This window comes from Erpetoichthys calabaricus, chromosome 5 (assembly GCF_900747795.2).
Source record: "Erpetoichthys calabaricus chromosome 5, fErpCal1.3, whole genome shotgun sequence".
NCBI lineage: Eukaryota > Metazoa > Chordata > Cladistia > Polypteriformes > Polypteridae > Erpetoichthys > Erpetoichthys calabaricus.
Window position 1 is genome coordinate 61,348,698 of NC_041398.2, and position 110,216 is coordinate 61,458,913.

The 110,216-nt window shown below is 39.7% G+C and overlaps 1 protein-coding gene across 2 annotated transcripts; it reads right to left on the bottom strand.

Annotated features, from left to right (window-relative positions):
• Window positions 1–31,570: 31,570 nt before the first annotated feature.
• pdcd4a (programmed cell death 4a) lies at window positions 31,571–95,509 on the bottom strand. 2 transcript variants are annotated; one of them, XM_028801562.2, is made up of 13 exons: window positions 95,406–95,509; window positions 95,035–95,124; window positions 62,857–63,141; window positions 61,371–61,468; window positions 55,990–56,103; window positions 50,312–50,533; window positions 46,081–46,178; window positions 43,693–43,807; window positions 41,254–41,361; window positions 38,358–38,468; window positions 37,472–37,611; window positions 32,631–34,179; window positions 31,571–32,590 (listed from the first exon to the last, which is right to left on the bottom strand). In XM_028801562.2, the coding sequence occupies exons 2-12, from the start codon at window positions 95,078–95,080 to the stop codon at window positions 34,128–34,130; spliced, it is 1,389 nt and encodes a 462-aa protein (XP_028657395.1). In that variant the 5' UTR covers window positions 95,081–95,124; window positions 95,406–95,509; the 3' UTR covers window positions 31,571–32,590; window positions 32,631–34,127. The 2 variants fall into 2 exon arrangements, with proteins under 2 accessions (XP_028657395.1, XP_028657394.1); XM_028801561.2 differs by having other exon boundaries at window positions 95,253–95,471.
• Between the last annotated feature and the right edge of the window lie 14,707 nt (window positions 95,510–110,216).

The window sequence follows — 110,216 nt, forward strand, 5'->3', positions numbered from 1 at the left end:
TTTGTCAATCATTGTGATTGTTTATGTATGCTTTGATTACTCTCAAACTCACATAATCCAATTCACTGTACAGTGAAAGACCATGCAGCATGTTATAGGCCTACTTTGTAAAATATCTAGGTACAATTTTGTAAGATTTTTTAAATTATTTGATTCATGTGTAATCTTATAGTTGTTATTAGATAGATAGATAGATAGATAGATAGATAGATAGATAGATAGATAGATAGATAGATAGATAGATACTTTATTAATCCCAAGGGGAAATTCACATACTCCAGCAGCAGCATACTGATAAAGAACAATATTAAATTAAAGAGTGATAACAATGCAGGTATAACAGACAAACAATAACTTTGTATAATATTAACTGTCCAGCTCCATGCCTACAATAGAGCCTGCCTTCCTCACCAGTTTGTCCAGGAGTGAGGCATCCCTCTTCTTAATGCTGCCTCCCCAGCACACCACCACGTAGAAGAGGGCGCTCGCCACAACCGTCTGATAGAACATCTGCAGCATCTTATTGCAGATGTTGAAGGACGCCAGTCTTCTAAGGAAGTATAGTCGGCTCTGTCCTCTCTTGCACAGAGAATCAGTATTGGCAGTCCAGTCCAATTTATCATCCAGCTGCACTCCCAGGTATTTATAGATCTGTACCCTCTGCACACAGTCACCTCTGATGATCACGGGGTCCATGAGGGGCTTGGTCCTCCTAAAATCCACCACCAGTTCCTTGGTTTTGCTGGTGTTTAGGTGTAGGTGGTTTGAGTCGCACCATTTAACAAAGTCCTTGATTAGGTTCCTATACTCCTCCTCCTGCCCACTCCTGATGCAGCCCACGATAGCAGTGTTGCCAGCGAACTTTTGCACGTGGCAGGACTCCAAGTTGTACTGGAAGTCCAATGTATATAGGCTGAACAGGACCGGAGAAAGTACAGTCCCCTGCGGTGCTCCTGTGTTGCTGACCACAATGTCAGACCTGCAGTTCCCAAGTTATTATGATAACAAATGCATGCACAGACAGTATATCTTTGGTTAATAAAGGGTTTTGAGCCATTGGACCCCATAATAGTTGCTGAGAAGTGCAAATAAATGGTCCGTAAAGAAATCCAAAAGCCACAATATTACTTTGTTAACTTGGCATTAATGGGGTGCCTTCAGGTGGTTTGGGTCCTCCTACCTCTGGGGCAGATCCTGGCATGAGATACAGTACACCAGGCCAGCTCTGGGGTGCACCAAGGGCTGGTGCTGGGCCCCCTCCTCTTATTCCTATACAGCTCCTCACCAGGCCCTATCATCCAGTCCCATGGTTCCTCAGATCAGTGCTGAAGATACACAGCTGTACATGTCGTTTCCTCCAGAGAACCACAAGGTATCAGCCAGAGTCTCTGCATGTCTCACTGATATTGCAATATGGATGAGGGGACGCCACCTCCAGCTTAACTTGGCAAAGATGGACCTTCTTGTTATCCCAGTTTGTCTGTCTGTTCAGCACCTCATTTTTGTTCAGCTGAGCTCTTTATTGCTAACTCCCGCCAAGTCTGTTTGCAACCTAGGAGTGGTGATTGATGAGCAGCTAAGCTTCACCAACAATGTTGCTTTGTTCTGTTGGTCTGACAGATTCATTCTACTGTATACAGCATTTGTCAAATTAGGCCATATCTGACAGATTATGCAGCACAACTCCTGGTTAAGACTTTGATCTAAGTCACATCTGGACTACTGCAACTCTCTGCTGGCAAAAGTACTGGTAAGTGTCACCAAGCCACAGCTGATGATTCAAAATGCAATGACAACCAGACTGGGTGGGCACATATCACTTTCAGATCACTCCATTGGCTTCCTGTAGCATCATGTAGGTCAAATCCTCAATGCCCACTTGTATAGTAGTCAATAGGTCAGCATAAATATGTTTGGAAACTCTTGTCAGGTACTGTGCTCCTTCTAGACCACTCAGGTCTGCTAATAAACAATGTCTGGTGATGCCACCTTATCAAATCTCAATCCAGTCTCTTTTAATTAGTTAGTGGCTGGCTGAATGATCTACTCACCTCTATTGGAACATCTGACATCTGAATTGTAACACGCTTGTATTTTTCTTCACTTTTAACGATTAATTTTTGTAACATTGGCCTGTAACAGTTTAAATTTCAACTGTTGCCTTCAGGCTACAGATTTAGATTTTCAAGGCCAAAGAACTCTTATTTTGCCGAGGTATAGAAATTCTGAATTCTGCTACTTGTAGGGATGCTGCTAAATGATAAATTCTGAATTATTATGTTTTGTGCTGTTAACGAGAATTATTCATCTTTGTTCTAAACAGTCCCCAGACTGAATTTTACTTGATTATGTTGACCTCTTTCGTTGGTAGCTTTCGACAGAAGCGCCTGCTATGCAAATACATGTGAATGTTTGGCTGTGACATGAAATAGGCGATATTTCGATGCCCTGATCTATAATTGAATTGATCGGGCTTTGGCCATAAGTGAAGGAGCAAATCTCGGGCGAACGATGCGTCAAGTTAATGTTGTTATGGAGATTGTTATTTTGCGACCTCAAAAATACATTTTTTTTTTCTTTTCAAAAATGATCTGCTTCAAAATTCGAATGTGTTTATCCTGGTTATATGAAGCACCGGATTTGACGTAAATATCTCGTTGCATGTAAGCGCAAGGTGCGCTTTAGCCTTTCAAACCGCAATGACCTCGTCCCAATGATGCGCGGCAGCGACGTTTTTGCTGTGAAGATAAGGAAGTCAAAAGTCAAACCGTGTCCTTAGATACGTGTGATCCGCACGTATTACATTTTAAAAAGAACATTTACGAGCAAACCCACGGCCATGGCTGTGCTGGAATGAGATATTTCCCATAGCGTCTCAAATATTAAAGCAAACGTTCGTTGTTATAATAAACTTTGTTTTATCCAACGCACAATTGCTTTTAATTTGAGTTATATATACATATAAATTTATCGATTTTCTTGCTTTGTGTAAAATACGTATTACATCGATTAATTTGATGGAACTGTCCATTTGTTAGATTAAATCAGTGGCTGTTGGATGATTTAAATTATTGTAGCACTGGAGGGCGCCTCGGGATAGGAAAAATGAGCTGACGTTAGTGAGGTAAGGCATTTACAGCAGATCGAGAGAGAGAGAAGGAGAGAAAGAGAGAGAGCGAGAGGTTGGGAGATGGAACCGACAAAGCGCTTTGCCGCACACCACGATCCACCTCAGGATCCTAAGAGGCAACGGGCGACACCTCAGCACCACACTAGTTCGAATGGATTGGAACGGTGTGTGTGTGTTTTCACAGTGGCTGGAGTGCCAATCGTGCCACCGACACCCGAGCTTTCCCTTTAATTTGGAAGACCTGCTTGCACGGATGCAGGTTAACGTCATACCCAGGACGGAGCAATTGCAGGTTAAGGGCTGAAAATTGGCATTTCCGATTGCTAGCGTAGATTCAGCCGATCATACGTGTGGATAAAGCTCGAATAAATATTCATACATTCACACATCCCTTTCTGCACTAGTCGTCCCATTCATTGTCGCGAACAAGTAATTTCTTACAACCAATAAAATAAGAAAAATGACAGCACGTTAACCTGTAAAAGAAAACCAGTAGCTTAGATTCGTGATGGCCGTGAGATAATATACACTTCTGTAAGAGGTGGCAGTGTATCGCTGGCCACACAGTCACCCATGCGGAGCTTATTTAGCTAACACGGTAATACATTTGGCTGGGAGAAGAAAATTGGAGTATAAGGAGCGAACATGCAGGCAATGACCGCAATGGGGTCGTGAGGCCAACATGCCGCGTGTACAGGAAAGATATGTCAATATAAATAATATATTATTCATGGTCGTCAAATTTCATCCTAGGGTGGTCTTCTAAATGCCGAAATAAGATTCCCGAATTTTGATTGGATGGACAAAGTTAATCACGTGTCCGCCCATAACGCGCCCCGATCAGGCGCAAGCTAGAATGGGATAGCAGTCTGTCACAGTCCATCACTGACACCAAATGTCGAGTCACCGATTAAGTTAACACAGGAGTATTTGGGATGCAGGAGTTTAAATGAAGAACATTTCCTGAAACATCCAGATACGTATACCGTATGAATGCAATTTGCAGATGACTGCCATTGTGAGCCATCTGCAAGATACAGAGGACAGCCTGTTGTTTTAAGTTTGTTCAGTGGGGTGATTGTTCCCTTTTACAACTAAATATCTTTAACAGAAAGGATATGGGTGTTAGGTGCTCCCCTCCTCCCATATTAATTAAGGGGGAGACAGTGGAGATGGAGGATCCCTACAAATCTGCAGGGACTATCATTGATGAGGGGCTAAACTTTGATGATCTTTAAACTCGACAATCTTGTAAGAAGGCACAGCTTTTCTTTCATAGGAAATTTAACTGTTTTAAAGTGGACAAAACCATAACAAGATTTTATTGAAACTTTTGTAATATTTGCTTTTATTTGTTGGCATCCTCAGGATTAATAATATTAACCATTTTAGCAATTAGCAGTGGAATTATTGGTTTGTAGCAGACATCTGTCACTAAGCTGTTATCACAAACAGGTTAGAAAGAAGGCCGACTCAGTTCTGTCAGAAGCCATCATTAGTTTCTGTAGCCATCCGCTTTTCTTTAAATTTCACCTGTTGCCTTCAGGCTACAGATTTAGACTTTCAAGGCCAAAGAACTCTTATTTTGCCGAGGTATAGAAATTCTGAATTCTGCTACTTGTAGAGATGCTGCTAAATGATAAATTCTGATTATTTTTTGTGCTGTTAACGAGATTTATTCATCTTTGTTCTAATCATGAGTGTGTGTGCATATGATATAATACTACTTGTCAGCTCTTATGTTTTGGCTTATTTTCTTTTATCTGTATAGCAATGTTTTATGGTTTTGTGCTTTCCTGTTGCAAACAAATTTCCCTCTGGGATAATAAAAGCTATCTACTTACCTACCAAGGAACCAAGAGAAACACCTCATGTAAACTTAGGAGGAAAATGCAGACTCTATACAGGCAATAACTACCGCGTCACTGTCGTCTTCTTCTTATGATGATGATGAGGAGGAGGAGGAGCCATTTTTGCTTCCCACCTTACATGCAACACTAATCTTGAATAGGATTAAGCTCAGGGGTGTCAAACTCAGATCCAAGAGAACTGCAGTGGCTGGAGGTGTTTGTTCCAGCCATTTTATTAATTACTAGCCAATTATTATTGATAATGAAACACACGTTACCTTATTTTTAATTGACTTGCTTTTGAAGAGACCCTTATCCGTAAATCAAACAATAATGAAATGTAAAATAAAGCCAAAATGACAAGCTAACCTGATCTGATTTACACCCCTGTGTCCATCAAGTGAAATTCTAAGAAGTATTGATCTGTTTTGGAGTCCAAAACATTTTAGATAGATAGATAGATAGATAGATAGATAGATAGATAGATAGATAGATAGATAGATAGATACTTTATTAATCCCAATGGGAAATTCATGATGGGAAATTTGATGGTGCCCTCAAAAAAAAAAAAAATTAAAATCAACATTTTGGAAATGTCTGGTTTGGCAGAATGTGAGCACCATCAGGCTATGGAATTAAATAACCAGTTTCACCAACCTCGAATATTGACTTCAAATTACGAAAAGGTTTGGATTTTGAGGTTCCTGTCTTAGCTGGTCATATATAGACTTGCTTTACATGTCATTTTTATTTAGCTGCTAGGTAATAAATAAAAAAATTAAATGAAAAGGTCTAAGTTGCAACCAGCAAGCTAATTGGAATTAACCAAAAGCAGTCTGTTCAAGCAGCAGCAGTAACTTTTTACGAATAGAAGAGAAGGTGACTGGAATAATAACCTGCAGCTCTCCAGGATCTGAGTCGGACAGCCATGATTTAGCTTTTCACGACCCTTAGGATTGAACTATGCAGGTCAGTAAAAGGCAGTCAGTGGTGCTGGGGCTCGCCTATGGCTGCAATTTTCATCTCATGGAGCGTCTGCTTGTAATTGGACTGCAACTTTAAGTTGGAAAGATGGTGGTTTCCAATTTATGTGTTGTATCAATCCAGTAGTTATACACTGAATGTGCTAAATATTTCACAGAAAAAAAAACAAGAATTTATATATTAGATTGATAAGCATTTATTCTTTTTAATATTGTTGGTTATTTAAGTTATTAATAAGCACAAAACTGGTTAATAATAGCGGTGCTTTAGTATTCCATGTTGTTTCCACTGATAACTACTCAGCACATCACTAGTCGAATGCAATTAAGAGAGAAAATGCCAAAGATAAACTGAACTAAGGAGAAATGAGAAAACAGAGGCAAACATGAATGCAAAATTAGATGTAAAAAGGGCAGCTCATTTAATAATGAGATAAATCCATCCATTTTCCAACCCGCTGAATCCGAACACAGGGTCACGGGGGTCTGCTGGAGCCAATCCCAGCCAACACAGGGCACAAGGCAGGAACCAATCCTGGGCAGGGTGCCAACCCACCGCAGAATAATGAGATAAATTCAAAGCAAAATAATTCACTGATCGTCAAACTGGTTGGGAATAAAACCTGCAGCCAAATGGGGTGGGGGTGAGGTGGCATAGGACTGAGCTTGGTCTAGGTTTGTTAACACTGATCACTCAAAAACTATAATAAGAAAGGGCAAGTTTGGGAGCAAAATTGTCACTGCTAACTTGCAGGCCTGTCACTGTCTGTATGCAAACTTCACATGAAAAAACACATATTACTGTATATTTATAGAAATATCTCTCTATTATATATATATACACACACACACACACATATACTAGGGGGCTTCGCTTTGCTTGCCAACCCCTTCCCCCCCAAGAGCTACATGCCATTGTGAAGAGGGGGGCTGAACGCACCCCAAGGAGACGCGGCCACTACTCCGAAACCCCAAACGGTGATACAATGGGAAACAAATTCCCTTTTTTTAACCTCCTCTTTGCTCAATCAGTTGCTGGCTTGCTGCTGCTCCCCTGCCGCGTGATCTGCATTTCGTGTGACGTTTCAAATGTTTTAAAGTCACTGCCTTGTCTCTCTTCTCCCCCAGACATCCTCAAACACTATTTGATCTCTTTTCGCTGTTCCGTTATTTCACCGAGTAATATTTTTCATTTGTTTGCACTAATGTGATCTTTACTCTCATTTTCTTGAGACTTTAGAATTTTCCTACTTCCATTATCTCTAACCTGCTCTGCATGTGTATCACGGGACTTGCTTCCAAAGGTTGGAAGTATAACGCGACCTGCCCGCGTTATTTATATATATATATATATATATATTTATATATATATATAGTGAGATTTCTGAGTTCTTTTGAGATCAACTCCAACTGTGCTGCACACCGTAACGTGGTTTGACATATCTGTTGAGGATTGTTTGTACATTGCCAAGGCAACCACAGGTTCACAATGTCACCAAAGCAACTGGAGTTCACAGCCTCCCTGCGTAACACGTCTGTCACCTGATGGTTGATGCAGGGAACATTCTAACCTAGTCACTGACCTGGCACCGTCACTGCTTGTTTGCTGTGTCTGTGTGTATTGAAGTGGTAGAACCCATTTCAATAGATATCCTGCCTGTTCCTGTGCTGATTGGAATAAACTTGGTTTTCTTGAAGTCTTTGGACTCAGCGTCTTCTCTCAGGTGCAAGGCAGTGATTCACGCATCACTATATCTATATATATATATATATATACTGTATATATAAAAGTCAATGTATGTGACTTGTATGTATGAGTTCAAACGAGCATCATATGCTTGAAATAAAACGATTTACCCACAATTTTGAAAAGGTGCCAATAATTTTGTCCAGCCCAGTTTTTGAGTCTTGTGTGAAATGATGTCAGATTTGGCTTTTTTTCTGTTTTTTTGTGTTGTTCCAATGCACGTAAAGTAAATAAACATGTGTATACCAAAACATTTGTAATTGCAACAATTTTCTGGGAGAAATGGTGTATTTTCTGAGAAAATTCCAGGGGTGCCAATAATTATGTATGTATATTCCAGCATCACTTCCGAAAGGCTGGAGTGATTTTCATTAAACTTGGTACACGTTTCTCATTGGTCAACTAAAAATACTGTAGGGTCAAATCAACTCTAACCCACCCATTTCTTGTATGCATGTTATCATCCAGCTGACACTTGGAACAACCACCAGAGCGTGACCACATCAGATCTCAATGGGAAAAAAACATGCTGGATATCTATACTGATATGGACTGGGTAATGTGTTAGGAATGAAAGGATGCCACATCATTTGATGAAAATTATCAACCTACAGAGGGCAGAATTCAAAGACACCCCGAAAATTAAAGTGTAAAAATGATGCAGCAGGCTAGTCCATTTTGCCGAAATTTCATTGCAGCAACTCCAAATCATACTCAATAGTTTGTATTGTCCCCACATGCTTGTATGCGCGCCTGACAACGTCATGATGGATGGTGTCTTGGGGGATCTCCTCCCAGATGTGGACCAGGGCATCACTGACCTCCTGGACAGTCTGAGGTGCAACCTGTCGGTGTTGGATGGACCAAAACATAATGTCCCAGAGGTGTTCTATTGGATTTAGGTCAGGCAAGCGTGGGGGCCAGTCAATGATATCAATTCCTTCTTCCTCCAGGAACTGCCTGTATACTCTCGTCACATGAGGCCGGGCATGGTCGTGCACCAGGAGGAACCCAAGACACACTGCACCAGCATAGGGTCTGACAATGGGTCCAAGGATTTCATCTCAATACGTAATGGCAGTCAAGGTGCTGTTGTCTAGCCTGTAGAGATCTGTGCGTCCCTCCATGGATATGTCTCCCCAGACCATCACTGACCCACCACCAAACCAGTCATGAGGCAGCATAATGTTCTCCGCGGCTTCTCCAGACCCTTTCACGTCTGTCACATGTGCTCAGGATGAACCTGCTCTCATCCGTGTAAAGCACAGGGCGCCAGTGGTGGACCTGCCAATTCTGGTATTCTATGGCAAATGCCAATTGAACTCGACGGTGCCAGGCAGTGAGCACAGGGCCCACTAGAGGACGTCGGGCCCTCAGGCAACCCTCATTAAGTCTGTTTCTAATTGTTTGGTCAGAGACATTCACACCAGTGTCCTGCTGGAGGTCATTTTGTTGGGCTCTGGTAGTGCTCATCCTGTTTTTCCTTGCCCAAAGGAGTAGATACCGGTCTTGCTGATGAGCTAAGGATCTTCTACGGTCCTGTCCAGCTCTCCTAGAGTAACTGCCTGTATCCTGGAATCTCCTCCATGTTCTTGAGACTGTGCTGGGAGACACAGCAAACCTTCTGGCAATGGCATGTATTGATGTGCCATCCTGGAGAAGTTGGACTAACTGTGCAACCTCTGTAGGGTCCAGGTATTGCCTCATGATACCAGTAGTGACACTGACTGTAGCCAAATGCAAAACTAGTGAAAAAACTGTCAGAAAAGATGAGGAGGGAAAAACGTCAGTGGCCTCCACCTATTAAACTATTCCTGTTTTTGGGGTTGTCTCATTGCTGCCCCTCTAGTGCACCTGTTGTTAATTTTAACACCCCCACTACTTAACTGACCAGGTCAGTATGTCAGAAGTTTCAGTGACTTGATGCTATACTCTGATTAAAAAGTGTTCCTTTAATTTTTTAAAAGTTTTTATAATATTATATATATATATATTATATACACACACATACACTCATATATATATATATACACACACACAACATCATTGCCAATACAGCTTAATGTAGTTTAGGGTCATTGGGGTGGTAGCATACACCATAAGGCAGAAAATACTCCAGATAGGACACCAGTTTATTTCTGTGTCCATAAAAGGACCCCCACGCTTGCTCACACTAGGGCTTGCCAGTTTATTTACCCTACACATCTTTGGTGAGGGGTGTGATAAAAACTCACATTTACAAAAGAAGAACTTGCGAACTCCACACAGACAATGCCTACACCTGGATTTGAACCTGTCAGGCAGGAGTGTTAATCACAGTGCCACCTTGCTTTAAAACATGTTTGTACATTTACTAGTACCTACTCATAGTTTACCATTTCTAGCTTTGAGGCAGACTTCTGTTCTTCTTTGGGAAAACAGCTATGCCAGTGTAGCAGATGTTAAGGTCTAAAATATATATGGCTTTCTAAATTAAGCTTATCAGCAGCGGTGTTATAAATAGTTAGGGACATCTGCAAGATAAGAAGTATGTCTGGTACAAATTACTGAAAGATATTTATAGAACATGCATGATTAAGTCTATTTGTAAAATATAAACTAAAAAAAATATTACTTTTTGATTAGTAGTAGCTGGCGTGATGGCTAAGATGAGGAGCTATAAAATGTAAGTCTGCAAGTTCAATGCCTCCTGTCACATAACCTTCCTGTGCTCCAATTGTAAAAACTACATGAAAGCAACTGTAAAAAAAAAAAATCTCTATTTAAAAAACATCCTAGGATGGCGTTTACTAATTAAAAAAACAATCAATAAAATCTTTTTTGTTCTACGTTTACAAGGGATGGATACCTGTTTCAGTACAAATCTGCTGATATTTGTTAACATGATGTAAACATACCTTACCATTGTCAAGTCTGCTTAATCTAAAACAGGGACATCCAGGGTCAGATCCGGTGGCAGCACATTTGGACAGAGTGCCAGTCCATTGCGGGACCCACTCCCACACAAAAACACACACACAAAGAAAGGACGATTTGGTGATCCAGTGCACTTAAGTAACACGTCTTCAGGGAAGTGGGAGGAAAACCCACATAGCAATGTACAGGCTGGGATTTGCCAAGATCCATGAGGCAGCAATGCTACTGTATGTACTGTGCCACCATGTTGTCCTAGCATAAATGTATTCTGTCACTACCAAACAAGTACCCTAAAGCATGCTATTATTGGGTATACTCAAGATGAAAACTTCTGAAGATGTTGGGAGGCATCTTGGTACAGAGGTTATCACTGTCCAGGGATCATGATTCTCAATGGGTCTAGACCTATCTGATCTGGACCACAAAACATTTAATAGAGCTTTCGAAAAAAAGAAAATCAACAGTTTTCAAAACATCTAGTGTGGCAGAATGAGGGCACTAGCATTTCATTAACAGCTAAATAAGAAATTGGTATGAGTGACAATTTTACCCCTACAGAAACCAAGTTTGAAACCCCCAAGTTAGCTCATTATCATTTGACTTGCTTTGTTTTTCATTATTGTTTGGTGGCTGCTGCTTAAGCAAAAAAGAAAACAATATTAAAAAGCAAGTTGTAGTGTATTGTAAGTCTGAACTTTTGGGGATTCCGTAGTAATAAGGAATTATGGGTATTGAGGAGCTGTTAGGAAGTAGATAATAATAATAATAAGGTAGTGTAACGTGTACTCTGAAATGATCTTAGTAAAAGGACCTGTTAAAGTTTATCACTTTGAACCTGTCTCCGCCTTCTTCCTTTTTATTAGTACAATATTATTGGCTATAGATATAACACAAGTTAATTAAAATGAAGTATGTGCCATTAGCAGCAGTTACTATCCATTAAGTGACTACAACAAAACTTGCTTCCACTGTGGCCCTCCAGAATCCAAGCTTGGCATCCCCTTCCGTAGGGATAAAGCTTGCTCTCTCCATAACCCTTAGGGGAATCTTCTAACATCTCAAATGTGACTTATGTTAGCTTAAAAGGCAATTCTAAATCGGTCCAGTACTGTCATGTCTTCGCCGATATTAGGTTAACTGGAGTTTGAGTCTCATTAAATTAAGCAGGTTCATTAAGTGGGTCAATGGAATTTATTCTTCTGTTAACCAAAAAAAAGTGCTGCACAATGGTTAGCTGCCTCTTCACATCTCCAAAGACTTCAATTCAAGTCCTGACCCAGGCAGGTCCTGTGAGAAGTTTGCATTGCAGCGAGTGTGCATGTGCAGTATGTGCCATGTGATGGACTTGTGTCTCATTCAGGGTGAATTCTCATCTTGCACTCAGTTCTGCTACTATAGGCAGCGACTCCCAGCAACCCCGACCTCAATAAGCAGGCTTGGCTACAACTTCTCCCACAACCCTGTGGAGCAGGGGTGTCAAACTCAGATCCTTGAGGGCCACAGTAGCTGCAGATATGTGCTCCACACATTTTCTATACTAATAACCAATTCCTATTGTTAATGATAAATACTATGCTGCCTTGGTTTTATCTGACTTGCATTTCAATTATTTATTTTTTTCCATTAACTGGCACCCAAACAATAATAAGATGCAAAGCGAGCCACCAGATGACCAGACTAACTTGATCAATTTTGCCCTTCTGCGTCTATCATACAATATGTCTCGATAAAATATTTGAAAAGAAAAAAAGCAGAGCAAAGCCGTTGATCTGGATTGCCCTCTCTGCTTGCAAGCTGTGCACTGCAGGGCAGAAGGATTTGTCTCCGCTCCCTCTCAGACTTCCACCTGTTTGTCTGAAAAACAGCTCACATATGGAGAGGATAATGGGGGGCATCTCTAGGGCACGACAATAGAGGGGAGTTTGAAAACACTAAACACAGGGACCAGCAGTGAAATGAAACACGGCTAAATGTAATCTCAATTAATGCTCTTAAAGCAAATCATAAAACACTAGTGGTGCCATAATGTTAAAACTGCACTTTTTTAGAACACAAAAAGAGATACATAACTTGCACTTGTCAGTTATGAAAGTACAGAAAAGTAGAAGAGACTGACAGATCCAAAAATGAAAAAAAACATCACACATTATTAGAAACAAGCCTCAGATGGGAAGGATGGCCTGTTGATTTTAAGGTAACATCCACCAATCAGCTACTGCATTAAACCCACCTGCTTAATAGTCCTCCTCATGCCACCAAACAACTCTGCCCCACTGAGGCATGGACTCCGCAAGACTTCTGAAGGTGTCCTGTACTATCTGGCATCAAGATGTTAGAGTAGCAGCAGATCCATTAGGTCCTGTAAGTTGTGAGATGGCTCCTCCATGGATCAGGCTTGTTTTTCCAGCACATCCCACAAATGCTCAACTGGATTGATATCTGGGGAATTTGGAGGACAAGTCAACACCTTGAATTCTTTTGTCATGTTCTTCAAACCATTCCCAAACAATTTTTGCAGTGTTGCAGGGCACATTATTCTGTTGAAAGAGGCCACTGCCATCATGGAATACTGTTGCCATGAAGGGGTGTACATGGTCTGCAACTATCTTTAGGTAGGTGGTACATGTCAAAGTAACATCCACATGAATACCAGGACCTAAGCTTTCCCAGCAGAAAATTTCCCAGAGCATCACACTGACTCTGCTGCCTTGTTTTCTTCCATCCTGCAGCCTTCTCTTTCCATGCACCCAGCCGTCCACATGATCTAAAAGAGAATGTGATTCATCTGACTAGGCCACCTTCTTCCATGGTCTAGTTCTGACACATGTCCATTTGTAGGTGCTTTTAGCAGTGGACAGAGGTCAGCTTGGATACTCCGATGCAGCAAGCTATGATGTGCCGTGCCTTCCAAAACCTTTCCCTCATGGCCGGCATCAACGTTTTCAGGAATTTGTGCTAGAGTAGCTCTTCTGTGGGATCAGACCAGGCAGGCTAGCCTTCATTCCACATGCGCACCAGTGACCCCATCGCTGGTTTGCCAGTTATCCTTCTTTGAACCACTTTTGGTAGGTACTAACCACTGCTTACCAGGAATACTCCACAAGACCTGCCATATGGGAGATGCCCGGACCCATTCCCCACAATCTGATCCTTGCCAAAGTTGCTCAGATCCTTACGCTTCCTGTTTTTCCTGCTTCCAACACATCACCTTCAAAAACTGTTCGCTTGCTGTCTAAAACTGTCCACCCCTTGACAGGTGCCATTATACCAAGATAATCAATGTGTTTCACTTCACCTACCAGTGGTTTTAATGTTGTGGCTGATCGGTGTAATTTACTTCGGGTTGCTGAATCCATTTTTGACTTTTTAAAAAGGGCTGAAAATATTTTGTATCTTTTCCAACACCATTTAGTAGGTTCTTTACATATCATTGCTATGGTAGTTGCCACCACAGGATAACTACAAGTTGCGACCTGTGACATCATTGGATCAGTGCTCAATTCCTAAAATTATAGATAAAAACATCAATTGCTGGTGTGTGCTTTTGCTTTATTGTCGACCTTAAATAACAGACCTCTGAGCTTTATTTTTCTGGCCATAATTTTTGTTTGACATATGGACTTTAGTGAACGAGAGGACGGATTTTGGGTTCAGACGTTAGACTAGGCTGGGCATAACAACTGTGTCTCTTATCCTTCATTAAAATTCACTTGTCTTTTCCATTAGCCAAAGCTGACATTACTTGGTGAACTGGATCGAGCGGGACATTTGCTGAACTGACATGGGATGATGGGTGTTGAGGTAATTTTACTGCCGACTTTATGGCAAAAAGCTCTTCTAATCTGTTTACGAGGTTGGAGGGTTACACCCAAGTAAAACATGCTCAGTTCCTACATCAATAAGGAGTCTTGGGGTGACAGTGCTTGGTTAAAAAGTGGTCACAAAGTTGAGGATCCTCATTCCACTTTAGTCAAATTCCCCCCTGCCAGTTCACTTTTGAGTTCTACCAATGGAAATGGAAGCAAGCTTATTCAGGTTGTGGAGTAACTTCTAATTTACTTCATATTATCTCTTTCAGCCTCTTTTAAATACTATACCTTATTGTTTTTGCTTTGCCCCTTCATCCACCATAACCTATTGTCTATGGGGGAGGAGCGAAAGTTTTAGATCCATCAAAAATTTTGATCTCCGGTTTTCAATGGATCTCAACGTTTTAGGGGACAGAAAACATCAATATCTCGATGATGGGTGTGTGTCTGTCTGTGTGTGTGTGTTGGTGTGTCACAGTTTCTTGAGGACGGTCTAGAGCTAAAACGGCTGGACAGAAAAATTCCAAACTCGAAATTTAAGCTGCTTAGGAGATGACAATGTGCTGACTATTTTTTAGGCCAAATTGTGCAAGAGAAAGAGGCACTCAAGCAGAACCCTCAGATATTGTAATTCTGCAATTAATTATGAATTCTTCTCATCAATTGCTATTGTAATGACCTATTTTATGATTGGAAAGTAAAGCATCAGAGTAGTAAATAACTAGGGGGCTCCGCCCCCTGCTCGCTTCGCTCGCCAACCCCTGGTGTTGGAAATGACAAAGAGCGTGATGTATGAATGAGATATAGAATAGTGTGAAGGTGTGGATGATGCAAATAGAAAGCAAACAATAAAGTTTGTGGCACAGTGTAAAGGTTTATTGGAAAATTTCTTTGTACACGCCGTTTAAGTGTAAAAGGTAATTCCAGGTCAGAACTTGTAAGGTCAATGAAGATGGTTATTGTCGAGATCAGAGTCAAGTTTGTCAGAGCTTAGAAAGAGTTGTGTCTCTGCAGGAAGTAATGCAATGACTTGGGTATTTATGTTTTCCACATTAATATTTTTTGGACATAATATAGTGCGTTGTGTTAAAAGGGGCATTTGGTCTAATGAGATTGCTGTTCCAAATCTGTCTGTAACTAAGTCGTCGCAGATAAAGGCTTGAGGAATTGTAATAATATGTGGCTGAAGTCTATCTGTATTGGTGAGTGTACCATCTCCCAGTTGTAATAACCAATTGTTATGATCTGGATCTGGACATCGCATGTTTTGTACTAACTGTATCTTTTGAAAGCAATGCCAATTGTCTGCGTATTTTAAGGTGCACTGAACAATAGCTGAGCGCATGGCATGTGGAACAATAGCTAAGCACTGTCTAAAATCTCCTCCTAATAAAAGTACCTTTCCTCCAAAGGGAATATTATTATTCATAAACGTTTGTAGAAGTTTATGAATGGTGTTGAGTAAGTGAGTGGATGCCATTGTACATTCATCAATAATTAACAGTTTTGCAAGACGGATGTCATGTGCAGTGCCACCGTTAATGTTCATAGTGGAAACCGATTTGTAGGATCTAATGCAGTTCATAAAGATTTCACTTTCAGGTACATCGTTAGTCAGAAGCTTCTGTAGATATTCAGGATATGAATGTAAAGGAGGCAGTGTAATTTGACCCTTTTGATAACAACGTGTAAATTCATTACTTGTATTGCCAGTTGTTTCTTCAGGGAAGTTAAGTGAATGACAATGATTGCAAATGACATTCATTAATCTCAATGAATTTTCCTGAATAGTGGACTCATTATTGAACGCGTTGTCAGGTAACTGGCGCATGCGTTTAGCAGGTGTCTGTCGTTGATGTCTGTGACGTGTATCTTTTGCTTGTGCCGTTTGAGAGTCGCGTCGTTGTATGTCCATTATTTGGGACGTGTTGTTTTGGAGGTGTAATCGATTTGCCTGTGCTGTGTGAGAAGCCCGTTGTAGTTTACGGCGTGCATTGTTTGTATTGAGCCTTGCCCGTTTTTGAATGTCGGTCAGTTGAGCTTTCTCTTTTTGGAGCCTTGCGTGCTTGTTTTCTGGCAGTCCAGATGCGCGGTGTAGACGTCTGCATTTATTTATTTTGTCCCTTCGCTGCCGTTTCTGTATGTCTGAGATGGGAGGTGTTTCGTTTTGAACACGTGCCTGTTTCGATGCAGTACTGTGAGACGTGCACTGCATGCATCCACGTTCAGTGTGTCTGTCCATTTGGGTTCGTTTCTGTAACTGTGTTAGTTGAGCTTTGCGTTTTTGGAGCCGAGACATTTTTTCTTCCAGAGTTTCAGAAGCGCGTTGGAGCCGACGTGTATTGTTTTTTTTCATGCGGGCTCGTGTGTTTGGTCCCGTTACTCGAGCCGTATCGGTTTGTACCCGTGATCGTGAATTTATGACTTGTTTGTTCTTGAGCGTGATAAATATGGATAAGTAATAAGGAGGATCGCACTCACTGTTAATATGGAGCCTTTTCTGCGGTTGAACGGTTAATAGTGCCTCATTGTAATGAGATCCACCTATGCTGCATAGTGTGAATTGTGTTTGGTCCCGTTATCCGAGCCGTATCGTTTTGTACCCGTGATCGTGAATTTATGACTTGTTTGTTCTTGAGCGTGATAAATATGGATAAGTAATAAGGAGGATCGCACTCACTGTTAATATGGAGCCTTTTCTGCGGTTGAACGGTTAATAGTGCCTTATTGTAATGAGATCCACCTATGCTGCATAGTGTGAACGTGTTGAGATGACGTATGTTTAATACAGACGGTTCATTTAGAAATGGGGCTTTGTGTGTCATTTGTTATTTATGTTACTGTGGTCGAGGGTCTGAATCGTTGTTTTTGTGTACGTTTCGTGTGCTATGGCCGTAGTCTGTCCCGTTTCGTGTCCAATGGGCTTTGTGTGGTGCTCGCGGCTTCTTTTTTTTTGTGTGCTAGGGGCTTGTTGAATCCTCCTCTTTGTGTGTCCCGTTTCGTGTGCAATGGCGTCTGACTCCTTTTTTCTGTGGTCTGACTCCTTTTTTGTGTGCGCGATGCCTCATTTCTTATTTTACGTTGCATTCCATCCGGTTCCCGTTGCTTGCGGTGGGGAGATTTGTGGGGCGCCTGCGCAGTACTTCTTTTGCGGCCACGGCCCATTGCCGGATGTCCCTGCGTCCATCCGGTTTACCATTCTCGGTTAGTAATGTGGATTACTGAAATTTTATAGAATAGTTCAGGTAACTTGGTTCCTTGGGCGCAAAACCTACTTGACGCTCATATTTGAATTTTTTAACTTGAACCTGATCACCTTGTTGTCTGAAGTTGATCAAAGTACAGCATATTTCGTAACAAAACCTAGGAGGTAGAAAAGTAAGGATGGAGCTCACCGGTGCTTGAACAAGCCTTGATGACAAAGGAAAGGAGCATTCAGATGACTGGTTTTTAAAAATATGTTAAGAAGCCATTATATTCTCAGGGACAGCTAATAACAGTAGAGGTTAAGGTGTGGACAAAGTCTAAAGAAGCTACAGAGAAAGACTACAGTCAATTATCAAAATTATGGCAGCTAGCTACAGCATGTGCCCTCAAAGGGAATGAAGGAAGACCCACTAAAAGTGGGCAAATGCTGAACATTACTATTGAAATTACCAGGAGGTGGAGTGATGGTGAATTTTTTTTTTCAAGGCAGTGCTTGAAAGAATGCAATGAGGTCTGCTCCAGCACAGTGTCTCACCGTTGCAGCCTGAAAAAGTGAGGTTGAGGTTTGGGCAAAGGTGATTTTGAGAATGTAAAACGATGCAGTAGTAAAGGTACAGCAGGACAATTCCTCAGTGCTGGGATACTGATTGTTTGAGAAGATGGCCCAAGTCCTATCTATTCATTTACAGAATGCTCTAAAGGCACGTGCAGCCATATCTTATCCTGGGAGCATTAGGTGCCAGTCCATATTTGGCACACATAAACATATAACCAGGCACTAGGGAAATTTTGAGCAGTCACCTTATACATACTGTAGTTAACCCTCACTTCTCTGAGAGGTATGATGAAACGTGAGGATCTGAAGAAAATAAAAAGCAGAAACGTATGAGAGAATAAGCAAACAGGATTTCAACAATGGATAAAGTTACAATATGCAATAAACTTAAACAAAAAAAGACAGGTAATAAGACAAAAATAATTAGTTGTTTAGATATTGCAATGCCATGTGTAGACACCTACATCAAACTTCACTTAAGGGTGAATGTTGTGTTCCATCTACAGGGGATGAACTTCTACATATTCTAGAAAAAAAGCTACCAATGGATAGAACTTGGATTCTAGGAAAGCATATTCTGAGCAGTTTTTGTCTCTGGAAACTATATTTATAATTTATTTTTCGTATTCTAATCTAACTCTGATTTTGTGGACTTGAGAGACATTCACAGGATGCCAGGTCTGCTACTGGGTGCCATTTGATCTCTGAGAAGTGAGAGCTGACACCGTGATCTTAGCATTAAGTCAGATTTATTCATGGGCTGTCGTATGCATCTGTCCATCCATTCTTGCACCTGTTTAGTCCAATTCAGTGTCAAGGGGACAGAACCTAAGCACCTTGAGCATGGGAAAGGTGTTAATAATAATAATGCATTTTATTTATACATTACTGCTATTAACCAATTACTATATACTGCACACAAGGGCAGAAAGCAACCCTGGATTTGACTCCAGTTCTGAAGGCACATTAAATTGTACAGTTACCAATAAAACTAAAATGACTGCTTTTAGGATACAGGGCAAATGTAGAGAAAAACATGCAAACTACATGCTGGCAAGAGCCAATCCAAGAAATGAAAAATGAAAGACTCCAGAGCAGGGGTGTCAAGTTCAAATCCTGGAGGGCCACAGCTTTTTGTTCCAACCATTTCCTTAACGACCAGTAATTGCTGCTGTTACAGACTTCTTTTGCCAAAATGTTAATGGGCTTGCTTTTTTAACATTTAGATCTCGTTTTCTTTTTTCCTCACAAAGTAGAAAGCAATAGAGAGATGTAAAGCACACCGAACAACTAAGAGGTAACCCAGGCTTTTCCACCTCAGCTCCTAGAGGCACACCATTTTTGCTTCAACAACCTTCCAATTTAGCCATTAGTGAAACTCAATTCATCCTATGGTTTGCTCGTGCTCTCTTTCAGCCACACCAAACATTTCCAGAACTGTCGATCTTCTTTTTTTCAGAAAGCTCCACTAAATGTCTGCTTGACAACAGTAGATCAGTATTTCTTAGACTTTCACTTTTTTTTTTTTCAATATTGAGACAGATATTGTATGATGACCAGGTAAGTGCAGTATTAATCAAATTTGTCTGCTCGTCCGTTGACTTGCTTTGCATCTTATTGTTTAGCTGCTAGTTTTAATTAAAATCAAGGCAACTTTGTATGTTCTACTAAACAACCACAACTGGTTATTAATTTAAAAAGTGTCAGGAATAAAAACCTACAGCCACCACGGCCCTCAAGGATTTGAGTTTGAGAGCCCTGCTGTAGACCTACAAGGCAACATTCTTGTTTAAAATTGATGACACATTTGAAGCTGTGGGACAAGTTGAGTGGTGTTATTTAGTATACAATTGGAATGGCATACTTTTATATTGTAGGTGAGGTAACGATCTTCTTGACAACTTCAATTCTCTGTCTACCTCCCAAGCACCCTGAATAGTTTGCTTCAGTGAACCCTAAAAAAAGAATGAGATTCAGTCTTAACAAACTGAGTTAATCATTTAGCTACCTTTTGCGGAAACTTTTAATATCTCCTTAGATGGTGGGTACTCTTGACAAGCACATTAGCGGTGTAGGAAAAAATGTTATAAGGTTATTGTCACACTGAAAAGGAAATAAGGTTAAAGGCACAATGTTTCGGCTGTATAGCCCTCATGAAGTGTGCAACTGAAAAGGAAAGAGCAGGTCAAATACTTTGTAGCAGAGAGGAAGTAAGGAGCAAAGCCAAGGCAGATGAAAGAAAAGGCGAGAGTAGGTGAGAAAAAGGTTCAGTTAGAGAGGTTGGTTATTAAAACCTGGAGAAATATGTGATCCCAGAGGGAGAATGAGCTACACTTGTTTTTTTTTTTAAATGATCACTGATACCTGCAAAAGAACACAGAGAAAAAGAGAAGAAGAAGAAATGTGAAGTTCTCGACATTAGGGTTTGTAAGGTCTTTAGCTTTAACAGCTTAAACGTGCTCTCTGAAACAGTCTGCTAGCTGCCTCCGTTTCACTTACTCGTATGTAGAGGGCTAGAAAATTCAATAAAGAAAAAAAGATATTTTTAGGGTCTTGATACAAGGGTATTGTCCATCCATCCATCCATTGTCTCCCGCTTATCCGAGGTCGGGGTCGGGTCGCGGGGGCAGCAGCTTGAGCAGAGATGCCCAGACTTCCCTCTCCCCGGCCACTTCTTCTAGCACTTCCGGGAGAATCCCAAGGCGTTCCCAGGCCAGTCGAGAGACATAGTCCCTCCAGCGTGTCCTGGGTCTTCCCCGGGGCCTCCTCCCGGTTAGACGTGCCCGGAACACCTCACCAGGGAGGCGTCCTGATCAGATGCCCGAGCCACCTCATCTGACTCCTCTCGATGCGGAGGAGCAGCGGCTCTACTCTGAGCCCCTCCCGGATGACTGAGCTTCTCACCCTAACTTTAAGGGAAAGCCCACACACCCTGCGGAGGAAACTCATTTCAGCCGCTTGTATTCGTGATCTCGTTCTTTCGGTCACTACCCATAGCTCATGACCATAGGTGAGGGTAGGAACATAGATCGACCGGTAAATTGAGAGCTTCGCCTTATGGCTCAGCTCCTTTTTCACCACTACAGACCGATGCAGAGCCCGCATTACTGCGGATGCCGCACCGATCCGCCTGTCGATCTGACGCTCCATTCTTCCCTCACTCGTGAACAAGACCCCGAGATACTTGAACTCCTCCACTTGGGGCAGGATCTCGCTACCAACCCTGAGAGGGCACTCCACCCTTCTCCGGCTGAGGACCATGGTCTCGGATTTGGAGGTGCTGATTCTCATCCCAGCCGCTTCACACTCAGCTGCGAACTGATCCAGAGAGAGCTGAAGATCACGGCCTGATGAAGCAAACAGGACAACATCATCTGCAAAAAGCAGTGACCCAATCCTGAGCCCACCAAACCGGACCCCCTCAACGCCCTGGCTGCGCCTAGAAATTCTGTCCATAAAAGTTATGAACAGAATCGGTGACAAAGGGCAGCCCTGGCGGAGTCCCAAGGGTATTGTTGGTGACATATTTGCAAGGGACACAGCAGCTCCTGGTGGGGGAAGTGGCACTGCCCTGAGAAGTTATTTGCGGATGAAGAGTTTGCATAGGGTAAGTGGTTGACAGAAGAAGATCAAAGGAGGTTTAGGAAAAAGGGCTCCCCTGGAAGGATCAGTCAGAAAATTATATTATAAAGACTTAAGTTAAAAAGTGTACTAAAAAGTAAAAAATAAGTCTCTCATACATCACTCGTAAAATAAAAGCATGGGCGCTTTGCTAAGATTTTAAGTGTTTTTTGAATGTTGATTGATGAAAAGTTTTAAAAAAGTATTTTTTATATACTGTATATATTATTTTCAACTTTTTAGTCTTGGGTTTGTTTTAGTATAATTTTGTAATCAATATTTTAACACTTCCTTTAATATTTCATTCCGTTACTAGCGCAATCTATTGGTGAAATCTTAAACTATTCTTCATATGAAAATTTCATTTCTTAATTAACATGGATTAATTGATCAATTAGTGAAATTATTGATTCATGTATTGTCATTGGAAGTGAGTAAGTGTGCAAAATTTCAAGTCATTTGGACAATAGGAAGTGGGATCGATTACAAGATTTGTACCAGACAACAAACAGGTGAAGTTAAAATAAGCGTGGTAATAATAATAAAATTTAAAAAAAAAACAGTGGCATGTGGGTGACATTATTGGGGTTCCTCTTAGAGTGAATATTACAAGGTCTACTCTTGGCTTGGTTGACAGCTCATGCAAGAGAGCCTTAGCCAAACTTTTTGCACAAAACTCTTCTTTTTCAATAATAAGAGAGAGAGGAAGGTTGGGAGCATGCACTGATACAGCGTGTTGCCACACCCAACACACGATGAACCACCTCAGGATCTCAAATTAGGACCGAAGCGCAGCCGTGTAACGGGCGACACCTCAGCACCACAATAGTTTGAACAGAATGGAACAGTGTGAGTGCCAGTCCTGCCACCAACCCCCAAGTTTTCCCTTGCAGGGTGGATGACCTGCTAACAAGGCTGGATGAAGGTTAATGTCACTCCCACGACAGAGCAATTGCAGGTTAAGGGCCCACCTCAAAGGCAGCTCCTGAACAGCTTCTGCCAGCCACGGCAGCTGCAAGTGTCCTACCTTGAACAGACTTAGGCTTGTGTGTGCATCATGTGTGGCACTAACCAGTTCCTACCTGTTGACATCAGTTAAGCTCCATCTCCTCACAACCTTGAGGGATAAAACTAAACAGGAAAGCAAATGAGTAAATACTTTAAAACACACACACACACACAAAAAAAAAAGTACAATAAGCAAATGGCACAGCAAATGCATATAAATATTCACCTTTGGCCCCATTCTCAAGTGTTATGATGTCATAATTAACCATCATTAATAAATTATTTCAGTTCCATGGGCTTTCTTTTAGAAAACATGAAAGCTACACAAGGAAGGAAATTCTGTCATTAGACATACACATTTTAGTTGTATCAGAAATACTTCTTTTCAAGAATGTGCTGATTCTAGTTTCTGTAGTAAGGAAAGTAATGAAAAGAGGCTTTTGAAGAAAATTATTTAATGTTTGGATAGCCTGATGGTGCAATGGTTAGCTCACAGTTCTTGACTCTCGGGTTCAAATTCCATCCCAGGTTCTGTCTCTACTTAGGTTACACATATTGCTTACGTCGGAGTGTAGGGTTAACTGGGAACTGGCCTGGTATGAATGAGTATGTGTGTATTCACTGCAGCGTGGATTCCTGCCTTTTACCCAGTAGGGCATTGTGTCCCTGAGATCTACAGCTGAATAAGCAGGATGGACGGATGTATAAAATATTTTTCTTGTAATTGGTAGCTGATGGAAGGATAGGCATGTAAAAGTGCCACCCTCATAATCTATATAATCTGGTCAATACTATGCTATTAATTTGTATGCTATTGATGGCCACTGCTCACACAAGGTTTATCCTGGGAAAGTGGCTTAAGCAGTCCACTACACTTTAATTTTGCCTCTTATAGTCTCCATCTGTTGATGTGACCCAAGATGACATTTGCTCAGAGACATACACAGTCACACAGGACTTCGGTAACATTTGATAAACAAGTCAAATGCGTTTAATCCAAAATAAGCATTAGAAATGATTAAATAAATCCTAGTCTGTGAAACTCTCTGCCCGTCTACCTGGGAGTGTTCTGTGGTGTCAAAGCTAGACACACTAAAAACTAAACTCTCCTTTGTTCCATGCAAATTCTGATTATTCCACTTTAAGAATTGACACCTTTCCATTTGCTTCAGGCGAGTCTGTGTGTACCATTTTATTATATATTATGAATTCCAACACCAACCTTAACACTGTTCTTCTTACATTTACTGTGTTGTCTGCTTTATCCCATTTTCTGGATTATCTAATAGTTCATTATGGAAGAACGTATAGACTAAAATGTGCAAAAAAAGATGATTTGCAGTTAACAGATTTAAATTCCTAATGAAAACCAAGTGTAAATGAAGAGGTAAGAATCAATTCACTGCCTTGAACTCCCATTCATGCTTATATAACTCGGTCATACACAACATGTATGGGCAAAAGATGACAGAATCTTCCATGAAAAGAACAGTTAATAGTAGTCAAGAAAGATCCTAGGGTAACTTGGCAGTTTATTCAAAGAAATAATAATAATTTAAATAAGCTGAAGTCTGAAGAGGATACTAAACTAGCAGGTACGGAAAATAAACTAAAATTACCTAAATAATTACAAAGCAACCTAGGAACGTACAGGCATGGGCAAAATTGTGGCAGATGAAAATTAATGAAAGTATTACACATAGTTAGTCAAAATTTGAAGTAAAAATATTGTAAATGATTTGAGGACTGGAACTTGAAAAGTGCACCTAACAGACTGCGTTGACTTTTTAGGTTAAGCGCACAGAAGCGATTAAGGAAGCTAATAGGATGGTCATGTGTGCTCCATACATCATGCTAAACAAGTCAAGGGAGGCTATGTTCAGGCAAAGCAGCCATACCACATGCACTTCAGAAGAGGTCATCCACCCAAAGCTAGGCATGGTCGGGCCCAGCCAGTACTTGGATGGGAGACTAACCAGGTAAAAACCTGGGTTGTTGCTGGAAGTGGTGTTGGTGAGGTCAGCAAGGGGCACTTCTCCCATGGTCTAAATGTGGACCCCAATGCCCCAGTGTTCAGATGTAATGTAAAACTGAGCTCCTGATTCTCTGTGGTCATAAAAGACTCCTGGGCATCCTTCGTAAAAAGTAGGGTGTATCTCAATGCGCTGGCTAAATTGCCCATCACACGCTGGTCATTCTGGCCCCCTAATCACCCCCCCCCCCACTCCAGTTGGCCATCTCCCACCATTTCACCCCCTAACAGCTAATGTGTGGGGACATCACAAAATGGCTGCCGTCACATCATCCAGGTGGATGCTGCATATTAGTGGTTGTTGAAGTGGCTCCCCACTCACTGTGTAAAGCACTTTGAATACCTTGAAAAGGTCCTGCGGTGGGTTGGCACCCTGCCCAGGATTGGTTCCTGCCTTGTGCCCTGTGTTGGCTGGGATTGGCTCCAGCAGACCCCCGTGACCCTGTGTTCGGATTCAACGGGTTGGAAAATGGATGGATGGATGGATATTCAGGCTACAACCCTGTCACAACCTGGCATTTAGCTGAATGTGACTAGAATTTTTTTTTTGGTAAAATCACTGCGTTTCACAGTTCTGTCCCCCAAAAAAGACAAATGGAAACAATTACAATAATAAATTCCAAAACATAAATGTGAACAATTTCTAAGTATTCATCCCCAACCTTCAGCACTCTTACTGCTACCACAACAAGTAGTCTTTTTGCATAAGTCTCTATTATTTTTGCACACCATAATGGAGCAACATTTTCCCATTTCTCCTTGCAAAGTTTCTCAAGTTGTGCCGGGTTAGCTGTGGGGTGGTAGTGGACAGCAATTTTTTGGTCTCACCACAAACAATGACAGCATAATTTTAGGGAAACATAGCATTTATCTTAAAAGAAATAACTTAAAGGGTTAATAAATGTTACATACCTGTTCAGGCATATCAGGAAACCAGATAAAGGTCAAAGATGTAATACATAAAATGTAGTAAAAGATGACTATGAGATGTCCTGTAAGCAAGATTGGACAGTTGTCACATACAGAGAAATTTCAAGGATAATAGCTAAACCTAAACATACAGAAGAATAAGAAAATTATTTTATATGTGATTTGGGTGTAAACCAACAAACCAACCAGAGTAAAGGCATGCATTGATTGACATGAATGTAAATTCAACAGTTTATAAAATAAATCTCAACCCTCCGTTTCTTTGATTATTCTGACCATGTTGTAACAGACGGCTGTGATGACTGCTCCTTCTTCATCCTAGTGCTGCAAGAGTAATGAATGACACAGATGGACAAGCTTTTTTCCTCTTTGATTACAGACTCAAAAAGGTTTTATCAGACTTGTCCTAGAAGAGGGTAAGTTTCTTTCTTTAATTTATAATTTCTACCACCTGTTCAATGTGTTAAGGTCAGAATCTGACAGAGCAATTCAAGGACATCATTTTTCTTCATTTCAAGACACCTCATCATTGTTGTCTGGCCATGTGCTTTCGGTCATCGTCATCCCAAGTTTAAGGTTTCTGGCAGAGGGGGGCACGTTTTCTTCCAAGATCCATTTGTATTGTGCAGCATTCTTCTTCCCATTTGTCTTGACCAGATTGCCAATCCCTGTTGTTGAAAAGCTTCCCCCCAAAATGATGTTGTTACCACCCTATTTTATACTACAGTGAGGATGGTGTTACCTGGCCGATGTGTATGGTTAGATTTACGCTACACATCCTACTTAAGTGTTAAAGCCAAGAAAGTTAAGGTTTTCTGCCACATCTTTGCAATATCTTCCAAGTGACATTTTGCAATTTTTAAAAATTTTTTTGCAAATGGTTTTTCAGTCAGGCTTTCTTCATAGCTTCTTGCCTTTTTGTGCAAACCTTTTGAGACTGAACCATGAACATCCTCTCCAATCAGTGATTGGCATCATGTTAGCCCCTCTGACAAGTGCCATTCTTGTTCATTGACTATGTTTAGAGGAGTAGCCTGTGCTAAGAGATGTGGCTTTCATTTCATATTTTTTTTTGCCCGGTTTTGTATGATGGGTAGGTATGTTCGGTGCCTTTGAGATGGTCTTATCCACCTTCCCATTATCTGTACCTCTCTTGAATTTTATCTCTGAATTGTTTTATGTTCTTTTGACTTCATTTTGTGAAACATGATTTACGGGACTGAATAATCTTTCATGCCACACGCGCACACAATATATTATTTACATATATGCAGTAGTGAGGTATCACCTGCTGTACGGTGTACAGTTTTTCTCTCCTTATTGCAAAAAAAATAACAGAAGAGGCTGAATACTGGGCGGAAATGTAAAAGCAATGAGGAAACATTAAAGGAGTTGATACTTTTCACATAAAGCAAACAGATTAAGAGGTGACATGACTGTGTTTAAAATGAAGGGGAATTAGTACAGTGCCTCCCAGATATAATTTTTTAATTAAATCTATAATAAGAATATGGAACCCGAGGTAAAATCTGCAAATATATTAAAAAGGTTTTTTCTACATACAAATGACCATATACACTGTGTAATGCAGGGTAGGACTTTAATCATGACTTGATGTTATTTTGTAAAAATTAGGTGAAGAGGATTAGTAAGCTTGAATTGCTTATTCTTGTAAAAATAAAGTCCTAATATTCTAATGAAATAAAGGCTCATACTTTTTTTTCTTGGTCCAGTGAAAGAGGGCATACAGAATGTTAGGACTTCAACAATAAAGTCTCTTTTCCATCTGCAGCCACATAAACCACAAAGTGGATAGATAAAGGTCTGGTCTGCCTAACAAGTGAAACATCTTAATCCTTTAAGCTTTAAGGAATCAATTCATTTATCAGTGACCTGAAATCTCTGTAACAGTAAAGTCAAATAGAGCCAGAAGCACTTTCCAGCAGCTGTTTGCAACCTTCTAACCAATTGTATCACATACCACTTCAAAAGTGCAATTCTGCCTTGATTCACCTTCTGCCACTAGGAGGAAGACAAGACCTGGATAAATTTATGGTGCAAGAATACAGAACACTATTACTCATTTTAATTTTGCCACCATGATCAGGATAAAAAGAAGGCAGCGAAATTGTACTGAAAACATTAAGACTTAAGGGTCTTTTTAAAAAAAAACTAGTCCCAATCCAGCCAAGTCATTTTTAAAACTTCCAATTCCATCTTATTCTAAAGACCCATGTTCCTGAACCAAAACTTCCCATTTTTTCCTACTTGCCAACTCGTAGATATTGCAAAATCGCAGATATCACATTACATGAATTCTCGTCATGGGGTATGTTAGACCAGGGGTAGGCAACGTCGGTCCTGGAGTGCCACAGTATGTGCAGGTTTTTGTTCCAACCCAGTTCCTTAACGAGAACTCAATTATTGCTGATGAAGCACATATTGCTTAAGTGACATTTTAATGCTTCATTTTAGTGGTCTCGCTTGTTAAGATTCTCCAACCTTAATTGCTTATTTCAATCTTAAACTGCTGCATTCAGTGTTTTAATTGCTCCTTATTAGCAATAAGATGTAAAAGACAAAGCAGCCAGCAGTTCTCCAGCTAGCTTTTTTCCAATTACATCTGTGTGTGTTCATCATGCACTGTTTGATTTAATAAAACACTGAATAGAAAAATGTGGCAGACTGAAAATGATCTGTTTTAGGCTTCAAATCATTTGGATGATATTCTTGGAAAGGAAAAAAATCTACGATATAAGAGCCTTACATTGCACAGACTAACAAGCCATAAAATTAAATAAGGTCTGAGATTGGCAATGATTGGTTTCTAATTAAGCAATTGGGTTGGAATGAAAACCTGTAGCCACTGCGGCTCACCAGGACCGACATTGCCTACCCCTGTGTTAGACTACTGTTGAATTCTGCTTTGTACTTGTAATATTTCTATTGTATTAATGATTACTCGTGTTCTGTTCTGTGTATTGTATTTATCTAAATTTTTGACATCCATTGCCTGCCCAACCTGCCTGGAAAGGGGTCTCTCTTTGAACTGCCTTTCCCAAGGTTTCTTCCATTTTTTTTCCCTACAAGGATTTTTTTTGGGGGAGTTTTTCTTTGTCTTCTTAGAGAGTCAAGGCTGGGGGGGAGTCAAAAGGCAAGGCCTGATAAAGCCTATTGCAGCACTTCTTGTGCGATTTTGGGCTATACAAGAAATACATTGTATTGTATAGTACTTGCTAACCGCAGTCCCTGGATCTTGTCGCCTGACCAAATAAATTTAAATGACTGAAAATGGATGTCTATGTCACATTTATCAACTGAATTCTGACCTTCCAGCCCAGTCTTGCTCGCCTCTTTTATGTGACAGCTAATAACATGCTGCCTGACAGAGGCCGCACTGTACAAGGAGTGTTAACAGCCATGGCAAGTTCAGCTGCAGACTCATCCCTTTTTTCCAGTTCTGTTGTGGTACATAAAATATGAGACAGCTGAGCTTCCCTCCTGTTTGTGAGGTCTAAAACACCTGCATTCCTTATTCCCTTCAATGCATTTTATGATTTTTTCTTGGAGGGTGAACATTCATTGCTCTTCAGCACTTTTGTGCTCACAGACCCTGCTCTTACAACTAGAGGCAACAGGTTTGACATTTTCTGAGCGAGTCACGGTCTAGTTGGAGTGATTTATGGGGCATGTCATATTACATGAATGGATTCGCCCGAGTGCTCCACAGACTGCCTCCAACTCACTAATAATAATAATAATTCATTACATTTATATAGCGCTTTTCGCTTTTCTCAGTACTCAAAGCGCTATCCACACAGGGAGGAATCGGGAAGCAAACCCACAATCTTCCACAGTCTCCTTACTGCAAAGCAGCAGCACTACCACTGCACCACCATGTAAATGAAGGCTACAACTTACAATACATGATAAAAGTTGTGTAAAATGACATACCCTTCAGGGGAGTTCTTAAACTTAGGGATCCATTACCTATTACACAAAATAACATCCGATTCCAAATGGCAAGTTTACATGCAGTAAAATGAAAGTGGTTGAATAACTGTCTATAGCAATCTTGAATGTTTTGAGCCTACAACTGTAATGTAAAATTAATATGACTGGTGGATCAATGCACTGGAACATCTTTCATTAATTTTCCATACTCACGTAGTCCAGTTCAGTGTCCCAGATGGCTGGAACCTATTAAGCAGAGGGGAGTATAATTTAAATATTATGTGGATTTACCTGTATTCCATTGTTGCAGTAATAATACACATGGCGATATTATTAAACCAATTTTTATTTAAATAATCACTAAGTCTCAAAATGTCAGCACAGCTGGAAGCTTGCAACAAAATCAAGAGATATAAAGCTGTTAACCATTGACTTATAATGCAGCGATTAGGGCTTCAGTAATGAATGACAATAAACAAAAAAAGAAACAAATACCATGTGAAAACCAGTCAAAAGAAGATCAAGATGAAGCTTGAAAACACAAAAAAAAGCAATAGCTCGACAATAACATAAAAAATGAATATTAAAAAAATCTCCTTCAAAAATGGCTTTTAATGAAAAAGGAAAAAATCAAAATACTACCCGAGAAGATTTAAAACAAGCAGAGAATGCTCAAAGGAACTTACAAATTCTTGCAATAAAAGTTGAATTCTGTATTTGACCTCTTTTTCAATAATGCTCTAGGAATACAGAGCTCAGCTACAAATTATGCACATAGGGAATATTTACTATGCATACAAAACAAATTTCATTTGCACTTCCACCCACCTAAACTATCATAAAGAAAAAACAAACCAAAGCATCAAAAGAAAAAGCTGTGTGTGTAAGACGTCAGGGGCCTGTTGTAACGCACTGCTTACGTCACCCAGTGCAGGCTAAACAAGCTATCATCTAGGTGTGACAGACAACACAAGGAGCTTCAAGTCTAAAGGAAGAGATGATAAAGGTCATGTTTTGCATTTACAATTGCATCAGCAATAAACAAAAACAAATGCTGAATGTTTTTAATTACCTAATTATTTATTACTCATGTAGTTTACATGACTCATGAGTGTTTCATATAATTCCACATGCAATTTCTTCCTTCTTTCCAGTTACAACAATTGGTACAAACACATTTTTAAAATTTTCTCAGATTCAGTCTAACGTTCTTTGGTTTATGCAAAAGCATCATGTGCAGTGACATAACGTTTTATAAGCTATTAGTATGCTACAAGAAACAATGTATCTTTCCTTATCTTCCTATTAGACAAGAGGAATGTCAAAGAAGGTGACATAGTTCTACTCAAAATAGTGCAAAAGGCTTAAGAGTTGTTTTTGAAAAGGAAACTAGATACTCAAAGGTTAGGTAAAAGTGCCTTTGGAAAATTAACCACCTGACATAAGAATATTCAGGCCTACATTTTGTACTCTTGCTCAACAAAAGAAAGACACGACTTCCTTGTTCATTTCTTTTGGATAATCATAAATAGGAAGCAACTACTGCAAACCCATATTGGCCACTAGGAAGCTGACATTTTTGACTAAAGTTTGGCTTGTCTTTCAAAAATAAAAGAGCCTGCAGGTATATCTTTTATTACATAATTATTTATTTAAAGATGTGCTCATCCAAAATATAAAAGTTCCTCCAACACAAAGTCCTTGTAATTTTGTATTTACTGATGGAATGTAACTCAAGAAGCTGCCCCAGAATTTGAAGAATTTAAACAAAGATAAATCATCAATATAACAGAGAAAACTTAAAAATGAAGGATACAAGTTGAAATCTAGGATGCCATCTTTTTATTGTTGAATCAGTATTTGAAATGCATATAAAATATGCAAAAACAATTATTATTTAACGAACAAAAGAAAAAATACGGTGCGTATTCTAAAGTCTGCAGCCCATGTTGACAACTGTCTGAAAACAGGTTTTAATGAAATAACCAAAATAATGTCCTTTTATCACCATGAAGAAAATATATCTGGGGAATCCAAAATGTTTTATTTAAGAACACCTGTGGAAGGAACCAGACTGGCACAAATGCAAAATTAAAAGAATACTTACATTTTATACCAATGTTAATTTGTAGTGAAACTATGCTAAGAGCATTTTCACAAGGGGACAGTGTGCAGTTAATTGAATGATGAATGTTTTTGATTTAATATGAAAGATATACATTTCTAAGACTTAATTATTACAGTTTTCAGGTAGTCAATGAATCCTAGACATACTTGCAAATAAAAATAAATGTTTCCAGCTGCATCAACAGTCTAATTTTCAGCAAATTTGAAGCTGTACTATAGATTAAAATGCACATTTTGTGACTAGAAGTATGCTTAAAGGAAAAAAAAAATTCTCTTGGTGTGCAAAACTAACAGGTAAACACTTTGGCCAAAGATTTCCAGAGAAACTTTCCATATAAAGGGGTGGTCCATAATAATAACACATCACTTTAAACCTATGTCAACCAAAATTTCTCTTGTTATGAAGAATCTGCATACTTTTATAAAGAAAAAAGGCACGCCTGGCAGGAGTACTGTGTTCATTTCAAAGAGAAGGTGAAAATAACAGCTACAACAGAAGAAAACAGCTACTTCGATTATTAGAAATTTAGGTTCAATTAAAGGAAAATGTGGAGTCCAGCTTTTCTTGTGGGATGTCTTAAAGATGCATTTTTTCAGATATTTAGTTACATTATCAAAAACACATTGATACAAATGGTAAAGTGAATTATGTTGAAGCTTCCATATACTGGATACATCTTATTTTCCTTTTTATTTTAAATCAATATATGGTATCAACATCTGCAGAACTGTGCATATTTATATTGTATAATATTTTTACTTTTCTAATGTGGGCCTATTTTCATGTTAAAGGTAAATTAGAACAGGGGCTCATAGAATTAAAAGGGATGAGAAGAAGAAGAAAACCGAAGAAGGACCAGAGAGAAGTAAAAACACAGAAAGCTCACATGATTGCAAGCTTTACACAGTATCTTATTACTAAAACTGGCTAGACAGTTAAAATAGCCATCCATAAACCAACCCCTCAGAAAATAATGTAGCCACAGATCAGATTTTGATGTAATACTTAATAGTTTCCATCTGCTTATTTTGGTCAGCTACATATATGAATAGTAAAACCATTCCAACCCCAGGTTTGCTCTGAATATTCAGCATGAACATTTATTCTTGACGAGTGAGAGGTCATCCAAGTGAGTGGATAAAACTGTTGCCCTTTCCATAATAAAACAGAAGGAATGGCCCATGTACACTTGTGAAATGCACCTTTGACTTAAAAGTTGACAATCTTCCATTTAACAGTTTAAATTGAAAATCATCATTAAAAACCGAACACCCAGACACAGATTACAAAATGTTAAGGTATACTGTGTATGTAGTATAAATCCACGCATCCTTAAAGTCTGGATGCCATCCAAAACAAATTTTACAGAATTTTTACAAGCAGATTTAACTTCTATACATGACTGTATTTTAAAATTGAAATTTCTCAGTTTTATTGAGAAAACAGCAAAGGTGAAGTTACCTTCATCTTTGTTCTTTATTCATAACATAACAGTTAATGCTTCTGAAACATTCCAAAAAACATACCACTTATGCCTGCCTTTGTTATTCCGCTGAGATATACATGACATCTGTGGACAACTTTAACATTTCAGACACACTTTCTACCTCACTGAAGTGTATAAAGTAGCAATGACAGATTCCAATTTTCAAAAAGTTCCCAGATTAAAGTCAGAATGAAGACAGATCAACACTGACCTAACTTTGCCACTTGTATATTGTGCTATCAGAACAAAATACAATAATGCTACAATACAAAGGGAAATGAGTGAAATGCAAATCTGTGTCTAGGGATTAAAATGTCTTTTGTCAGCCCAGATGGAAAATAGGATAATTAAATCCAAACATAATGCTACCTTGCATTATCAGATCACCATTCCAAAAAAAAAAAAAAAAAAAAAATACAATGCAACCATTAGATTTAATTGTGCACCACTTTCACTGGAATCAACTCATGCAATGTGTCATTGAAGTAAATTTTAAACTGAACCAATTCAGAATCAAGCTCCCCTAATCCCCTTATGCCTCCAGGTTAAAACACACATACATACACACACTCGATCTCGCTGAGGAGTGGAACTGAAAAAAGATGTCCTCCAAAGTCAGTGCTGCATTTTCCACAGGTTGTAGAAGAACAGCAATGTTGCAGCTGCCAGGAGACGGGATGCAATTGGAGAGGGTAGAGATGCTCTTTTATACTGTCTCTTTTTTGACTGGTTCTCTCCACCTCAAGCCTTGAGCTCAACTCCCAATGACTTTATTCCTTGACACGGCCTCCATCTCCCTCGCTCACAAACCGCTTACGTCCTCTAATAGCCACGAGAGAACAAAAGAGAGAGAGAGATTACTTTAAAACAAAATGCAAAACTTCACCTTTGCTTTATTGATAAGCCAAATGAATTTTCCAGCAGTATGAAAAGCATTTTAAACCCTTCAGGAACAGACTCAAAAATTTTGCTCTAAAACTAATTTCTTACATGCCTCATCAAAACATTTTAACCCTGTAGCGAGCTGTCTAACAACACAGGCATCTTAAGGCAAACCTATTCACATGATACAAACGCTGACTGATATATAATAATTATATATTACATACTGGATACAGTACCTATATACTAATATGCATGTGCACTGTACTGGTTTATTTATTGTTGTAATTTCCATTCTTCCAGTTAAACCCCCACCTACTCACATTTTCTTGTGTTTAATAAACCCTTTATTTTAATAAAGAACGTTTGGTTTTGGCATTTTGTTCTGGGTGGTATACCATATCATCGCTATATGCCATATACATGGAAAGCATTGTGACCAGGACGAACTTCCAGCTTGTATTTTTTCAAAGCATTTCCACATTCTATGCATCCCTGAACATTTAATCACTTTTCAAGTGAGATCATATGCAACAATGCCTGCCTTAGAAAGGCAAATGGTACAGATTGCAAACAAAAACCATTGAGAGGCAGGCTCTGGACTACATTTGTGGTCGACCCCCATTACACACTGTGGTTTGCCTATCGGCCAAAGATTAGAGTGCAGGAACCAATTATCTATCTGCTCCACAAGGGTTATTCTCACCTGGACAAAGCTGACAGCACTGTTTTTTTTTTTATTTCTCCAGTGCATTTAATATAATCCAGCCATCCCTGTTAATGGGTAATCACAGAGATAATGTTAAGGGACTTTCTATTGGGCAGACCACAGTTTGTAAGACTCAAGGACTGTGTTTTTTAAAACAAATGTGAGCAACAGTGGAGGACCAAAAGGGAACAGTTCAGCCTCCTCTACTCTTCACTCTGTACACCTCTGACTACATATAACAAAAGGTCATGTCATTTTTAAGAATTCACAAATGACACTGCACTTATGGGGTGTATCAGTAAGGGGGATGAGACAATAGTATAGAAGTCAGATGGAGAACTTTGTTTCTTGGTGCAAAGCAAATTATCTGAATCTTAACAGCAGCAAACCAATGAATTGGTTGTTGACTTTCACCGTAGTAAAGAGCTTCTATGTCCAGTCACTAATCAGGGAATTAATATAGAGGTGGTGCCCTCCCAGAAGCACCTGCTTGTCCACCTTAGTGACATGTTGGACTGGCCTCATAACACAGAGGAGTTATATAAGAAGAATCTGATCTGCCCTTTCTTAGGAGACTGTTTCTTTAATGTGGATAGTGACATACTTTACATCTTCTACAACTCTGTGATGGCCAGTGCAATTTTCTGTGGTGTGCTAAGCTGGTAACATTACTTCAAGAGAGGCCCACCAAATCAACAAACTAGTTAAAAGGACAGGCTCAATTATGGGACACCCTCTGGACCCCTAAAGGTAGCAGCAAAGAAGAGAAATAAAACAAAACTGAATGCCACTAAAATACTGCTACACATCCTCTCCATGACAAACTAACACTGAGTACCTTCAGCTCAGAAGAAGTAGGGGAAGACGGGGCAGGTTGTCTCAAGGGTCATCTAGGAAAAGTTATTATATCTATGGTGTGCTGGCATCAGTGATGAGTACCAGACAGTCGGGTAAACAGTATAATTGTTAGGTACATCACGGATTAAAACTTGTATGTTTGTCAACGAAAAAGCATCTTTTCGTGTATCAGAGAGTTTCACATTTCCGGAGAATAATTCAACACAGGTAATTTTTCAAGCACTGATTTGAAGATCTTTGAATCCTGAATTTATTGTGCAATGTGCCAGTTCTTTATATTAACTTCGTTGGTGCTGCTGAAAACTGAAATGTACTGACCTAGCTCTATTGGGGCATGTTGTCACATGTCACATGTGTTGAATTCCGTCAAAACAAGACTTCATTTTCATCTTCGCGGAAAAGGATGAAATATGGGAGCATGACGCCACTGATATCATCATGAAGTTGCCTGCCCCCATTTGTGTTGGTGGAACTGCCAGAAGCAGCAAGCAGTTTAAGTTTCGTTATGGATTGCTGTGCAACTATGGCGCTGACATAGGCCTGGACTAGACCTGAAACAGTGAGCTGCCTATGACTATAAAATTGTGTTTTGGTACAGGAACATGATGCTGTTGCAACTGAGTTAGTCTGTAGTAGTTGGCATGTTCTAAAGGCCTACTTGATGACAGCTTTAACTATTCGTGACAACATGCCCCTGCTTGTGAGACAACATACCCCACATCTCAAATGTCCCAGTTTAAATTAGTTTATTACTAACTAAGTATCTCTGTTGATAATGCTTGTTATTTTGTATCTGTTTAATGGTAATTTACCTAATCAACGCAGGCCTTTGCTTGGCAAAAACTTTATATTTGACCCATCCACAGCTGACTAAGTAAAACTTGCCCCATCTTCCCCTATGTCAAGAAACACTACCGGGGCTTCTTTACACCAATAGCAATACGCTGGTATAATTCTTCACTGTGACTGCCAAGTCAAATGTTTCTTTCTTTTAAAATTTTCTTCCTTTTTAGGCATTATGGTGTATGTTCAGACCATTCTGTATGTGTATATGTATTTATTCATCTATCTATCTACAGTATCTATCTATCCATCCATCCATCTGTTAAACACTATATTTCCACCTGGGGATAAATTCTATCCATCTATAAAATATACACACACAGAGCATGTTGTGTATACCTGAATGTATGGGTGCAGGTTTTTCTTGGTATTATATTACTGCCATAGTGTACGTGCTAAAAACCTATGTACACTATGCACAAGAGACAATCAAATTTAACTCTAAATGTGTGGAAAGGACAATTCAAACAAATCATTCAATTCAAATTAAACCTGGCACCTTTAAAAACACTGTAAAATTATAGAAGTCTATCTAGAGCAAAACCCTTCTGATAGATATGGCTGTACATTGATGATGTTTACTATCCAAACATCAGCACGCTAGATGAACAAGACATTTTAACAATATATAAGGAACCTCATATGCTGAACACTTTTTTTGCAATCTGTCCATTTTTTTGCCCTGCACATGCAGAGATGCAATCAAAGCTGACCATTAATTTGATGTGGTGACAGGTGCTTGTGGCTTAACCCACAACAGTGGCACCCTTAAAAGTTTTATAAAAATGCGACAGCAACTAAAATAACAAGCAAGATCCTCACCTTGAAGGGCAAGTATCTCTGAGCTGTTTGGTTATAACTGCTTCCTGGAAACATAGGTCTACAAACTTCTCCAGTATAGTGTGGGCATGTGGTACATCAAGGTTAATGTCAGGCAGTTCGTCATAGACACGCTGGAAGCCCTTGAAAAAGATAGTATTTTCAAATTATTATCACGTTTAAATTTAAATAAAGACATTCTGTGATAAAAAATTAAATACAGCTTTTTGGTAAATGTATTTAAAGTTTAAAGCTGAAAAAAACATAACTAAAACATAAAAAACTTTGGCATTACACACTTAATGACTGTTAGACTACTACAAGTTTATAAAAAGCTGATACTTTCACAACGCATATCACGAAGGAGGTTTGTTTTACTTTCGTTAATTTTATAGGACTAGAATTCTAAACAGTCCACATTAATTTCTATTATAGAATTACTTTTCTGAAATTAAAGGAATTGCTTAAATCTTATCTTGAGAATCCAATGATTTTCTGGTTAGAATGCAAGGACAGGTAGTACTAAATTAATTATTATAAAATGATTTACCTAAACATGACCAAAATCGGTTGTAATACCTCTACTGGCTTGGGGGATGCTTTGTTGGGTTGGCTTCAAATACAACATACTACTTCATTTTGATCTAGTTTTCAAACAATCTAGCAAGTGGATGTATTTCACAGTTTTTTTAACTTAATAAAACATGTTTTTTGTGGGTGCTATTAAAAATGGTTTTAAAAACATATGGGTGAAACATTACATTTGTCACCGATTTATTCCTTACTTTAATTATAAGTAAAAATGTCTTATGCTTGCAGAGTGAATTATTATTACTTAACAAAAAACACTACATTTAGAAGCCAAGAAAATGTATAAAACATTTCTTACTCTGTTCATCTGGTCAAGTGTGATAAGGCCAGTCTTCCAAAACACCTGAAGTAGCTTAACCATCATTTGTATGGCTGTATCACCACTGGATTCCAGTACCATCACCACAGCCTGGATTTGATTAAAAGAACAAATGAAATAAGCAATTACAGGGACAAACATTAGCTCAAATGCATGGGTTCAAGGGTAGCAAGTCCAACTGGGAGATCAAAATGTAATGACAAAAGTGTAAATAACAGTTCAAGATCATGATATAGTCCTGTTCTTCTGTTCACCGCATCCTCTTATTACTGTTAGAATTCTTAAAAATATGCATAAAATCTTAAAAGAGTGATATGAACATATGGGTTTCCATATGACTTTTGGAGGCAACACTTTGCCAAGCACAAGTACATGTTTATATTTACAACTATACAAACGTGAGCACCATGATGTCTGAACATGTTTCCTTTCACATCATGCTAGAACACTTCCTCATTTAGTTCAAAGCTTGTCAATCCTATATATTACTCTAAAATAACATCAAGTGTCATTTTAAAGGTCTCTACAGATTCTTGTCTGGGTGTCTTCTGATGAAGTGCGCATGCGCAGGGCACGATGCGATATTACTGTCAGAGAAAGTTAGAAGCGTTTTATGGAAATACAAACCAGTATTACTGCGAGAGGAAATTAAAGGTACACAATACAGTGACGCATATTACAGCCACATACAAGCCAGTATTACTGTCAGAGGAGATTAAAGGCATATTACCGACGCGCACGCCTGTATTACCGCCAGAGAAAATTAAAAGGTATATTACGGACGTACAAGCCAGCGGACGTACAAGACGGTATCCTTCAATAAGGGTGCGCACAAAAAGACGAGCCTCAAAAGGGCGACCTCAATTGGGCGCAGCGAATAAAGGCGCGCTCAATTGAGGTCACCTTTTTGAAGCTCGCCTTTTTGTGCGCGCCCTTATTGAATACAGCCGTACAAGACAGTATCACTGTCACAGAAAATTAAAGACACACAATACACGGCAGCAGCCCACAAAGAACGGTCAGCTCAGCAAGTAAACATCAACAAAAGAAAGGCTGAAAGAAAGAAAAACACGACCAACAAAAAGAATGAGGTCAAAGTCCCTTGCCATTTAATATAGACTGTTCCTACTAATGTTTATGCACTACTGTTCTAGCTCCCGTTATTATAACGGGCTAAATGACTAGTTTCATTTTATAGCTTAAACATAACCTTCTGTGACTTCTACTCTGTACATCATGCTATAAAACCTAAGCTTTCTTAATAACTTCAGTACACTGTCTGGATGTAGACATGACAAATCCACTTCAACTATTAAGTCTTAAGTGAATTTAAATAATGTAGTTTTACTTCCTACGTGTAGCACATTAACATTTACTTACACTAAATTTTATTCTGCCACACTTCTGCTCAAGCCTTTAAGTTTTCCAAGTCCCTCTGTAATAAATTGGTTGAGTCTAGATTATCTATTATTCCACCTATATTTATATTCCTATTAAGAGCACATACATACACATATGCACTATAATCACACTATAACACTTTGCTTCTTGTATTTGGGAAAATCTTGCATTCATCTACACATTACAACCTGCATTAACACTTCATTTAGCCTGATTAATAACCTTTTAATATGGGCCCTTACCAAAAGCCTTCTGAAAAAAATCAAAGTGACTAAGATCATATGCATCAACCTAATCCTATTATTTAGTTTTTTCCACATAGAATTCTGGTGTATAACTAAATTACTACCTCTGCCATCTGAACCAATGCAGACTCTCAGTAACACACCTGTTCCTACCAAGTGATGCTTAAAAGTTTTTCTTAAAAACTCGTTCCATTACATTTAAATGTGATGCACGTTAAGCTTACTAGTTTCTAACCTCTTGAATCTACACAATCACCCTTTTTATATAGTGCGATATATGCTATTTTCCAGTCCATACAAATTTCCCCAGTGTGCAGTAACTTTCAAAAAATATACTTTAAGGTTTTACATATGCACTCACTAACCTCCTTTTGCACTCAAGGATAAATATTACTTGATCCTAGCAACTTATCTTATTACATCCTTTCTAATTCAAGTACCACATCTTCCTGTACCACTTCCAAAACATTAAGTACCTCTATGGCTGTCCTTTTACTGCTAGGAAGTTGTTCACTTCTTTATATGTTTAAAACTTAAGAAAAATGGAAGTTTAGAACATTTGTTATTTCAGTTTGTTTATATTTTAACTTGTCCATAGTGTTCCTGATTCACTTCCTCCTTGACCCCTTGTTTAATACTAAAAATATTGAAAAAATCTCTCTGTCATCTTTCGCCTTTGCTGCAATATTTCTAACTGCCTTTTAGTTGCTGTAATATCATTGTTAATGGTTGTTCTCATATGCCTTATTTTAACACCAGAGTTATACACCTTACATAGAATTTTGGAGTGAACTTGTTCTGAATTAGATATAAAATGCTTTTAAACTTGACCCACTGCTCCTCCACTGTCTCTACATTTAAAAAGATTACATCACTATTAGATTTTGCTTAATCTTCTCAAAATCTGCCCTACCAAAGGTAAACTAAACATTCAGTTTTAGTTTCTGCATATGCACTCTGTCAAAACACTGTGAAATTATAGCCACTTGACCCTAATGGTTCAATCACCACCACTCTCGTAAAATCTATTCTGGTAATTACACAAATATAAAAATGAGAACACGTTTCCTCTCGTTATTAAAAAAAACAAAAAAAAAACAGTTGTTGATTAATAGTTTTGTATTTTTCAAGTCTGTTAAGTAAATCTGAAACACTCCTCTAATCCTAAACAACAAATATGGTATTTAAACCAGAGTAAACACACAATAATAAGCAAATGCAAATTTTACCTCATAGACAAGCTCATGATGAAAGTGCGGCACTTCAAGGTCTCGCAGACAGCGCTCTGCTTCTGATACATCACCAGATACCAGGTACTCTTTCAGTAACAAATTCATCTGAAACAGGTAAATGATGGAGCATTTTGCAGATTTTACAGGTTTATAATACTAGAGTTGTTCAGTAAAGTGAAACTGTTCTGAATAGAATAAACACAACTGTAAGATCAAGAAATCCAAATCTGAGGACTGGTAAAGGTATTCAGAAGGCATGACACTGTAGTTTTACAGCAAAACTCCAAACTATACAAGAATAACATTAATAAATCACAAGGCTTCTCCCTTAAACCAAAATGTTCAGAAATGTTTTAAGTAGCATGATGTAGATTTTTTGGCTATTCAAATGATGGGTAGTGAACAATGATTATTCAACTGAAATGATTAAGGCTCTATATGGAGACTCTGTACCCAGTGAAGTAATGCATAAACTTGTAATGTGTCAGAAGTCCCTTTTACACAGGTAAGCTATCCCAAAATGCAACCATCATTGGCCGTTTCAGAGCCGTATATAAATATGGTGCATTCTGCTTTGTGCTCTCAAGAGAAAAGATAAATTATGAGATAAAAAGTAATACAACTACTCATCAAATTATGAATAGGTATGGAGATCAAGATATATTAATCTACGATCTTCAGTATACAGTATTTTTGCAAAAATAAATAAATAAAAATAAAACGTATGTTAAAGGCTAGGAGAGCTGGAACACATTTTTAAAATGCCTTTGTTACTGTTATGTCAACATTTCAAGTATATTCTGCATGTTAATAGACAATACTTTAAGCAATGTGCTGCTGCCATTAGAAATACATTTTATCATTATAATAGTTTTAGTTATTGTCTAATGAATACATATTATTGATCGATACATTTTTTGGTTCCTGGCCTCTATTGTAGGAACGGATTAAATTTTTACATTACGTCAAAAAAAGGATTAAGCAAAGCAAGCAAAGACTGCTACACCGGCAAATCTGAAATTAGTTATAACTAATCAAAAATGCAAAATTATGCTCTTGAATTTTACTCTTGGTCTTAAAAATGTGTAATTGTCTTCTTGTATTTGCAAAACAACTTATATAATAGATTAGCATGGCCAGGTATACAAAGGATTAGTTTTCCATTATCTTATGTTAATTGCACCTAACAGGCAAGTATCAGAATACTGTGACTCAATGTTATTGTTTATAAATTTCCTGTTAAAATTTATATAAAAATATACACTTCTAGGTAAGGCCAAAATATGTTAGGCCAGGTTGCAGTTTTAATCATTGCTGAAGCACAATACATTTTTAACACTAGAATCTCTAAAGCCTACAAAAATATTTGTAATGCCGAGCCACCTTAAATTCTCTCACACCTCCTCATCAGCGTGTTTGTTTTGTTAACATGTCAATCAGCACAAGCAGCAAGCAGACTGCTATCCAATTCCCCACTGAGGCAGCTGAAGTCAGATGCAAAATTCTCACAACTGAAGTCTTTGTCTGGGAGTTGTGTCTGGAATTGTAGGATGACAGGAAATGCTAGGCAAGTGAATGCTGAACACATACTAAAACATTTTTTAATGTTAGAGTAATAATGACAAAATGTTGACATGAAGTATACAATGTGGGAAGACTGAAGTCCAAATATCCAATAAACACTTTCACAAAAGGTATAACAAATCAAATTTATGTTTTTATTATATAATAGTATAGTAGCTCACTACTCAAAATGCTAACTGCAGGGAGGACCCAGGATCGAACCTGCAATCTCTTGATTATGAGACAGCAGTTCTTACCTCTGCACCAGCCAAGCAGACAGGTCTACTTTGTATCGATTGATATTTGGTTTTTACACACTGAGGGCAACATGTAACTTCAACAATTTCTTTTTCTTCGATTATATTCTTGAATAAAAGCGTACTTGTTTTGTTATACCTTTTGTGAAAATATTTATTTGATATTTGGGACTTCAGTCTTCACATATTATACACTTCACGTCAACATTTTGTCATTATTACTACAACATGAAAAAAGTTTCCATTTTAGCAATGTGTTCAAAAGTTCTTGCCTCGCATTTCCTGTTATCCTACATTTACACATATCGTTGTAGACACGAAACACACATGAAATGTATGTATTCCAAATAATATATTATCTACCCTATACAATTCCAGACACCTAACTCCCAGATAAAAAGACTTCAACTGGCTTGGTGGGGGATGAGATAGCAGGCTGCTTACTACCTTGTGCTGATTGACACAATTGCAAAACAAAGACACTGATGAAGAACTGCAAGAAAATTTGAAGAGGCCCGGCATTACAAATATTTTCATAGGGTTCAGGGATTTTAGTGTTAAGCCATACCAGTCAGCCCTGCAGTCACTTCGCTCCCATGATGTTCAGGTGCCTTACCTCCTTAATTAGATGTCGAACAGGTCGTTGTCCACCACCCACACCCCATACATTATCCAGTCGCATAATTCCATGCTTTATTGAAAGAAGCACTGCAGCACGGTCAAGAGCAGCCCTGTTTTAAAAAAAAATGCATGTATTGTCATTTACCTGTAATAAGAAAGAGATAAAGTTAGCACTGTCTCCTTTAGTATTTACACAAGGACAGATGTAGATCCCAATTCTGCACTGTATTAACAATCACTGTGATACATTATCTTTCCTGGTTTTTTTTTTTTTTAATTTGCCATGGCTATCAAGTACAAAATGATAATGTACAACTTGCTACAAATCATATATTACATCTCTGTATTTGTCATCTTTCCCTTTCTAACCCTTCAAGAGACTACTTTCTGCTTTATGTCGATGTACTTGCATGACCATCTTTAATCTTTCACATTTTTTTTTTTTTATACAAGATCAGTGACTTTTTATATATCCCATCTTATAATTCTGTCCCACTTTCATTCTCCAACTGCTGCTTTCCATCATTTGAAAACATTGTTCTCATAACCCTATTTCAACTCACTCAACTTGTTTAATATCAAACTTGCTACCTGCTCTCTTTACCCATTGCCTATCTCCATCCTCACAAACTTGCATTATGACCAATCCTAAGAATGGTAAACTCAATAAGTCTTGGGTATCATAAAAATTATGTTGTTCCTCATCTTTATTTTGTTAACACTGAGCTTTCTTCTTCTCCTCCAGTTAATAACTGGTTTAATGTAAGGTCACTTCTACCTAACTTGTTTTTGGGACAAAAAAGACCTACTATTAAAAACCCCACATTGACTCGTGGCAAGGTTGAAGGTGGAGTCATCCTATCAGATTTAGAATTTTACCACTGGGCTTGTACTGTATATATAACAATTAATGTCTCCTTTCCCTGATCATCCTTCATAGTTATCATAGGAGGCAAACAGTGTATCCCAAGATCTGTTTCCACACTCCCCTTTTCTGCACTTAAATTCTGATCTTGACCCTCTAATATAGGCTCTCTACTCACACACACTCTAGAAATATGGCACAGAGGAATCTTGGTTGCTGTCCAATATGACATACTCTTACCCCTATTTTCCACAACCCTACCCTTCATATTAGTGATAATCCAAGTGCTTTCTAGCCCTGGCCTGTAAGGGAATTCATAATTTGGGTGACAATTAATAAATCAACCCTGTGAGCATTCCACTTAAAGTATTTCTTCCCTATCCTTTTATTCTTTTTACTTTAATGTACCTTTTAAAGCATGTGAAGTTCAAGCCTCATTTCTCTTGCCCACTCCTTTGTATAAATTCTCATTCACACTATCCCCCAATCTGAAACCAGTGTCAATTTATACTTAATACTATGTAAGGCATCTTATCAACCATTACTATCTAAATCAGTATGGCAATGGAGACATTCCCTCTATCCCTACGATTGCATGGAGCTCGGTTGTAAAAAATCTCTTTGATCTCAAAGTATAAACAGACCCAATTCAAGTTTGTTCACTGTTGATATTCCACCCTATGTAAACAATATGCCAGTGGATTGATCTCTGGTCTTGTCATTTGTGTTCTTTGAACACATCAGATACCATTGTGCACACTTTTTGGGATTGCACTCAAGTGTTTAGATTTTTAGTCTGGTGTATACTTTTCTTTCATCCATTGTCTCTACTAACATTTCTTCATATACAGTATTTTTACTAATAGGCCACCCTTCACTTAATCCTTTTGCCTTTAGGGACAACTGTTTTAAAAGTCCTTGTCACACAGTAGAAATCATGTGATTGCCCCCATTCCCACCCCTTCTGCATAGAAACCATCCTTTTTCAGATAAAAAGATTGATAGATTTTTATTTGTCGGAGAGGAAAAATAAGGGGGTTCATAATTTGTATGTAGAAAAGGAGAATGCTATATAATTTACAACCAATTTTTAAATTACTGAATGAAGAGCATTGGCTGGGAGTTGTACCACTTTTATCTGTAAATAAACAGCATACATAACTGGAATAAATTTTTTTATACCATTCACAAACAACACTAGCAAGAGGAAGCTTACCAAGAGAAACGTTAATCTTCTATCGATGAATACACTATATACGCAATACAAATAAAGAAAAAATTTGGTGTGGATAGGAGAGTCATATACAGCATTTAGAATAAAGATGTGTCTCCACTACATAAAACTTCAGTTTCAAGCAAATTCCAAAATATGTAAGAGTTACAGTACACCAGGTCTTATACAATTGAATATAGGAAAAAAAAAATACTGACAGGTGTTGTATCTCTACTATTTGAAACACATGGAGATTAAATTTCTCTATTCAGTGGTCTACTAATAATTATTACACAAAAGCTTACCGTACATGATCACAGTCTACCCTGCCTTTGTATCGATCAAGGAAATCCAGTGGAAGAGCGTGGTCTGCAATTGCCCTGGCAATAAACTGCCCCAACATCTGTTTAGAAACAGCAAAAGATACTTATGACCAAATGACCCCATGCAGACTGCAAGTAAGAAACAAACCTGTTAAAATTATCATTATCATCATTTGTATTAATCATTTGCCAAGTCTTAATGTTGGTTTAATTTTTACATGTAATATATATATATATATATATATGATATACCATAAGTATTATGTTCACTGCTAAATTTTATTACTTGTACTAAGTTAAAATATTTGAAGGGTGGTTTTCTTTGTGATGAATTTTTGATAATTTTGTGGTTTCTCTATAAAACTGATAACCAAATTTTCCTCTTGGAACAATAAAACTGAATTAAACTGAAAAAAAACCCCACACATTTAGAAAGACAATATGGATTGTTTTTTGGCGCTTAAACCAACCAGAAGGTAATGCAGTTTATTAGAATGGTTCAAGAAAAAACCTTTAGCAAACAATCAAGGGCTACAGAACTACAGAAAAGAAAAAAATATTTCATTATCACGTTTATCATATACCTTCGTGAACTGACCAGCTGTTGTAATTCATTAGATTTGCCTTCTAATGACTAAACATTGATCAGAAGAATACTGGGAAGTAAAGGTGAGTTTGCATGTCATCTAGGCCTCCCAGAATAATTTCCTTCAGTTCTAAGACACATGCTTCTCTGAAGAAGCCACTCCAATAAGTGTCTTTTAAATCCAACAGTATCAAGCATAAGTGTTAGACTATTGCTGACAGCTCAGCCAAATTTTGAATCATTCACCTCAACAAATTCATAAACCCTTTAATTTTTCAAACACACTTTTTCCAAAACATTCAAGGATTTTGAAGATTGGAACCACTTCCAACAGCACATTTAAAAGTACATATACAGACCCAATGTGTAATTGCCAATCAACCTAACCTGCATGTCACTAGACTCTAGAAGATTCCAGGCAGTGTTTTTCTTGTTAACAAAAACTAAACTGACATTGATCTTTATGCATAATGTGCATGTGAGAGCGCATAGTTGCTGGTATATTCATGAAAACCCAATGGCCGTAACGTTAGCTTAAATAAGAGAATTGATGTGTGCACACTTGACCTTAACCCCTGCCCCGCCCCACCACGACTATCTGTTATTCCCCAACATCAGCACATGTCTTGAATGGCATCAGATCACTGATCCCCTTTGGCATTGTTATATTTTAAAAGGCAGCAATCAGAATATAAACATTAAGTAAATTATGCTGGCACCTGTGACCCAGCAAAATGTATTACTGTCCCAATTCACAAATACAAAAGCACTTATTTTTCACACCTTTACAATGTGGAAGGAAACTACAAATCATGTGCATAAAAATACATACTACATATATTGAGTCAAACATTTCTAGCTAGAATCTTGCAAACAGAAAATCCTTAGATATCAGCAGAAGCCGACACAAATGCCCCATTCCCAGTGGCTTCTTTCAGTGCTACACTAGATAAACAGGATAAGAAAATTAAGAAACTGGTCAATTTCTTCCATTTTTGTAGTGCTTTTCAATACAATATCAATTTCTATTTCTTAGTAGCACAAATGCTTCCAATGTCAATTGTTGGTATTTCCATTAAATCTTCCCACATTAAGTTTAATAAAAGAGTACTATAAAGACTATGTATTACAAAGGCTTCCAGTGACATACAAGGCCTACTCTGATTAATGAAGACAATTAACAGATGTAGAAAGCCAGCTGCCCTGACCCCACCAGCATCTGAGGTGGACACTAAATTGAAAAGTGGAACTGTTCTGTTGTTCTAATGGTAGGCAACATTTGGCCAGCTTTCTGAACTTCTTTTGTGTTAATAAGAGAAAAAGAAGAGTACTCTGGCTGCCACCCAATCAACATAAGCTGCATGTACCCTAAAAGACTGATGCCTGTCTATATTCTACTTAGAATAAAATAGCTCATTCACTGATTTGGGAGACAGAAACCTCATATTTGAATCATTTTGTGGATCAAAAGCACTTACTTTGATCCTGGAAACTACTCTCCTTTGAGTCACTGCCCCTTCAGTTAAGAGAAATTTCATAAAATCAGCTTGACGAATTGTAACAGCCACTCTTTCAAACTAAACTATATTTCAGTGACTGAACTTCACCTAGGAGAAGCTACTTTAAATTGGAATCTCACCACAGAATGGAAAGGATTCACATTTTTCTTTTAGAGAAGACAACGCAAAGAGCATAACACCCAAATTGATCTAAGAAAGACTACACAACATCAAGAACACGGACAAAGTACCACTTAACAAAGACAACCACAACCCAACATAAGCAATGTTCTTCACTTAAACACAAAGTTGATACACACAAGTATACACAGCATATGTCATCACTCTTTAAGGCTCTCCATCATAAAACTGCTTTACTTTCGTCAACATAAAATGGAAGTAAAGAGTCTGCTCAAGTCCTGCTATTTTCATATCTGCTACTGTGTCACTAGCTCATGATTAATTGTGTTAAGTAAACATCTAGGTGTTACAAATATTTAAATCTGGAGATAAGACAGACTCAAGTTTGTTTCTAACAGTTTAGCCCTTTCTCACGGCACCACTTCATTAAAGAAATAATCAGGTGTCCTTGACATTCCAGTAAAGTTTTAAAGAGTGAGACCAAAGAAAAAAAAAAAAAACTACAATAAGAACAGCTTTTTTTGTATTATATGGTTGTACCATTTCTATAATTCTTTTGTACATTAATAAATTGTATTATTCTGTCTCCTAAAGCAAAATACTTCAGTTATCTTGATATACTGTTGGTCAGACCAGGAACTCCAATCTACAGAGAAATAATGTGGAAGCTTTCCCAAAATGTATGTGTCATTAATTACTGGCACTGCCAAATGCAAAGCCAATCTATTCCTTTTTCCTTCAAATACATATGCTATTTCTTTCTATACTTAAAGTTCAACCAGTTTAAAAAAACAAAAACAAAAAAAAAAAAAACCACACACACACTGTTGTGCATTTTCCACACTTTCAACATTTAAAACTGAAAGATGCAATTCAAAACAAATAAAACTAAACTTTTCAATCAGCATAAGCAGGTTAGACACAAACAATAAACACTTTTGTGTGTACATAAATTACTGGTTCTATATTTAAGCAGAACAGACCCGAAATTAAGAATAACTGATTTTTTTCATTTTTCATAACATCCAGTACTATTTCATAAACGGTTCTATTATAAGACCGGAATATCACTCTTATCTCAAGTTGTGATGATAATGGACAACACCAAGAGCAATTGTAGAGAATACCTTGGGGAAAATAAAACAAGCTTCCATGATTCTGATAATCACTAGCAGCATATTCCCAATGGATTTACAAGCATTACACATCAGCATACAGAAAGAAAAAAAAAAGGTTTTACTTTAGAAAATGCATTAACAATCTTTTACAAAATGAAGCACTAAGCCCACAAAAATGTTACTCTACTGCAACAGCACAATATGCAAAATGGCAAAATGTAAAATGTACAGGACACATTTTAGAGAGACATTCATCACTCAAAGTTCCATGAGTGTGGGTTCAATCCTGATTTGATTACCATCTCCAAGTTTTCACAGTGGCCAAATGGGTTTACTCTCCCAATTACAAGATGTTTATTGGTTGACTGGAAACCTTACATTGGTCCAAAGTGAATTAGTGTTATTAAGTTTACAGGATCATTATAGACTTGGGTTGCAAATACACTGAAATTCTTACATTTATCACTCTGAGGGCACATGATTCTTTGTATAGCAACAATATCACGAAACTTCTCTCTTCTTTGCCAGGTAACTTGCAGTTTAGTGCGCGACTGAGTGGTTGTGTTCTGGAACGAACTGGTATGCAGTCCTAGGGTTAGTTGTTGTTTAAAACTGGAGACTAAAAGAGATAGCCCCAAGGGCCTTGTGACCCTGAACGTGGTTTAAAGTTTTTAATAAAATAATAAGATAGATGACTAAAGATATTTTTGAATAAGTAAGAGAATACAAGTGTGTTTAGTACCAAACACATGGTATAATACTGCACGTGTGATTACTGTTAGGTATGCTAAAAAGAAAAATATTGTTAAATATTTTTGTCAAACTAAGGATTCAACATATACAAAAACATAAAAATGAAAGGAACTAACCTGGGCAGCTTCAGGTGTGTCTAAAATAAGGTCTCCCAGCTCCTTCAACATATTGTCAAAGGCATGTGCAAGTTCTCCATGTGTCAGGACATTGCCAACAAGGTCAGAGAGTAGCCGTGAAGTCATCTCTCGGTGACTGGCCTTGCCTTCTAGAGACAATGAAACAGCTACTGAAGAGACCTTGTACTTCTTTGAGCCTAGATTCAACTCCTTCAATAAAGCCTACAAAGAGAAAAGAGGAAAACAGGTTTTGCTTCAGTATACATTTCTTATTTATCTAATCTGAAAATACACACACAAGCATAAAACTGTAACCAACACATCTACCACTTTGTTTTCATTTCGTTTATCCATTCAGTCCAGTACGACTCTCGGCCCCACTATGGATCAATGCTCTTCATTTCTTCCGATCTCTGACGCCTTCTTTTAATTCTGCTATATTCAGAACAGTATCATTCTTGATGGTATCCAGCCATTGATTTCTTGGGCCTCTTTTCCCACTGACCATTCCAACATGGCATCCTTCTCAAATGACCTGATCCTCATGTGACCAAAGGTGGAAAGATTTTGCTTTGCTATCTTGACCTCCAGTGAGAATTTTGGTTTGATTTGTTCCAAAACAGCTTGGTTCATTATTCTGGATGTTTACAGAATATGTAAGGCCGGATTTATATTTCACGCGACGCGACGCATGCTGCAGCGTACTCTCCTGCTACGCAAGCGTTGTACTGTTTATACTTGCGCGCATACTTTACGTAAATCTGGAGGAATCCACCAGGTGGCAGTGAGAGATATTATCACGGGGAGAACAGCTTCGGCTTCGCTGTGTTGTGAATTGCCTGGAACACCCATTAAACTCCGATGACACCTTACCGCAATCTCTCTGAAAAGGATGTTTAATGATTAAATCCATCAGTCCAGGGATTTGTTCATTTCAGCTAGCATTGGGCACGAGGCTGAAACAATCCCTGGATGAGGCATCAGCTCATTGCAAGGTGAATACAAGCACACACATACACGCTGACGACATTTTAGTGTAACCAAACCTGCATATCTTTGGAAGGAAACCGGAGCACACTGTGGAAACCTAGCAGGAAAACATGTAAAGTCCTGGCAGGGAATATCAGTAACGTAACTCCCTGCAAGACAGCAGCGCTAACGCTACGCCACCGTGTCACCCCCATGTGTGTAATTATTAACAGGATTCATTATTTAAACGAAATTACCGATTTATCTGTAAAATGTAAAATACATACTTCAATGCATTTCATCATGAAAGTGATATCAAGTATAAATCTAAGGATTCTAAATGTGCAGAGAGTTGGAATATCATACATTTAATGTGTTCAGAGTGGCGATCTATTGCGGTTTGCCACTGCTGTCAGTACCGGAGGAAGCCCTAGAAAAAAAGATGAGACAGAAGACGGTATGCGAGACTTTTAAAATGTATCGTGTCATTACGATCGGGACTATGCAACGCTTGAATATAAAAGCACCACGAATGCATCTGTATGTCGGCATTTTGCTTCACCACTTCGAACCATTCATCAAACATCAAAACGCACACACCGATCTCGTAGGATCCTCAAAGCAGCTGTCACATGTAGATAGTAACCAGAGACTCTGACGTCACATTCCAACTTTTAGCACACTGCGCCCCCCGACTTTTTGCTGGTACTGCAACTCACACACCCGCATCGCGTTAATTTCTGAGGACCTGCTCAGAGGACGCATCAAATGAACGCTGGGAACGCATGGCAGCCATGATGTGGGCACGTACGCGTTCTGAGCGTGAAGTATAAATCAATCCTTTGCCTGTCTGCCCTCCTCAGAGTCCAGGTTTTGTAGCCATATGTTGCTACTGGGAAAACTATTGCACTGATCAATCTACATTTAGTTGCCAGGATGATGTCTTTGCTCTTCCATATGTTGTTCATATAGGCCGTCGCATTTCTTCCAAGCGCCAGCCATCTCTTGATTTCAGTGGTGCAGTCACCATTGCTATTCATTTTAGAGCCAATTAAGATGAAATCTTCAACCACTTCAATTTCTTCATTGTTGATCTTGACATTGACAAACACATTTTCTGCTATTGTCATGATCTTTGTCTTCTTGGTATTAAGGCACAGTCCAACCTTCTCACTTTCATCTTTGTCTTTCATGACCGGATGATCGATGCTCCTTCTTATTTTCAGCCAGCAGGGTAGTATCATCAGCGTGTCAGAGGTTTCTGCTGCCTATTGTCATTTGTTTAAGAAATATCAAATGCCAGTCCCCATAACAATAGGAAAAGTGAATGCTTTGCCTAAGACTCCACATACATATTTAAAATTAATACACAGCGTGATCTAAGAAAAAAAATATTTACATATCAATGTGAATTTTGCTACACAAAAATGTATACAGGTCATATTCCATTAGAATGAACTTTATTGAAACGAAATCCTCGTTTTAGCAATTTTTTTTTTTGGCCCTGGCCCAGTTGGAGTGGTGGCTCTGAGGTTAGGGATTTGAAACAGCATTCGGAAGGTTGCCGGTTTGAATCCCGTAAGTGCCAGAAGTGATTTCGATCCATTGGAACCTTGAGCAATGCCCTTAACTGGCAATTGCTCCATCCTAGGTTTGATGTTAACCTGCTTCCATCCCTCTAACTTGCAAGGAACACTTGAGGGCTGGCGGCAGGATTGGCACTCCAGCTACTGTAAACAAATATATCATCATATATCTTAATATCTTCAAAATTAAATTACCAATTTGTCATAAAAAAGCAGCAAAACATTCTTCTGTTTTGGTCCTAAAAATGTGATTCAGGAGCTCTGCTAAATAGTCAATTTGATTAACCTCCTTAACGTTACATTTTTTTCTCAAAAAAAAAAACAAAACGTAAAAAGCGTTGTATTTTTTGGCTTGAAAAATTCCGTATTTATTAAATCTGATCTTTCTACTGTAAAACATGCAAAACATTAAAAATACTAAGTCAAAAGTGTAGAAAGTATAATGATGCAAATAATAATAATGAATAATAATATGCTAATACCATATATTGTTTGTGTTTTATATCTTGAAGTATGGTGAAATACATAATCAGACATCACAGTTGGGACAATAGTAGCCCGATTCCTTCCAGATTTTCTTTCCAGACTGATCAGCTTTTGAACACTGCACATGTGCAACTTACATGAGCATAATCCTCGGGACTAATGCTTATGCAAGACGAGTCTATACAGTTGCAGAGTGACACTCAGGTCTAACGCTAAGGAGATTAAACGTTTGTTACTTGGTTTACTGAATAGTCATCATACTCTTGCAGCAGAGTGAAGGGTAGCTTGAGAAGGGTTACAGCAGAATAGAGGCATTGTGAGCATATCTAGGGGCAGGATAACTTCAACCAAATTTGACCTCAGCTATACTTGTGGAGCTTTGCAGTTTCATCTCAGCTAGATTCCGACGGTCATTTCTGGGTTTCTCGAAGGATGGCTTGACTTCGCTGGCATACTGATCAGATCGATGATTCCTTTTTGGTTCATCCTTCAGCAAACGTGCAGACTTATGTTTATGCTACTCAACCAGTGTTCAACATGTTTCATACATTTCCGAACATTTTACCTATGAGCACCCATATACCATAATCTTAAAAAAGAAAAAAAATCTGTTACATTTGAACGCGTCTTTGAATTTTGTGCTTGCAAATGTATACATCCAATGATTCTTATTTATGAATGACCTTCATTTCCACAAACCTTTTATAATAACCATTTTGTGCAACACTTCCTTTTCCAGGTTACAGAAGGTTACTCATTGAAATATATATGAATATTTACATATAATCACACACTGTATAATTAGAATACAGTGAGAAAGTTCTAGAATATACAGAGTTATAGAATATAGGGAGAGAGTCCATCCTTTAGGCAACATGATCGGAGGTGCAGTGTTTTAAGAAAGTTAAGGGGCACACATTATGGACACCAAGGGACGCTGTTTATGTAACTCAAGCAGCATGTGCTCCGACAACCAAAGGGGAACCCCAAATACCCTTCTCCAGAACTCTGAAGTCTAATAATAATGACTGCGCTATGAACACAGTTTATGTAACCAAATCAATTTATTTTACAGAAAAAGTTAGAAATTCTCACTGCCATTGATGTTAGCAAGATGAAAATAGACATTGCCATTGAGTTTGGCATTCCGCAATTAATGGTCAACTGTGCCTGTTGAAAAGACAGCACTATGTTCTCATTCCATTATAATAAAATATGCGTTATAATGAATTTTTGTTCAGTCCTGAGCACTTTGCTCTAATGGAATTTGACCCGTATTTACAATTTTACAAAACCTTTTGCTCACAAACTAAACAATTTATTAAAAAAAAAAAAAAAATCAGATAATCTAACATAAGGCAGCATGGATTACTAGCCAGTGTGCTGGCTTAGAGGTTGTATTCAGTTTATGAAAATGATCCACATACCCAAAACGGTTTATAAATATTTTTATAAATTGTACTGCACTTGTAAAATACTTTGGTGAAGTTCAGTTCATGTCAGGAAAATCACTTGTGTGTGAACAGCATTATTTGGTATACAATGTGATCACCCTTCCATTGCTCCTGGAAAATGAGTTGGATTTTGTGGATGCAATAGCTCAGTATAATACAATTGCTTTAACAGATATTTACAAAGTCATATTTTTACAAATAAATCAAAACCATATTGCAGTTTATAATAATATTAAATACAACTATCTCTCATCATTATGTGGTAAGAGATAAGCGGTTCTGGCACATTTAAAATAAATAAATAAATAAATAATGTACTGTATACACTTGCGTCTTTGGGTGGGCCGTGGTAGTTTGGCAGGAGCGGCTTCAGTGCGAGAGGTAGAAGCAGACAGACCTGCACTTTGTGCAAACTTGCCTGTGACCCTAATTAGTGCTGGAGCCGAGATTGCCACAGCTGCGCCTCACCCCTGCCTTTAAAAGGAAGTGTGAGTGATAGAGGGGGAGAATAGCAAAAAGGAAAGGATGAGTACGGACAGTAAAGGAAAGGAGGACAGATGGAGTGGTCAGAGATTAAAGAAGAAAAGAGAGACCGGAGACATTCAGCCCGTGTTGGGTAGAGTGGAGACAGGGGGTCAAGAGAGAGCCTCAGGGCTACAGGAGCCCGAGGCTTAAGGAAGGGCGCTCCTGTTGAATCAAAGGCAGGGAGCAGGAGCGACCTGATTGACGCGGTTTCCCCACAAAGACTGAATGTGAGCAACAGGAGAGGCATTTCTGGCCCGAAAGGTTGACCTGCACATGCCAATAAAAGGGAGGCAGGGAACGGAGTCTGGATTTATCGGTTGACTGCACCTGTTGGGAGGATGTCTCCTCCAGCTGCAAGAGCCCTGTTGGGGTAAGCAGAGGAGACGTCACTTTTAAAAGGCAACATTTGGGCTCATTGTGTTTTAACAGGACAGGGTATCCAATTTTAACCTCATTTTAAAGGATTATTTATTTCCTGGATTTTATACTCTGCCTGTACATTATTTTTATGGATTATTTATTTAATTTGGAGGATTTTTAACTGTACTATTTTTAACACTTTTGATTTTGAACTTAAAAGCACTGACATCTTTCAAAATACTACTTGTAACGTCTATCCTTATATTTGATTTCTACTTACATATAAAAAACGCCTTACCTCAACTTCTTTGGTATCTCCATGTTCAAAGTACTCTTGCACAATTGGGTTCACCATCTTTTCAAATTCTTCCTCTTCAAGTTCAGGGACCACAGTTTCATATACAGTGTCTCCCTGCATTAAAATTGGTGCATAAAATGGTTACATGAGAAAGGTTATATTTGAATCATCTCCGGCAGTCTACAGATTCTAAGTAAGAGTACATATAACTTAGTATTTAGATCCCAATTGTAAAATAATACTTTATAGAAAAAAACAATTGCACTGAATTAGCTGGAACAGCACAATGCTGATACATGTGATGCATTAGAAAGGCAAAGCAAAGCTGTCATTTCCATGCACAATGGCAATGGTAGGTTTGGGCAGATTTTTTGCCCCAAGACCTTTTCTTTGTTTGCAGCTATTAATTCAGAGTGAGATGTGTTTTATGTTTAATGCCTAGCCCGGAGGTCTCTTACATTACAGAAACAACCAAAATATTTAGTCTAATGTTAGATCACCTTAGCTTGTCAAATTTCTATTGTTTAATTATTAATCAATACAAAATATTCTGATAACTCTGCTATTGTTTAAATGGATTTTTTGCAAGTAAAAGCAGTAATGCATGACACAGTTGAATACTCAAACAAAATATTGTCTTTTTTTAAATGCATAAACCCACCAAAACAATATATTAGCAGATTTATCACCTGGGGCCTCATGTATAAATGGTGCATACATCCAAAAATGTTGTGTACGCCCATTTCGAAACTCACTTTGAGATGAATAAAAACTAAACTTGGCGTAAAGCCACGCATATATTCACAGCAGACTCCCCCCTTGTGTACAAACTGGCGGCACCCAGCGTCAAAGCAGTGCTATCGATTCTGTGGTCTGCTTTTCTTTAGATTCACATCGATGATGTAAGTTTTATCAAATACAGCAAAATTAATTGCATATCATTAACAAATTTAATTCACTTGATTGCAACTATTCTGTAACAATATAATGTTGCACGTAATGGCTAAACTATTCCAACTACTATGGCTGTTAGAACACATCGCAAACGAAAGAATTAGAAGAGAGCGTCTGTTTATTGATTATGATAACTGGCTTCTAAGTCGATTTCAATTTCCAAGAGTTGTCCTCTTGGAGCTGTGTGCTAAGTGGTCTCTGGCTTTACAAAGCCAGACTTTGAGGAATTGTGCTGTACCTGCTCCTTTGCAAGTTCTGTCCACTCTCAGGTTTTTAGCCACAGGAGCTTTTCAACATGAACTTGCTGATTGATCAGGTATTTCTCAGTCATCATTGAGTCGTGCCATGCCAGCTGTATAGGATGGTATTATCTGCTTGTCATCCTGATATATCAGATTTCCTTACACAGTGGTGAAACTGGGAAACCTCAAAGAAAAATTTGCAGTAATATCCAGTTTTCCAAATGTAATCTGAGTGGTCAACTGCATGCACATTGCTATTGCAATGGTGCTTGACAAATTACTTCAGGTTGGGATGAATCACCAAAAGAACAAGTTGGTATTACATCATACATAGCTGGATAACCTATAAAAACTGCAGCTCTGCACAGTCGCAGGTGCTTTTTCCAACTAGTGCGGCAAAAGGCATGCAGTCCTTTTAAGGGTAAAGAGCAGAGAATTGATCTGTTGTGGTGCTTAGTGCCAATGCAACTATAAAGGCACCATCAGCGAAAGAACTTGCTTTTGTAAATAGAAAGTATTTCCACTCTATTTATGTGCTGTTAAATATAGCTCTGAGGCATTAATATTATTTATTGTGACACTATATTGCCTGGAAGTAGATATAAAATGGAAATTTAATTGAATAGTACTGGGTTCTGTAGGCTACAAGGAACAAGGAATGACATGTGTTTTGCCGTAAATTGTGGCTCATCGGGTGTAGGAATTTTTCGTCCCCTTGCAGGGATTAAGAGTATTACAGAGTATTATGGGAGTACATGCATAGGTGTGATCACACTGAATAGTACTGGGTTGTGCAGGCTACAAGGAACATATGTACTAGAATGGGACATCACAGCAGAACTGTTTCTCTATAAAGTTATATTTGTCATATTTATAAAACCTGGCATATGCAAATTTTTATGCAACTGGCCCTTTATTAAATCACAATTGCCTTGTAAATGTTTATATGTGAACTTGCCTTAAATGCTCCCTTGAAACATCCATATATGAGGCATGCTAATCAACCTCATATATATGCAACCATGATGGTGCAGAACTGGTACAGCAGCCTGTCACCTGATACAATGAGACACCACCACCTGCATTCAAGATTATCTGGATGTGCTCCGCAACTGAGAGCATAAGATCATGCGCAGCATTACAGCACCTCTCCTTTGCACTCTAGGGGTCAGGGAAAGGCATATGGCACCAGTGTACAAGCGGATATAAAATAAATGCAACCTGTTTCCCCCAACAAGTTTTCTTTTATAAATCCCAACGGTTGTATGAGAAGTTTTATAAAAGACACTTTTCAAAGACAAACAGAAGTTAAGCTCATTCAGATTTCTATACAGACACATTATATTATCTATATATCTATATATATCTATATATATATATATATATATATATATATATATATATATATATATCTATATATCTATATATATCTATATATATATATATATATATATATATATATATATATATATATATATATATATACACACACACATATACATACACACATACATACACACACACAGTGCTACAATGTTTGGCCACCCTTGCTGAAGCTGTAAACACTTAAGTGAGCAGAAGATGAACTGATCACCAAAAGCCATAAAGTTAAAAAAGATGACACATTTCTTTATTTTTAAATATATTATATATAGAGATTTCATGTCATTCATGTGGTTACTAGAATATAAAATAAACACTTTCGCAAAGGTATAACGAAACAAGTGTGCTTTTATTCCAAGAATAAAACTGGATTAAAAAAAAAAATATATCAAGTGACAAGAAGATACAAAAAAGACATGATTCACCAGCATTTTCTGTGTCTTCTTATATCCCTTCAGCAGTATCTTTTACAAGTAGCACAAATTCACACAAGCTGTTACAGACTCAAATCAAATGTAAAATGCTAACTGCAGGGTGGACTCGGGATCAAACCCACAACCTCTTGATTATGAGAGAGCAGTTCTTGCCTCTGCACCAGCCAAGCAGAGAGGTCTATTTCGTATCGGTTGATATTTGTGTTTATTCATTTATTTATTTATTTAAACTCATTGACAGCAACATGTAAATCAAACAAATTATTTTACTTCGGTTATATTCTTGAATAAAAACACACTTGTGAAAATATTTATTTTACATTTTTATATTATACACTTCACGTCAACATTTTGTCATTATTACTATAACATGAAAAAAGTTTCTGCTTTAGTTATGTGTTCAACATTTCTTGCCTCGCATTTCCTGTCATCCTACATTTACACAGATCGCTGAAGACAGTGAACACACATGAAATGTACATATTCCAAATAACGATATATAATTTTCCTATACAATTCCAGACACCTCACTCCCCAGATGCACAGACTTCAGCTGTGATCACTGTGTCTGACTTCAGCTACCTCTGTGGGGGATTAGTGAGTTGGCTGCCTGCATGCTGCCAATGCCCATTGACACATTTGTAAAACAAAGGCGTTGATTAGGAGGTGCGAAGGAATTTAAGGTGACCTAACATTACGAATATTTCTGTAGGCTTCAGGGATTCTAGTATTAAGAAAATGTAATACTTTATGAAAAGTGTATGATTATTAATAGCAATAAAATTATGTTTTTACAAATAATTTAAAAGAAGGAACTGCAAATTGAGCCAAATTGAGGAACCAAAAAAAGTTTAGTAGTAGTGCACAGTGGACTTTCATCAAGTCTTCACTTACACTGTTTAAATTGATATTGTTCAAATGACTTCTGCATGCTTGCTGAAAATACTCTAAGAAAAATGAAAAATTAGCCAAAATCTAAAATGAAAAAAACAAACAAACAATCCATCATGTTACAGATACAGTAATCCCCCCTCGATAGCGGGGGTTGCGTTCCAGAACCCCCCGCAAAAAGGTGAAAATCCGCGAAGTAGAAACCATATGTTTATATGGTTATTTTTATATTGTCATGCTTGGGTCACAGATTTGCACAGAAACACAGGAGGTTGTAGAGAGGCAGGAACTTTATTCAAACACTGCACACAAACATTTGTCTCTTTTTCAAAAGTTTAAACTGTGCTCCATGACAAGACAGAGATGACAGTTCCGTCTCACAATTAAAAGAATGCAAACATATCTTCCTCTTCAAAGGAGTGCGCGTCAGGAGCAGAGAATGTCAGAGAGAGAGAGAGAGAAAAAAGCAAACAATCAAAAATCAATAGGGCTGTTTGGCTTTTAAGTATGCGAAGCACCACCGGACAAAGCAGCTGCAAGGAAGTGAGCATTGTGAAGGTAGTCTTTCAGCATTTTTTAGAGGAGCGTCCGTATCCTCTAGGCCAGTGTGCGAACAGCCCCTCTGCTCACACACCCTCCGTCAGGAGCAGAGAATGTCAGAGCAAGAGAGAGAGAGAGAGAAAAACAAACAAACAATCAAAAATCAATACGTGCCGTTCGAGCTTTTAAGTATGCGAAGCACCGTGCGGGAAGCATGTCGCTTGACAAAGCAGCTGCATGGAAGAGAGCAATGTGAAGATAATCTTTCAGCATTTTTAGATGAGCGTCCGTATCGTCTAGGGGTGTGAACAGCCCCCCTGCTCACACCCCCTCCGTCAGGAGCAGAGAATGTCAGAGAGAGAGAGAGAGAGAGAGAGAAGCAAACAATCAAAAATCAATACGTGCTGTTTGAACTTTTAAGTATGCGAAGCACCATGCGGGAAGCATATCACTTTGCAAAACAGCCACATGTAAGCCCAGCAAGGAAGAGAACAATGTGAAGGTAATCCTTCAGCATTTTTTGAGGAGCGGCCATATCTTCTAGGGGTGCGAACAACCCCCGTGCTCACAATATATTTGAGGAGTTTTATTTAATACGTAATACGCGCTCTGGTTGGGTAGCTTCTCAGCCATCTGCCAATAGCGTCCCTTGTATGAAATCAACTGGGCAAACCAACTGAGGAAGCATGTGCCAGAAATTAAAAGACCCAATGTCCGCAGAAATCCGCGAACCAGCAAAAAATCCGCGATATATATTTAAATATGCTTACATATAAAATCCGCGATAGAGTGAAGCCGCGAAAGTCGAAGCACGATATAGCGAGGGATTACTGTACAGCCAAAATCCAAACACTGAAAGCGAAATTGACCAAAGTGTCAGGCAATATATCCAGACTCCAGGTAACAATGAAAGTTTAATATTTGGCATCAATAATACCTGTGAGGATTCATCATAGTTAGGATCCCTGGCATCAGGTTCTTCAAGCTCGTAGACCATGCCAGCTGCACCCCACACACCCTTACCACCCGCACCACCTGTAAAATATTTTAAAAAAAATCATATTGAGAACATGTTAAAACACAAACAAATACATAAAAACATAAAAAATAAATGAAAATTTGCTAAACAGTGGAGTTATTCTGGTGCATATACAAATTTTATTTTTCTTTTAAATGCCAAAGCCCTCCTAGAATCTCTCTAGGCCAGCATAAATTATGTTTATCTGCCCAAAATAAGTACTTTACTACTTTTCTTTTTTTTTGGAGAACATTTGATAAATTATTGTGTGTGTTTGAAAATGTGTAAGTTTTGAGAGATCAAGGGATAAAAAATAAATAATAACTTCCAGTTCTTCAGAAACATTAACATTATCAGGATCAAGAAGCATGCAAACAATCATGAAAATGTATTCAGTCCTTAAACACTTTTTTTCTTTGTTAAAGAGTTTCACATCAAAAGGTTCTATATCAGTCTCATGATACCACAAGAGTTTCATTCACATATTAGCAGAATCCTCTAGGTGACATTTTCTAAACACTTTGTACATATGATATGGATATGGATCAGCCACTTAACCACTATTTCATGAGGTGCTTTAGAAATGCTTAGGAGATCCATCAACATTGGCTCTGCATGTACTGCAGAAGTCAATGGTCTTGCAGTATGTTCCCCAATAAGTGCTGCTGTGCTTTAGTAAACCATTAGTAAAAATTATGGAATGACTACTCTTGGAGGATGTTAATTCAGCTGTTTTATTTTGCTGCAAAAAAACAAATCAACAGATATTTAATGGCTGAACAGTCTGGCATTGTAAAACATCTCAAAAAAATTCAATGAAATTGTTGTAATTAATGGCACATTTTTTGCTCAGACCAAGTAGAGGAAAAAATTATGGAATCACTCAATGATGAGGAAAAATGAAGGAATCATCTGGTAATTTCCATTTCTAAAACAAATACATGGACAAGTCTAAGAGTACCGACTGCATACTTTTTTCCTGGGGTGGTAACTTTAGAAGAATGAGCGTCGCAGTGTAGGATTTCCACTTCTGTATAACGAACTGGGCTTTAACAGATTTGATGCTTCCAAACTTTTTTTTGTACAGTTTCAAAAACTTCTTTTTCTCGGTAATAAAACCACCAATGTATTTAATATGCTTTGTCTTCATTTTGAATTATTAATTTGGAACTTTACCATACTATGTGAGTTTGCAGTGAGATCAGATGACAAACTGTGGGACATGTTCATATATTGTATTTTAAGAAAGGTTTGTAGGAAAACAGGGAAATTAAAATTCAGCTACTGGTCAAGAAAACTTCACAACAACAACTGATAACATTATGTTTCTTAAGCATGCATTAACAACATGATATTTTATTAAAACTGTTAAGCATTCTCAAAAAAATGTTTTAATTCCACACACCTTTTTTTGGCAGACCCCTGCCTTTACCCATCCTTGACTTGCGATCATTGAGGTTGATCTTGCCCTTAGGGCTTGTAGGGTCAGTTATATTTTCCCCTCCGCTCTCAGATAAAGACTCTCGTGTAGAGTCACGGGAGGAAGTCCTGCGTAGACGCCTTTTGGCCTTGGCTTTCAAACGAGCTTCATGAAGAGCTTTCTCTTGCGGTGTCCAGTTTCCATTTACTTCCCCTTCATTCAGCTCTTCTTCGTCTGGGAACTCTTCTTCCATTCCCATGGGGAATACACCTGCATAAAAAAATTTAAATTCACTATATTAAATTACCTTCTACAAAAACATATCAATTTTTCCTATCTTTCTTCAACAGAAGAGCACAATACAAAGACTGCAATTATATAAATCTATGTGCTCATATCATCAGACTAAGCCTATGGACCAAAAACACATGACAACTATCCATACCCGAATGTCAGCAATGAGATCTTAAAAAACACATAAACACACATATTTATGTGCAATATTCTATCAATTAATAAATGTCATTTAACATTCTCTTATACAGTGTGCATACATAATGTACAGAGGCAGATTCACAGTTTGGTGGTTGAGTTGGGCTCAAGTTGTGGGGTTCCACAACAATGAAAGTGTGTGTCTGGAGAACGGGTTTTGTAATTACCCAGTTGTTGGTAATGTAGTGAGCCTTGATTGTGATGAAGTTCTCTGTTGCATGGGAGATCCAACCATCTGTAAGTTAAAGCAATTAATTTTTGCTTAGTTGTAATGTCTAGACTACATATTTTGACTGAAATGCAGTTGGCTCAACACATCACATGGGGGTGCTGGCACATTGGGCTTCTTTTTTACTTTTGTGTTGGTTACCTTGCATATTCGCAGTCTTTGCAGCTATAGACAGTAGAGAAAAAAATCTGGGCAGCAGTAATAACCTTTTTTTTAATAAAGAGAATGGCATTTGGAACTTGCACTGATCCTTAATACATTTCTGGACAAGCCCTGCTCGTGAAACATCAGATTGCTGACAATTTTGGTAAGGGGGACTGCACTGCATACAATATCTAACTTGCTTATAAAGGTGTTAAACTTCGTGCCAGTATAATGAAAAGTTCAGATCCTCATGAAATTAATCTCAGTTGTTGAGTCGGATGTTGCTGTTAATGAGGAGCCTCTTACAGAAGAAGTTACAGGTCTGTGAGAGCCAGAAATCTTGCTTGTTTGTAGGTGACCAACTACTTATTTTCCACCATAATTTGCAAATAAATTCTTCAAAAATCAGACAATGTGATTTTCTGGATTTTTTTTTCTCATTTTGTCTCTCATAGTTGAGGTATACCTATGATGAAAATTACAGGCCTCTCTCATCTTTTTAAGTGGGAGAACTTGCACAATTGGTAGCTGACTAAATACTTTTTGCCCCACTGTACCTAAGGGTGTTTTTAAAAAAAAAAAAAAAGTCATAAGCTTCTATGTTGCCTGCTTTCTTTCATATTGTAAAACTGCAATTTGAGCATTTAAATGTCAAGGTGAGCAGCATGTTGCAGCCGAGTCTGCTTTTATCAAAGATCCCACCTCCATTGAGCTGAAAACAGTAAAAGGCTCATTACTATTGGGAGAGCTGATTTTCAGAATACAGTATTCCAGGGATGTCCAGTTGTCTAAAAGCAACAACTGAGTTTTACTGAGATACTGCCATACAGGCATGATTACTAGCATACAAGTGATACATAACCCAAGTAACACCAACCACTAATTCACCCAACCCTGTGTACAGGACCTTGTAAGCATGTTTCATTCATACATTGTAATTCCACATGACGTGCTTGTGTTAGCATGGAGGTGTTTAGGAGAGATGGCAGTGGAGTTTTTAACCAGAATGTTTAATACTAGAATTACCAGAACCTACGAAAAAACTCGTAGATCCGTCCCACCTTAAATTGCTTCGCACCTCTCTGTCAGCGTCTTTGGTCCTATAAATGTGTCAATAAGCAGCAAGAGAATGATGGAGAAGTGCGAAGCGATTTAAGGTTGGACGGATCTACAAGTTTTTTCGTAGGCTCTGGTAATTCTAGTGTTAATGGAATCTTGGAAAGTGAGAGGATGCCTGAGGAGTGGAGAAGATGTGTACTGGTGCCAATATTTAAGAATAAGGGGGATGTGCAGGACTGTAGTAACTACAGGGGGATAAAATTGATGAGCCACAGCATGAAGTTATGGGAAAGAGTAGCGGAAGCTAGGTTAAGAAGTGAGGTGATGATTAGTGAGCAGAAGTATGGTTTCATGCCAAGAAAGAGCACCACAGATGCAATGTTTGCTCTGAGGGTGTTGATGGAGAAGTATAGAGAAGGCCAGAAGGAGTTGCATTGCGTCTTTGTGGACCTGGAGAAAGCATATGACAGGGTGCCTCGAGAGGAGTTGTGGTATTGTATGAGAAAGTCGTGAGTGGCAGATTACATCAGGGATCGGCTCTGTGCCCTTTCTTATTTGCAATGGTAATGGACAAGTTGACAGCCGAGATTAGACAGGAGTCCCCGTGGACTATGATGTTTGCTGATGACATTGTGATCTGTAGGGAGCAGGTTGAGGAGACCCTGGAGAGGTGGAGATATGCTCTAGAGAGGAGAGGAATGAAGGTCAGTAGGAACAAGACAGAATACATGTATGTGAATGAGAGGGGGAGCAGGTTGAGGAGACCCTGGAGAGGTGGAGATATGCTCTAGAGAGGAGAGGAATGAAGGTCAGTAGGAACAAGACAGAATACATGTATGTGAATGAGAGGGAGGTCAGTGGAATGGTGAGGATGCAAGGAGTAGAGTTGGCGAAGGTGGATGAGTTTAAATACTTGGGATCAACAGTACAGGGTAAAGGGATTGTGGAAGAGAGGTGAAAATGGGTGGAGAAGAGTGTCATGAGTGATTTGTGACAGACGGATATCAGCAAAAGTGAAAGGGAAAGTCTACGGGACGGTAGTAAGACCAGCTATTATTTAATGGGTTAGAGACAGTGGCACTGACTAGAAAGCAGGACACAGAGCTGGAGGTAGCAGAGTTAAAGATGGTAAGATTTGCACTGAGTGTGACAAGGATGGATAGGATTAGAAATGAGTACATTAGAGGGTCAGCTGAAGTTGGACGGTTGGGAGACAAAGTCAGATAGGTGAGATTGTGCTAGTTTGGACATGTGCAGAGGAGAGATGCTGAGTATATTGGGAGAAGGATGCTAAGGATAGAGCTTCCAGGCAAGAGAAAAAGAGGAAGGTGTAAGAGAAGGTTTATGGATGTGGTGAGAGAGGACATGCAGGTGATGGGTGTAACAGAACAAGATGCAGACAACAGAAAGATATGGAAGAAGATGATCCGCTGTGGCAACCCCTAACGGGAGCAGCCGAAAGAAGAAGACAGACTTAACACATTCGTTAACCATGGCAAGAGATTACCTAGGCACATGACCAACATCCATCCACCCATCCATTTTCCAACCCGCTGAATCCGAACACAGGGTCACAGGGGTCTGCTGGAGCCAATCCCAGCCAACACAGGGCACAAGGCAGGGAACCAATCCTGGGCAGGGTGCCAACCCACTGCAGGACACACACACAAACACACCCATACACCAAGCACACACTAGGGCCAATTTAGAATCACCAATCCACCTAACCTTCATGTCTTTGGACTGTGGGAGGAAACCAGAGCGCCCGGAGGAAACCCACGCAGACACGGGGAGAACATGCAAACTCTACGCAGGGAGGACCCGGGAAGCGAACCCGGGTCTCACTGCGAGGCAGCAGCGCTACCACTGCACCACTGTGCCGCCCACACATGACCAACATGCTATTCTTAAACAAACATGCATTAAATGCTTTTCAGCGAAGAGACAGTTTGTGGCACATTTCAATATAACGATGAAACAATTGTCAAAACAAAACACACATACAATGCATTAGTAAAACATTTTCAGGTATGTTTATTCTTGCATTAAATTTTCTGTGTTGTTAAGCAATGCGTCCCTTCCCTAATGATAACTTCTTAATTGAGCCAAGCCAAGTACTGATTATGAAATGTTATCCTAGGAAAATTCCTAATGCACTTATTTTCTGAAAAGCACCACGAGGCCAAAACTCAAAGCCTTGCAGAGGAGCTTGTAAAATCTACATTCACACCTAGAAGGCATATAGAAACATAGTCTGAATCAACTATATACCCTGAGGTGACTCAGGTCTTTTGGCATGGGTAGAAAACTTACTCTTTTTTTTTTTTTTTTTTTTTTTAAATGTGCAGACTTCTGTACACTACATAGTTCCCCTTCAGATTAATAAAGCATTTACTCAAAATAATAAGGAGTTCTCAAATTACAACAACAATGAATTACCAGCTAATGAAAAAAGTAAGGAGGAACAAGACAACTGGTAGCTAAATATATATTGTGGAATAAGATACCAGAGGTAAGGCAGAAGGAATTGTCATTTACCATTAAGTAGGTGTTTTGAAATTTAAATACAGCCATGGTTTAAAGGGCGAATGCCATTACAAAAATACTTGTGACTGGCTTCTTCTTTACAATGTTTAAATACATCCCTCATATAATGCAGTGTAATCTAAATAGCAGCTCCTATCAGTAACACCTTATCTACAGTACATTCTGCTGCTCTTTGGAACAAAGCGACCTTTGAGTACCTCTTGTATTAAGTGAAAAGTGAGCAGTTGGTAACAGAGGTGACCTATACCTAAGAAAGCTGGTTACATATAAAAGCTTGGCAAAGCATTAATATATTTTACACTTATATATTAATTCAGTTCTTCAAACATATACTGAATATACTAATTAGATATTCCAAAGTGACATGAGATACTGCAGCTGTTTAAATTTATTTACAAAACTCTTTAAATAATTTAACCGTTTTCAATGTACATTTAGGAATCCGTATTGGTACTCTGAAAAAATATTGCCTTACTGAGGATAAACTGAGCTTCATTTAGATTTTAGAGAGTGCAAAAAGTCTTAGACAGGTAAGTATAATTGAATGGGTATACAGTCTACTGCATGTATAAACCAGAGATACAGATCTCTCATTTGTAGGTACATTCATTTTAAGAACTTGAGGGCCCAAATCAATCAACAGAATGACTACAGTAGTCCCGTTCTGTGCAATTCCATATTTGTATGAAGCAAAGGCAAAGGTTTTTAAACATGACCATCAAGAAAAACATTAACAAAAGAAATACAGTTCTCAAAGGCTATCACTACCTCAAGTAATGACAATCTAGAAATGCACCAAACCATTTAATCAGCTTTACCTACCATCTGACATGAGGAATGTGACAATATGTTTTAATTATTAGATCAAAAACAAGCCACTATTTTTTTTTTTAAGTAACAAGATTATACTGCCAAAGTTATGAAAGTGAAATTATATATTTTCTCCCGATTAGCCAATGACAATGTTATCAATTTAATCTGAAACTCCATATTCAGTTATTTCCCTACCAGTCAAGCCTACCATAGTCACAATAGGTCATAGAATGACTTCATGTTATTTAAGCTCCACCTACTCACACAAAACCCACAAAATGAACTTCTACAACCTCATTTACTCCCAATTACAAATTTACCCAAACTTATCAGCTCCTCTCTACATTAACTCGTTGTACATCCAGCATTATCGCTTAAAGGAAAAGGATCCGCAACTGTTGAAGAATTATACATAATAAATTAAGACATGCAAACAAAAATAGCAGGCTTAATTGATTGATAGATTTCATCATTAATGCTTTTCTAACTTTCACAAGAGACAAGTTTAGTTTTCACACACTATGTAAGAGCTTAATATGTAGGGAAACCTTGCACTTCTAAGCATAAAAGAATTTTATTGTAAACTCAACTTTTGAAAGATTGCCTACAGCTTTTACTTTATATACTGTATACCAAATTTAAAACCTATTTAAGTTACTCACAGGGATTATTCTGAATTGCACATGTGCCTCAGTCTGACATGTACTTAATAGTACACAAGCTGAATGCAGACTTTATAGGGACCAATGATGAGAGGACACAAAGGAAGAACGTATAGGTCACACAGGAGTTTTTCCACCATAGCCCTAACCCAGAAGTAAAGGCACAACTATTTTGTCTTCTGATCACAAATGAATGACTGGACATTTTTCCTGAACTTTCTAATACAGAGCAGAGCTCATCCTCCTTCAGTTACAGAAAACTGTCCAGGTCCTGAGGCAGTAAAATATCACTACACCATCATGCTAACTACACCATGTTTGACTGTTAGTGAGATGTTCTAACCTAGGAATGCTATGTTAGCTTTATGCCCAACATAATAGGATCAGTGCCATCCAAAAAATTCCACTTTTGCATCATCTGTCAACATTCTTCCAAAAGAGATCATCAAGGTGATCACTGGCAAATGACAAGATAAGCACATGCTTCTTGATTAGCAGTGGTTTCCACTTTACTACCCTCCTATAAAGCCCAGTTTTGCCTAGGGCTTTTCCTATCATAAAGTCATGAACACTGACCTTTACTGAGGTACGAGAAGCCTGCAACAATCTGGATGTGATTTATGATCCTTTTTGACTTCTTGGAGGATTTTATGCTGCATCCTTGGGCTAATTTTGGTAGAGTGGCAACTCCTAAAAAGTGTAACTACCATTCCAAGTATTTTCCATTTGGGAAATATAGCACTCACTGTGGCTCAATGGAGTATCAGAGTCTTAGAAATATCTTTGCAAACATAAAAACAACACTTTTTTCATCAGATCTGCATCCTTCTGATTGGCAACATGACTTTGATGGTGAAAGTCAAAATAAGAGAAGTTTGTATTGAGTAGGGTTGGCTGTAATCAAGCTGTATTGATTGTAATTACAGTGATCCCTCGCTATATCGCGCTTCGCCTTTCGCGGCTTCACTCTATCGCGGATTTTATATGTAAGCATATTTAAATATATATCGCGGATTTTTTGCTGGTTCGCGGATTTCTGCGGACAATGGGTCTTTTAATTTCTGGTACATGCTTCCTCAGTTGGTTTGCCCAGTTGATTTCATACAAGGGACACTATTGGCAGATGGCTGAGAAGCTACCCAGCTTACTTTTCTCACTCTCTCTCTCTCTCTCTCTTGCGCTGACTTTTTCTGATCCTGACGTAGGGGGATTGAGCAGGGGGGCTGTTCGCACACCTAGACGATACGGACGCTCGTCTAAAAATGCTGAAAGATTATCTTCATGTTGGCTACCTTCTGTGCAGCTGCTTCATGAAGCGACATGCTGCACGATGCTTCGCATACTTAAAAGCACGAAGGGCATGTATTGATTTTTTTATCTGTCTCTCTCTCTCTGTCTCTGCTCCTGACGGAGGAGGTGTGAGCTGCCACCTTCAACAGCTTTGTGCCGCGGTGCTTCGCATACTTAAAAGCACGAAGGGCACGTATTGATTTTTTTATCTGTCTCTCTCTCTCTCTGCTTCTGACGGAGGGGGTGTGAGCTGCCGCCTTCAACAGCTTTGTGCCGTGGTGCTTCGCATACTTAAAAGCCAAAAAGCCCTATTGATTTGTTTACTCCTTTGAAGAGGAAGATATGTTTGCATTCTTTTAATTGTGAGACTGAACTGTCATCTCTGTCTTGTCATGGAGCACAGTTTAAACTTTTGAAAAAGAGACAAATGTTTGTTTGCAGTGTTTGAATAACGTTCCTGTCTCTCTACATCCTCCCGTGTTTCTGCGCAAATCTGTGACCCAAGCATGACAATATAAAAATAACCATATAAACATATGGTTTCTACTTCGCGGATTTTCTTATTTCGCAGGTGGCTCTGGAACGCAACCCCCGCGATGGAGGAGGGATTACTGTAATTGACTATCACTTTAACTGGGCTGATTTAACTAAGGGACTCAGTGCTAGGAGGTGCTAGACAACTTCGTTCATTCAATAAATGGCAAAGGAAACGCAGCATAATTAACTACCTTAGCTCCATCTAATCAAGATTTACTAAGTTTTCCTTGGTAAACTACAGTTCTGCTCCTACTATTTATCATCTATTCACATTATAACCTGTTTATACAGCACAGGTAAGCACATACAGTATAGGACCCATACACACACACAAACACATACTCACAAAATCAACTTAGACTTGCAGTTAATCAAACTTGCTACTTTCTGAGACAAGGGAGGAAACCCCACACAAGCAATAACTTGAAACCAAGATTATGTGGTTGCAAGAATATAAATCAAATCTTCAACACCACTGCTCTGAACAACTGATGAATATCTACATCAGAAAACTTGTTCTGGAACCTTAGTTTAATTGTTTTAGTTGCATTGTCAAGTCGAACAATGAAACTAACACATTTAACAGGGTACAAGGGCAGTAAAAGTGACAAGTACCAATTATCTCTGAACTGAGGTTTTTGTTGGTCTATCATGATGCATAACTCCTTTTACTGTATTCTGATACTGCAGAGATGTGGTTAGATTGCACTCGACAAATTGAAACTGACAAAGGGGCAAAGCTGCACTTGAAATGCCAGATCAACCTGCTGCTGTTGCTTTACAATGCATGATTAGTCCATTTACATTCTTCTGCCCAAAAAGGCAGTGGTTCCCTGTCAAAACTTCACAATTTACTAAGCTGGAAAATGAAAACATTAAAATAACTGTTCAGATGTACAGTTTAAAAAAAAATTACACCTTGGGTTTCAAAAATGTTAAACTTAGTATATGCAACAAAATGAAATAAGTAAATCTTTTTGGATTTGCAAACTTTCACATTTGTTTGAAGATAAATAAATACATACACCACTTTTCCGGCATTTTAATTGCTTTCTCATAGCATTATATTTAATACCATTTATTAATATCCAATGCTTCCAAGTCAAAACTGCCTTTATAGCTCAACGTTATACAATTACCTCAATTAAACAAAACCAGTAATTACTATAAAAATATACATAAATTCTGAGTACTATAAACGCCCACATGAAGAGATCAAAATCAAACTCATTTTTATCTTTTCGGATGTCTTGTCAGACTTTACATCATTTAAAAAGTATAACATAACATTACATCTAAAAGAGAGATCATAATAAAAATATTTGGATTTTTTTAAATTACACTGAGAATTACAAAAAACTCTTTACTGCATGGTGCAGCTTCATTAGAGCTGAATGATCTCCAATATTCTGAATCAAGCATAATGGAATTGACCAAAAAAGGCAAAAATCAATAGCAATTCCAGCCTTCTAATCCATTAAAGAAATGGCAGTAGGCCCTATGTAAATAAAATCTAGCCCGAGTAATGTATTAATCTCTTAGGTATGGTAATTTATATCCTTTATCAGGACAGTCTATTTCAGATATTGATAAAACCACAGTTTTGAGTTAGAACATTATTAATACAGCGGCTAGAGACTATTAACAAGCACAGCTAAGCATACACCTAGGAGGATAATAGCCTTAATTATCAAACCTAGAACACTTTACTCAAGTGCAAATCGCCTGCTGAACATGAGTGTTTTATTAATTTGCACAAATGACACAATAAAATGGATATGACAGTTAGAAAATAAACCAGTGGAAGAATGTAATGATGCTTAAAACATAAACGACTGGTATAATGTCTTTAAAAAAAAAAAAAAAAAATCTACAATCTTAAAAGTGTGCAATACTATAGCCTAACAGTTTGCCTTGGCTTTTGTGATCTACATAACAGTTCTATATTCCCATTTAATTTCCGCTCTGGTCCTTGCATTAGAAAGACAAACTGGCAGGATCGCTGGTGTTTTGGCTGAAACTGTTACTTGAGATAACTTACAAGATTAATTACATTACATTTGTTTAGATATTTTTGTTGTCCCTAACAATCCGGGCAAAGGCAGGTTAAGAAACATGTTCAGGATCACACAGTGAGTTAGAGGCAGGAACTGAACCTGGAGTCCATTGTTTTAAAGTCTATTGCCACAGTCACCTCAACACACTAAATTAGGTAGTTTCTTAATAGTCTGCAAATTAATAAAGAAATTCATTATTTTAGAGTAGACTTATTCTTAACTAGCTGTGTTACCCAAATTTGTCCTGGAAATTTCCAAAGACAATGTCCATTAGTTAAAATGCCTTTGCTTATTTGAGTGTTGTCAGAAGTTCAATGTAACCAAGTATGTTTCTTATACAATACAGATTTTTTTTTTCTTTTAAATCAAGGGCTTATATTATTGGCAGGTAGTGTGGTGTAGTGGTTAATCACGATACTGACACTGTCTGTCCATGAGCAAACCACCTCACCAGCCTGTGCTCCAACTGAAAAAAAATTAAAAACAAATGTAACCAATTTTATCTCCAATGCCGTAAGTCATCTTGGATAAAGATGTCAGTCAAGAAATAATTATAATATGCTTACTCTTGAACATGCTATACATAATTGCACATGAGGAAGACTACTGAACTAGATCAGTTTCTGCTTTTTTTACTTACTGACCTGGCTTTGTTGTTGGGCATTGCAAAATACAATTTTACAGGCAAGTGTATTCTTTTGAACTGAAACAGGTAATCAGTAGGAATAATGCAAAATATGAGTATATACTGTAATAAACCACTGCAGTGGGAGTAAAGGAAATGAAAATAATATAAAGATTTACTGCAGTTAGAGCCAATAGCCCATGTATGATAAATCAAAACACTGGAAAAACTGACGCACTAACAACTATTCAACCCACTCCAATATACCGGCCTCAGAGCATGCCTTCTTCCTGGAGATGGTTCCCATTGAGAATCTCACAGCACAACGATCCTCCTTTCTTTCTTTACAGTTTCTTTCCTTTCTTCCCAGCAACAACCCATTACACTACTAATCAACCATTTTTGGAGTCTGGTATTGGCCTGTTGTGCCTGTTTCCACGTCTCAAAGGTTCTGGACAAAAATATTTGCATGTTTCATGTCTGACACCCATCCCTCTCAGCACTGCCTCTGGCCCCATACTGCTGACTGGTGACTTATAAATAGCATTTTATAATGCAACAGTCCAGGTTTACCTACTATTAGATGTTTATGATTTCCATTTGTGTATGCCACACACTTACATACAGAATTTCTTCTTGTAGTTTTCGTCACTTGTACGTAGTTCCCCATTAAAGTCTGAAAGTGTGAATGAACAGTACATAAAAAGCAGTGCTTGAAGTGGATATACACATGTGTTGGTACTATATGTGTTACACTGATATATTGAAGAGCATTGCGTTTTGATCTTACCTTGGGCTTCACCAAACTTTTTCTTTCCATTTTACTTTTTTCTGTTCAGCCCACCAGCCTATCTTCTGTCATCCATCAACCCTGTTGGTTAGTGGTGCTGTTCAGATAGCCCATTAATCACTTCTGCTGCATGCTTCTTTCATTTAAACCCCATTCTCAGCACAGTTAAGAGCATATATGGAGCAGATTATTGTAAAACTAGGGGGCTCCGCCCCCTGCTTGCTTCGCTCGCCAACCCCTGGTCTTGGGTAACCCGAAATACATTTGAAAGAGATTACTGTCTGTGTTGGTAATTGTTACATATGTATCATGTCCACTGTCACGATATGTGTAGGTCTATGTAATATATGTAAATGAGAATAGCAGTGTAAGTGTTATGTTATACAAGTATAGAATGTCTTTGAGTTTGCGCAGATCTATGTATGAGATATATTGGAGTGTAAAGGTGTAGATGACGTACATAGGATATCTTTATACACAACATTTGTAGTAAAGATGGCGTGTTGTCCTTGAATGAGTATTGAGCCTGTGTTTTCTGTGATTGTACTGTTAATATTGTATTACTGTAATGTGATTCACATATGTTGTGTTGCACTTACTGTTAAAATCACTTATTTACGTTAATTGAGCTCTTTTGTTTCTGAGCCGTGGGTACTTCGCTTGCGGTGTATAGGTGCATGTGCCCTCCGTACTATCTCAGGTGTGACTATGCTGTGCTTTGTGGACGTTTGGGGACTCCGTACTTTGTCTGGTTTGACTGTGGGGCGGGATGCCGAAGCCTCTTCCGTTTGTGTTTTCCTTGAGTACATGGAGCCGTGACCGTGTCTCCATTAGTTATACATTGTTTACCGTTATTAACAGTAAGTGCAAATATCCATATTACTACGGAGCGTTTTCTGTGGTTGTACTGTTAGTAATGCATCACTGTAATGTGATTCACATATGCTGTGTAGTTTGGACGTGTGAGGATGCCGTATGTTTAATACGGAGCATTCGTTTATTCTTATTACCCATCTGGTGTCGAGCCTGTGTTTTCTGTGGTTGTACTGTTAATATTGTATTACTGTAATGTGATGCACATAGATAGATAGATAGATAGATAGATAGATAGATAGATAGATAGATAGATAGATAATGTTGTGGAGTCCGGATATTTGGGGTTTTTGTACCATCTCTGGTTTTTGCTTGCGGTGTTTTAGACGCGCGTGGACCATACTGTAATGTGATTCACATAGGTTGTGGAGTCCGGATCTGTGTGGTTTCTGTACTATCTCGTGTTTATGCTTGCGGTGTGTAATGGACCATACTGTGTACTGTGGACGTTTAGTTCAGAAGCGCGTTGTAGGCGCCTGCGCCTTTCGTACTATCTTTGTGGACCTGTGGGGCTTCCGTAGCCTCTTCCGTCTGACGTTGGGGTGCAGCGCAGAATCCTCTTTTTTGTGTGGCTGTGTCGTTAGTCGTTAGCTATGGGCGCGTTGTTGCTTCATGTCTTATTTATGTTAGGTGAGCTCTTTCGTTTTTGGGCCGTGACTCCTTCATTCGCGGTGGATCACACTTCGCTTGCGGTTTATGAGACGCGTGCCTGCGCACTATGTCTCATGGTCCCATCGCCGTGTACCTGCGTCCATATCCGGTTTATTCTCGGTTAGTAATATGGATACTGACCAATAAAAAAAAAAAAAAAAAAAAATTTGGATAATAAAAACCACCAATTTCAATCAAATCCATCAAAGCATTTTTGAGATTTTGGGGCATTTAGTTTTTTCTGTTGGGGGTTACACCTATATATTGAAATATATAAATGTTATTTCTGAGCAGAAACCCAGTGGCTTAGATGTACCATCCACACAAATTTCAGCTTTCAACCTAAACGGTAAATAGTGTTTTTGTTGATTAGTGAGTCAGTGAATGATTCAGTCAACTCTGCATTTTTATATATACACATTTAATAACAATAATAATAATAGTAATAATAATAATTCATTACATCACACATCAGATTTCGATCAACAAAAAAAAAAAAAGTGTAAAATCATTAAAAGGTAGGGTGGCAAAGTGTCTGGGCGAGGAGGATTGGTTATTGTAGAGAGTGAATTGTTATATGAGTAGTGTGGTGTGTGGAGTGCTTTGTGCACAGTATAATTATAAAATAAAGAATAGTTATACTTTTACCTCATGTTCAGAGTGGTACCTGAGGGTTCAAGAGGCGGACAAAAGCCTTAACTGCTACACTGGCGTAGTCGGCAGGATTCTCTGGCCGTCGGATTTGGCAGAGGACCTGAATTTAAATAAATTTTACTGTGGACAGAACCCTGAAGAAGACAACGTCCAGACACGCAGCAACATCGCCTGAACCTACCTTCACCACGTCCGATATGGGGAAGAAGAAGGACAAGCAAAGCGACATCGCCAGCGGGAGAGCCACGCTCGTAATGGCCGACGCCCGGGAGGAGCTACGGAGCAGCTGCACAAGTCGGGAGAAACCTCCATGTACAGACGATCGCTCTAAGGTACGTGCCGGGAATTTAACAAATAATCCATTTGAAATAACTCACTTTGTCCCGTGCATGTACCTCGGAAAAGATCACTTGGAGGCTCCGCGGGAAAGCGGGGATATTCCCGAAGATAGTGACACGCTCCTGTTCGAGCCAATGAGCAGTAAAGGCAACTTCCGCATGTCGACGGTCGGCGAGGAACACGTGATCGACCCTGGTGTGTTCTGGGAACGAGGAGGTCTGCGTCCCGCTGTTTGTGCCTTCGTCTCTGAAGAGACGGACTTGGACTTCCAGAAGGGAATGGGGGAGGCGATCGAAGCACTGCTCACCCCGCAAGAAGGTAAGGAGGACCGAGAAATGGCTGATCGGTCTGCCAATAAATTAAAAAAGACAGACTGCAGTCCGCCGAAGAAGGCAACCCGGTCCTCAGACGGAAAAAACTCCAAATCACAGAAGCCTCCGCGAAGCCCATCAGAGCACGTGCCGACAGCGGGCGTGCTCATTGGCTCCCAGCCGGGAGGTTTGGCTAGTGATGGCTTATGCCTGCCTCCGGCTGAATTAAATAACTTTTTTGATGTGCGCGAGCTGGAGAAGTTGCTTCAGCCCGTGCACAGTTTCTTACAGATTGTGGCAACAATACAGAAGATTGTTGGAGAGTTGGGAGCAGCAGCTGAAGCACCGTTAAAAAAGCTGGATGAATACCTACGGCAGTTTGGTAGAGAGCGTCCCGTGTTATATGATTTGGCGGTACAAGTAGGAAATGCCGGTACCGTATATAATGAAATAGGGACGCAGTGTGAAATGGGCCCGCGTTTGATAAGTAGCGGGTGCCAAACCACTGCGAGCCCTACACGAGAGTGTGGGATAATGACAGAAGGGGCAGAGGAAGCGCCAGTCAAACCGGAGCAGTTGGAAGGTACTGTCTCTCGGGGCGATGAGGTGCTGAAGACGCCGCCTCCTTCTAATAAAAAATCAAAAGGTGTTCAGACAGAAAAAGGGCTCTCTTTTACTAATAGAGTGACCCAAACTGTGGATATACCCCAGATTAAAAGGGCGGTTCAGGGAAATAAAATCTGTGCCGTACAGCATAAAGGGACACAGTGTGATCCGGCACCGCGTTTAATTAGTAGCGGGTGTCAAAGCACTGTGAACCCGACAATAGATTGTGGAATGGTGACTGAGTGGTCGGGTGAAGGTCCGATCGAACCGGGACAGCGGTATGAGACGGCTTCCCGAAGCGATACGGACCTCGAGACCCCAACCCACGTGATGAGGGAGTTGTCGCTCGTTACTGGAGGGGCGGAGGAAGTGCCGATCAAACCGGGGCAGCTGAAAAGTGCTGTTACCCGGGGCGAGGTGGTACTAATGACGCCGCCTCCTATAATGCGTAGAACAACGGGAGTGCAAATGGCAAAGAGGCTCTCTCTTCTCCATAGAGAGCCTCACGCTGTACACAAGCCCCAGAATAAGCAGGAGACCCACAAACTGAAACACGGGTCTCCTGACAAGACAGAGAGAAGGGCTGAGAGCAGCAAAGTGGCCGTAAAACCCTCCTTGACGGAGGAAAGGGCGGAGCAAACATTGACGGAGTTCCCGAGATGTTTCTGGTCTCGCAGAGGGGGACAACCAGGAGGACATCGGCGGTGCTACAACTGCCGGCAACTGGGCCACGTGTGGCGTAGTTGTCCCCGGAGGACAGGGGAGCGGTGGGATAGCAGATACACCGTTCCCCCAAGGTTTGCTGGGGGATCTAGACAATGGAACCACAGTCCGGATACCGCGTTCTCCTGGAGGAGGACGTCCCTCGCGGGGCTGGTCGCTTCGCCCCAGTTGGCTTCGCTAAGGGGGGGGGGGGATTTGTGGTGGATTGCCGGCTTTCGATTCCGGTTCTCACCCCCAGGCCGCCAGGAGGAGCTCTCCCAACAGCGTGAATGTTCCCCGAGTTCCAGCAGGGCCTCATGGACTATGTAGTTTTTATACGCAGCCCTGCTGGATACCTTGGGGGCCACCAGGGGTCGCTGTAGGAGGACTCGGAGGCTCTCATGTGCCCTATAACCCGGGAGTACGTCATGGTCACGTGACAGGAAGATACGATGTGCTCCCGGGTTGAAGAAAAGGACTGTTTACCCTGACCCGGAAGGGATAAGGAATTGTGGACGGATTGGACAGGAACACCTCCGGGTCAGGGTGTATAAAAGGACGATGGGAAATCCCAGACGTTGAACTGAGCTGGGTGGAAGGGTGGCAACGTGTCTGGGAGTGGAGGATTACTTATTGTTTGTTGATTTATTACTGAGTATTGTGGAGAGGAGGGTGCTTTGTGCACTTTATTATTAAAATAAATATTCATATTTGGACTTTTACCTGGTGTCTGATGTTTAGTCTGAGGGTTCAAGGGGTCACGGAGACCTCTATCACAACGGACAAAGAAGTTTTCTTGGATTTCTACATGAATCCGAAAGATCACGGTTGCATTTACAGTATAATAAACTAACATGTGACAAATTGTCAGCAAAAATACTTTCGAAAGACTTAGATATCAAAGACAGAAGTTTAAAAATTATTTGTGTGTTAATTTCAAAGCCAAACAGAACGAAAACGTATAACTCAACGAACACCTCTAACACAACATGAAACAATTATTTTAATTTATTACGTTTTACTATTTTTAAGAATCGTTAATTACTCACTGTAATGTAAAATAGTTAATTCTATTAAGCATATGTAACTGTTCCCATGAAAATAATGTTTAAATTGTACATATGCTTACCCATACGTGAGTGAACCGTATAGTGTATACATATCTGAATAAAGGATACAGATATTGTATGAAGCTTACAAAGAGATTCAGGGCAGCTTTACGCTGTTAATTATCACAAAGACATCCCCTGGACCAAACACTCAGGCATTATCTTCTATTTTTTGTCTCATTTCCTGGTGTATATCGTACATACACAAAACACAGCTCCGGTTTCTATTAGTGTGCAAAAACAATTAATTACTCTACAGGGGGAAAAAAAAAAATGTACAGAACGGGTTTGACCCAAGTGCATTATTTTTCTTTTCTTACGTTTTCAAATTTACTTCACAGATGCTATATCTTAATCACATTCATCTAACTCATCCTCATTTTATGTGCAATTTTCTGTTGTAAGCCGACACCAAATGAATGCTTTGTGAAAAGGTGCATCTTAAACAGGCGTCTGAACATTAGTAAACAAATACTTCCAATCCAATTAAATAGCAGGTTCACAAAAACAAAAGGGGTGCTAAGATTTTGGGGCATTAGAAAGGACAAATGAGCATCTACACAGCTACTTGTAATTCAATAGATTCTATAACAGCGTTGGGTTGCTGAATTTAAGTCCCATTAAAGCAAGGTCCATTAAATTACAGCTTTAACTTAAGTAGCTACACCATACTCAAGAAATGTATAAGCAGCACTGCTCTGCTCTCAATGCCTTTATTTATTGAATCAACCAATAGAAGGCCAAAGAAAAATAAGTTAAAACGACAAAAAAAGAATGCTGAAGAAGTCATCTCCTAAACCATACAATGAGAAGCACCTATTCACTGCATCAAGGACAATTACTAAAGAGTCTTCCAAGTCAAACTGCTCTAGACAGCACAACATATTTAAATATACCATTTGTAATATACAGGCTTAAATGTAATTTGACACCACAAAAAAAACTTCTGGAGAACATGCAAACTCTACACAGAAGGAGTTCAGGCTATGAACTGAACCTGGCCCCAATCCACTGTTGGCTTTAGTGTCTTACTACAATATTAGAAGCATACATTGTGCATAAAAGCAGAAAGAAAATGTCTGGTTCATTCATTTGCTTAACCGATTTTATCCAGTGACAAGGCATGGAACTCAAACATTGAACCCAGGAGGCTAACCACTGTGACATCATGTTACCATAATAACAACACACTATATTTTAAGTCAATCACTACACAAAGTATAAGTTAACTGCATTTGCATCAATTTAATCAAAATGATACCGTTTTATTTTGGGTGCTGTGTGTTAAGAGTTTCAGAACCTCTCAATGTAACTGATATATTCATCATTATTATTATTGTACATTATTATCAACCCAGCAGCAGAGGCAGAAAAAGCCAAAAACGGCATGGAACAGGGTGCTATTGTATGCCAAGGCCCTATACTCAGATTTTGTAAAGTGAAATTAGATATGGCACAGGTCTGCATTTATTAAAGCATATTCCATTCTCATTACATGCCTTGACTTCAAAAATGAAAATGTGCCCTCATAACTGAAGAGTTAAAACAATGTTTCCTTTATAAAAATCACACTTCCTTTACCCTGAGCAAAGGCATATCATTTATCACTCTTATTGAAAATTTCCCAAAGCCTCATTGACAGACATAGTAAAATTGTGTTGCATCTTAATGGTCTGCACCTTTTTGTCCACATCAATCAGAATGATTTTCTTAATTACAGACCACTGTGTAAAGTATAACTTACTTAGACACCCATATGTGCACATTTTTACAGAGTAGTCAATCATTACTTGATGGAAATAAAAGCCCTGCAGAACAAATAGGAGCCTGGAATTTTTCACAAGGCAAACAGGTGTTTATCAGTGTAACACCAATGTAAGCCCCAAGGCTGACAGAGCAGCACAGACCTTAACTTACAATTTTGCCAAAACAGGAGTATTTGTAATAGATGACAAAAGGTGCCCAAGTCCTTAAAATGCATCAAAAGGGCAGTTTACTGTAATTCATGAGCAGTAGCACTTACCAACGGGGGACTGCTTCACTATTATCTGAAAACAAAATGATCAGTGCACCACAAATATATGTCCTGCTGTGGAATAGTGGGGAACAGCTCTGGCCCGTAGAGGCATATACCTCACAAGACATCTGAAGGCTTTGAAGACATTAGCAGCAGATCCTTTAAGTTCCTGTAAGTTGCAAAGTGGGATCTCCAGAGGATCCTATTTGTTTTTCCAGAACATCCCACAAATGTCCAATCAGACTGAGATCTGGGGAATTTGGAGGACAAGTCAACACCTTGAACTCTTTGTCATTTTACTCAATCCTGCTAAAAGAGGCCACTACCATCACAAAATACAATTGCTATAAAGGGGTGTGTATGATTTGCAACAATCTTTAGGTAGGTGGTCAAAGTAACATTCACATGAATGCTAGGTTCAAAGGTTATGCAGCAAAATATTGACCAGAGCATCACCACTGGCTTCTCTGCTTTACATAGTGCATCCTGATGTTAATTCTTGCCCAACTAAACCACACACATGCACTCGGCAGTCCACATGATCTAAAAGAAAATGTGATTCAATAAACCAGGCCACCTTCTTCCACTGCTCTGTGGTCTAGTTCCAACACTCATGTGCCCACTGTGGGAGCTTTCATTGGTGACCAGAGGTCAGAATGGCAATTCTGAATGGTCTGGGGCTCAGCAACTCCATATGCATCAAGCTGTGTTCTGCAGTGTTGGCTTGGTACAAACATTTTGACTTTGGTATCAATATCAGCTCCGAAACGGTACTAAAGCAAGTAACAGATAACTCCCCATAACCCCATTCCAAACAACTCCCAACTGCACTGGTCACACAATTGTGAGCCTACCCAGTGAACCAGACATAAGTGTGCTGTTCCTACTTTGCTAAAAGCTACAGTTTCACTTTGAAATCTACAGTGTATCGAAATTTTCTGTTCCCTGTAGAGTCTGCAGCATGCTGAAGAGAAGAAGGGGGAGGGTATGGTGGGATGTCCACCGCAGAGTTTAAAGCGCATCAAAAACGAGGGGGTTGTTTATGGGGATTGTCCCACACTGAGCCTATAGTTCACCTCACTGCCTTGCTACAAGCAGCGGTTCCCCTTTGAATGCCCTACTGCAGGGCTTCTTAAGCTTTTTTAATCTGAGGACCCAGATAAGAAAATCCACACCATACTGGGACCCAAGAAGAGGATTATTATCATAATGACAGTGGAATCATAAAGAGACAAATAACAATGACCAAATAATAAAAAAGTAAAATGTTTTTGTTTCCTTTTAACCACATTTCTCACTTGAATATTACTAAAAAAGAAAAGTGCAAAACAAACTACTACTTACTAAAAATACTAAAATACATTCATCCATTCAAATCTGAATATCCTGAGCAGGGTTTGGGGGCAGCTTATGTCAATCCCAGCCACCATAGGGTGCATGGTAGAAAACGCCCCTGAACAGGGCACCAATCCATCACAACATAAACACATACTAGGACCAGTTTAGCATTGTCAATTCAACTAACCTGCGAGTCTAAACTGTGGGAGAACATCAAAGGACCTGGAGGAAACATGCATATACACAGGGAGACCATGAAAACATGACACCGGGAGCATCTGGGACATGCACCTAAAACAATTACATTCAAAATGGGGAATAGATTCCTGATGTACATAACTGTCAGTGGAAATGCTCAGTGTAAGATTTAGTAAAGCTGAAAGAAATTATTGGGGTGCAGCACAAAGATATGAGAATTTTAGAAAGGACAGTATGAAAGGTCACTTAACTTAATCACTTGATATATGGTGCTAGATAAGGAATAAATCAGTTCATGTATCTTGTCTAAAATATTTTTTAATTAACATTTTTAAAATGAGCTATACCATTAACAGTACATCATTTTTCTAAAGGAGTTCATGAATAGTTTAATATACCCCAGGATCCATTTAACAATTCAATTAGCCAAGTAAGAAAACAAACAAAAAAAAAAAGGCTAAATTATTGCCAAAATATTTGAGCACAATTTGTACTTCATATAGGTGATGGAATAAACCTTGCTGAAAGTTTAAGACCAGTCAGAATGGTTTAACTCTGCCAAATGACATGTTTTCCGTAATTTGTATTACAGTAGTTCTTCTGTGAGATTGGACATGACAGGCTAGCCTTCACTCCCCACATATATCAATGAGCCATGGCCCACAGGTGCCCATGACTCTGTTGCCAGTTAACTGGTTGTCCTTACTTGAGCCACTTTTGGTAGGTACTATCCACTGCATACCAGAAACACTCCACAATACCTGCCATTCTGAAGATGCTCTGACCCACTCGCACAGCCATTATAATATGGCCATTGTCAAAGTCACTCATATCCCTACACTTGCCCATTTTTCCTGCTGCCAACACATCACCATCAAGAACCGATTGTTCACTTGCTGCCTTATACATCCCACTTCTTGCCAGGTGCCATTGTAAAGAGAGAACCACTTCACCAGTCAGTGGTTTGAATGTTGGGGCTGATTGGCGTTTATCCTAACACCCCAATCGTGAGATTACTTCCATTATATAAAAACCTGGACATGGACACAAATAGATGAACAAAAAACAGGTTTGGTCAGCAACAGAAATAAAATCCTGCAGTACTTCTTTATATTCCCTGCTTTGTGCCCCTAGAAATGCAAGTTATCGCCAATATACTAACAATCCAATTGTGCTCCATATGTGCAAAGCATACAGTTATTCAAATCAAAATTATATATCGAGCGCATCTGTCTCGTTTAAAATTGTCCAAAATGTTTCCAGGGCAAGATCCAACCTGTGAACGCTGCAATCAAGCTCCAGCCTCACTGGGCCACATGTTCTGGACTTGCACCAAATTAACATCATTTTGGACCAAAACCTTTAAATGCCTTTCAGACAGCCTTGGTGTCACAATCCCTCCTAACCCATTAACAGCTGTGTTTGGTGTACTCCCAAATGGGCTTAAAGTGGAGAAGGGCAAACAAATTAATTGCCTTTACTACACTATTGGCACGCCGACTTATCTTGTTCAAATGGAAGAATCCTAACTCTCCTCTTTTAAGTCAGTGGGTAACTGATGTTTTATACTACAGTATTTGAAACTGGAAAAAATCTAATTCTCACTCAGAGGATCTGTGCAGAACTTTTTCAAAACCTGGCAGGATCTAATCAATAACATTTTAGATTAAGATCTTAAAGCACAGCGGAAGCAGATTCTCTCCCCATATCTTTATCCGCTTATTAAACTCATCAATTTACTTATTTTTACTAGCTTTAAGATTTACTCTGTTGGCCATGCTCTCTTTCTCAGGGGTGGGGGTTGATTTGCTTTCAATCCCATTTTTGTAAAAAAAATTATCTACTTGTATGGAATGATTGCAATAAAATTTAAAAAAAAAAAGAGAGATTACTTCCATTATACCATTATGTTACTTGTGGTGGGCTTTGGTTGATTTTAATAAACTACGGTAACCTGGAAAAATAATGAAATCTCAAATTACCCACTATAGCATGATGACTAAAATAAACCTAATCAAGTGATTAAATGATAAGGCAATCAAATGTTGGTCAGGAGTAATAAAAACATCAACACCAACACAGTTTTCTAAATGACATTTGATGATAACGCAAACAATATTAGAATTCACTGAACAAAGTGCATTTTCACAAATATCTGAAGCCAAACGTGGCCACACATGCTGTACTCTATATGCAAACTATTTCTCTATGCACTTTGGATGCATACATTTTATACGTATCGTTTCCAATTGCCACTTTAAGGCACTTGCAGTGTATAAAACTGCAATATAATATTTGTTTCACTGAACAACTAGGGTGCAAACACAGCAATTGGCTAAGTCAGCATCACAAAGGTGATAAAGAACGGAATTGAGCAAGGAGCTTTGAGGCTCACGGTTAAATACCTAAGGCAGCACACCATAACTCCATACTGTTGGTTTTGCAAGTCACAATTTCAAGCAAACAGAGATCCCTTTAAAAAAAATATAGCCTTTGTCCTTCTGGAGGAGTGCCACAAGTAGCAAGATCTCTGCACAGTAAGAAAATGGGGCAGAAAAAAAAAAACAATCATGCACTTGGAGGTAGGCTCTACATTCTTTGTGTACAGAATCTGACTGCACCCTGGAGATAAAGACAGTTGGATGACTGTGTACTGATAGCCGTTGCCCATGACAATGATCTATCTGTCCCACCCAAGCCTGCAAACCGATGCCATCCTGTTCAAGAAACAAGTACTGTTTTAAAATATGAAAAAGGCTTGCCTTTTATGTGAAAAAGAACAGCTTTTGTGGATATACTAACTTTTGCAACAAACACCTGATCTCCAGCAAAGGCTTTATGATGACTGATAAACAGACAGATAAATTTAAGGAGATTACTTTCAATGTGCAGCAATAATTACAGATGGGCATATTATGTTAACTGACAAATCTAAACTGACCCAGTGTCCATGACTGTGGGTGTTTGTGAGTAGGCCCAGATCTGCTTTGTGCATTGGGTCTTGCAGTGCTATGACAAGCTCTATACTCCTGTTAGCCTGGACAGGTTTAACCTGCTTAGCATTAGACCTAAACGCCAATCAGGGTATGAAAACAGTGCTAAAAGTGTTAGTTCCAAGGATGACTAGAGCAACTGTATAGACATCTCATGTAAGCATTAGACCCGAGGATTACGCAGGTTGTATAAATGCTAACAGCTTTAGTCCTGAGCATTACCTGGGCAACAGTGAAGGTGTATGTAACGTTAGCGTCAGAACCAAAGACAACCCAGGCAACAGTGTAGACACTTCTTCTCCTAGCCTCATCATACAGTCTTAAATGTCTTTCAGCAACCCGGTGTTGCACACCCTAGACGGTGATATGAGCAGTGATGTGGAGGAGTCTTTCATCTGCAGTGATCATTAAGTGAATCTGTCTTCAGGCAGTGAAATTGAAACAGACAGTGAAACTAAAAGCGATTCTGATGAATCCGAAAGTGACGTTCATGTTTGGGTTTCTGTTGACCCTGCTTTTGTGAGGCAGCCAGGAATAAAAGTGAACGTTGACAGCCAAGATCCAGTTACTTACTTCAAGTTACTTCTTAAGGATGACAGAATCAAAACAATTGTTGTTGAGACAAACCTCTATGCTGAACAGTGTTGGGTAAATGACCCCTACACCTGAGCAGTTTTCCAGTTCAAGTAGATGGGAACTGGAAAGGAGGTTAAACAGGTTTGAGAATGTTACATGGAGTTAATTTGATAGCCCACTTTTTATAGTGAAAGTGGGAGTTAAGACCACCTGCATTTTGGGTAGTAGTACACTATGGTCAGTGTTCCCTCCATTTTCAGAGGGGCTGTTTAAAAAAAAAAAAAAATTGTCCTATGGGACAGTAGCTTATCCATAACTGCTGCTTGTACTTAGGCGAAATTCAACTTATGAATGCATGTGCTGTTCACATAGGACACAAGCCACCTTCCTTCAACAGAAGAAACTTTTAAAACAGTGCTGTGGTGACCAATTAGACCAACAGTTTCATTTTGCATTTAGTAACTGTTTTGTAGCTTTAGCCCAAATTTAATGGAATTTTCTATGGAATGTACTACCGAGAACAAGACTTCTCTGCCCAACAAAACCCAGCTGTCATCCAATACACATAATTGAAATTAGTCCTCAGTATAGTAAAAAGTAAAATCCACCATCCCTCAGTTGCTCCTTTTTACACCCAGCAGTTAACTCTTTATAAGCGTAACTGTCAGATTATCAGACAGAACTTCATCTCAAATGCAGCAGATGAAAAGCTTCCCATAGAATTTGAGTGTTTGACAATCTACCAAATCAGTCCCCCATTTTTCTCTCAAAAACAAGGTACAATGGGACGACTACAACTGTTACCCATAGAGCTGAGCTTCAGGACTAAATAGCCTTTTTGAATACATGCTGCTGTCAGAAAAGAATTAGGTGGTGCTGCTTTATAGCAATTGTTGCTATGTACTATTCGAAAGATTATCACTTACCATGAGTAACTGACTCAGTACAAAAACTGGTTTTAGCATTTCAGTTTTGGCCACAAATGCTGATGGCAAGCACAAACCGTACTGATGACATACATGTGTATTCTTCGGCATGCACAACCATAGAGTATTCCCCTATCTATATCATAGTATTCATTGTTAGACTTGTCCAACATGCTGAAGCCACTTCCAGCAAATATGTGCAACTTTAGTACATAATTTCCATCTGACCTAATTACACAAGATCCCTGTTTCAAGTTAAAATTATTTATAAGAGCACGAACTTAAGATTTTAAAGTGTCTGCTTCAAAGCCCTAAATTCTCTTTCCATGTCGGTTTGTGAAATAACTTCAATCTGGATTTTCAAACCCAATGTCAGTATTTTTTGATTGTTCCCAAGATGTGACCTTCAACCCAACCTAAGTGGAATACAAAGTCTAGTAAAATTCATCAAACAGAGACACTAATGTATTGCTTTTGAAATGTAAAAACTGGACATCTTTAAATCGTACGGAGCTAATATCAATTCTTCACTGCTTTCTCATAGGAAATGGTAAAAAGGTGCAAACTTTCCCTGTCAAGAGCTCCTTCTCAGCCAATACCTGTTCACCACAGCGCAAAACACAGCTGTTGTCAAATAAAATCTAATAAATCCAATAAGAAGACACAATGTAAAGATCTTATGTGTCCAGTGCAACTTTCATTATATAAATCTGCAATTTTACTAGTAAAACACTACAAAGCAATATTTAATTTGCAGCAAAATGTATTTTCCTTCCTGAATTGTTCTACATTAGAACTTTATATGTGCACAAAAATATCCCTGGTTTCCCACTTTAAAAATTGTAAGCATTACTAGAATATAGGAACTAAGGCTGCCTGCATTGAATAGCTTGTTTTAGAAAAAGCATCAACAAACACACTTTCCATCTGTGCTAATCCCATGACTTTGCACAGATTCCTGTTAAACAGGACCAGCTTGTTTGACAATAAAAGCAGATATTGAGTAAGGACATAACACTGTAAGACTGAGAGATGTTTTTCTCTCTTATATTCCCTACCTTTAAGCTTTTGCATAAGGCAAAACCTTTTTTGGGGTAAAAGCATGAACTGCTTACTTGTTAATTTCAAAAAGTTAACTGACATGATCTAGGCTTCTCATTTTAATACCAGCCCTGCTCTTAAGCACACCAGTCACTTAGGTCAAAAAAAATACTAGATATACACAATAAAAATGTATTATTACGGATTAAATTATCCATAATAAAAAAAAACAACAAGTGACAATATAGTGCTTATACGAAGAACAGAATCATAAATCAGAAAAATAAAATTGGACTTGTGCCTTCAACAGAAGGTTACATTTATTGCACTTTTTTTTTTAATTTAATGCATTTCCTCTGTTCAATCATTTTCTAACCCGCCCTTGCCCAATTTAGAGACTTGGGAGCAGGTGTCTATGTTAGGAGCAGTACTGCAAGTAAAATGTGGAACCAACCCTGAACAGGGCAGCAGTAGATCAACGCGCTCACTCACACACATCTGAGTAATTCAGTGTCACCAGTCAATCTCAAGTACAGAGAATAAAATGTGCAGAAATGAGAAGAATGAGCAAACTCAACACAAACCAGTAGTATTTTTGAACTACTCCTTTTTTAAACATTCATCCTAGCTCAACCCTTCTGAATTAGGGCAGGGCGAAATAGAGATGGTACATCATGGACAAAATCTCTGGCATGCTGCCATTCTCCACGATTCCAACACAGAAAGTGATATCGGAGATGGGCAAAGGTTCAATCTTGTCAGGAGTACGTTACAGTTTTAAAACTTCAAAGCTGGCTGTTTACTCTATATCTGTGCAACCTCACAGTAGGGAAAAAAAATTATAGGACAGTGCAAAACAATAAAACACACAGAATTAAACACACTTCAATGGATTCACCTAAAGAAGGCCAGGAAAAACAGGAACTGCACGGTAACGTGCTACAATATATGCTTGTATCTGCACATTTGGAGAACTTTAGACTAAACTCAAGAGCCAGTACACAAAAATGATGTAATATGAATGCAACATTAGTAGGATATCAAATATAGTATTTATATTAAAAAAAAAAAAAAAAAAAAAAAAAAAACAACACCACACACAACAGCTGTCTATGCCAGACTGTCAGCCATGCTGTGGACAGCCAAAGGGATGGGATAATAGTCCATGAATACCAGGTAGGAACATTACTTTATTATTTGATGGTTAATTTAGGGGTGCAGGGTGTTTTCAAAGCCTTTTTCACTACTGATTAAAATACTGAATTTTACCCATTACACAATATTCTTGAAAGGGTTACGTGTTCAAATTGAGCTGAATAAATCCATCCATCCATCCATCCATTTTCCAACCCACTGAATCCGAACACAGGGTCACGGGGGGTCTGCTGGAGCCAATCCCAGCCAACACAGGGCACAAGGCAGGGAACCAATCCCGGGCAGGGTGCCAACCCACCGCAGGACACACACAAACACACCCACACACCAAGCACACACTAGGGCCAATTTAGAATCACCAATCCACCTAACCTGCATGTCTTTGGACCGTGGGAGGAAACCAGAGCGCCCGGAGGAAACCCACGCAGACACGGGGAGAACATGCAAACTCCACGCAGGGTGGACCCGGGAAGCGAACCCGGGTCTCCTAACTGCGAGGCAGCAGCGCTACCACTGCGCCACCGTGCCGCCCGAACTGAATACATGACAAACGTAAATAAGGTATGCCCTAAAAACCACCAAGACCAGTAAAGCTTCAGTTCTGTGCACGTTTAATCATATAGAAGTATAGTTCTGCCCACCTAACAATATTACATCCATTTTGATTCACTTATTCCTTTCAGGTCTGCTTGAAGATGTGTACTTCTTCTCTCTGTGCTGAAAAGATGACAATAATTTCATAACAGAACAAAACAGAATTACAACAGCAAATATTTAGACAAGCTAGAATTCATCTCAACAAATGAGCATTTTCATATGAACTCAACATCTGAATGAGCAACAAAATATTATGGAATAAATTAATAATCAAATCACAATTACCAAACGGAAAATGTTTTGGGCAAGGTATTGCGTGTGGTGGGCGGCTGGGGGCTGTGCCCCTGTAGGGGCTCGTGGTCACCGCCAGGGGGCACCCAGATGCCTGTGAAGCCCTGGACATCAGCACTTCTGCCACACCTGGATGTGCTGACGGAAAGAATACCAGGGACACCCGGAGTGCTTCCGGGTACTCATGCGGCACTTCCGCCACACCAGGAAGTGCCGCAGGAAGCTCGTCAGGAGGCACCTGGAGTACATCCAAGTGGACTTAAAAGGGGCCGCCTCCCTTCGTTCGTCAGCTGGAGTCAGGTGGAGGTAGACGAAGCTCGGGGGCACTGGGTTGTGTGCGGGACTGTATACACTTGTAAATATGGAGAATAAACGTGTGTGGTGTTTTAAACCATCGGTGTCTGCCTGTCTGTGTCGAGGCTGGTCTCCACATGTGTAACAATATGAAAAACATGCTTTATTAAGCTACAAATAAGTCCATTTCCTACCCCTCAAAAAACTTAATTAATTAATAATTAAATAATTAATATTTACTTAACTTGATAATGCCCCAACTAGATATTGTTCATGTATTGTGTCCAATGCTGTTGGAATAGGCCCTAGTTTCCTTTTAGGAAAAACAATCGCACGGAAATAGTTTGCTGAGCACCATTCAAGAGACAGCATAAAAACATGATCAAAGACAGTTGTTTTCTTGTACATTTTACCAGTTTTGATGTTTCGTCATACCCATCAATTAGTTTTATTATGGAGCTATCAAATACAAAATAAACACGCTCCCAAAGTACATGTGTAGATCCCTACATAATAATCTCTGGCTTGTAATCACATTAGTTTTATGAAATCCACCACATTACCTCACTTAAGGGGTAAACTATTCCTCAGAGACTGCACTCTAAACAATAGCCCTAATATTCTCAAAGTGAATCTTGCTGCAGTAACAATCCAATGTAAATCGGGGAATTTTTTCCACAATATAATAATCTGACAGTCAATATGGTTAATGACTTTTCAAATGCCAGTCCCAAAATGTTTCAGTGTCAGTTTCCTACTACATCTGAGTAATCGCCTTCTCCTTTTTAATTTCTTGTATGAATGTCTGCTCAAGAGGTAAAGAAAGCCATTTGTTTTTACGTCTTACAGTCAATAACAAAAACAAACTTTGTGCAGGATGGAGGTTTACAAAGTAGTGGAGGGTATGGAACTCTTATCAGTATGACTGTGTCAATGTTGTACTGTCATACTGTACTGATATAATATAAAATCACATACGATTTAAAAAATTGATTATACCATTTAATTTCACCCAATAAGTTTTCTACACACCGACTGCACTATATGTCCAATCATTCCATCAGCCTTCTAAAAGTTTCCTGCACACAATCAAATTGTAACAGCTTTACTTTTTTCCACTATCACGGAGAGCTGCATTAACTCTAGAAGGCCAGTTTTCAACTAACACACCAGTACAGCACAACTCAATTTGAGAACATCCAGCTCCTAAAGCCAGTGATGCAATCATGCAAGAACTGAAATGGAAACATGGTGGGTGAGTAGCTGTACTAAAATCGTAAGGTTTAACAGCCTTGACTATTTCTAGTGGAAAATTACCAAGGGAGATCAATTACAAAGAAAAATGCGGCATTCACATGCTATGGGCCAGACGGGAAATAATTCACAACACCATTAAAACTGGGAGCTCCCAATGGGATAGTTCAGAGAAAACAATGCTACTTGAATTAGTGGAACCGTAATGAAACAATACCTTTTCACTTCATTTAATAATTTAAAAAAATATTAGTAAACAGACCAAACAAAGGCCATTTTTGTAGATGAATTGTATTTGGAGTCACAGAATTTCTAGGCGCAGCCAGGGTGTTGAGGGGGTCCGGTTTAGTGGACTCAGGATTGGGTCACTGCTTTTTGCAGATGATGTTGTCCTGTTTGCTTCATCAGGCCGTTATCTTCAGCTCTCTCTGGATCGGTTCGCAGCTGAGTGTGAAGCGGCTGGGATGGGAATCAGCACCTCCAAATCCGAGACCATGGTCCTCAGCCGGAGAAGGGTGGAGTGCCCCCTCAGAGTTGGTAGCGAGATCCTGCCTCAAGTGGAGGAGATCAAGTATCTCGGGGTCTTGTTCACGAGTGAGGGAAGAATGGAGCGTGAGATCGACAGGCGGATCGGTGCGGCGTCCGCAGTGATGCGGGCTCTGCATCGGTCTGTCGTGGTGAAAAAGGAGCTGAGCCATAAGGCAAAGCTCTCAATTTACCGGTCGATCTATGTTCCTACCCTCACCTATGGTCATGAGCTATGGGTAGTGACCGAAAGAACGAGATCGCGAATACAAGCGGCTGAAATGAGTTTCCTCCGCAGGGTGTCTGGGCTGTCCTTTAAAGATAGGGTGAGAAGCTCAGTCATCCGGGAGGGGCTCAGAGTAGAGCCGCTGCTCCTCCGCATCGAGAGGAGTCAGATGAGGTGGCTCGGGCATCTGATCAGGATGCCTCCTGGACGCCTCCCTGGTGAGGTGTTCCGGGCACGTCCAACTGGGAGGAGGCCCCGGGGAAGACCCAGGACACGCTGGAGGGACTATGTCTCCCGGCTGGCCTGGGAACGCCTCGGTATTCTCCCGGAAGAGCTAGAAAAAGTGGCCGGGGAGAGGGAAGTCTGGGCATCTCTGCTCAAGCTGCTGCCCCCGCGACCCGACCCCGACCTCGGATAAGCGGAAGAGAATGGATGGATGGATGGATGAGAATACCCTTTAAACTCACTTATTCTGTTTATCTTGTAAAGCACTTAGAGCTACATTCTGTGCATGAAAAAGTACAATAAAAATAAATGTTGTTACTTTGCTCTTTACTTTTATGAAACAAGGGTTCTCTTTATTGTACAGACCAAAGTAGCAAATCAGAGCGGACTTGCATTTCTCCCTAAAAGCCGACTGCTCCATTTATGTGAATATAAAGACATTGTGAAGTGAGATGTCACAAATGGGAAATCTAAAAACTCCCACAGCACATGAATGCAGCAGAAGTGCATACTTATTATAATTCATTCATCCATCCATCCATTTTGCAAACCCACTAATTTATAGTATGGTAACATAGTTGTAGGGCTGCTGTCCGGCAACATGGAGACCAGGGTTCAAATACAGAACTCTCTTTGTATGGAGTTTGCAAGTTCTCCCCATGTACGTGTGGGTTTCGGGGCTTCAATTTCCTTCCACAGTCCAAACACATGCCAAAAATGTGGACTGGGAATGCTAAATTGGCCCAATGAAGGGTGCTTACTCTGCTATGGTCTGGTACCCTTTCCAGGGATTGTCTCTGCCCATTTTTTCTTCCAATATATAAACAAAAATTACAAAGTACACAAACGAGACTCCCAAAAATACCAACACGCGAGTAATGCAATTCATCAGGTCAAGTGAGGAGTAAGAGTAAGTTAAGAAGACCCAAGACCCACAAAAAAATGTTAAATAATTTGATTGGGCAAATTCGGAATACTCCGCAAGGGAAGCTCAAGACAAATAACTGATCAATGAACAGACTTAAACGGTCCACCTACTTGACTATGCTCTCATTCTCGTACTGTTTTAGGACGGCAGAAAACTACAGCCTCTCTCGGCAGACTGAAATGCAAAACAAATAAATAAATAAACACGCTTAACCCTACTAAGGGGTACGGGAAGCTGAATTATAGCCTGGCATCACAGGGTAGAAAGCAGCCCTGGGTTGCGTGGGTAGTGTTAGTCCATCACATGAAAAAACATTTACACATTTTCTAAAAACAGCGATGTGTGTGATGGAATGGATTTTTTCTATGTTCAAAAACCACTATGGTTGGCTGTTGTTACGTTATGCAAACCCTATTAACTAAAAAAAAATGTTAAAGGCCAAAAAGAAGCGGAAACGTGTGGGTTCGGAAGCAAAAGCAAAGTGCGCGACTCGCTACTTCTATAAACATAAAGGGGGCGTGGTCATGAGAGAGGGAACAAGCGCGAGCTAGTGAGCAGCCGGGCGGGCGCAAACACACACAAAAAGACACGACTAGGGGTGGAGATACAGCAAAAATGGGAGGGGGACGCTTATATAAAACATACGTGTCTGATGTGCAAACTGCAGCCCTCTACCCACTTCTCGAGTATGTCTAGATAACAGTAAAGAACTTTCCAGAACACGCGCGTGCAGGCCCAGCTGAATGAGACAAAGGGCAAGAATCGAGCACTGGCGTGGTTAATGCAATACTGTGAGGTGAGGCGCGTGCCCTCGAAAGTTTACAACAACTGGGCGTTTTGTGTACATTACAGAAAGAGAGTTTATTCGTAGCATAAAGCAAAATTGTCCTGTCAAATGCCCTAACATGCATGCATGAATGCAAAACCGGACAGAGAAATATGTACTGGTAGCCCGCACGATGCTGAGCTGCCAGCTCGAGTGAACTCGTGGAAGGGATGCACATGGTGCTGTACATTCCCACTTTTTTGTGCACGCGCCTTGCTGAGGACGCTGCCCTTAGACACGTCCCGTTATTGTGATTGACTTACCATCCTCCTGTGGCTTTGAATTCCACGCTTCCACATCAGTCGCCATTTCCCCTTTTTTGGCTTGACTAAGTGCCCGCTTCTCGTCTGGATCTGTCATGGAAGGCCAAAAGGAAGAGAGTGGAAATGAACTGACATATTGAAAAGCCCATCAACGCTTCCTTATCCGCGCGCTGTGCACGCTAGCATAGTTTTGCTTTTACTGTAAAAAAAAATCTCACCTCTCCCTTTCCAGATTGTTGCAAAAGAAAAAATATAAAGCACTTAAGATGACAACCTGATACGGCAATGCAACCCGTCGAAGAAGCAGCTGAAAATTTGGTTCAAAAGAAAAACAAGTTCGCTTTGAAAAAAATGGAAAAGATCCCCAATACCTTTATTTAAAGACTCTGTGGAACGTCAACAGATTCTGTTTTTAACTTTGGATCCCTCTGCTGATCATGTGATGCAGTACAAGAGGCGGATTGGACTGAAAGAAACTGGGCGGTGTCGATCATCCGCCAATCACATTGGTAGCCCAGGGGAAACGAGCAGCTGCAATGGATTCGATGTGAAGGAGTTGAACACGTGGTGGCGTGGAGTGTTGTTGCCGAATGCATTATATTCAAGTTTATAATCACTTTATCAGCAGGCATTATTCACTATGTCACGAAACGACTGATCATGTTTGAAATTCTGGGTTTTTAAAGCGATGGCTCACTATATATCGATAAACTCCCCTTCATATCGTAGCAAGTTTTCAGACTTGCGCATATTCAGAATGCCTGTGGGCAGGGTCAATGACGTAATTGATGGAGGTTTTAGTGTTCGTACAGGAACTGCTGCCTACACGTCGAAGTGCACGATGTGCTCGTAGCATAAACTGTGTGGGCTGTGCTAGTAAATACTAAATACTGGATGCAGAGCTTCCTTGTTGTTTCTTTGTTCTAACAGTTTACAATATAAAAGTATTGTTTTAAGATGAGTTAAAAGTGCCGAGAAATGACAGTAAATAATGACGCACGGGACAGTATTGTTGATTTCCGTCGCTAAACGTGGTAATATTATGCAGTTCACTTTTCATCAGCAAACAAACAAAAATCATGTAAGCAGGATTTGCGTAAACGCAAGAAAACGTGCATTTTAAAAGAAAGGTTATTGTCCAATTCAGATGTGTATTTGCACGCAATCGACAGCCGAATTGCTATGGTCGGTGGTGGTAAGTTTTTAAAAATAAAACGTGAAAAGTACAGTATTGCCTTTTAGTTACAGCGCATGCGTACTTTATTAGTATGGTCTGCGAGGGAACTGGGCGTTCACGTCAGGTAGGTGAAACGATTAGGTAATTGACAGCCTCTGAGCAAATTATTAGAGAAATCTGTTTATCCATGCAATTATCTGTCCAGCTAATCATGTAGCAGCAGCACAATCTATAACATCTTACAATCATCTCAAACCAGCAGAGCACCTCTGGGATGAGGTGGAATGGAGGTAAGTGGCATACGTTTGGGCTCAAAAATGGGTATAACCCACTTGATGTTATTCAGTCAGCATGGTCTCAAATATGTAAACAATGGATTCAGCACCTGGCTGGGTCCAAGCTTCAAAGAGCTCAGACTGTTGTGGAGGCAAAAAGGAATCCAATCAGGTACTAAATGGGTCTACCTAAGAAGGTGGCTTCCATGTGTTTTATCTATTAAATCTTTTATGTAAGCATGCTTTGTGTGGGCGGGGTTGCTGTGGCTTTTTTCACACATTGTCAGGATCTTACATACTATACCTGTAAAATTACATTGCCAAACTCAATTAAATTCAGTGTCAAGTGGAACCAGAGGCCATGGCAGTAGCATTGGGCGTTATTTACACTCTCGCACAAGTGAATGCAGTCACATAAGTACTGTAATTTATTTTTACACATATAGATTGTTGGATGCCACAGTTGTGTGCATTCAACTCACCAGTAATGTCACAAGCAAAAGTCCTTGAGCTAGCCATAAAATTGACTTCCTAGGTTTAAGTTCTAATTACATATATTTGACCTTGAGGTGTTCCATTTTTGTTTTTTTGGTGTACAAACACAGGTATATAATGGCCATCTGATTATTATTTCGCCTTTTTTAAGATGTTACCCATCTTCACTTTTTAATTATAAATAGTCCATCTAAAAATTATAATTTTTGTCTGTTACTTTCTCCAGTATTGTGTATAGTGATGTCCATGAAATACGTTCAATCTCATGTTTTCATGGAGAACCAAATTCTTGATACAGCGGGCTTCAATGAGTATGTATACTGAAGCACTGCAAGAAATATCAAAATGCCAATGAAAAAATCTCAAATTACTCATGTAAATCTACATATCAGGTATCTTGTCATAGGTTCAAACTATCCCAACACTTGTATTTTGGCTAAAACTTTGCAAAATAAAAAATTCTGTATTTTGTGAGATAGTCTGTGTGGGTGTGTGTGAGGGCATACCACTATTTACAGACAAATGTACACAGCCACAGGGTTGTTCTTTCCATCTCAGATAGTCACTGTGGTGAAAAGTTGAGAAACTGAATTAATTGCGCACTTAGAAAACAACAAAAATACTCCCTTGCACATTTAAATGTTTGTGCTTTGGAATGACATGCCCACGATTCTGAAGAGCTTGTTGATATTTTCAGTCTGCAGCTAGAGGTATGGGCCATAAACCATTTCATCCTGCATTGCAGATGAACTTCTCTTTGCAGAACAGATACTGAAGAAATGTTTTTAGCAGTATGCTAAAAATTAGTTGAAAACTTGCAAACATATTTCAGCGTAAAAATGTCATTGTGTAAATCTGTGCATGCAAATGGAAAAGGGAATACTGTAATATGATTTTATGTAGGTGTAACAATGTCTTAAAAGTTAATGTCTTTGTGTATAGACTTGTATGCAAATTGTGGGGAATAAGTGAGTTCTTCTCAAACATGGTATATATGCATTTACCACATAAAATTGTGTTCCAAAGTCCAGCATTTTCTCAGTCTTTAAAAACTAATCTTGCCCACACTGCCGGTTTACATTGGAATTATTGGGGCACAAGTAAAGATGGAAAACAAAAGCCTTAAACTTTACCAGATATGTCCATTTTTCAAGCCTTGACTGTTGTAGGGTATTGATAAGTGTTTTGCGGTTACACACACATTGTAAAATAGTTTAAACATTTAATTTTTGAACAAAAAAACACTAATGAGATTCTGCTATTTTATGCACTACCTCAGCCCTTGTAGTCTTTCAGAATAACGTTTCCTTGCAAAAGATAAAATCACAGTAAACTTTTTGTGCCATTGATTGGTTTTGACTTAATTCTGTATTTATGTGAGTGCTCACGCAAGCGAACAGAAAACACGTCCTTACCTAAAGGAAAATAGTACCAAGACTATCAGAATCACATTTATTGGTCAAGTATGCACGCATACAAGGAATTTGATTTTTGATGACTCTCCAAGTTTAGTTACATGACACACACACAATTGATAAGTACACACCTGAGATAAATACCTGCAATGTAAACACATGCATACAAAGTATATGACAGTGGAGGAAATACTAAAATATACACACATTAATTATATGTAAGAGATATTGGTGGTGCAGGTTGTAGTGGCCATATTGAGCAAGGACAGCCGAACTAACCAGTTGTGAGCGTGATGGCCTGTGGATAGAAACAGTTCTTATATCTGCTTGTTTTGGCAAAGTTTAGTCTGTAACAGCTTGCAAATGAGAGAAGTTCAAAAAAGGCTGTGGCCTGGATGTGAGGGGTTGGTGATGATTTTCCCTGCCCTCTTTACACCTTTGCGGTTAAGTGATTATTTCCAGATCTCTTTTGTTGTCACAACATGTATCAGAAACTTTGAAGCCGTGCTTTATCGAAACTCAAAGAGGACATATTTGGTAAGTTTTAGTCTTTTATTTTCCAGTGGTGCCTCGTGCTCCATTGCCTCCATTATAAAGCACCAGTGTGGGCAAGATATTTTTTTAAAATTATAAGAAAACACTGGACTTTGGAATACATTTCACATGGCAAATGCATATATACCTTGTTTGTGAAGAAATAACTCTGACTGGAAAAATACCAAACTTACCCTTTAAGTGCCATTTAACATGATTGGTAGGTTGATGCTGGGTCTGGCCCCCGCAACTTCTGTATTGGATTAAGTGGGCTTGACAGTATTTCTATGCTTAAAGATGGCAGTTTGAAACGGAAGGCCATGTCTTGTGTGTGTTCAACAGTGAATAACAGCTATTGAATCTGTTTGAGCAGCACAGCATTAATTATTAACTATTCACAAGTAATCATTAATACATGCACTATTAGTTAAAAGGATATGTTACAGTCTGAAAAGTATATATGCATATATAATACCATTTTATACCAATATCTACAGAAAGTGTCAGAGTTTGTAATCATAACATGGTATAAATTTCCAAATCCACATTTGTCCAGCTTAATTGTTGGCTGTAACAATTAATACCGACATATGAATGTGTGTTGCTTTTAGAGAGACTGTAATGTTGGGAACAAGTCATATAACGTAGTTAACCTTTTATTTACATTGTTATGTGCTTCTTCATTTGTTTATAGTCTTTCTCCTCACATTGTTTTATTTTTCTTTCATTTTCAAGGAGGTCGGGTGCAGTGTGAGTTGGGTGGTGGCCGAAGGCGGGGACCTTGGCGGTCCGATCCTCGGCTACAGAAACTGGCTCTTGGGACGTGGAATGTCACCTCTCTGAAGGGGAAGGAGCCTGAGCTAGTGTGCGAAGTTGAGAGGTTCTGGCTAGATATAGTCGGACTCACCTCGACGCACAGCTTGGACTCTGGAACCAATCTCCTTGAGAGGGGCTGGACTCTCTACCACTCTGGAGTTGCCCCCGGTGAGAGGCGCCGAGCAGGTGTGGGTATACTTATTGCCCCCCAACTTGGAGCCTGTACATTGGGGTTTACCCCGGTGGACGAGAGGGTAGCCTCCCTTCGCCTTCGGGTGGGGGGACGGGTCCTAACTGTTGTTTGTGCGTATGCACCGAACAGCAGTTCGGAGTACCCACCCTTTTTGGAGTCCCTGGAGGGGGTGCTAGAGGGCATACCTTCTGGGGACTCCCTCGTTCTGCTGGGAGACTTCAATGCTCACGTGGGCAATGACAGTGAGACCTGGAAGGGCGTGATTGGGAGGAATGGCCCCCCTGATCTGAACCCGAGCGGTGTTTTGTTATTGGACTTCTGTGCTCGTCACGGATTGTCCATAACGAACACCATGTTCAAGCATAGGGGTGTTCATATGTGCACTTGGCACCAGGACACCCTAGGCCTCAGTTCGATGATCGACTTTGTGGTCGTGTCGTCGGACTTGCGGCCACATGTCTTGGACACTCGGGTGAAGAGAGGGGCGGAGCTGTCAACTGATCACCACCTGGTGGTGAGTTGGCTTCGATGGTGGGGGAGGATGCCGGTCAGGCGTGGTAGGCCCAAACGTGTTGTGAGGGTCTGCTGGGAACGTCTGGCAGAGCCCCCTGTCAGAAGTAGCTTCAACTCCCACCTCCGGCAGAACTTCGACCACATCCCGAGGGAGGTGGGGGACATTGAGTCCGAATGGGCCATGTTCCGTGCCTCTATTGTTGAGGCAGCTGACCGGAGCTGTGGCCGTAAGGTGGTCGGTGCCTGTCGTGGCGGCAATCCCCGAACCCGCTGGTGGACACCAGCGGTGAAGGATGCCGTCAAGCTGAAGGAGGAGTCCTACGGGACCCTTTTGTCCTGTGGGACCCCGGAGGCAGCTGATAGGTACCGGCAGGCCAAGCGGAATGCGGCTTTGGTGGTTGCTGAGGCAAAAACTCGGGCGTGGGAGGAGTTTGGGGAGGCCATGGAGAATGACTTTCGGACGGCTTCGAGGAGATTCTGGTCCACCATCCGGCGTCTCAGGAAGGGGAAGCAGTGCAGTGTCAACACTGTATATGGTGGGGATGGTGCGCTGCTGACCTCGACTCGGGATGTTGTGGGTCGGTGGGGGGAATACTTCGAAGACCTCCTCAATCCCATTAACATGCCTTCCAATGAGGAAGCAGAGCCTGGGGACTCAGAGGTGGACTCCCCCATCTCTGGGACTGAGGTCACCGAGGTGGTCAAAAAACTCCTTGGTGGTAGGGCCCCGGGGGTGGATGAGATACGCCCGGAGTTCCTCAAGGCTCTGGATGTTGTAGGACTGTCTTGGCTGACACGCCTCTGCAACATCGCATGGACATCAGGGACAGTGCCTCTGGATTGGCAGACCGGGGTGGTGGTCCCCCTCTTTAAGAAGGGGGATCGGAGGGTGTGTTCCAACTACAGAGGGATCACACTCCTCAGCCTCCCTGGAAAAGTCTATTCAGGGGTCCTGGAGAGGAGGGTCCGTCGGATAGTCGAGCCTTGGATTCAGGAGGAACAGTGTGGTTTTCGTCCTGGTCGCGGAACAGTGGACCAGCTCTATACCCTTAGCAGGGTCCTGGAGGGTGCATGGGAGTTTGCCCAACCAGTCTACATGTGTTTTGTGGACTTAGAAAAGGCATTCGACCGTGTCCCTCGGGGAATCCTGTGGGGGGTACTCCGAGAGTATGGGGTACCGGCCCCCCTGATAAGGGCTGTTCAGTCCCTGTACGATCGGTGCCAGAGCTTGGTCCGCATTGCCGGCAGTAAGTCGAACCCGTTTCCAGTGAGAGTTGGACTCCGCCAGGGCTGCCCTTTGTCACCGATTCTGTTCATATCTTTTATGGACAGAATTTCTAGGCGCAGCCAGGGTGTTGAGGGGGTCCAGTTTGGTGGGCTCAGGATTGGGTCACTGCTTTTTGCAGATGATGTTGTCCTGTTTGCTTCATCAGGCCGTGATCTTCAGCTCTCTCTGGATCGGTTCGCAGCCGAGTGTGAAGTGGCTGGGATGAGAATCAGCACCTCCAAATCCGAGACCATGGTCCTCAGCCGGAAAAGGGTGGAGTGCCCTCTCAGGGTTGGTAGCGAGATCCTGCCCCAAGTGGAGGAGTTCAAGTATCTCGGGGTCTTGTTCACGAGTGAGGGAAGAATGGAGCGTGAGATCGACAGGCGGATCGGTGCGGCATCCGCAGTAATGCGGGCATTGCATCGGTCTGTCGTGGTGAAAAAGGAGCTGAGCCGCAAGGCGAAGCTCTCAATTTACCAGTCGATCTATGTTCCTACCCTCACCTATGGTCATGAGCTATGGGTAGTGACCGAAAGAACGAGATCGCGAATACAAGCGGCTGAAATGAGTTTCCTCCGCAGGGTGTCTGGGCTTTCCCTTAAAGATAGGGTGAGAAGCTCAGTCATCCGGGAGGGGCTCAGAGTAGAGCCGCTGCTCCTCCGCATCGAGAGGAGTCAGATGAGGTGGCTCGGGCATCTGATCAGGATGCCTCCTGGACGCCTCCCTGGTGAGGTATTCCGGGCACGTCCAACCGGGAGGAGGCCCCGGGGAAGACCCAGGACACGCTGGAGGGACTATGTCTCTCGACTGGCCTGGGAACGCCTTGGGATTCTCCCGGAAGAGCTAGAAGAAGTGGCCGGGGAGAGGGAAGTCTGGGCATCTCTGCTCAAGCTGCTGCCCCCGCGACCCGACCTCGGATAAGCGGGAGACAATGGATGGATGGATGGATGGATGGATACATTTTCTTAATTTACGTTATTTTCAGAAAAAAAAATATTTTTCCAGTACCCCAAGCTGGACCATCACCTTGTTGTGGTGGTGGAGCTTATGTACCTTAGGGTTGCTCAGTATTAGGTCTTTGTGCTCCTGGTATGGTCTCCCTTAGTGAACACTTTAATTCTGAACATTCAGACAAGGTACGGCTCATAACAACCCTCATGATGATACAAATTAGAAGACAGTGTGCTCTGGCCAGGATATGGTTATCAACACACATCCCTGGAGCCAAGTTTGGGGTTGACATTTTCCAGAGAGCACCTAACCCACCCAGGCTTAGCCTATGATGGTGATGTGGAGCCAGCTGTCTTGTGGTCACATGACCTGTAAGATGAAAGGTGAGGGTTAGGTGCAATGTTAGTTTAGTGGCAAGCATAGGCAGAGAAAACCTACACAGACTAGATTGTGGAAATGGAGCTTGGCTTTAGGAACTTGGAACATTATGTTTCTCATGGGGAAGGGATTTGAGTTGGTGTAAGAGGTGGAAAAGTTCCAGTTAGATATATCTGGTATCCCTCTACACATAATCACAGGGCAAAACTTCTTATTGGGTGTGGTCTCTCTCCTGTGTTAGAGTTCCTATGTGTGAAAGATTGCAGGTGAATGTGGGGATGGTCGAAAGTCCCCAACTAAGGGCTGTATAATTGAAGTTTTCTCCAGTTGATGAAGGGATAGTCTTAATGCAGCTATTAGTTGCAGAGAGGAAAACTCTGACTGTTGTTTATACATATGCACAAACTTTAGTATTCAGCCTTTTTAGTTAAGGTGGGTGAGGTGCTTGAAGGGGTGTTGCCCACTGACTTAGTAATCTTATTGGGTGATTTCAATTTTCACATTGGGAATTACAGAGATATATGGAGTGGCATGATTGGAAGGAATGACCTGCTCCATCTGAACCAAATTGATGAGTTGATATTAGATTTCTGTGCTAGTCAATGATTGTCCATAGTAAACAACATGTTCGAACATAAGAAGGCTTATAAATGTACCTGCTCCCAGGTCACCTTGTACTGAAGGTGGATGAAAGACTTTGTAGTTGTGTTGTCTGACCTGAAGTTGTATGTTTTGGACATTCGAGTGAAGACAGGACCACAGTTATCAACTAAAAATCATTTGGTAGCAAGTTGGAGTCGAACTGAGAGACGTAGGCTGAATAGACTGGGGAAGCCTACAAGAGCAGTTGGGGTGTCCTGGGCACGTCTGTCATTTGTGGTTAAGTTCAACACCTACCTCTGAAACAGCTTCTCCCAGGTGCAAAGTGAGGACTGGGACATCGGGTCCAAATGCCCCCTACTGAAGACGTCAGTTTTTGAAGCAGCTTATAAAATATGTAGTCAGCAAACTGTCACCTCAGAAGAGGAAGGATTGACCTTGCCCAGACTGTGTTAGATAGGAATTTAGAGGTAGTAACCTTTTCTGAGGAAATTGTTGAGTGGTGAAAGAAATTTTGGACATGCCCTCCTATCAGGAAGGCAGCATTGGATACATATGGTTGGATGGGGTGGGTGCCATCACTATTGTGGAAGTCACTAGGTTGGTCTAAGGAATCTGTGATGCTTAAGGCTGCTGGCATGGATGAAATCCGACTGGAGATGTTAAAAGCAGTGGACATTTTTGGGATAGTGTGATTAGTGCACTATGCAAAGTCACATGTAAGGCAAGTAAAGTTCTCTTGGACTGAGAGACTGGCATGGTAGTCCCCAAATTTAAGAAAAGTGACCAGATGGTGTGTTCCAACTACAGAGAGATCACACTCCTCAGGTTCCCAGGTAAGGCCTATGCCTGGGTGCTGGAGGGGAGACTCCATCTGATGGTTGAGTCTATGATACCGGAGAAACAATGTGGTTTCCTTCATAGTCATGGAATAGTAGACCAGCTGTTCTCACTGGTACAGTTGCTAGAGGGTGAGTGGGAGTATGATAACCCACTCTGTATTTGTTTTGTAGATTTGGAAAAAGAATATGAACATGTCTCTCGGCCTGTATTGTTGGAGGTGCTGCAGGAATATGGATAACAGAGCATTGCTTGCATACTATTAATTTCCTATATGAATGCAGTGAGAGCTGTGTCCAAATATTTGCAGTTAAGTCAAATTCGATCACTGTGGGCATCGGAGTTCATTAAGGCTGTGTGTTGTCCTCGCTCCTGTTTGTGGTTTTTATGGAAAGGATAGCAAAGCACAGCCAGAAATGTGGAGGTGTCCAGTTGGGAAGGTTTGGTGTAGCATCTTTGCTTTATGCTGATGATGCTGTCCTCTTTGCCTCATCTGACTGTAGCAATTCACTACTGTATGTGAAGTGGCAGAGATGAGATTCAGCACCACTATGTCTGAGATCATAGTTGCCTCATGTGTACACACACAAAAAGAGGTTTGAAACATGAGTATGCAGCTTCCCACACAAAAGTCGGGATTTATAAATGAAATCTAGACAGGAAAGTTTGCATATGTTTACAGCAACCCGTCTATACACAACATTTTGGACAAACTGGGAAATGATCACATTCTCAATCTAGTAGAGAAATGCAGCCAAATGATGTATCAATCAATGAGCTATTAATATAATGTGTGTTGACATGACAGACATTGTACATCATATTCATCACTTTTGAGGTTTAGACTATATTGTAGTTCCTCTTAAAGAGGGCCAATTTTGCGTATTTGCATTTTTTTGTTGTTTTCGTTACTTTGTGTTGGCTACCTGTTGTCACTACTAAGGATTAAAAACCCAAGAATGGTTAAAAAAAAAAAAAGCAGGTGTGACTCACTTCCTGTGTACTGAAAGCTCTAAATCACATATCTATATAGGGTTTGATACAGCATCGCTTGTTTGACAACTGTGCAAATGGCCACATACAAAGGGGAAAGTGTTTAGGATCCGGCGGAATTTTTTCCCCCATTATGACTGGCTTATTATCTAATTTAGGCTTTCAAGAGAACTGTGTACCGGGTTGGCCTTGGCATTAGAAAGACAGATTGCCTGAAATCAGGCTACACCTGTTTATATCCACCTGGTGATAGGCACCCACCTGAGGGAACTGGTTGAAGGGTCACGAATATCTTGGGCAAGCTTCAGCTACATTATGCCCATTGTGCTGGAAGCCATAAATGACTAACGAGGTGCTGCATTCAGTTTAAATATGGCTTGGTTATACATGGCATCATAAAAGTGAAATTTGTAGGACTTACCGGTTTTCCTAATGTAACTGAGGCAATTGACTGGATTCATATTGCACTAAAGCACCTAGTGAGAATGTCGCTGCTTTTGTTAACCATGAGCAGTTACATTCCATTAATGCACAAGTCATCTGTGATACCAAGATGAGACAAACTGCTGAATGCCGTGGCTCCATGGCTTGGATCAACCCATGATTCATTTATTTTGGGCAAACAAATGTTAATTAGACAACTTGCTGAAAGTGCTGTACCCTCAGTGTTTCATATGCCCTGTACTATTCATTGTAACATTGTAATCATCTCATTACATGTGCCAGTTGATAGTGGCTCCCTGCTCAGACACTGGTGCCTTACATTTTTTCTTCTCCTTAGAGGGCAGAGGAGAGAGGTGCTACAATGCAGTGTGGAGCACACCATAGGATGCTTCTCCTCAAATGCAGGTGGTGATGTCTCAATGTGCCAGGTGGGAGGCTGCTCTACTAGCCAGTGAAGGTCTGTAGCATTGTGACTGTATATGTATGAGGTTCACTGCCAAAGTCCACATTTAGTTGTTTCAGGGTGGTAACCAGTGTGGGGGGTTTGAGGCACTTTCACATGCACACATTTAGAAGACAGCAGGTTTATAAAGGGTATATTGCAGTGAAACGTTTGAACGCCAGGTTTTATATCAATTTTTTTTTGGGGCATACATATTTTCTTGTTTTAGGTGTACATATTTTCACATCTGAATCCATGAAAAGTTTTATAAATAAGACCCCAGGTGAGGAAGAACAGCTGCCCTTAGTTGAGGAGTTTTAGTATTTTAGGAATTTGTTCACTCTTGATAGAAGTGAGATCGACGAGCGGATTGGAGTGGCGTAAGGCACTGTAAAAGTCTGGTGGTAAATTGGGAGCCGAGTCTATAAAGACAAAACTCTTGGTTTACTGGTTGATCTACATCCCTGTCCTCGCACATGGTCATGAGCTGTGGATAATGAATGAAAGAATGGGATTGCGAGTACAAACAGCAAAAATGAGGTTTCTTAGAGTGTCAGCCCAGTGGCTCTGCTATGATAGGGTGAGAAGTTCAGCAATTTGGGAGAGCCTCAGAGTAGAGCTTCTGTTTCCGTGGATGAACAGGAGCCAGTTGAGGTGGTTTGGCTAGGTCATAAGCATGCCCTCTAGGTACGTCCCATTGGGCGGAGACCCTGCGACAACCTAGGACATGCTGGGGTATTTTATCTTTTAGCTGGCTTGATAACAGCTGGGAATTTCCCAGGAGGAGCTGCAGTCTCTAGCTGTGGACAGAGACGTCTGGGCTATCCTGCTTGGTCTGCTGCCACAACGACCCTCGCCTGAAAAAACAGTTTGGAAGATGAAATAAGGTCTTTTCAGTAAATAAAACTAACCCCAAGAGTAGGTTTCTTAGGTGTGTATATTTTCCTCCACAGATCTGCCACTGTATGCTCTTACTGCCATAAATGTTTTGGGTCCCTTTTGTCTTGCATGTTTTTGTCATGCTGCTGTGTGATCTACCCCTACTAAGACTTTTGTGTCCAGACAGAAACATCTGAGGATCAAGTCCCACTGCTACCATCTTAGGATTGAATGTGCCTGTTTGAAGGTATTTCTGGGGTGAAGAGACAAGATATTTCGGGGTCATAGGAGCTGGAGCCAGCCCTGAGCAGTATGGCAGTCCAGAGCAAGATTGCCACACTCTTAAATACCACAACTAAAAATGCTGGGGCCAATTTAAGAATTTCCAGTTCCAACACCACATGGTTAACAACTAGATGTGGGATTCAACTTTAGCCTGCTTTAGCCACTTGCTAACCACTGTATCACACAATTTTTTTGGGATGAATGTCTTAAATGACGTTGTAAATGCTAGTTGGCCTAAAATTGCGGTTTCATTCTGTGTGTGTTCTTCTGGTCTAAGGGGTACACTTATTTGGGTGTGCTTACTTTTACTGTTGACCCCAACTATGCTGAAGTATATTACTTCTTGGTACGCGGATCCCTTCAACACATTCATGTGACAAAAGTAGTGTTTATTTTTCATGCCAGTCCATTTAAGAACATGCACCAGACTGTCCGAGGTTGTATAGAGCAGTTGTTGTTATAGCCTTTCTTGTCTATCTATGTTGGATAAACTGCACGTCACTTCAGCAACCCTCAAGACAAAGGTAACCAGGGGTGAATGCCAGGGCCCGGGACAGAACTGTACAAGTGGGGTCTTCCTTTGCCTCAGCCTCATAATGTATTAACCATTTAACACCACCATTACTAACAACATTTTCAATGTGTATTTTTGTAACATTTAGCCAAATGCAAAAGATCATCACCTCTTACCACTGCAAACCAAATGCAACAAAACATGCTTTAACTTCATGTAAAACAAGTATAGTATACACAGTAGGTCCTGTCTTACTGCATTATTTTTTACTGAGTCCACGCTTGGACATGCATAACATCTTTAATAACATCTGCAAAATTCACCTGATGCACAGCCTCCAATTCATTGCACAAAATTACAACACCTGTCAGTCTTTTTTGGTACATCATTGTACATAATGTCAGCCACTAAGAAATAAGTGAAACCTGGCTAAGGTGAGAAACAGCTTTGTATCCCAAGGCAGGCACTGAAGCACTTGCTGATGTGTTAATAAAGCCACAATTACAAAAGTAATTAATTTCTTCCCACTGTTATGGGCCACTTGCAAGTCAAGGGTCCAGGACAAGTGTTCACAATTCCACCCTATCAGAAAACCTGCAGGTAACCATTGATTTATATAACGTATGTTTCTGGGCCTTTCTGGACATTTACAGGCAGAACAACAGTGGGGTTGTTTGATCTTGTGTGGGAAAACTGTTGTCCAGATTTGTGACGGAATGAGTTCCACTTGAGCAATGAACATTCCTTTTAGCACCACGTGATTGTCATACCCTGAGTGTTTGGTAAACAAAAGCCCTGATACCGCAGTTTTGTATAATAATTATCAAGTACAGTACTTGCAATGAACACATTTTTTCGCTTAGAAATTAGGGAAAATATTAATCCCACAAAGATGACGATGAACTCAAAAAAGAAAAAATGAGTTCACCTGAGAATATGAATATGAGAACAGTGAGAATTCAAGTGGCACACCCAAGACCTTGTCATAAAAGCACACTTTGTTCCTTCAGAAGCTCCATCTAATATTTTGCTTCAAGGTGATGGCCCGTGGCTTAGCACTGCTGTTTCAGGTGTTGTTTTGTGCAGGTTCCTCGTTCTCCCTGTGTTTGTTTGGGTATTCATTCCACAATACAAAGGCATTCATGTTAGTCGGGTTGGCAATGCTAAATCGTCCCTGTGTGAACAAATATGGATAGGACCCTGAGTGTACCCTTCATGGTGGATATTACTTCCTGTGAACCTGCAGTTCTGCTATATGGGTTCAGAAAACATTTTTTACCTCTTAAGATAATGTGTAAAAATTAATATTTAATACATTTACATTCTACTTCATCAGTCACATACTATATCTGCATAATATAAGTTCTGGCTGGATTAATCTTTAGTTGTTTTACTCAGTATAGGGTATCTGTTAATCCACCAGTTTTACTGTCCTCTGGAAATTCACAGGCCATGGTAGATGCATTATTATACAGACCATTTATTTAAATTGGAAGAACTAGCAGCCCCAGTACAGACTACTATGGGATCCCATGTTTAAAGGATACATTTGGTAATTTTCAAATTGAAGTTATTTCTTCAAAAACATGGTATATATGCACTTACCCCGCAAAATTGACTTCCAAAGTCCAGCATGTTTTCTACATTTTTAAAAATGTATTGCCGGCACTGGAGTTTTACATTGAAATGAATGGGGCACAGGTAAAGCTGTGAAGACAAAAGCACTAAAACTTACTGAACACGTTCATTTTTCAAGCCCCGACAGTTGTCAAGTATTGATCCGCTTCCTGTGATTACACACACACATTATAAAATAGCTTATACATATCATTTTGTAACAAAAAATACCATCAGAGTCCGCCATTTAAAAAGAAAACCAGCTGTATGTGCTACCTCAGTACCTGTAGTCTTCTGCAATAACCTCTCACCCCCTAGGGACATGGTTTCCTCTTGAAAGATAAAATCAGAGTAAACGTTTCCTGCCGCAAGGCTGGTTTTGTTTTGATTCACTTCTGTATTCATTTAGAGAACTCACACAAGTGAACAGAAAATGTGTCCTTACCTCGAGGAAAATATTACCAGGAATATGCAATAAAATGATTAATTCCAGATCCCTTTGATTGCCACAAATATTCATCAGAAGCACAGCAGGTAGGTTTACTTTTAACAAA

Excerpts from the sequence above, each read along its gene's own strand:
- pdcd4a (XM_028801562.2), bottom strand. The coding sequence starts at position 95,080 with ATGGCGACTGATGTGGAAGCGTGGAATTCAAAGCCACAGGAGGATG. Across the intron at positions 61,469-62,856 it reads CAGGGGTCTGCCAAAAAAAG|GTGGTGCGGGTGGTAAGGGT; the intron begins GTGTGTGGAATT and ends AATATTTTACAG. Across the intron at positions 41,362-43,692 it reads TTCGACATCTAATTAAGGAG|ATGAATTTGTTACTGAAAGA; the intron begins GTAAGGCACCTG and ends TACCTGTTTCAG.